The following is a 121,896-nucleotide window of genomic DNA, read 5'->3' as shown; positions in this document are numbered from 1 at the left end:
AAGACTGGCCAATTCAAACCTTAGGAACTTGATCTATCAACATTACTTTTGATTGTTGACAATCTGGTAATGTTACGGTAAGCTCTAAGTGCAAACATTAATGCTGAAAAAGTGGTTTGTAGACACAGGCAATTATACGTCAGTAGTATTACACAGGTTTTGGAGAATTTTTGGAGAACAATGGATTTTGAAGAAAAAATAATCCTGAAAATCAAAAAAAATATATAAGTACCCCGGTCGTATAAAGTGTATTTACTGCTGTTGTGTAATGGAATTTATATAGTTCACAACACGTTAACGAATAATCTGCAAAAGAGCGAAACGTCATTGCTGGCTAATATGGAAATCAATCTGATGTGTAAAATAATCACTGAATGCAGAGTCTGCTGAACAAATCTGTCGATCAAACGGTTTGAATTGAGTTATCTTTGCTTTATTTTACAAATTTGCATTTAATGTTCCTGTTTTAAATACTTCATGTTTAAGGAAGAAATATTTACCAGATTAATATTAGAACAAACCTCAATAATTATTTATTTGAGATAATGAAATCGATAGAGTAAACATCAGCAATCATGGTTGATGATTTTTATAATTTTTTTTCTTATTTAACGCAATACAAAAAATAAATAAACACAAAAGAACATAGCATACAAATATAGCAAAAACATTAAAAAATTTAGTTATATTCTGTTGCGGACCCTTTCTGATTTGACTGGGGAACACTTTTCAGTTGGACAACACTTTACATAATTAAACCATTTTCATGGTGATGTACATGAACATTTGATGTTATATTTGATATGAATAGATAATAAGCATTGTCGATTTTATCTTGTAAGAGTCTTATTAAACTGAGTATGCAGGTAAAATATTTCACATACAAATGATATATTATCAAAATATTATCTAGTTTTAAGTTTTACTAAAGATAGTCGATATACAATGTACATGCAAATTACATTTGTAAGATAAAATGAAATTCATTTAAATAGCGCAATTATTTACCCTCACTCCTTTCTTGTAACAGAAAGTATTGCTTCAATATACAGCGTTACACATAAAGGATTGATAAAATATATTGCTTTTAATGACAAAGTAAATGTTACTGACATTGTAAATAAAGGTATATTGAATAATTGGAAAGTATAGTTAAAGTAATCGTTTAAATGATCTGCTGTGATTGTGGCTAATTCCTGGTAGTTGTCTTCGGCTCGACTAGTAACAAAATCGTACTCACTTACGGCCTGGGTAAACACGTTTTCTATTATTGGTTTGTTCACGTGTCTTGTTCTTCTTTTGTTTTACCTTTTGTCGTCTTAAGAAATAATGATAGAGTGATAAATTGATCTTGAAAATAGTATTTGGACAGAGAGATTAGATGTTGCACACAGAAGTTACTTATAAACAAGCATTAAGTGATGATATTTGGCTTGACTTCATGTTTTTGCTTCGTTTGCTTTTATTTCCCTTTCAGTTGCCTTCAAGTAAATTATGAATGTTAACTGGTGTTTTTGTTTTTGCTTTCAGGCATATAATTATAACTTACCACAGAAAGATATGTAAAGTACCTGCACGACGTTCAATATTATTGACACTGAGATAGCTGCTACCACAGCATACCGGTATGAAGAAGATTTTCCATCACCTTTAACTAAATTTTTGGGAAAATAGTGTCATGTATGATAATCAATTTATCGATATTATTTATCTTTCAGACTCAAACAAGAGCATTATTTAGACTATAATACAGGTATGTAAATCATTTTTGTCATTCTGAACTGCAATTTTTAAAAATGTGCTGAATGTATGAAAATCTTTTAGCCGTTGCTACATTTGTCACATAGGCAGGAAAAGTAAGCAAGCAAAGAAAGTATTAAGCCGACTGAATATGGAATAAAACAGTGCTAATATAAACATGTTCATTAAATTTAATGAATGTACTTTCTAAAGACTGTTGTCCTTCCATCCACTTTTGCAACCGTCTTAACATGTTCCTAGTTAGTACATATTTTTTATCAGTGCAATCTGTTATTGTCAAGATAGATTTGAATTGATATATAGCTTTGCTTCAGGCTGTGTCAAAAACATACATTATAAAAAGTTTATTCTTACTTAATCTATAATACTGTTTACATGTATATTTTTGCCCCATATAAGTTTCTCCCTTCTTTATCTCCAAATAGTTTCGCTCCATCTTAAATTCGCTGAAACACAGTTGTGTTCTTAAAGAGATACTTTGAGACATTAGAGTGCGCATAGTCTTAAATTTACCCGCTGACGAGTGTGAAAGGGGCGATAATATAACGGGCGATGAATATCTCCCTGTATTCTGCAATACGTCTGAAATGAATCGATTTTTAAATCGACCAAGGCATTCTCGACAATTCTCGCATACACGTGTATGCGCAAGCGTATGGATGAGACACAAAAATGAAAATGTTAATGCTGGCTTTCAAAAGTGAATGCTCCAATGCACATATTTACAAATAATACAAACAAAATATGTCAGATAGTTAGTGGTGACATAGTTATCGTTCATCGATCGGCAGTGACTGTGTTTAATTCCTGGTAGTTGTCCTCGGGTCTGCTAATAACTAGCGAATCGTATCCACTTATATCCGGTGTAAAAACGTGTTCACTTTTGGACTGTTCATATGTTTTGTTCCTGTTTCGCTTGTTTTTCTGTCTTCTTTGGATATAAGAATGTAATATAACATTGATAAAAAAACTTTCAATTTACTTAATAAAAATAATTATTTTGTAGAAAATGAATTTTTTTTTTACATATAATAAAATTTTTACTACAAACACATTTCTTAATAGTTATTTTTATATATGAATTGCTTTTTTTTTTAATTAATAGAAATTGGAGTACCGTTTGACATCAGTTATAACCCATTTTACCAGTAAAGTATACTTTAATAATTACAAAATGAGTGTGTCTACACATTTTTAAAGTGGAGATCAATTCTTTTGAGTGCATTTTTACACATCAAATGTGCTACTAATATCTAAATAAAATAAAATGAAGTGAATAATAAAATAAAACTTACCGCAGTAGAAGTTTGTAGAGTAGCTGAACGGCGTTAATCATGATGGATAAAATTGCGACAGAGAGAGCTGCTATGCCTATAACAGACAGGTTTGTAGACGTGTTTCCGTCATCTTGAACTGAAACTGCAAAATTGTGGTATCATTTATTACACGTGCAATCAATTCATTGCTTTTTATACCTCTATATACTTCTTAATAATAGCCAAACTCGGCCTCATGTGGTCTTAAGTCATCAGAATATCAATGATAAATTTGCTTATAATGCATTGAAATCTATTATTTAACTGTAAAATTCAATGCGTATACCTTCAAAGCACTCGTCTCCTGTCCATCCCTTTTTGCAACCATCCAAACATGCACCGGTTTTAGGAAGGCATATTCCAGACCGAAAACAAAATGGACTACACTTTTCCTTACATTCAAATCCATATTTCCCGTCTTGACAAGCTGTAAAACAAAACAAAAAAATTGCTTTAGTCTAAGGCTTCCACGAATTCAAAGTGGTTGGAACACAAAGAAAGCGATTTCAGATAAGTTGCTGTCTTGGTAGAAAACGATTACAGATTTTTATTGCTTTTTTAAAACAATGCTTTGAGAAAAAAAATGAATAATTAAAAAATGTTTTTAACATTACTGGTTGCTTATCTTTATGTGCATCATTGTATTGTCCTTGTCTTGATTTTGTTTATAATCGTTATATAAAATATATGCCAAAGTAACCATTGTTTATCCGACATTTACTTGGTTTTTTTTAATTTCAAATTACATCCAACTAATTATTTCAAAAACAGAGTAGTCAATGTAGGATAAATATTATAGATTTTGAAGTATCTATTATGTATATAATTTTATAGGTAACTCCAGAAAAAAAGTCACACTGGTTGGATAAAATATAGCTAAACGTAAATGAAAAAAATTAAATTCAAAAAACCCCACAAAGTCATAGTAAAAAATATGTATTTGTCATTTGATTTATTTTCAAAACGGAATGATTTATCCGTAAGACTTATTGAAAACATTGTTTAACCTCGTGTTTTTTTGTTGCCAAAAAACAATTTTTAATAGATATTATTATAAAATATTTTAAGACAGTTGTCTAAATTTTGCTTGGAATAAGCAAGTCTTTTTGTCAACGAAAACAATGGCGAGAAAAGTGTAAATAAAAATTGTGCAAGTATTTCCCTGTAAACAGTATGTATTCACATACAATTTTTTTTCTTTAAAATGCAAAACATTTCCCTCAAGATATGTCAGTCCAAACAAAACTTTAGTCTGATTTTATCAAAGTTACGTTTTTTCTAAACACTTTATTTATTGTAATTTAAAAGTAACTTGACTTTTTGATTTGTTGATTTGTGATCATTTATGCAATTCATTTGAAACCCTTTCAGTTGGTTTACAATCAGCAAACTATTCTATACAAGAAAATCAATTACAGTTTTTTTTATCAATCATATTTGAAAAAAATAATGTAACCTTGTCTATGCATTTGTGAGGGAATTATTAATGTAATGCAATAATGCTGTTTTTTTATATTTCTAATCTTCGCATTTTAGACCCATATATTTTTTTGAATGAACAATTTCTAAAAAGAACAAATAGTTTGCTTTCGCTTTTTTTGAAATCGGGATACTGCATTAAATAACCAAAAGCGGGATAAGAAGGTGGCGATATTGCAGAAAAAAAATTTCTGCAATGTACGCTAGAATAATTTTATTGTTTATAATTACATCTTTCTATTATTACATTAAAAAATTCATCGTAAAATTAAGTTAAACTAACTAAATTGTTATTAATGTACATCAATACATTAGATAAAATAAAGAACCAAATCGTCCTTTATTGAAATTTGAGTATGACATCATCATGACTATTTCCTGCCATCCGTAATTTTTCTTCGGTTGACGAAGGATTTAACCAATCGATAAACGGGGCGTGTAGATTTCAGTCCTGTCAGTTTCTAAGAGCTATGGATTACAATGAATTTCCGTAAGAAATAGAAAAAAAATATACTTCGTGGATGTAAATATTCATGTATTTTTATTTATGTCAAAAATAGACCAGTAAATATATATTATTCAATATCAGCACTTTTTTGTTTTTGTTTTAAAATTACAAGGGTAAACATCTGACTTCAGTCAGCTAAAACATAACTGATTGATAACTATATGGCAACGCTCTGTTTTTCGGTCGCTTTAAAGACCTTTCAATTAACATTCAGTTGACTGCGTGGTACGTATCCATCCTGTCAACTAACTCAGTCACACGTTAAACATACCAGATTGACAATAATTTCCTTCCCATCCGGGACGACATCCTTTATCGCAGACACCATTAAACATGTTACAGCTTAGACAAGTTTCATTGCATTTTTCTTGACAATTACGGCCAAAAAAGCCATCAGTGCATTCTGAAATAAAAATAACAGCTATCATTGTGTAATAACAACATGTATCTTTTTGGTTATATCCATTAATTGAATCTACTACAGGTATCATTTACGTGTGAAATATTCCCTTTTTGAACTTTTATGTAAAGATTAAATTTCAGGTGTGTAATAAATGCGTTGAAAAAAATCCATTAATATGTTAAAATACTTACCAATGTAAGCACTCAAATTGTTGGATACATTTCAAAATAATAGTTTACTTTTTTAAACAATACAAAAAAAAAATCTTATAATGTGTATATTTGACCTTGTTTTCATTTAACACCCCAATAGGAGAAAGACAATTTTTAAACTGTGTTCATCTTGATGAGATTTATTGATGCACTTTATCTTCTAAAACGTTAATTTTATTGTTTATTTCATGTGAAAATATATGTTATGTACTCAATTGATTGATCATCTCAACTTTTTAATATAGTTTAATCTCTTTAGGTGGCTCTATACACCCACAGTTTATTCCAATCATAAATAGAAGACCACAAAACATATACTTATCAAATACTAAAATGATGATAGGGATACTATTGGTATTTTTAACGATTTTTTTAACGTTTTTTCGTGTTTTTGTAAAATATATTTTTTTTAAATTAACTATAAACAAATCGAGAGAAATTTTGTTGTCATCTGATGAATATTTCCCTCGGACACGTAACAAAATAACACTTCTTAACATTCAAAAATGTTATTATTGCAATTTTTTTGTATTACCCCAAACCATAATTTTTCATATTTTCTTTCTCTGTTGACTAATTATCTGAAAAAGCTGCTTGATGTTATAAGAAAATGTATTTTATTAAATGTGACATGAAAAATTGAATGAAAATCTTTGCATATAAACACAATTTTTTAAAAAATTTTATTTGGCATGAAAGTTCCTCAGGTAAGAGTTATCGTTCCTAAGTCCCAATGCCCAAACACCTTGGGAACTTTTCATTTCTGAGTTGAAGAAATTTCCTAAATATCATGTTGGAATGATAAATACGTACATATCTCATTTTAGGCCCATATAAGTGAATATTTATGCTTTAATGCAAAAACTAACTCAAATAAATAAAGGGGAAAATTAATGAATAGAATTTTTGTATTCGAACCTGAGTGATATTAAAAGCCACCCTCCCATCCCCTTAAGGTGGTAAGAAACATCTGTCGATATTAATGTGGATTAATATATATTACAATTGAAAACCTTCACCGGTTAAGAATTTTCTTTCACAGTATTCAATCAAAAATACGTTTTAGAAAAATTTGGAAAAGTTAAAAATTTTATTGTCCTCATTAGGATTCGATCCCATGACCTACAGGTATGTAGTGAATCCACTAACCTACTACGCTACGTTGTAATATATCGGTGAAGAGAAAAAACTATTTAAAAAATTATACTTGATATTATTGTATATTTCGATAAATAATACGACACAGCATGAAGGTGTCAGATACCACATTACTTGTAAGCAAAGAATTTTCCAGTTTTCACATTAAATGTATTCACTGACAGTTAACAATTTTTTTCAAAAGAGCGGTCCCCATACAAATCGCCCCAGTTTCAATCAGCCAGTACCGGAATTGCATGCTTCCAGATTTACTTTTTAGCGTACTGCGTCATCAATGAGTGGTGTATAAAGTCACCTTAACATAGTACGAATTTATTAAGACAAAGAAATTCCAGACCGAAATGGCCCATGCAGTTTGATTTAGGGTTTACTTGTATAAAAATAAACGCAATGGCACCCATGTTGACAAATAAAAAAAAAGAAGCTAGCAAACAAACAAACCAAACACAAACCAAAAATGAATGAAATATAAAAGCAAACTTGTTATAGTAAACTCAATGGCACAGAATACCATTTTAAAACAATCAACTTTAGGTAAAATTATAAATTTATTGTAAAAGAAGTGGTAAAGTATGTCCATAAAACGCCCTATTCAGTATAGCGGATCTTTAGTTTAATCTTTCTAATTGAATGCCTTTAATACGGCAGGTCGGTTTGAGAAAATGTTTAAATCTTAAACTCAAACACCCGCCCGTATAGCCTCTAACAACCAAAAAAAAAAATGAATAAACAATTTTATCGTTTACATAACCAACTCTTTTCAGTTTTTCCCATTAATTTTTTTAAAACAATAGAATTAGCTTATTTGTAAGTTAACGCTAGGTCTAATCCAGTTAACATGTAATACATATAGAATGACCACTCAATAATTCTTAAAAAGTCTGACTTTGGTCAATATATACTTATTTTAAATGTCAAACAAAATCTTAATTGATCACATAATGTACACATATTAAAAATCATAAGTCCAAAAAAAAGAAATCATAGCATATTGGAACTTTTTGCATTATATATATTAAGAGTGGCTTTGGAAGCAAATTGATAGTTTTCGGGGCGGGGGTAGACTTATTAAAATCTTGACTAGAAAAAAAAAATGAAAAAAGGTGCCGCAGGGTCTTGTATGAATAAATAACGCCGAATCCCTGGTACTGATTTCAGCTATACACTGATTATTTTATTTCGAGGATTGTTTATTAATGAAGAAAACTTATACATACAAACACATTCACACTTACAATCACTTACACAATTCATACGCAACATCGCACGGTAATTTAGAATATTTTGATAAAATGAAATAAAAGTAATTAACAAATAAAATATTTCAATTACAAGGTAAACGGAAGCTTTCCAGGTATCCAGATATGTTGTTACAAAATATAGGAAAGATCTTACAGAGGTTAAGATAAACTTCACTACTTCTACCATGACGGTAAAAGTCCTGGGGTTCGGGATTTTGCGGGATTAACGCTATTTATAGTGAGTAAGTAAAGTCATGCATATTAATGAATTCAGTCGTACATTTCTATTGGTCAGCTGTAATATAGTAGTAAAGAATAAACATGTTGTCAACATACACCCGTAAACAAAATCCTCACGTGACATTCATACGTTTACTTAGTCACCTCTCATGCACGCTCGATTGGCAATGCGCGCCAAATATAAATACGCAAAATGTAAAACTTTTAAATAACAACTGCGACAGCTGGATACTTTTTATAGTTATGTTTAAATTTGCAAAAAGGGCGGGGTTACGAGGGAAGGGGGCTAAGCCCCCCCCCCCCCCCCCCCACGTCCGACGCTTTTGCAAATATGTGCAAATAAGAACTTCGATAATGTTATACATTTATTACTTCATTGATTATCCCTCCGAAGCAAATCAATTGAATTGAAACTAATCATTTCAAGGAATGGATGTATTCTTACGTTGGCAAATGTCTTTTATCTGATAATTCTATGTACAGTTTTGTCAGAAGTAGTATAAACACCAATCGTAGACGAGAAAATTACTCAGGGAATTTTTATAAATCACAACTATGGGTAAGTGACAAAGAAAGATCAAACTTAGATTTATAATTGACTTCAGGATAATCCATATCAAAATAAATATTCAAACTGCTATTTCTCATTTAAAAATTAACCTTTGTCATTTGTTTGTTACCATACAACCTCAATGTCAGAAATCAAGTTTTCAAACATCTTTGTTTAATAATTTTTTGCAGAAATTTTTTCTTTCTTTTTGAAAATGATGAATAGAAATAAATGTCAAGAGACGTTTCGAATATTTCCCTGATTACATGTAACTGACCTTGATCACACATTTGACCTTTGTACCCCGCCTCACACCCCTGTAAGCAAGTCCCGATCACGTTGTCACATTGTGTCTTGTTTACACATTGTCCACAACTCTTTTGGCATGCGTCTCCATATTTTCTATTGTCACATTCTGTAACAGAGAAACAAAGGGTAGAATGATCAGTTTTGAAGCTTAAACGAAGATGCTTGTGATAATTGCTCGCCATTCTAAACCTCTTTGAAACGTTTTTAAAATTTTTGAAAAGAAAAGTGTAGGGAGATAAAAATGAAATAAGAAAAAACATGATATATTTAAAAACAGACATTTTTCGAAAAAAAATCATTTTTCTTCTACTTAAATTAAACAGACAGCAAACACTATCTTCTACATGAAACGTATTACACAATTTTATGTAATATGATTTATTAAACAAATGAAAAGAAATAGCCAAAAGGGTTTATCATCTCCTATCAAAATAAAAATTCCTTACTCTGATATAAGTAATTGCTGAATACTATTTATAAATATGTGCTCTATCTGTTGATGCAGTCTCCCGAATGTTATGTATAATATGTTTTTATTCTGTTTCTCATATTAAGTTAGTTCATCCATAACTAAAGCGAGTTTAAATATTTTGTTTGATCTATACTATATCAAATACGTATTTTAAAGTTATTATGAGGCTGATTTAAACCAAACTTAGGTGTGTGTATGTAGTCAATTAAATGAACTTGATGCACTTAAAACATTTTTCAAAGAGTTGTCTGCCCTTTTTGAAATTTAAAAAAAAATCAATTTCTGAAAATATTTATGGTAAATTATCATTTTTTAGCATATTCGAAGACATGGAAAGCTTTTGCAACTTTTTACCACGAAAAAAAAAATGAGAGGAAATTACTTATACTAAAAATATATTTCTAAATGTATTTTCCCCATCGAGTTCAATGTTAACTTCAAAAACTGAAGAAAAAAAATAATATTTAAATCTATTTTTAATTTCAAATGCGAATCTTTATGATTTATAAAATCCCTTATACATATGCAAGTTTCTTGGCATATTTTTTTCTTAAAGGACGAATCAATAATTATGAACATACCGGGTATATGTAAAATGACACATGATGAAGCTCTGCCATTCCGTCAACTTAATGTTAACTGTATGGTCTGGAAAGGTGACTGAATGGCACAGATATGCCATTCAGTCACTTTTCAGTTACCTTTTAGTCACCTTTCAATTGACTGAATATCAGACATTCATCCTGTGTGAACTATTTTGGCCCTCTTCTAAATTATATCCTTTTTTTATTTTCGGAAGGGGTTATTAGGGAGTATATAAAAGTTAAGATGTAATTTTTTGAAATGTCATATCGTAATTATTACGCACCTTATTAAATATCAAAAGATTAAATCTTGACTAAAAATATCAATATTTCTCTGAAAAATAAAGTTTGCATTACAAAGATTTAAACATTAAACAGTTCATATGTCGAGTAAATTGATTGGGAAGCTTTGAAAACGGATTTTCAATACGAAAAGTAAGAACTCTAACAGGCTAGTTTTCAAATGTGATTTTGTTGTTGTTAAAAATAAAAACTAAAAAGTATGCAATGTTTTATTTTTCGGCAGACTTCCAACTGTAATTTAATACGATGAATGGATCTGAATAGATTAAGACTACCAAGTATATTTTGAAATAAATATATATGATTTGAACATTTTTAACATGAAAAATGATGCAACAATGCTAAGTTTTGTATTTGTTTGATTATCGTAACACTACATATGCTTTCATTGAGGAATATACTTAGATGAATTACAATAAAAAAAATCATTGGGGACAATGACATTGACAATATTGCAAAAAAATGAAACAATGCTTCAATGCTTTTAACGTTGGTTCCTATGATAATGGTGATAATAGAATGATGATGATGATGATGAATACTATATAAAGTATATGCAATTTGGAAAATAATAACCTTTCACAAATGATAGAAATAATTGAACATAAAGAATAACTAAGAAAATACTTTTAGAGACTTTAATTTCAACTATTTACCCAATTCACACTGGTGTCCCTTGTACCCAGGCTTACATCCCCCCTGACAGGTGCCAGTCTGGATGTGACAGTATCCACAGTTGACGTCAGGACAGGGGGTAGTGCAATTGATACCATAGTAACCAAGTGTTGGACATCCTATAGTTAATATAAAGAAAAGTTCAATATAAGTAATCTCAGTGTAGGAATAACGTTATAATACAATCCTGAATAAATTGACATGTTTGTATATTCATTTTTTTTTTCGACCGAGAATGAAGACAGAAGAATCCTTCTCCTCATAGCAATATCACAATGAATATGTAATTGTGATTCTGAAAATGCAAACACGACAATTTTTTATATACATTTAGCACTCATTTTAGTATATGAAGTTATTTAATCGAAATAGAGAGATTACCAAAAACATGACTCTTGGGAAACAAATTGCATTTTTTCCCAAAAGATCTCACATTTCTCGCTTTTGTTTTTTTTTTAGTTTGGACTAAAACAATGTGTGTAGACAGACTAATATAACAGATACACAAGTATGCAATAAATTGTTTATCATAGACTTGATTAGTTAGACGACTGTGTAAAATTTTTAGTGCAATTTGTTTGGGAAAGCTCTATGTGACAAGAATTTCACCCCCCTCCCCCCCCTCCCGCCCACGAGGAGTCACATATCTCGGGTGTATTATGTGAGTTTAGGCTTAACATATGTTTGATAGACGGTCTAATATTGCATAAAAAATAGTAAACATTAAATTGATTACCATAGACTTCAACTTCACAGAGGTCGCTAAAGGCGTATTCAGAATAATCACTAGGATAGGTAACTCCTGGTAGTCTCTCGTTGTAGTAGATGACGTATTGACCATGAACAAAGCAGGTGGTGTTAAAGACAGCTGGTATCGTTCTTCTTGTGAAGTAGGTGTCTTTATAGCAAAGTTTTCCATCTGACAATTTAGTTGTGTTTGAAATGTATATAGAAAATCCCAGAAACCTCGCTGTATATTTGTTTGATGCATCTAAAATAATCAATAATATATTATTTTATATAAAGTTACCTTCTATGTATTTTTCACAAAAAAATATATACTTGTAACAAAAAAACAGAAGTTTTTAATCTTTTTTTTATTTAAATACTTTTGTACACAAGTTGTCGAATCAACAATTTCAAATAACACATGTTTATGCTTCCTTCTGTAAGCACTGGGAATAAAAAATAATAATAACTAACGAAATTCGTAAGAACAAAGTAACATATTTACCTTTAAATCAAATACATTTAATTTACGAGGTGTGAATACCTGCGTAAATATTAACTGGTATTTAATATACATGTAACTCGTTTTTATACATCATTTTTTACAGAAACAAAAATATTTACATTTTGATTAATATTAACTTAAAACAAAGGTAATGTTTTAATTGAATCCGTGTGACATTTAATCTCGGTTTAAGATGATCTCGGCGATCGGCTAGGGAGTGCTTCGGTACATCGATTCACATTTTCGATAAATCGAAACACTCAGTGTGCGGTATTGAAAACATTATTAACAAATCCTACCCGGAATAAGTTTCGCGTAAACAGTTTTTTAATTTGCAAGTAAACAATTTTATATTCTAATGCATTTTTTTTTAAACAGAAAGAATTTAATTCATGATTAATTTCATATTTTTTAGAGCAAGAGACGTTTTTTTTTTAATTTTGGTCAAATAATTTTAAATGGTCAATTGTATACATCTTTTGAAAGATGCAGCGATGATTCACAACTCGGCATGTGATAATAACAAGAAATTACACGAATATCTTGATTTGTACGTGTTTTTCCTCAAATTCTGCCATGTTCAGGTTAATTGTGAAGATTTGGGTGACATGTACATGAAATAATAGTTTAATACAAAATATATATGTAAAATCAGTAAAAATGTATGCATAACAAATAACGTCCAACTAATTTTCTATTTTATGAGCTTTTATACGTGTTGCAAAAATCATGCAATAGCAAAATATTTGTTCATGCACGTCTCATTCTTTTCTTATTACATTGATTTTTATAACTAAAATTAGTATGATTAATGAGAAGTATCTGAGATACATACCCCAAGGTACATTGTCCGTCATGTAATAGATCCGGATGTCGTGGATGCTGCGGGTACTAGTAAGATTTACCCACCAGGTAGCGGTGCGTTTTTTCTCAGTTGACATTGAACACTCTCCTCCAGTACCTCGCAAGTTTGATTTGCGTCCATCCACAGCATTGCCGGCAGTTACGTTAGCATGGATGTATATATTGTCCTCAAATGCTGGTTTGCGTAGAGCCAAATTAACTATAAAAATGTTTAGATCCACGCTATCAAGGCCTGTTTTTGTTTTTAGCGAAATTTGGTTGCCCATACATGTCGAAATATTATTTCATATTGCAGGAGCAATAAGGAAGCATATAAAATTTTCTGTTCATGTAAAATCGCAAAATAAAACATCCTTGTTAATATACAATATCCAAATATTTAAAAAAAAGTAGACCAAAAACAATCAAAGTATTGTAGTACTCTAAACCGGGCTCGTTAGATTCGTCATTATGCTCTCTTTCTCTCTCTCTCTCTCTCTCTCTCTCTCATGACGTCAAAACGTCAGAAAAGGATTAAATGTTTGAGTGACCACAAACAAAAATATGTCTGTTTAGTATAAAAAAATCAACAGTGCATTGTTTTTTTAAACAAGCGTATAAGATCAATCCTGAATTTCTTCAATGAGTCATGGCTGATACACTATGAATCTCGAAAGTTAATGCTGTAAGAATTTCATAAGAAGACATTTTCAAAAAGACTGTGACTAAAAATCAATGGGACAGACCACAACGAATATTAGAGCAGAAGACAAGCAAAATGCTAGTAAAAATACCTACTCTTTGCAAGCTACCATCCAGACGAACGCAAAGTTATAAAAAATAGTAACACTTGTCCAAATACTTTTTTTAAAAATTAAAAATAGGTTACGATACGACAAAATGAAACAAAACTGTATCCCATTTGCAACAGGAATGAATGCAAGGGGAAAGGTCGAACTGACATTTGAGGAAAGTTTAATTCAAATCAGAACTAAACTCATCTCGCTGCAATTTTTTTCTAATAAAATATGTAACATTGAATTTACTCTCTCCTTTCCTGTGATATGTAAACGCACATTGTGAGTATGATTAAACAATTTCATACTATTGGAAAAAAGGAATTTAATTAAACAAATGAAAAAATTGAATCCCTTTAATACTCTTAACTTTTTGTTCAAATTACTTCACACTCATAAAAACAATGTAAGGTATGCAATGTTGCAGCTCAGATCGGATGTTCTTATGTAGAAACGTAGGGACAAGTAGAATATATATACAGAGACATACATGCACAAAGAAATGGAGAATTCAGCCAACTTGCCAGGTTTCACTATCACAATGGCTCAGTGGTTAGAAAGCACTATGGACCAGATACGTTAGACTAACAATTTTACCACCTGTTACATATAGTCGATGATATGGGTGTACACGTTAATGTAAACAATTGAAAGTAATGAGCAAGGTGCATAAGGTGATGAGTTTACAGTTGATATATGCATTATATGAAAAGGACTAACAGTGTTGTCATGAAGAAGGATTGATTGAGGGACAAGCAAAAAAAAATAACATTACAAAGGGATTTTTCAAATTCACTTAGTATTTGAATAGGAATTTTATCAATTTATTGTGTTTCATTTAAAGTAAGTATGATATTTGTGGAACATATTATAATTAAAACGAGTATACCACTTCAGGACGAAACCGTTCATTTTAAGCTCCATAATGTACTTTAATTTTTATCTATATCGTTATCAAACTCCAAGCATACAATATGTTAAGAAAACTATATTCATGTTAAAAAACCAGAAAGAAACGACAGATTGGAGATAACACCTAGTTTTATTTATCCTTAAGTGTACTGTACAATTATTTAATAACAATAGGTTATTGGTTTGTTTTTTAATAAAAATTGGAAAGTTGACAATTTGATGCACTGCCAAAATAAATGGTTACCAAAAGTTTACTGAAAAGCATTTATCTGCCATCAGCGACATCAGAAGACATTCAGTTGAATGTCACATTTTCTTTGTCATTATGTGGTTATTTATCATTAACCGTTCAATTCATGAACATATGTATCTACGTTTTAAGGAAAATATATACATCAAACTTTATATTTAGACCACCACTCCTGTTAGAGGATGAACTATAAAACCTCTTTACTCTGGGTTTGTTCATTCAACTTCAATATATCAGAGGATTACTTAAAAACTATTGATGATTTTGTGAAAATATGAATTTTAATGATAAAATTTTACTTACCGTAAGCAGAACAACATGTCAACAGGTATATTACAATACAAAGAAACACTGCCGCCATGTCCTCTTGGCGCTAAAAACAAATGCATAAAATTCAACAAGGAAGTTCATGTGAATTGAAAACTTTAAGAAGGACCCACTTGCATTACAAATATACACTTATACTGTTTTCTCCACATGGACTATTTCACACACAATACGAGAGTTGTTAGAAACATTTACAGACATAGTGTTTACGGAAAAACCACCGAGCACTTTAAAGGATGATTTGCGTTTTATTAAATAATCATCAATTGAAAATATGAATGCCAAAAATTAGATGATTTTCATATATTAACAGCGATGTATGAATTGAATTGACTGAGTACTGTTTCATATTTTCACGACGTCATGTGACGACAAGCAACTGGTAGGCAAACCTGTCACGTTAATCTTTTTTCAAAGAAAACAGCTTTCAGTTTCACATATTTTTCATGTCATTTAAGCCACGAATAAAATGCACCTTCATACCATAAGTTTTTGTATAACGTTTTTGTGGATCATTAAAGTCCAAAAATCTCAGTCCATTCTGTTTTGACTTTAGATAATGAGATAAAGGGAAATCCATAGGCTCAAGATCAGGGCTATATGGGCACTCCCTACCCTATGTAGCAAGAACCTTCAAACCTATGTTTCCATTTGTAAACCATTGTCTTAGACATATGAGGGTCATATTCAAAAGAATCTTACAACCTTTTGTCTTCATCGGAAAATTTTCTTGCTTGCACACAAAAGTGCTCCAAGATGTCCATTGACGTCGATAACGTATTTGACCAATTTTTCAAGCGTTGGATGTCCTTATTTGGCAATTAAATGGTAAGAAAGTCTTCAATTTATTTCAAACTTTCACAAAATGACGTTCTTAAGTTATTGTGATGTCATATGAAATATTGAGCAATTTTATGCGCTTAAACGGTACTGGTACTGTACCAGTTATCGGCTAAGACCATTTATTGGCTAATCTGAGATTACGGGTTTATAGCACGCGACTATCCGATAATTTTTAATTAAGTCTGATTCGAATAAAAAAAGTAAGTTAGCTTGAAAATGTTCTTGAATATGATTAAACCATGAGCTTGAACGATCATTGTTTACCACTGGTTTACATCTTTGCACTTTCAGCAGTGGCGGAAGTGACGTAATAAGTTAAAGCAAAAATATGAAATCTTTGTGATATGTTTTTATATACCTTCTTTGATTTGACATAATATCAATACATATAACATAAAGAAACAAAAGGAATTCATTAAACCCTGAGACATTCATAGCGCAGTTGAACGCCTGATTACACAATATTATGTATTGAAAATTCTACGAATTTGTGTATTACCGTATGAAAACAAACAAACAATTTTATGAGTTTTGTTTACGTATCATAACCCCTACTACCTTTAGTCTGACCCAAAGAGGGACATAAGTCAAATTACATTATGCAGTGTATGAAATTAACATATACAGGGATTTTACTATGTTATCATCGCAAAGCAGATTACTGGTACAGTAAATCGTAAAACATGGCAAATTCGGGCCGTGCTAAAAAGCAGAAAAACAAGATGTTTTGAGTTCTTAATAATGATATACAATACAACAGATGGATAAACAAGGAAATCACCTTTTAAATTATGTCAATTTCTATCCAAATATATCAAGAAACAAACGTTAAAGTTTAGCCGATAACTGGCACAGTGCCAGTACATCTCCAAAAAAGGAAAAATGCGTTTAAAAATGTGAAAAAAAACTAAAAAAAAAATTACATGCTCCGAGAACAATATGTAATCATAACAATTAAGCTCTCCGTTTATATGGTACAAATAATCTTTACAAATTTGTTAGAAAATACGTCAAGTTTAAATCTGAAAAGTTGTACTAATATCGTGTGAATAGTTCGCTTGCAATCGAACTTCTCCGCTAACTTGTCTTACATCCCTAGTATGTTCATGGTCGCTAATAATCAATTGTTTGTAAAAGATCGTGACCACTAAATCATCTTTTGTGTGAATAATATCCCTTTGCTGGTGAAGGTTTGAGAACACATCAGTTTCATTTCACTGATTCTTAGAAAACTAGATACCTTGATGCTAAGAGGTGATTACAAGTACTCAACAAATGTGTTTATTTTCATTCAAAATTCAATTCAATCAATATCTTCAATAAGCGAGTTTCAAAATAAAGCTGCATGATTTGTGTAAAATTTTAATAAAATTATGAAATTTCTTAACGTCATAACATAATATAGCGTAGAAAGACTTTTTCCTAATTTTCATGACCTTCAATATATCTCATTTCTACCTGTTTTGTTAATAGGGAGAAATACTACACGGCATTTGTTTTTTTATTGTAGAATATTTTAAATATTGTAAATCTCAGTCTGGACTGTTTAACTATCAAAAACATGTTTCAAACTTCCTTTAGTTTCTTAAATTAATCTGACCGTTTTGTTACGACAACTTTCATTTTAACTAGAATTTTGTTATACGCTCTGTCGATTTAAAGCTTTACAAAGATTAAAGATAGTACTTACTACCATGTACTTATGTGTACGTCTGTATGACTTGCACGCCGTAAAGTAAAATATGAACATCGTATCACGTGTAATCACTACGGCTTTTATATCTTTTAAGCTAATAGAACATGCATTCCTCTTTTTAAAGATCATTGTTGATATTGGAGGAAACTAAGATACATATGCGAAACATTTATAATTACAGATGCTGTATAAGTTTTATTACATAATTTGTATTATTTTCGGTTTAATTATGAAGCTCCCTTGACAGGATGCAAACAAAATTCCCTGGAACGTTCAAAAGTCACAAAAATAACGTTAAAAAATCAAGATTCTATATGAGGTTTTGCTGAAGACAATATATATTTATTATAAATTATAAACATTAGAGCAATAACTGTTTTATCTTCTACATTTGTTTACTCTAACGCCCATTCATATTTCTTTAAATGCCGCATAGATTATACTTTATACCTCAACAATGTATATATTGTTGTTGTTATCTAGAACATTTATAACAATTATTTTTCGCTTACAACACCTATTAAAAAATACACTTGCTGATTAAATATATATATATATATATGAACTAGATATGAATATTACCAATTCAACAAGTAATGATCCAAAATCTGTCTTTAATGTCTTGAGTTTACTTTTGAACATATGCTTTTTTATATCTTACATAAAAATAAACAAAAAATCTAAACCACATTTACATGCACTTTTTATAAAATAAAAACAAGTTTTTGTGAAATAAAACGAGGAAGTTATAGAAACATCAAATTGTAAAATACTTTATTCACTTAGAGATACGCAAAGCTTGTATTAAGTGTGTCTCTTATTTTTGTACTCACTTAAGTGGATCAATTTAGACATAAACGTTTATTCTACATTCTACTTGTAATTTATGGTGCTTTTAATTGTTCCCACCAAAAAATTCAGTGCTTTAAAGGAAAAAGGACATATTTGAAAACACCATTTGCTTATAAATAGTAAACTTTCTAGTTTATTAGCAGATTGTGTAATTGAAGATAACGTGTTAGAATGCACATGTGTATCAGCATTTTTTGAAAAATGTGTAGACAAGGTCGGTCTCTCTCTCTCTCTCTCTCTCTCTCTCTCTCTCTCTCTCTCTCTCTCAAAAGCAAGTACAGTTATATGTTTTATATTTTTCTTTTAAGCATACAAAAATGGTTATCAATGAACTACATAACGCTTTTGCAAAGTCTATATTCAGATAATACGTTGTTTACTCTACAAAAAGTGAGCAACACTCTTAAAAGTCAGTGTGGATTGTGCAAATAAGATAATGATTTGTTCAATGTAATAAGCAGGAGAAACTGCATTTGAAATTTTAAAATTCAATATAGACATGATTTAATCTATAAATCAAAAGGGTCGGAATAGAATTCTTGTAGCTTATGATTTTCTTTTCTTGAAACAACTAAACAGTAGTAAAAGATGGTACAGTCTTAAAAACTCGACAAATATGTTTCCACACTGTGGAATTCGAATTAATAATTTTTGGGGGCATTTGGAGTGATAATGCTTTGATGTAAAACAAATGCCGTATTATAAATACATTTGGTTACTCAAACTAAATCACTACTAAACAAAGTGTACCATCTTTCTCAATCAAGTCAATGTAAACGTCTGCTTAAATCAGCTACTAGATGTCTCATTATCTTTTTCTAACGGAAACTGACCCTTAACCAATGAAAAAATGAAAATGATAAACTGTATTTCATATAATTTTCTTGAAGCACGGACATGGTTATATTTTTATTGCAGAGTCATGTTTAAGATATTAACATTTGAAATATATGTTGAAACAACCGAAAGAATGAAAAATATATTTTTGTTTAACTGCAAATGGAGCAAAGGCGTGTAAAGTAAATATTTGTTAAGCATGTTTTTAACATGTCACGCAAAATGTGTATTGATTGACGAAGAATAAGTACATGTACGTAATGCGTAATAAGCGATTTGTCATTGACTGTGACGTCACTTTGGGTTTTTGATGTTTGTAACAATAAATTCTTTAAAATGTGAAATATGCACACGCTAAGTAGCTGGATCGGACGAATTAAATATTTTCGTTGGAAGAACAAAATGATGTTTGAATAAATTTGCTTTTTATTTGGATGATTTAGCTATTTGTTTGGACGAACGAACCAACTAGCTACCTGCTTGAATAAAATAGCTCTTTGTTTGAACTATTTAGTTACAGAAACATGGTGAATGTTTTGGGCGTAGAAAAATGTCTCTGAGCAACTTAAATGATCAGCAACCAAGTTTATATCTGTATTTTGAATTTTTATTTCGTTTTATAGATTTTTGAGATGGTTGACGGTTTGCTATTGTCAATTGTTTTTTTCATTTGAATGCTTTCTAACCTTGGCAACATGAATGGTTTACAGAGAAATTTAGATTCTACAGTATAGTGATTATGATATGGTTGTGAATGATTACAAATAAAAGTCTAGGTTAATCACAGAAAAAAGTATGCTGAACAAATGTGCCAATCAATCGTTTTAAATGCTTACATAATGTATCAGTTATAATATTTATAAGTTATAAATGTTTTCGGTGTAGAGTGTATTGAAATTTGACAAATTAGAGAAAGAACAAACTTTCTATTACATTTTTTTCTGTTGACTAGGATACTAGAATAACTGTAGGGAATTTTAAGGATTACAGCACTATTTATCGTATGCACAGGAAAAATAATCCTCAGAAATCCATTTGCTTTTTACAAAGCAATGAAATATAGACAATCAGTTTATTCGTTTTATCACCAAAGCGCACCATTGCTTTGTAAAAAGCAAGTTCATTTTTGAGGATAATTTTTCCTCTGCATACAATAAAACTCATTCAACACGCAAGAAAGAATAAAATGACATATCGTTGTTGCAGCATATAGTAAAATATGCATTAAAAACACAAAAGTATAATGCATGCAAAAATAATTGCAATAATGATATTTTAAACAATTCCATCTTTCCTAGGTGAAATGATGGGAACTTTAGTCCATATAACAAGCGTACTAAAGTACATGAATATATTTCTCTGTATTTTACAAAGTACTTCTCTTTTTCTTAATGTTTTGAATAATTGTTAAAAGAACATATCTAATAAATTAAACAAAGTCAAAAATGAATAACTATGATATTTAATGATAAAAAAAGAAGCTAAGCAGGATTTTCTTTTTGAAAGATCCCGCAATATATTTTGTGTTATGTTGTATAATATTTGTAGTTTTTTTTGATGACGAGAATTAATCATTGATACTTAACATCTTATTCAAAATAAGTGAAAGATACATAGGTAAAATATGTCTTGTTTTCAGCGCAAAAAGTGATTCCTCTTCTTTTCCGTCCGATTTAAGCCAAGAAAATTCTCACATATCGGTTTGAGAATCAACTTTCTATAGTTCTTGATATTGATTTCCCTTGTGAGTTATAACTGATATGCATCTGTTTTGATCTATTGTGAATTCAACGTCATTGAGACCATGTTCTTTACTTTTCATTTTTTGCACCCTTTTTCTCCTCAAAGTTTAAAAAAAACTCATCAAGGTAAATAAAAGAGACGATTTACAGAAAAATTCCTAATCATTTTTTTTTAAAAACAGTTAAAAAAAAGTCATTTAATTATGACATACAATATTGATTAATGTTTCTTTATGTTTTGTATAAGCGATCATAGGTAGCTTACACGTGCTTGTTTTGTAACTTAGCATTAAATGATTTTTAGTTGAATAAGCAACTTACCTCAGAAATATGATGTAAACGACTAAAACCATGCTGTTAATTACTACAGCAATTATCATTCCATCAATGACGTATAGGTACGTGGATAAGTCTTCAGGCAGACGATTCTCATCATGTACTGTACATCAAACAAGAATACATTAAACGTACAAATTTGTTAATGTATATACATGAATATGCATAAACTAACATTAGTCCAGACCAAAAAGCCAATTTTGAATGAAGAAGAGAAAATGCTTTTTTTATATTATCATTAGACTAGTTATTTTAATTTTGAAATGAAAAAGTATTATAAATCTATGAAAATTCACGTAGGCATAAAACATTTGGTATAAAATGTCTTTGTGTACATTCTAGGCACTGCATTCCTTCCCAGTCAGTTTTGCACCCGTCTACGCACGCACCGCTTATAAAATCACATTTGGGAGTGTTACAAAACGGGCTACATCTCTGGTAACAACCTATACCATATCTTCTTGGTTCACATGCTGTTTAAAAGAGAAAATATTTAGTACACGATTGTTCATTAAGCATTCACTTCTTTAAAAAATAACCCACTGTTTTTAAAAATGATTTCAATGTGTTAACTAACTTATTGGTAAACAAATTATTTGAAAATTAATATTGATATTTATGATTAAATATGTGTGTTTCGTTTGTTTTATAATACCGATAATGGCGATGGTAATTACGTTTTTGCAATTTTCAATGGTAAGACTAAAGGAGTAAACCAATGTTGATAAAACTAGAATTTAGATCTAAAAAATAGTTTGTTTTGAAAAGCATTTTCGTTGAATCTGTGTTTTAAAATTAGTCGAGGCTAAGTTGTTTTACTTGACAAGCAGTCGGGTCCAGTAAATCCAGGATAACATTCCTCGCAGACTCCGGTTTCTATATGACAGTAAGTACAGTTGATTGGGCATTGAAGTGAACACTTGTCGCCATAGAACCCATTTGGACAGTCTGAAGACCAAAGCACAATAATAAGATCGATCGCAATATTATGTTTATATCACTCCTTCTAGGCACATGATCCTAGTTCTATCTTTCTGGAGGTTCGTGTTGCTCTGCTTTAATTTGTATTTTGTTTTATGGAATTTTGAGATCGTTGACGGTTTGTTATTGTCATTTTTTATGATATTGATATGCTTTCTAAAATCCATATCCCTTTTTATGGATGTCATTTTTTTTTAAATGGGGGGGGGGGGGGGGCTGGGTTCAATACTTTACCATGCTATTCTAAAATTTAATTGAAAATTAATTTACTTTGTCATATTTGAAGGATGGTTGGTGAGAAAAACTAAAGAAGGGTACATATTTTAAACAACCCTAACAATAAGATAACGTAGATTATTGGACCTTTTTTCTGTGAAACTAACTTTATGATATCTTTTTTCCGAAGGGGCGGAGATAAATTGTTTTTCTTTCCGCATAAATTTACTACGTAATATCTACATGTACCACTTTGAAATTCAGACAAAGAAGGAGCCTCCATTTTTTTTTAATCCGCGAATGCTAGCATTGAATCCCATTTAAATGAAGCTTCTAAAGCGTCTTACATAATGCATGCATGTTACAAAAATTTGGAAAACATATACTAGTATATGCCAATATGCTTCTGGATATATTGTAATCTATGTTAACTGTTGTAGTCAACACGCATTATTGATGTGCATTATCAAATTTATTTTGAAACATATTAAATATTTACATCTTTTAAAAAACATTCATAATATTCAAACTTTTCAAAAACGTTGCAATTTCAATTTGCAATAAATCATTAAAGTAAAATCATGTTAGACTACGTCTGCTATCATTTTATATATTTACCACATTTTGCATTCCTGGTTTTTATAAAAAAATAATTTTTTAAATACTTTATTATTATAGGGGTTTATCTAAGCTATCGACTAAACTAATTTATATACATTTGATACCATTTGCACTTTTCCGATTTTATAAGTTGATACATTACGTTGCAAACAGCGATCTCCATAGTATCCTGGATTGCATCCATATTTACAGAAACCGTCAACATGGTGGCATTTCCCATATTCAACCTCCTCTATTTCAATCAGGCTGCAGTTGCCACAGAAATCAGTACATCCAAGACCATACTTCCCGTCATCACACTCTACAAAAAGTATATATTTTAACACGTCCAGGTATGTAACTTTTTATAGAAATATTCATTCCGTATGAAATTAATTTATCTGTTTTGATTTTAAAACATACCTAGGTTTTTAAGTAGATATATATTGAGTGTTTATGTTTCAAAATACATTTTCTTTTCAACAACACCCCCCCCCTCCAACCATAAAAGAAAAAATACAAACAAACAAACAAACAAACCAACAAATACAAAAACTAAAACAATATTCAAAATAAACCAAAACAAAACAACTGAAGATAATACAGGTGCAAAACAATAAATGATAACTTCATATACTTTGGATTTTTCTTTAGATTGAACATGTACCATATACACATTTAGTTAATATTGAGATGTATAACCTATACACGCGACGAATGTTTTATATGTGCTTAGACTTGCAACTGTTCTATCTTTTTTCTCTGATACTATAACAACAATTGTCCTAAGCAACAAATTTATGGCATATTGCTGTTTTTTAAATTATGTATCGATGTTTTACAATACACGAAACACGTGACTTTGCGTGTCGGATCCCTAACATGCAATTTAGATTTTCACTTAAAATTGGATTTTTTCTTACTTTTATCACATTCAGGGGATTCCCATCCAGCCTGGCACCCTCCTTCACACAATCCCGTTATCCAGTCACATTTCCCAGGAACTTTACAGTTATCACTACATCTATTCTCACAGTGTGGTCCAAACCACCCAAATTTACACTCTGTAAAAAATGGATTTTTTCACAAAATCAAATTTATACTTTTTGCAAAAAAAAAATAGAATATCCCACTTCATATCAATTGAGTTTCTCAACACCAATATATTTCTATATTTAATCAACTTAAATATTGTAAGAAAACATTAATTGTTATTCATATATGTATATATCAAGTTCTACTTAAATCAAACAAAGGTTGCGACATGCAAAGCTTTCCCAATTTCATATTTTACAATTACTCCACTATATAATCAGCAATAGTTTACCATACACTTGAATTTCACAAAGATCGCTGAAAGCAAACGGATGATAGTCAGAAGGAAATGGAGGGTGTGTTCTGTTGTTGTAGTAGATGACGTATCTTCCACTTATTTGAGTGGTTATGTTTATTGGATTAGGAAGTGTGTCCATGGTGTAGTTGGTGTCCACGAAACATAACTCTCCGTCTTCTTTGTCGGTTGTATTCGATATATGAACCGAAAATCCTAAAAATCTATCAGCGAAACCATTAAATCTGTCTTGCGGAAGACATGTAGCAAATAAAATTAGTAAGTTAATTTTAAAAAATAAAATGTCTTAAAAATATACGTTATGGTGAAGAATATGCAAAATACTGTAGAATCATTAAATTTCGTGGGGGCCAATTTTCGTGGATATATTAAATTTTACAGGTTCGTGGGGACGTAATTTCGTGTATTCTCTAAAACCTACAAAGGAAATATGATTTATTACCCTAATTTATTAATTCGTGAAGGATGTTAATTCGTGGATGAGAGGTACCCACGAATTCCACGAAAATTGAGCCACCACGAAATCTAATGATTCCACGGTATGTTTTTTTTCAAATAATTATTTTAAACAGAAAGAAGAAAACAAACACAAAAAACTTTAATTGGTTTTTTAGCATACCATAAAAAGCCCAAATGTCATTTTTCTTCATACTCAAAGACTAAAATACAAGCTTTTCAACAAAATTACGAGACTAAAACAAATAAGAGCATTGTTTAAAATTAGAACCGAACTTTGAATTAAAAGGAATGAATAAATGTGTTTACATATTTTTTTATCCATTAATCATGGCGAACCATCAATAATTCTGGTATAATCTATAATTTACTTTAATTTTCAGTTTGTTGGTAGATAAATGAACCGTGTAAAACACACTAACAACATATCAGCACTTATCATTTGAAGTTGACCCTTCTAATGTGCCGGTACATGTTTGTGTTGACATGACAAACATTGTAAGGGAACTATTCATATTTAATCGATTACAATATTTCACTTAATTATCATATCAATATATACATTACATCATTTGTGCGATACTTTATTCCAAGTAACTTTCCAGACATAGTATTCTTTAATATTTTCAATATAATAAAACAGCCATGAAGGGGGCTGAAGTTATTGAAATATAATTTAAGGTTTCTTTAAGTCATATTTACACAGGGAAAAGTGGCTCGCATAATTTTCATGCGATTTCCTTTTCGCATGAAAATCATGCGCTAATCATGCGAAAATCAGATGAAAAGTTTCTCATGCAAATATCATGCGAATATGTTCGCATGATATTCGCATGAAAAATGTACAATTTTCATGTGAATAATTTTTCGTATGTTTTTCATGCGATGAGATATTTGTGTCATATTCATATAAAATTCATGCAAAATTCACATGAAAATTGCATGTTTTTCATATGAAAATTTAATTATGACAAATCAATCTATAACACTTTAAAAACATTCTTTTATTAATATGTTGACATACTAGTGTCTTTTTTGTTAACAAATTTGACGTTAAGACAACTAAACAATTTCTACATGGGTTGGAATTAATATATGTATAAATAAAAATTAGAATAGAGTTTACATTTTATCAAAATATAAATGAGTGAATTACATATAGGAAAATTTCCAGCTATATATTTAAACATTTTTTTACATTTAATTATTTCTATGCTAGACAATGAAAATTCACTGAAAATTGTTAACACTGTGATACAGGTTTTCCATGATTCCAAGTGATATTGCACAGATCACAGTATATTTCAAAAGAATCCAGGCCTTTGTGGTCTCAAGTCTCAGTGTGTACCAATGTTATTGGACTGATGCTGGTGTAACACTCTGGTGTCTGTATCATGTGCCTTTATCTTCCTTCTTCTGTAGCATGTCTCTTTATCCTTCTCCATATTTAAATATCTTTGTCAACCTGGTGTATATGCAAGACAAAATATAATTCATAAACGAACATGCAAACAAAGGTACATGTATTGAGTACATGTACAACAGCGTAAAGCACAAGATTTATACACTCAGATAAAATTAAAAAAAAAAAAAACAATCATAATTTACATGTATCTCTGTATTGAAATAACTTACAGTATGTTTTATCGATCAAAAGCAAATGAGATCAAGAGGTATGTCCAACCTCTTTTATCAAATAATTGTTAATCCATGTTTGATTTTATATACATGTAATTACAAACGTTAGAAATATTCAAAACGCAAGGCATGTTTCACCGAATAAATACTTACATGGTATCATCATATGGACAGTTCGTTGTGCATGATTTCCAAAGTGATATACATGTATGTTATTGTTATAGCTATCATATATAAACAACATATACTGGAGCAGCATTCTTCTATTCTTCTGTCTGTGTAACATTGCTTCGGATCTTAAACAGGTCTAGGCAACCTCCGTTTTTGGAGGATAGCTCAATTTCAAGATGGCTGCTGATTTTTACCATATATGGAAAGTCACTTTGCATTGTGGGTGAAATTATCCTCCATTTTTGGAGGATAGCATGGGTATATTTCAAAGGCTTCGTGCATATCTTTAATGAGAAAATGCAAGCACCAGACCATATGGGAATTAAAGTTAAGGGAATAAACTAATGATTGTATGCGGCGATTTGAAATTCTATGTATAGTATTTTCACAATATGCTTTGAAAGTGTGTACTTCCTGTGTGCAGTTTTACAAATGACATAGACTATTTACATGTTTCATTTAATAAAAATCACAAAATAGTGATGTTTATTACTCATTAAAACATTAATGAGTTCATTCACGTTTAGAGACACACAATAGATATCTTGATCTGCTATATTGTACATGTACAAAGTAAATGTTTGCATATACCTTAGGAACTTTGTAGCTCTTATTCTAATTAATTCACATGTTATTAAGTATCATTTAAGTTTAATCCCTTCACACAAAAAGACATTGTTAAATTTTATTAATCAAAATGATACCATTTATAGATATCAATTATCCAGAATATTGAAAAAAAATGAAAGAGTCTTCACATAAGATATTTTTCTTTAAAATCAGCCCTGCAATTATTTAAACTTAAATATTTATTAAATATTATCAATAATTATAATTATTAATAGCTAAATAAGGTGATATTTTTATAGTATAATAATTATATTTTATTCATAGTTAACTCCCTTTGTAAAAACAGAGTTAATTGCCCTTCATCTGAAAAGATCCACCAGGGGGCGCATACATCTATCCTCCAAAAACGGAGGATAAAATCTATCCTCCAAAAACGGAGGTTGCCTAGACCTGTTAAAACAACCCTGTAGGAAAAAAACATAAAATGTTATGAACATTTTTAAACTGCATATATACTCCAATAAATGGATTCACCGTGACAATATGCACAACAATTTTACATGTAGACTGGATCTAGGAGGGGTCAAGGGGATCCAGGCCCCCTTAAAAACTCTTTAAATTGAAATTATAAAATTCATAAAAATATGGCTTACTCCCCCTCCCAACCTTGTTACTCAATCAATCACACCCCCCCCCCCCAATTTTTTTCTGGATCCGCGCTTGAAATCAGATTGCATGCTTGCAACCGCATGTTTAAAATAAATATCTGCAGATTTATTTCGTAATCATTACGGTTACACTGTGTTCATTCATTCTTGTATAAGAAATACACATTAGATAGAAATTTATCCGAAGCTCCTCGGAGAAAATTGACAGACCCTCTGTCAACCCGAATTTCCCCGTACATTGTATAGTTACATGTGAAGACCTGCATCAAAGTTTAATAATAACAGTAGATTTTTTCAGTGTTTAAAAACGTTTCTGGCAACGTTAGTTAACATATAATATGTGGACATAGAATATGCATACACTTGAAACATCGTAGTTCTAGGGTACCTGCATGTTGACGATCCGCTCCTCTCCTATCCAGGATCACGAACTTTTCAATCGCTGAGTAAAAAATCGTACGATAGATCGGACACATCTTGATGATGTTGATGTAAAGTTTCTGCTGGCTTGCATCACTGATCAGCCAGTGCCGATGTACATAACTTTACAGCTTGAGAAAATTCAGTCTGTCTGCATATGAATTGCAGACGTTTAGGCCCCAACATGTTTAGGCCCCAAGACGGTTAGGCCCCAAGTAAGATGTTTAGGCCCCAAGATGTTTAGGCCCCAAGATGTTTAGGCACCTGTTGTTTATAATAATAACTGATAGTTGAAATAACATGGCTTTTAAGCACTTTTGAGCCAATAAATGTAATTTACTTTAATTTGTAAATAGTAAACTAACAATCGTTACGCAAACATGGCGTTGTTTACTTTATATACAAATTCTTGTTAAACTAGGGGGCTAGTATCCCTATTACATTTACTTCCAACTTCTCAATCTTTCAAAGTAAATTTATGAACAATTACATTTCTGGCGAGAAAAGTGGTGGGGGGGGGGGCTAAACCCTCTATGATGCTATGCGCCTAATGGTTAGGTCTAACTTTGCAAAAAAAGTGGGGGGGGGGGGGGGGGCTAAGCCTCCCCCTAGCCCCCCCCCCCGGTTCCGACGCCTATGTACCGTGATCAAATATATATCTCCTAAAATGTCGTCATTATAAAAAACAGGATGTTGAAACCCCTTGAATATATTGAACAAGATATTAAATTACTGGAAATTAAAACGTGAAGAGGGCTTTCAAAAAACAGACACAATACTTTGAGATTTAAATGACCGGTGAAATACTTATATAAATCATTCACGTTTAGAGACACACAATAGATATCTTGATCTGCTATATTGTACATGTACAAAGTAAATGTTTGCATATACCTTAGGAACTTTGTAGCTCTTATTCTAATTAATTCACATGTTATTAAGTATCATTTAAGTTTAATCCCTTCACACAAAAAGACATTGTTAAATTTTATTAATCAAAATGATACCATTTATAGATATCAATTATCCAGAATATTGAAAAAAAATGATAGAGTCTTCACATAAGATATTTTTCTTTAAAATCAGCCCTGCAATTATTTAAACTTAAATATTTATTAAATATTATCAATAATTATAATTATTAATAGCTAAATAAGGTGATATTTTTATAGTATAATAATTATATTTTATTCATAGTTAACTCCCTTTGTAAAAACAGAGTTAATTGCCCTTCATCTGAAAAGATCCACCAGGGGGCGCATACATCTATCCTCCAAAAACGGAGGATAAAATCTATCCTCCAAAAACGGAGGTTGCCTAGACCTGTTAAAACAACCCTGTAGGAAAAAAACATAAAATGTTATGAACATTTTTAAACTGCATATATACTCCAATAAATGGATTCACCGTGACAATATGCACAACAATTTTACATGTAGACTGGATCTAGGAGGGGTCAAGGGGATCCAGGCCCCCTTAAAAACTCTTTAAATTGAAATTATAAAATTCATAAAAATATGGCTTACTCCCCCTCCCAACCTTGTTACTCAATCAATCACACCCCCCCCCCCCCAATTTTTTTCTGGATCCGCGCTTGAAATCAGATTGCATGCTTGCAACCGCATGTTTAAAATAAATATCTGCAGATTTATTTCGTAATCATTACGGTTACACTGTGTTCATTCATTCTTGTATAAGAAATACACATTAGATAGAAATTTATCCGAAGCTCCTCGGAGAAAATTGACAGACCCTCTGTCAACCCGAATTTCCCCGTACATTGTATAGTTACATGTGAAGACCTGCATCAACGTTTAATAATAACAGTAGATTTTTTCAGTGTTTAAAAACGTTTCTGGCAACGTTAGTTAACATATAATATGTGGACATAGAATATGCATACACTTGAAACATCGTAGTTCTAGGGTACCTGCATGTTGACGATCCGCTCCTCTCCTATCCAGGATCACGAACTTTTCAATCGCTGAGTAAAAAATCGTACGATAGATCGGACACATCTTGATGATGTTGATGTAAAGTTTCTGCTGGCTTGCATCACTGATCAGCCAGTGCCGATGTACATAACTTTACAGCTTGAGAAAATTCAGTCTGTCTGCATATGAATTGCAGACGTTTAGGCCCCAACATGTTTAGGCCCCAAGACGGTTAGGCCCCAAGTAAGATGTTTAGGCCCCAAGATGTTTAGGCCCCAAGATGTTTAGGCACCTGTTGTTTATAATAATAACTGATAGTTGAAATAACATGGCTTTTAAGCACTTTTGAGCCAATAAATGTAATTTACTTTAATTTGTAAATAGTAAACTAACAATCGTTACGCAAACATGGCGTTGTTTACTTTATATACAAATTCTTGTTAAACTAGGGGGCTAGTATCCCTATTACATTTACTTCCAACTTCTCAATCTTTCAAAGTAAATTTATGAACAATTACATTTCTGGCGAGAAAAGTGGTGGGGGGGGGGGCTAAACCCTCTATGATGCTATGCGCCTAATGGTTAGGTCTAACTTTGCAAAAAAAGTGGGGGGGGGGGGGGCTAAGCCTCCCCCTAGCCCCCCCCCCCCCCCCCCCCCCGGTTCCGACGCCTATGTACCGTGATCAAATATATATCTCCTAAAATGTCAAGTCATTATAAAAAACAGGATGTTGAAACCCCTTGAATATATTGAACAAGATATTAAATTACTGGAAATTAAAACGTGAAGAGGGCTTTCAAAAAACAGACACAATACTTTGAGATTTAAATGACCGGTGAAATACTTATATAAATCATGATACATATGTACTATCTTTATATATTTGTATAAACTATACTTTTATAACCAAAATTTGTTTTAAAGATATTATACATAACTCCTTCTGATGAATTATTTATATCAGCATGCCGCTTTTGAATAAATTGATCTTGTAATCTCTGTTTAACTGCCGTTGAAACCCATGTTTGGTTAACAATATTTAAAAACTGACTATGCTCATGGAGACCCGTCTCTTCATGGTTTACTTCCAAAGTGAGGTGTGAAACCCTCATTGTATTACTAGAGGATCTCTTCATTATCTTCTCCTAATTAGCACCTATCTAGAGAGGGAGCAAGATACGGTGGGGGTGTTGTTTTAACAATTTAATTCATGTCATACACAAACTTTAAGTAAATGAAAGTCTTTACCGTTTCTTTGATCTGCAATTAGAAAATTAAATATAGAAAATAATATGATGTGACAATACTATGATATTTAAAAAATAACAAATTATGCATAAGATGCAGATTATACTTCTTTATAATTTTAAAGTAAATGGACTTTTAAATAATGAAATGTAAATTATAATTTACTTAGACAAATGTATGTTGGTGCCTAAACCATTATTCATGTAAAAAATAAAATGAAAATTATAATTAACTTAGAAAAATGTAGGCTGGTGCCTTAACATCTTGGGGCCTAAACATGTTGGGGCCTAAGCGTCTTATCAATGAAGGGCCTAAACATCTTTGGGCCTAAAAGTCTTGCTACCCTGCATATGAGTTATCGCGGGAGATAACTCGACCGGGATTTCGGAAAGGAAGAAAAATGTTTGCAAGGGCTTACAAAAAAGATGCACATCAACCTGTAGCGCTTTAAATTATTAAGGATAATTATTCTAATCATATCTAAATTACAAAATCTGATCTGATCTATTGCTTTTTGGTATATTGCTCTATGTAAATTCAAACACCATACTGACGGTTCTCAGTATCCAGAATATAATCAATATGTGACGTCAGCTGGAACGAGACTCGAGTACAAAGTGATTGACGGAGGTAAGAAACATCGGCCTAAATGAAATGTTTATGTATTGTCGGAAGATCTCTGCTTCCCGTTTTGATAAAAAAAAACCATCATTCGAAATTTTTGCAAATTATTATAAAGAATTCGTTACAATTATTTATAACTGCATAATAAAGATGAAGTGTAGTGTTATGATGAACAGAGCAAACTTTGCTTATATCCTTAGCGTAATTCTAGCGTAATGTTAGGGCTTATGCAATAAAATATCTTATATCTTTTTCATTGAAGCATGACAAAAACATCCCCACATGGATATGGAGTTGGTACTATATTTGGATGTAGGTGTGAACATGATGACATGCCTGTTGGCTGTATAAAAGGTGAGGATAATTCAAAGTACTAAATATACTGAGATTCTATATTCGAGCCAATCCAAAGCCTGAAAATTGTTTATTACATATGCTTGTTTTCTTCCAAAAGTCAAAAGAAGAGAAGAAAAGATCCTTCCATATTTTTCCAGAGTGTCTTTCCGTCATTAATAGCAGGTTCGTAATTGAGTAAGCGCAACAACTTGCAAGTAGTTTTGTCAAGAATTTGTGTAGGAGATGTGAAAAATATTAAATAAGAAATCCATTAATGAATATCAAGATTACAATAGCTGTATTACTTATATTACTCAATTCTAGATATTTATAAGATCAAATAGGAATGAACTCATTCAATAATTTTACAACAGTAATATTTGCAGAGAACCTTAAGTTTGCACATGCAGATTTGCAAAGACTATTTGGAAAAGATTTTAACAGCGTGACAACCAACAACATTCTGGAAGAATTCATGGATACAGTGGTAAGTAATTCTTCTATTATTTAAGAATTGTATGATAATTTGGAACAATGCTTAACATTGAAGCTCATTTAAGAGATTCAGACAACCGGCTTGAGCTAAAAGTTCATGTGTTGATCACTATTGTCTGTCTTAATTCTGTCCCTTGACAGTCTGCATCCCTCTGTAAACTTTTGATATTTTCTCCTTCTCTAGAACAGTTGAGCCAATTTTAATCAAACTTGACACAAAACATTATAAGTGAAAGGGAATTCCAGTTTGTTAATTTAACAATGAAAATTCACACCATCTTTTAGTGAAATTAGAATGATAGAAAATGCGTTGTTATTTAAAAAAAAAATTTTAAAAGCCTTTGGTCGGAATAGCTGAAACTTGTATGGAAGCATTTTGAGGTATTGTAGATTCAAATGTGTTCATATACATGTAATGGTTCCTAGGGTTGGGCCGTAATAGAAATGATTATTGTTTTTGACATTTAGAAATATTTTCCTAAAAATTGAAACAACAAAAGAGGCTTGATGATTATGTGAGGAAAAATTTGAAAATCCTCTTAAACAAAATGTATAGTACTCCTCAAAGTTGTCCAAATGTTTTGTATTTGGCAGCATAAAGTAGATTTGATAAGTTATGGCTATTGATGCTCAGGTGAGCGAATTGGCTTAAGTAATAAACTCACAAACTGAAAGCATAAAATAACAATAAGGACATGGATCAGAGTGATAAAAAGTGAGAATGGTAGTATTCAAATATATATGACAAACAGAAATTTATTGTATTTGATCAAATCTGCTTTAACGAGCGTTTTTTCATGTTACCAACTGCATGTCATATTTCAAAGAATTTTGTTTTTATCTTCCAATATTAATAATTCACATTCAAAATAGATACCAGTATGCCATTAAGCAACTGGAAAATTTCATGAACACTGCATTATGTATGTTTTCTTGTAGATTGATGAAGCAACAAGCCTTTTCGAGAAGTGGAAGAAGACATTTGAATTTTGTTCTCATCTAAATAAAGAAGATTTTCCTAAGAAGATTACTGTCATTGTTTTTTGTTAACGTTAATTCTGTGTGAAGCAAATTAATTAGGACTTCAGTTTTCTTTTCAAAATATAACAGTTTATATTCTCAAATTTAGATAAAAGAGATCAAGATTTCAGGATTATTTATTAAGCTGCATATGGTATTTTGTATGAAAATTGCATGATATTTGCATGATATTCGCATGAAACAACAATGAAACATAAGATATACATTTTCGCATGAATATTGTGCGAACTTTTAATCATATGATATTTGCATGAAAATTATCTCAAAATCGCATGAAGTTTTTGCATGAAATTCATGCGTGTTACTTTTCGTCTCTTTCTCAGGCGAAGAATTCGCATGAACTTCATGCGAATTTCATATGATATTCATGCGAGCCACTTTTGCCTGTGTAGAGCTTTTTATTACGTCATACAATGCAAAACAATATAAAAATGTGTTCTTTATCAAATTGAATTAAATTGAATTAATCAAAATCTCATAAATCTTGTATCTCATGTATCTTATAATTATTTATTTTTCATTTAATGATAGTTTTTGTATAAATACATGTATGTTAGACATTTCTAAACGAAACTTTAATTGATTTTAAACATTTTATTGGCGGTTTCTTCCTTTAGAGAAAACAATGCCAAAATAATCAGTTAAAAAAACAACTTACTTTCATAAGGAAAATACATTACAATGTGAGCTATCTTGTGAAATTTTCCCAAGTCAACATGCCATGTGGCAGTTGAATGCCCATATTCTGACATTGTACACTGTCCTCCATAGAGAGATAGTTCTGAATACAGTCCGTCCACGGCCCGCTCTGCTCCAAACTTCTCCATGTTGTTTGCGGGGTATTTCTGCCATGCTGATTTGTTAAATGCGACGTTTACTTCTAAAATGAAAAACAAAATAAGAAGCACGTAGAAGATTCACCAAATTAGAGTTTCACCTCCACCCCTGCAGGGATTTTAAAACTTACTCTCCCTACAGTGCACATCGACTCAATGAACAAAAGACCATATACGCATTCCAGAACACCTCCTTTGAATACAATGAAGGTTAACAAAAACTGTAATTGTTAATTCAATACGCTGTTCTAACAGTATAAAGCCAAGTTACTTTAGTTAATTTTACCTAGATTTTGCTCCAAAATATTTGATGTTTTCTTGGCAAATTTAACAAGTTTGATATTTGCTTGCCAAGAAAACACCGGAACCGGAACGGCGCTATTACAAAACTGGCATAACAAGGCTTGAAAAAATATCAAAATCCTTTTAAAAAACCCCAGAAAAACATCGTATATTTCGGACTTCTGATTTCTTAGCTTGTTTAGATTTATAATACATATGAATGTTAGATTTATATGTGTTCTACATGTATTAAGCAGAGGATAAGCTAACTCATGATGAGTCACTTCCATATCCATTGACTTTCTACACACATAAAAGAACAGATTAATGATCAATTCTTAGTTGCTAGCAACAATAACAGTTGAGTATTCCTAAACAATCAGAATTCCTATCAGAAGTAACATGTACTTGCCATTATTTTCTGCAAAACAGAGTAATCCAGGGCAAATTAAGAGAACCCAGACGCTATCCATTATAAAGAAAGGAATAAACAAGGAAGTAATGAAAAGATTCTACGTTGTGAAATAACGTTATAATGAATTTAAATTCAAAGAGTAGTCTGTTTACAGAACTTTAATAATCAAGAATCATTCATCCAGGGAGCAAGGACGTACAAAAAATCATCAATTGTTCCCCTAAAGTTATGCAATAAAATCTATCACCAGGTTGTCTAGGTCTGGTTTTTTTTATAAGATAATGCATCGGTGCACACAACACAACACAACACAATAGCCCGTTTGATGCCCTATGGTTGTATACACACAAAACTGTCCAATAAATGACCCTTTATATTTGACAGTGTAGTAACATGAACACAATATTAATAATGCCGTTTAAATAAATATGTGTGCCGAATTCTACAATAATATGTATACAAAGTATGTACTAGTGTGATCATTAAATAAAGTAGGGGATGTTTTTGAAAACTCTTCCCCTTTCTCTCATTTCTCTCTCTCTCTCTCTCTCTCTTTCTCTCTCTCTCTCTCTCTCTCTTCCCGAAAGCATGTGGTAAAATTGTTGCATGATAAATAAATAAACGCAACACAAGGCATCATTTAAATAAAGATATCAATTTATACGATTTCGTGAAACGTATTAGTATCTAAGGAAAACACTAACGCTTATTAATGAATTAAAATCTCAAATCTATATATTTAAAAAAACCCAAAACAAACCAAAACAGATTTAAAACGTTTTAACATATACGCAAAATTAGCAGATAAATATACATTTTATGATAAGTAAGATACCGTTGCAATGTTATGCGATAACAAGACTTTCAGCTGCATCTAAGTTGTATCTATATACAAACTTCATTATTGATTTTTTAACTAAAATGAAATGTATACTTGACGCAATTTGTATCCGAAAAAACCGGCAAAATGTCTATCAAACAAAGTAACTTACCCATGTAGATCCTTTATAAATTTCGATTAAATAAGACTATGCCATGTTTGTCTTTTGATGTCTATAGAGATAAGTCTGATATAATATTTCGTTCTATCATTGGCCAAAATCAAATGTTTAACATGTTAACAAATGAAATTTTCATTTATGATTTTGCAACTATGAAAAATAATTTCTGAGAGACGTTTTTGTAGTTATTATATTGCCTTGTTTTCCTTATTTAGTTATCTGATCATAAATCATGTATTGAAATTAACATAAATATTTGTACCGGCATTAAAATCCAGTTGAATTTCTGATTATTAAAAGAAACAATATTTAGTCTACATAGCATGATCATTATAAATTTAATGTTAAATGTACATACATGTATATCACGTAAGAAAAATACCCAGTGCAAGAAATAGAGTTGATTTTAAAATAATCTGTAAATGAAACAAAAACAAAGTTTTATTGAAATAAAAAAATGACTATAACAATTGGCAAGTAGAACAAAAATGTAAAAATAATGAATCTGTAGAAAAAAAAACTTCAAATGAGAATATCATTATAATAAAAACGTTTAAAGCTTGACAAAAAATGATCTATAATTTGAATACAAAGTCGGAAGTGTGTATAAATTTCCATTGCATATTCATTGCATTGATGACTTGTGTAGCTCAGATTTAAAACAGAATGAACAACTGATTTATCATTATTACACATAATACTGCGGTATGAGATCCGTGTCCCCACCCACCCCACCTCCATTACTTTGTTAAAATGGAAGCAAGATACTACAACACCTAAATACTGACATCATAATGGTGTGTTTCCAATTTTTTATGTCTTTCTACACAATTTAGCATTTAAAAAAATACTTTATCATTGCTTCTCTTAAAAAAATTATCATTATAATGCCATTCTTTACAAATCTGCACCTTTCAAATTAAATGAGAAATATGATATACCCTTTCCTAAATAACGGTGAAATTGTAAATTTTAACATAAAAAAAATGCGTTTGAATTTGAAAATTAATTTGAACTATTCTGACACTTTCATTTTTTAAATATTTTTTTTCAACATCTTTTTTATTATTTATATTTTGAAAAAAAAAATAAAGTTATATGGAAGTATAGAGATACATGTACATTTGGTAGCGGCTGCTTCCATCTTAAACTCTTTTTCGTGGTTTAAGGGGGGACATACTGTTATATTGATATGTACCTCCCCGGGTACAATATATGCTGCTATAGTGACATGTCTCTTATTGGTTACAATATATGCTTTCCGATTCATTTTGGTTGTAGTCCAAAACAGTACGGTATATCATCTCGTACTCCTCCTGTGAAAGGGAAAAAATATAATAAGAAGTGAAAAGGGAAACGAATTTGGGAAATACTAGAAGTCACATGCATATTGATATGCTAGAATAAAATTATTAGTAAGCTACGATTGTGGATAATTTTGAAAAAACTATCAAGGTATAGATGTTTGAAAAGAATGTATATTGATTTGAAAATAATATATACGTTAAAATGCAAAATATGATGTTTCCAAATCATTGATTTGTACCATTTATAAGAAAGTCAAATGATTACATTACTGTAATACTTTGTAATTTTTTTTCATTTAATTCTTGTAATAACACACCCGATCCCTTTTCTAATATACAGAGAGTATTATATTATCGGACGTTCTAGTATCCTCGTTGTCACCCACACGTAAATCAAACGTCCACCTTCTCTGACTATCAATTCTGTAGCATTTTTCTCCCCTTTCTCAGAAAAACGTTCATTGACTTAAAAAAGTTTGGAGCCCCCATCTGCCACATACCAATCCTTGGCTTGGAAATATGGATTATACATTCCCCCTTCCCAAGCACAATTTATTTATTCCCTTACAAAACAAGACTAGTCCTTCTTACTTTCTTTCTGATCACACCAATCACTGACGTTCAAATCTGGAGTAATCTCCCCCAAACGACAACCTTCCCCCAGGAGAAGTTATTATTCACTTTACAAAACACACACTTACCCGACTTACAAGGTGAAGAAACATAATCATTTTTCCTTTCCCAAACCCACCCATTTGACTTTTAAACTGATAAAAAAAATGTTGCAACATACCCTCTCTTACCCATTCCAAATACATGTTGGACACCTTTTGAAAGAAAACTTACAAATTTGGCACAAAACTCCGGTCGTCTGATCTGCAGCTGTCTGACGGCGGTGAATACGTCCACTCTGTCATCCATGTTCATCTGTTGGATGACGTTATGGACGGCGACAAACAATCCGCAAAGGGAGGCACCGTCACTGGTAATGAAAAGAAAACTTATGAGAGAGATAGAGAGAGAGAGAGAGAGTGTGTGTCATCATCTTATGATATGTGAAATGTTTTAGAATTAACATAATCCTAATTTGCCTGGGCTAAAAGAAAACATCTTTCAAAAATGCCTATTTCGAAAATAAAGGACAATAGATTTCATTAAAAAACTATTTCAGTGAATGCTCCACAGGGATATGGGAATGAAGCAAAAAGAAGTTAGATTTTATCACAATGGCTTTGCACCATGTTTTACCTGCTTAAAATGGTAATTGGGTTTTTGGTTTCTAAATTAAGAACTGCCGAAACAAGACTCCGAAGCTGGGACGTGTCAACAGAGGACTTTCCTGAACAATGTATTTCAGCATCTGGTTCAATAACCGTCACAGTATGATCTTCATCCTTAAAAATTGTAAGAATCATGACTGTCTTTTCATTTTGAATATTTTGTTCATTACTGTTAATAAATAGATATTTATCACTGTCATTGATGAAACAAAAGAATTTGAAAAAAAAATCTTATTACAATTTTGTTTTTACACTCAAATTGCTAAAATAAATGGACATTAAATATGCTCTTCATACATACTCCCTCTTTATGTATTTGGATCACGTGAGAGGTGATATCAGTATGTGATTTTGATTGATGAGTAACAGAGTATGGTGGAATCTTCAGGGAAGAAGATACTGCAGGGAACCATGCATGACTCTAAAACAAAAAAAAAATTAAAGAAATAAGCCACGTGTCACATTTTATGCACTTATGATCTTTTGTTTTTTTTGATGGGAGCAATACATAAAAAAAAAAATACGAAATTTCAAAAAAACAAAACAAAAACAAAAACAAAAAAACCCAGTGGCTTTAATACCATGAAAATTACATTTATTAGTACATGTTTATCTATTTCAATTTTCATCTAAACATTTACACATCTGTGAATGCAACAAAAAAAGTGAAAACCAACAAATAAAATAATATAAACCATGTTATGTAGTTTTGTAGAATTTAACCTCATTGAAAAGAGTTTGAATCGCAGGAGTATGCTTTTTAAAACATAACTTTACATAGCTATAAAATATACCGATTCTATGTATCGCAGTGGTTGCAGAGAAACGACTGTATCTGATTCATGGTCATTTAGCAAGCGCAAAAGGTCTACAGCGTCCTCTGGTGCTGGATATTTCGTCACAATAAAACCCTGTGAGTTGGTAAATGACTACAAGCAGAGTTCATGGTAATGTCAGTGAAGCAATCAAGGTACATGAACAACAATATGTAAACTCTAGTTTTATAAATTTGACTTTTGACATTAACACTCAACCACAGATAAAAAGAACAAATATGCTATTTTCTACTGGTAAAATGACAAAATTACTAAACCCGGATGAGAATGTTTTTAAAAAATAAAAGTAACAGATGTAATTCTGATAAGAATGTTTTGAACACTTTACCGACACGGTAATAGCATTGATGTAACTGCCTCGTTTTGGAATACCAGTGGACAGATGCAGACTGTATTTGTCAACTGTAAATGAACAAATTACACGAAACAATTGGTTCATCAATCTACATGAAATCACGAACATTAACAATTAGAAGGGAATCTTAAACCATTTTTCATCTGAACAATGACAACGTTGCAGTTTCATGATTATTAATAAAACTTAGTACCTTATCTGAGAAACTCGTACTTACGAGGCAGAATTTCACCACCCTGCTTGTCTGCTCTAGAATTCATGGCAAATTTGTAGTCATCCTTTGTATAATTTGGCCGAATTTTTGACAGAAACTGAAAAGTAATTGAAGATGAATATAACTACAATATCATCACATAAGGTACAATCGTTACAACATTCTCTTTACATGGTATTTTAGTACTAAAACCTCCATTTGATGTTTACAAAATCCATTTACAAAGAATTTTTTAATGCTTCCCTTCAAACACCACACTTAATCTTGCAATAGATCTAAAACTGTATGATACAATTTTACGCATTATTTGTTATTACTGTTTTTTTTTAATTTATGAACACTGTTAGCGTTAGCGAATTCATGAAATTTCTATAACTAATTTTCAGAAGTTTAAACTGTCAAAGATGCATGTAACTGAACTTAGATAGGATAAGTTTATTTTATTTTGGTCATCAATATATTTACAGAATAGAAAAGAGTTAATCAAGCATGAACAGGTGTCAACTGTGTTCAATTCTGTATTGTTCTGTTTGAGAACAACTCAAAGCATTGCTCATGCAACTGGGATTATTTGTTTAACATTATTTCAATCATATTATTTGTTTATGAATCCTATTAATTTAAAACTAGACTTCATTTAACATGACGGGTAAACAAAGTATAGTTTTGAACATAGTTTGCATCATACAAGTGTCTAACAAACCTGGAATTCTTTGCGAGCTGGATTTTGATTGGCTGGAATATTCGTTCCCGCTTTATTTGCTTTACTAGAAAATTCCGCCATACTGTCCGCCTTAATGGGTGCTTTAAAAATTTCGTTTAAAGCAAGAAAAATAGTGATGTATTGTTCCTGAATGAAAAGAAATGTATATACATCAGTGTAGTCAGTGTAACAACCCTTCATTAGTTATATGAGTATATTAATCAGTATCTTTCACTAGGCGGGGACTAACAATAACCTGTGTTCAGTTGTTTTGAAACATTTCAAGAAATCTGTGTATTTTGTTTAGTAAATCAATTACATTTGATCATAAAGGACTATATTATGAATTAGCAGTAGGACTGTAGCTCCCGGTCTGAAAAAATTCGGATGGACGACCTGGAAGCTACAGTGCATCCCATAGTAAAAAACTGCAATTTACGGCGCACAAAAAAGTGCGCTAGGTTTGGACTGATTAATCTCATTTACGATCACATTCTGTACAAATATTTAATCCCAAAAAATTCCTCGGACATTTTACTAAAGATATTGTCACTTCACTTGCCTCTGATATTCTTTTAAACAACATCCCCAGCCCTGTAAATTAAAGTGGTGCAAGTTTGTTTACATTTAAAAATGGCGACTCTCGATCTCGACGTAAATTAACATACTTCATTTTCAGAGGTCGGTTATCATGTTTAAGAGAAAGTCTGAGGCAAGTAAAGTGACGATAGGAGTAGTAAATTTGCTGATGAATTTAATGGTTCTAATTATTTTTACAGAATTTGTGTGAAAATAAAAGGTTAATAAGTCCAAAACTAGCGCAATTTTTTGTGCGCCGTAAATTGCAGTTTTTTACTATAGGAGGCACTGTAGCTCCCAGGTCGTCCATCCGAATTTTTTCAGACCGGGAGCTACAGTCCTGCAGCTATATTGGAATATGTTATAAATTATCATTTGCGTACAACACTGAAAATAAGTACTTGAATTCATCACGTGTTCAAGCAGATAAAAACAATTTTTACTTCTTCTACATGTATATTTGATAACCTCCGTCTCCCCTACTTCTACATGTACATGCATACTTAATTACCTTAACAGACAATTTCATTAACAAATCAAATCTGATACGAAACAATGAGTTTGAGATGAAACTTAAGAAATACAACAAAATGCAGTACCCCTCAAAAATATCTAAGATACAATTTAACTTGATTAAATTCCAGACTTACGTATGTTTGCACCATAGAAACTCTGTTCTGTCTCATTTTCGCTACAAATTCAGCCACGTTTACTATTCCCTTTCTCTTGCCCATCTGAAACAGGGCGTCCAAAGCAATGTAGGTCCCCGTTCGTCCTACACCAGCGCTAAGTAAAAAAAGTATATTAAAAAGGGCAAAAGCAAGTAGCAGTCCGCTTATGGATTATTCATAATCATATATATCGTTGATACTTATGATTTATAACGTCAAGCATTACAAACCAAAGCACTGCCATTCAGTCAACTGAATGTTAATTAGAAGGTCTAAAAAGTTGACAAAATTACATTATTCCTATGTCATTCAGTAACAGTTTAGCTACATTTCAGTCAAACCTATATTTGACTAAATGGCAGAGCTTCACCCTGTGTATATAGTTTACATACCTTACATAGTGATCCAAAGGCTATGAATATTTTTTATTTAAATTTTACCATAGGAATTACATGTTACATGAATTTTCCAGTGGTCAGTGGCAGATACCCCCCCCCCCCCCCCACCGGCCTCAACTAAGTTTGCGCATGTTTATTTGAAAGAAAGCCTTGTTGGTTTTAGTAATAGTTTTGTTTACCTGCAATGTACGGTTGTGGGACCTTGACTATTGTTGGCTGATGTATTCATGACGTGGCTATGGAATGATAGCAAACCCAGCGGCTCTGGAACTCCGTGATCCGGCCAGGCAGTGTAGTGATATTGTGTTACTACACGTGTGTTCTTAAGCTTAAGAGTATACTCACATTTAAGTCAATATATTGTCAATATATTGTCTTTAATTAAATAGATTCATACTGCAATCATCTCATTGGTTAAAAAAACCCTAAACCAATGAACTATTAAAACAAAACGAGGAACGTATTGGAAAAATTTAATGTAACTTCATTATTGTTGTTTATCATTATTTTCTTAAACAGTAAAAGATGCAATGAAGCCATTATGATTCTCAATACTGTTTATGAGAAAATGCAAATAACATAGGAGAAGTCTGGTGTTATCTTTATGTTTGAAACTGAGTGCTTTTGGAAAATGTTACCGAGATGAAACCCCCAGCCTCCTTATAAAAAGAAATACATGTAAAAACGAGCAAACATTTAAAGGAAAAATTATGAATATATACTTCTTTGTTGTACACGGAGAGTTGGCGGGTAGTGTAAAATGCATATTCCTTCTCCTCCAAAAGCGTAACCAGCACTGGTCCATACGTCGCTGGCTTGTCTTTGTCGGGCCAATACTTATTGCATTTGAGCTGAAAAGTAAAATAAGATATGTAATGTTTATGAAATTTGGAGTTGTTTAGCAATATATCCCTAAATGGGGAATACAATGAAAGGATAATAAATACACACACGCAAAACAAAAACTGTTAATCAAGTTTTATTCGCGTGCGAGAAATTTTTGCGAGATTTGCGAGAGCCTCTTCGTCGCGAATATTTCTCGCCGCGAACTAGTCTTTGACGTATGGGTGTTATATCAAAACGAGTGTGGATAAAGAAAGGTCGCGAAATATAGTTGTCGCGAACTAGTTTATCTCAGGCAAATCGCGAAATATAGTCGTCACGAATAAAAGCTGGTTTACAGTAATAATGGTTGATCGTAAACACACACTCTTTTAAAACATAAACAATATACAAATACAGCAATATAACACATACCCATGATCACCGATAAATAAATTAAATAAAAGAATATCATAATTCTACAGTTATTTTGATTAAACAAAGGACCCTGACATATCAAAACTTTTAATTAACTTCTCCTTTCCGTTAACGCCTAGTCCCTTTTTTTAGCTGTATATCTGACTTTAAGATGTGTTCCCAAACATAAAATGTGTCACACTCTCCGCATTTTTTTTGTATGAAGGCGCCACAAATAAACAAACCTTTTCACCCTCTTTGAGGTTTGTCACCATGACGATGGTAGTCACACGTTCTTGCCAGATCATACGCCAAAAGTCCCCAAGTGTGTTTGGTTTCGGTCCTTCAAAACAAGAACAATACTAATACTGATTAAAACCATTCTTAATGTAACAGGGACTTTAAAATTGTATCATATCGTTTTTAAGATGTTTCCATCTAGTTACATGTAAAAAGTTTTAATTGTCATTCATGGATTGATATCTTGGATTGTATAAGGATCTACAACAAAAAACCAATATATTCTGTATGTTAAATACATTGTAACAGTATCCTTTTTGAAAACGTATATTATAATATGCGTTTCATAGATTGTGTAAGGAAATCATGTACTATCACGTAGAACCCTAATGTTTTAAAACATATATAGCTTTTTCGTATAAAAGATCGTAAGCTTTTTTTCAGCTTCATGTTCATATATAAGTACTCTATTTATTTCTGTTCTACATGATTAATCCGACATAAACTTTAAAATTGCTGAACATGCGAAATAAATGCTCTTTGACGAGATCAATACCATTTATATAAAACTATGGCCAAAATTTACTACACATTGCTCTTACTTTTGCCTACTTTCAAAGAACTCCTCCAAAGTTTTTTTTAGTATACATTACCTTGAGCAGCGATGTATTCCTTTTTCCGATTTGGACCCTTAAAAGAAATCAAAAGTACAAAGTAAAAACAAAACCGAAAAAAACGCAGTACACTTTTGGGGACTGTGATTGTTTTCAGAGTGGAGATAATTTTTTCACAGTCATTACACGTAGTTTTAATTTTTTGAAAATAAATAGGATTGGAAAAGGCTTGCAATGTAGAATACTGTAAATTCCTAATTAAACGCGAGGAATTAATATCCGCGTAAAATCGCGAGAAGCCCGTCTCGCGAATTCTAAAATCTCGCTGTTAATTTTGGGACACATGTAAACTACATGAAACTTTGATAAAATTTCGGCAATCGCAATTTTATGTACTCGCGATTTGATGGCAAATCGTTGAATCGCGGAATTAAGTACTCGCGTAAAATAAGGAATCTACAGTACACAACGATATCTATTTTTTTGTGTAGAAGATACAGCACAATTCCTGTGAAATATTTATAACAGTTCATAGGTTCTGTAACCGATGGTACAAAACTAAGAGATTGGTGAAATACTTTTATAAACATATACATGTATGTTTGTTTAAATCTGTTAAAACACAATTGTTAATGACTAAAAAAGTCCATGTTATGGCTATTTTTATAAGTCACAGATGATCTACATTTATTAAAAAACTGCATTTCAAGGTCGTTTAATAAACACATGCTTAAAATACAAGTACCCAGCGTAAAATCATAATAAAATAAAATAAAGTTAAAAAAACCCAACAACACCAGCAACAACTAAAAAAATGTGTAAAAGACCAAGTTCAGGTGAGGTTTGATTTGAATAATCTCTATGTAATTAGCATGGATATACATGTAATCAGCTTCTGACAAAAGACTTACAACGCCGCACGGTAACGTTCAAAATATGACGTCAAGATGACGCACGTCCAGCTGATAGAAATACCCAAATTTAAAATCACGCTGGGTTTCTTGTGCTTTTCACCTTAAAAACTAAAACATCACTATATTACTTGTATTAATTGTATCCCATATGTTCAAATATGTTCGAGAATCATAAACTAGTTCTCAGGAGTTTTCATTTTTTAAAGCTTTTTATTCTATGTACCAAATATTTACAGATATTATACACAGGATGAACCTCTGCCATCCAGTCAACTGAATGATAACTGAATGGTCTGGAAAGGTGACTGAATGGCATAGCTATGCTATTCCGCCACATTTCAGTTACCTATCAGTCACCTTTTAGTTAACTGAATGGCAGAGATTCACCCTGTGATAATTTCTTTCGGGCTGGCTGATGTCCAATATACAGTTACCACCACAATCACAAAATGTTTTTCGCACCATGTAATTTTTGCCCCATGTAACATTCGCCCTTTTACACTTGCAAACAATTTTGAATTAGCTGGACACAGTTGTGTTTAAATAAAAAGAATCGAGACAGTCGACAATTAGTCGAGTTTTTTATTAGCCCGCTGACAACTGGGTCGAAATGGGCGAAAATAATATGGGGGTTGTGTACCGTATTACTAACCTCTATGTAATTCGCATGGATATAATCTGATTTTTCACCTCCTTGGGTGTCCAGTACCACTCGGGAATGGTCATCTAAAACAATAGGTATTTTTTGATCGCTTGTAATGCATAACCATTTTAATAAAAAATGAAAACATAACATGTTTACTATGTTCACTTGATTTGAATCGATACTTAAAATAACATGTAACGATCAATCTAAAATTTGAAATTTTATGAAATGGCGATAAATGGTCAATTACATACAATTCATAGAAATCCTGCAAAATAAAAATTCTAAATGAAAATAAACTTACAAGGAAAAGTTGTTTTATATCTATTCTTAGGAACATTTTCAGGTTTCTTTCCAAATTCACTTGTGTGTAGCTCACCACTTGGAAGAGCCTATAATACAATTTTTATCAGAATTTTTTTTTATCACAAATAATAAGAATTATTGTGTCAATCATTTATTTAGCTTTAAGCCAAACCTCCGTCAAATTAAATACAATAGTCCCTCCCCAAATGCTGTTTTATATTAGTACACTAAAAAAATAAATACTGAAGTCATCGAAAATGTATTTGGGGTGACAAATTTATGTCACCCCTCTTAATTTCTAATCACCTCTTTTCTTAATATTGACACCTTTAGTTACTGGCTCGTAAACATTAAATGAATCAATGAAAAAGGATACAAAACAGTCTCAGTTTACTTTTGCATTCTTAAGCTGTACAATGGGACCACAATAAAGTACAGTGTTTCAATTTTTAAAAGTATCTCCTCATAAACGTTAGTAAAAGCAGATTTCATTAATCAAAACAAAATTCTTTGATAAAAGAGTTCTGCTTCAAAAGACACATTTTAACAATCATTTAACATTAAAAAGATATTCACCTTCATGCCGTCTTACTATTTCTCGAAGACTGAGCAACATTTTTTTTTCATTAAATGGGTTCTTTTATAACACATTCTGTGATAAACTTTGACCTTTACCGCATATTCCTTTCGGAAACCTTCGTTGTCGTTTTTTCCCTTCTCAGCGATAGCAGCTTCAAGCTTATCAATAGCTATATCGGGCGTTGTCTTGGTTACGTTAAAATATTCGGGATCCTCGACTATCATCCCATTCACACCTTCGCTCAAAGGTGTTGTTTCAATGGCTGGGCGACCATTGCTTGAACCTTGAGTATTTATTTTCGAGTAACCCTGTCCTGTAAGCTTCATCTCATCATCCCTTCGATTGTTGTTCAGCGCTTTAAAATATTATGTTAAATATTTACAAAATGATATGTTACACCAAGCCCCAACCCCCCAACCCCCCCCCCCCCCCCTAAATTAAAAAGAAAAGAACCTGCAAGAAATACACTATTATACTTACGTTGGCCGTGTGGACTAGACTTTCGATGCCTGAACACAAAAAAAATTGTACAACTCAATCTTAACATAACCACCACACATTTTGAGCCATCATTTTTTATATACATGTATACACATACTAGTAATTTATCTGAATATACAATATTTCCAAATAGTATTTAAAGAAATAATAAATTAGATAAAACATTTTTAAAAACTTTTTATTTGTTAAACTATTTAAAGCCAAGAATAACCAATGTTTGGAAAAAATGTACAAGAAAATTTGTTATTAATTCAATCTGCACAAGAACTATTAATTTTACAATCCCATTTTAAATAATTGTGTAAGTTTGGGTTAAATTTCAAATTTTTAAGTAACATTTAATTAATTTTATACTTGTTTAAATATCATGTACAAACAGTATCTACTTCGTTCAAAATAACGGTTTAATTCATAATGCTGTATACCTTCTTACGATGACAAACACGAGAACAGAAGCAATGAGTAAGATTAGCAATCCGACCCCTACACCAACAAATGAGGCGTTGTTCTCAGAATCACTTGTCTGTGTTGCAATCTATCACAAAATAAAACGGTATATAGGTTTTTGTTTTATTCACCTAATTATAGGCTAAAACTCTGCCATACAGTAAACTCGAACTAACTAAAAGATCTGGTGGAGAGGTGACTGAACTGCTAAGTTACTGAAAACCTACTATATTTCGCGTGCAAGAAATTTTCTGGAGGTTTGCGAGAGCCTCATCGTCGCGAATATTTCTCACCGTGAACCAGTCCGTGTCGTATGATTGTTATAAAAACACAGATCTGGATAAAGAATTGTCGAAATCTTTAGTTGTCGCAAACCAGTTTTTCTCCGTAAATTGCGAATTATGTGATCGTGAATTAAAGTTGGCTTACAGTTTGCCATTCAGTCATCTTTGAGGTATGTTTCAGTCACTTTAAAGGAGGCTAGATGGTCGTGGCCATTTTAAGGCTATATATACCTCTTTTAGACAAAGAGCTATGTACAAAGGTATAAAAATTGTTCAAAATTTAATGATAAAATTATTCTTTATTCAACAATACATTATGGCCAAAAACACCATTTTTAAACGTTTAAGGCTGATCTGATCGTTATTTCGTTCCCCATCCAGCCACCTTAAGGTGTCTGAATGGTGAAGTTTCACTTAATGATTCTCCTTAAATTCACACACCTAGTATATAAATCCCAATGAATTTGAAATTTTACAGTGCATCAAATTTTCCATATCAATGGATAATTATAAATTAAGTTCCATTGCCATTTCAGTGACACACTTAATGACACATAAATATACTTTAAACACGAATATCTCGTTTGATAACCTGTTTGCAACTGCCGGTTTTCTTTTCACAAGTTCTGTTCACGCAAAGCGAACTGCAATTTCTAAGACAGTCGTAGCCAAAACGACCGTTCATACACTCTGCAAAAGAAAATACATGTACAGGAAAATATAGAAATCTGTTTTTTTTTTAGCAAAAAAAAAAAAAAAAAAATCCAAAAAACATTAACACACTTATTTTAGTTTGAAAAATGTAATCAGTACATACACATTTTCTGTGTAATTATGTAACGATGATAAAAATTGTGGCGTGAAAACAAAAGTGGGTTATAATATGTGTCAAAAGTGTTCTAAAGTTATTCGTTTTCATTTAGACACTCTTGTTCCACGAATTTCTAAAATTATACCTGTAAACAATGATGAACTTAATAATAAAAGAAAGTTTCTCTACCTTTCGTGCAGTTGTCACCCATATACCCTTGGTCACATCCATCTGCACATGTTCCGTTTATATGATGGCATTGTTGGTTATTACGACAGTGTCCACATGGCATGCTACAGTTCACTCCAAAAAGTCCACCATCACATTCTTTCAATAAAAGGGTACATGTAAATGCAATTAAAAGGGTATACACTTTTTTGAAGCGATATAAAGCTGCAGATAGTGAGGTTTTAAACATCTTTACTGAATGTTATACAACTTATACAATGTTTGACGGCGGACTTAAGTACGGACGAAAATACCAGATTCAAGATATTCATTAACACCCCCCCCCCCCCAAAGAAACAAAAAAAAAAACAAAAAAAACATGAAATGTTTGTGAATATTTTCAAGTGAAATATGATGATACATCTCTAAAATAGATGGTTTCCTTTAGTACATAACCAACAAGTTTGTAGAGGAAATACAATTTTGTTCATACGTGATCTTAACGGAAAGCTTTATTTTTAATACAGAAGGCCGCCATGTACATGTATATAGCCGAAACATGCCGTGAATATCATCGGACAACTAACAAGACAACTTTGATGATGTATTCTTCAGAGTTGTATTGGTGATTCGTTATGGTTTTAAATCTAGAACTAAAACATCCAGACAAAAGACCTGAATGCGTTATTGTGAAAACAATCATATAACAGCATCATCAATCGTCATTTCCTATCAATTTGATTATCTTAATCGCAATACGAACAACAATTTAACTATCAACTCAAATATTTTTTCCCTCTGATAAATTGTCTTGCTATCTGTGGTTTAATTTATAACCTATTTCGTGTTTTACCTTTCAATTCATATTTATATGAATGAAAAAGAACAACAAAGAAAGACAGGGTGTGTATGTGTGTAGGCATTTGCGTTTGCACCAAATAAAAAAATGATCATATTTGCTGTTTACGGCACAATTTAATTACGATAGTGTTTTGCCTGAATAATTACTGGCCTTATGATTGATTACCTTCTGTACAGTATGTCCCTTTATATCCCGGATGACATCCCAGATCACAAATACCAGAAGATTTGTTACAGCTGTAGCATTTATCAGGGCATTCCCGTATACAGTTTTCTCCAAAATATCCATCCTGGCACTCTAAAAAAGGAAAACAAAGAAGCAATTATTTTGGGCAATAAACATTATTGTCTGTTGTTTAGATCTCGGAAGCAACACTATTAAAAATTGTTACCTTCTATGCATTCTGAGCCCATAAAGCCACTCATGCACCCATTAAAACACGTTCCATTCAAGTGATGACACTGCTCATTTTTTAAACAATTCCCGCACGGCACACTGCAATTTTCTCCATAAAAAAGTTCATCACAAACTGAAATGAATATCATCAAAATTACTTATCTTGAATATGTCTTGTTGTTTAAAAGTTTAATTATAAACATATTGTTACACAGAAAATTTACATGCAGTAAAATGAAAGCATAACTATCTAGATAATATCATTATTACTTGTTTCACAAAAGTCACCCTTCCATCCTGGTTTACAGCCGTATTCACAGACACCCGAGGTCTTATTACAGCTTTTGCACGTTTCGTTGCATGCTCCACGACAGTTTGGACCAAAATAACCATCATAGCATTCTACAAAAAGTAAACGGAAAATTAGTGTAGAAAAAATGATACAGATTTTTTTCAAACATAGGTATAAATTTCAAATGATACATATTTGTTGGACAAATTAAATAAGTGAAAGGCCTTGTGTTGTACGTGTTACTTCCACAAGTTAGTGGTGGATGACCCTTTGCAACGGAATCATTTGTTTTTTAAGTATTAACAAAACGGTAAAACAATCGGCTGTATAAAAACATTTAAACTTACTTAAGTTAATCTACCCTAGTTTGAAGTCCTATTGTTAACATGAACCACTGTCACACCGGCGCTGTGTCCTTGCAGCGATCCCACTGCGTCCTTAGATAATGTAAAACGCCAAAACGCCAATGTAAACTCAGTGGAGTCTTCTAGAGCGCCATTACAACGCAACGGCATCTTCGTTTGTCGCAGTGGAATCGCCTAGAACATTTTAGGACGCCATGCGACGGTGCGCACTTTGATTATGCATTAAGTACGTGTCGTGTCTCTGCGTTCTGATAAACACGCCGTACAAGCGGAGGGGGTTGCCGTGACAGTGCCGTAAGGTCTCCAACAGCGCCACTAAAGCTCCGTTGGCGCGCTCAAGAAACGCAGCTATTTGCAGTGTAGACGTAGAAATAAGTCAATTGCACTTGCACAGAGACCTCAAGCTCTTTGAGATCTCACTGCGTCTCTATCGCGCTCTCACTGCGACTCCATAGCGTTTGAAATGTTGTTTTTCATTTGGCTGTGTGTACACAGTGACCCAAAGAGTTGTTGCTGTGTTCATCGCGCTCTCTTTACGTTTCTTCTGCGTTTGTTATCGTTTGTACCGCACTCCCACGACATTTCTGGTGCGTTATCATCCAGACCACAAAAACTCGAACATTGGCAATTGTACAAGTTTTCCTGAATTTTCCTTGCGATTCTACGGCGATGCCATGAATTTTACAACGCCGTGAATACGCCGTTGAACGCAACTTGGTGTGACAGGGCCTTTTTCAGACATAAGAAAGTGATATCACAAGGAAGCTCAAACGTTTATTGTTGTTACCTTTCTTGAAGGAGGTTTTTTTCAACATTTTATTTAATATAACCACGTATACAATACCTGTGTCGCACTTGGTGCCGTTGAACCCACTGGCGCATCCACCCGTGCAATTACCGTATGCGTTGTGACACTGTGTATTGTTCCTACACTTTCCACATTGTAGACTGCAATTGGCTCCGTAGAAATTGCCATCGCATGCTACGATTTAAAAAAAAAAAATAATGATATGTATTTTTAAGCTAACCTGAAAAACAGCTAATACCACAGAACATTTGCATTTTATAGTAAAAGAACACATTACAGTGCTAACTAAGTATTGTGCATAATGAAAACAAGTAAAATTGTGATTCACTGAAAGAAATTCACCAAATTTCTATTTGAGCTTTTTTATATTTGCAGGCAACTCTTCTGTAGAATATTATGTTAACTCGCCATTTTAAAGCAACCTTTACTTGTTACCAATAATCCTTTATCACAATTTGTAACAAAATTTGCACTTTATTCAATTTCATGAATAATAACGACACTGAAATCCATAAAAAATTGTATTCTACGAACATGTATACGAATATAATCTACTGTTGTCTATGAAACAACAGTACACAATTCTACTGAAATCTGGGTTGATAAAATACCGTTTTCACAATAGTCTCCTTTCCAACCGAGATGACATCCACTGTCACAGATTCCAGTAACTATGTCACAGGTTATACACGTCCTGTTGCATTTTTCCTGACAGTTACGACCAAAAGTGTTGTTTGAGCACTCTGAAAAAAAATCAAAACGACAATTTTTTAAAAAAAAATATTAATTGTTCATTTTTAATGGTCTCTGTTGTTTAAATTATTGAATTTAATTTTTTTGATAAACTGAGGAGGAACAACAAATTATATTAATTTAGCAAGCGTTGAAATGTTATATGAGTGTATCATAGAATAGAAATTTGTTACTTTCTGCTTACGGAAATAAACTGTAAAAAATATATACATCTGTGTAAATATATTTAGAATATTTAGATGAAGAAGTCCTCATCATAATTCTAAATATACCATTTAAAAAATACGCCAAATTCAATAAACATTGTTACAACCAATATTGATTTCAATAGCCCAAACTTTTTATTGATAGAGTAATTTTAAGGTAAACATTTTGTGAGATTGCTCTACAATATCGATCCAGCACATGTAGAACATATACGTTGAAATAATATAAACATAATCTGTGCTTACGTTGCATGCATTCTGTGCCTTGGTACCCTCTGTCACACCCATCCACACAGGTTCCATTTATGTGATGACACGATGAATTATTGAAACAATGTCCACATTGCTTGCTGCAATTCTTACCAAAACGGTAATCATCACACTCTGAAATATTAATCGCCATGAAAACGGCTAGTTAAATATACTTTAATGAAGGAATATACATGTGTGTAGATTTTAGTTCAATGTTGCCCAATTTGGAGATTAGAGCACTTACTAAAAAACACGGTAAAACAATTTTATTCAAAGAAAATTTATTAATGGATAAGCACGTCGTTTCTGTATCTACAAATGCATACATACATAGTTTTCAATACATAGTTTTACGGTTATTTACACTAATGTTGTCATAATCCATTAAAACCCTTCCTAAAAACAATAACGTCGTTTTCAGAAAGCTTTCACATGGTTTAGTTTCAAAAATAAGCGTTGTTCAGTTGATTATGAAAAATTGTTATCTATAAAGCTCAAGATAGTAAGGTTTTAAATCATATTTCCTGAATGTTATACAACTTAAACAGTGTTAAACGACCGATGTTCAGCTTTAAATCCAAGGAACGAAATAAAGTACCCTAAGTATAACGTTGTTTTCTTCCAAATCAGATTGTGTGTAAAGCAGACGGACAACATATTTTATAAAGAGCAAAGAAACAGTTTAAAGATACATTGCAAATAATTCAGATATTAATCTAATATCTTATGTATTGTAAAAATTTCTCTTGCCATTCTTGGTTTAATACGATCAGTTGATTTAATATTTCAAGTCTATCAGTTTATATGCTTTTAATACTAAGTGAGCTCAAATTGATAATAAAAATGTATTAATATATATGCGTTGTAGACATATAGTATGAATGCGTAGTACCAAAAAACTTGAATATCATCATTGTTTTATGCTTGAATATTTGTATGACCTGGCTCCACCGTCACCAAAATTTTCAAATCCCTCAGCTCATTCCTCAACTCAAATCCTTTAAAGAAAAGTGCATAAATTTGAGGTCAAACCTCAGATTTGAGGCTGAGTATTGACTTAAGGAAAGTTGGTGACGGCGCGGCCAGATAAATTATCACGATACATACTTTCTGTACAATTTGTCCGTTTCCATCCCGGATGACATCCAAGATCACAAAGTCCCGATTTTTTATTACAGCTGTTACAGTTAGCAGGACATTCTCGAGCACAGTTTTCACCAAAGTATCCGTCTTGGCACTCTAAAAAAATGAAGAAAAAAAAAATAAAACTGTGCATGCTAATTCAACTAAAGAACAATCTGGTCTGAGTTAACAATGAAATAAACAGACGGAACAGAGTGTTAAGGTTTATCAACTCACCTTGATCACACGTTTGACCTTCATATCCCACTTCACACCCCTGTAAGCAAGTCCCATTAATGCGGTCACATTGTGTCGTATTTATACAATGTCCGCATCGTCTTTGGCATCCGTCTCCATACCAACCTTTGTCACATTCTGTGATAAAAGAACGAATAAGAGCACCGTCAAAAAATTACAGTAATATGTAATTGAAATAAAATTTATAACAAAAGTTCTTTAAAACGAAATTATGACTTTTTTCCAATCACGTGATAATAATTGTGATATAGTATATGTTTACGAAGCCAGGGATAACAATTATTATTAAATTAATCTTTATATCATGACATATGATAAATAATAAATTAGTTTATGATAAAAATATATACGGTTCTTTTTATTTACATCTTGATCTATATTATTATTAATGTCAATATTAGAAACAAGTTAATGACAATATTAGAAACAAATGGCGATGAAGGTTTATTTAAAATAAAAGTAGAAGTCTACAGTATTCCTGAATTGAGTGTCGCTGTACTATACCTAATTCACACTGGTGTCCTTTGTATCCAGGTTTACATCCCTGACAGGTGCCCGTCTCGATGTGACAGTATCGACAGTTGACGTCAGGACAGGGGAGGTCACAGTCAATACCATAGTATCCGGGTGTGGGACAACCTAGGTATAACCATAACTTGTTTTCATTCAAGGTTTACATTATTTTGTCTACTGTCTTCATATTCGCATTGTGGAAATGTATTGTCTGTTTTCATATTATATTATAATATAATATTCATATTATATTTCATGCAATATATTGTCAATTGCTAACTGACAACAACAATCCAACGGTATTTTCGCTATGCCATGCCATTATAGACACTCTGATACATTGTACTGGTTTTCCGGTTAATCAAATTCAAACTTAACGAGTATTAACGTTGTAGACTATTCCGTTTGATCAAATTTATCATTGAATGAGATTAGATTACTGAAATTATTACAAACCTATTAATAACAATCCATACACATTTTATAAAATTGTGTTTTTAAAATTTATTTTATCTTTATCAGTTGATTAAAAATGCAAATTTAACATTCTACAACGAAACTATAAACATTAACATGTTTACCATAGACTTCCACTTCACAGAGTTCGTTAAAGGCGTAGTCAGAATAACCACTAGGATAGGTAACTCCTTGTAGTCTCTCGTTGTAGTAAATGACGTACTGACCATGAACAAAGCAGGTGGTGTTAAAGACAGCTGGTATCGTGCTTCTATTAAAGGTATCGTCTTTATAGCAAAGTTTTCCCTCTAACTTGTCTGTTGTGTTTGAGACGTATATAGAAAATCCAAGAAATCTCGCTGTATGCCCGTTTGATGGACCTTCAATAAAAATATACTTTATGTTCACAAAACATACACAGGTAAAACTGCAACATATGTTCAATATATGTTTCGAGTAACATATGTTCTACATACGTTAAACATACTTTAAACATATGAATTTTTCACAGTATGTTGAATATATGTTTGAAAAATATTGGTAACATATGTTTGAAATATATGTTAAACATATTACAGACTCAAAACATATGTTGAACATATATTTGTGGTAATCATATGTTCAACGTATGTTGAACATATTTTGAACATAGGATTGTTTAAAACATATGATCAGCATATGTTTTCAATTTGTGTTATGTTGATTAGACATGTTTGTTGGCTTAAATATTTACATATGTAGTAATAAATAGGTGTATAAATAAATTATATAATCAACATTAGCTATGCATTTTTTTTCATATGAAGTGTTTCGTTAACAAATCCGGATTTAAGCCTGAATCGGTTTTAAATTTAGTGTTAATAAACATACGTCATATTTTACGTCACGGAGGCAGATGATCAATCTGCAAGATGGATTTTAACTTGTACTTTTAAGGTAGGAATGCGTTTTCATTTACCTATTCAAGATTATAGAGTGACAATGAGGCAATCTACGGGCTGTAGTTGTGTTCTAGAAAATTCGGATTGAAAAACCATACTGTAGCCTTCAGTATAAAATAATGTTATATCAACGACCGACGGTCATCATTGTTGTTTAACTTTTGAAACCAGCTCTATAGTTGAACTTCCATGGCTGTTGAAATTGTTTTAAAAATACAGTGAATTAACAATACATTAGTTACCATGTTTACGAATGACAGAATGTAGAACATCTCAGAAAAGGTTAGGTCTGTAAATGTCTTCACACAAAGCTGTAACTCAACAGCTAACTGGTTATAGTTTTTTTTTAAACCTAACAAGTTTAATGGTAAACAAGCATAGACATGTGGATTTAAAAGATATATTCAGATCAGATGCATTTAAAAACTTGGAAAGCGAAAGTAGCCCCCAAAGCTAGAGCAAAGCTCATTACAAAGCAACGAGTATGTCTTCTTTTGCTGTTTATCAGTTATTAATGAAAAAAGTTTTTACAATCCTACAGGAAAATTCCGAATGAATTATTTTGTGTCAACACAGTACAATGATTTATTTCTTCGCCTTGAAATATTCAATCATCATTTCATTTTTCATTGAAAAAATCTGTATCAATCAATAGTTATAGTGTAATCTTTATTACATGCTAATTGAAAAAAGTGTTTTTATTTTAGGATTGCAGTGACTAGTGGACACATCACAGATGGCATTAATTAACAAAGTATCAGAGATTATGAAGAAGTAAGTACATAATTATAAAAATTTCTTACATTTTCAAAACAGCAGCACGATGTATATTAATATTATTGTAGTAAAGCCAATTACGTTCAATGAATATCAGTGTATTATAATTAAGTTTAAGTCTTAAACATTAAGTTTAAGCTTATTTTTTTATTATAATTTGTAGCAAATGGATGTAGTAATAGTGCAGATGTTTGTAAGATTTCTTGAATGCAGGCTGAAGACGATGAAGTGATGAATGGTCCAGGATCCAGATATTCTTCTTGAGCTCAAAGACATCTGCACTACATATGCTACACAAATTATGGTAATTAAATTTAAATATAGCTCTGACTGTATGAATGATGCTAAATATAAAATTGTCTTAGTTCTAATGATATTTTGTAAGATTTTAAAATCCCACTTTAGAAATAACACAAATATATTAATAGTTTTCCACTTCTTAATTTGAACAATTTTAAAAGGTTCTAAGGTTGTATTTGCATTTGTATTAACATTTTAGACCGAAGTTTAAACTTGACTTGTCAAATGATAAACAGCACATCGAAAAAGAAGTTGGACAAGAGTGGGATTAAAGTATTAAAGGCAGAGCTATAAATTTCTCTCGATCGATCGATCGAACTCACAAATGATGCAATTCTTCAAAAAATTTACTTTGGTAACAGAATGAAAAAACTTAACTCATGTTGTATTTGCAACTTGGTCTTGATACTTTTCAAACTTTTGTTTTAATAATGTGGCAACTTAGGTAATTGTAAACTTATAAACCATCTTAAAAAGTGTTACATTCTCTCTGTTTCTTTTTCAGAAACAATTAAAGCTGCAGTGAGTGAGAACCATTCACAGGAGAATAACAAACTTGTCTATCTGATATTTGCAAGAATAAAAATTAAATGTATTTTAATCTCTGTTTATTTTTCATCAGGTAGCTGGAGCTGCAAAATTACTGCAAATTTTTAAAGATTCAGTGTTGTAAAAACATGATAATCATTTAAAGAGGGTAATTTAAAAAGAGAATTTGTATCAACAATGATTCAAAACATAAAAAAAATAAATATTTAAAGGCATATTTTTAATATGCATAGGACGTATGTGATACATGTTGTGTAAATAATCCCAAGGGATAAAGAAAATGAGTAAACACAACAATGAAATATGTTTAACATACGTCTAACATATGTTTATAAACATATGGTAATCATATGATTATCAAACACATATGTTTAATATATGTTAAACATAGGATGAACATATGTTTCAGAACATATGTTTAACATAAGGTGCTCGTTTTTTTTATGGCAAACATATGTTTAAGAACATATGTTCAACATATGTTAAACATATGTTCAACATATGTTGCAATTTACCTGTGTACCACAATGAATAAACAGAAAAAAGCAAGAAAAAGAACGAACTAACCTCTCGTTTCAAAACTATTTTCTAGCAAACTAGTTCAAAACAATCTGAGTCGAACAAAAAAAAATATCAATTTAAGGTTGTATGGGACATTTGTCGATATCAATGTGGATTAAAGTACATTATAATTAACAAATTTTCATCGGTTTAGATTTTCAAATTTTACAATATCTTACCAAAAAAGCTTTTAAAAATATATGGAAAGGTAAATTTTGTAAAATCCAGAGCGGGATTCGAACCCATGACTTACAGACTCGTAGTAAACGCTATAACCCACTGCGCTACGTTGTTAGGTGACAATATTGGGAAAGAAAATACTTAAATAATTACACTTCATTTTATTTATTGTTTATTTCGATAAACAAAACGTCACAAAATGAAAGTGTTCCATACCACCTTAGGGTCTTACATTGCATAGAAAATACAAAAACCTTTTCGTAATTGATATGTTGCCAAAAATAATATTTCATAATTCTGAAAGATGATCTATATTCCTATGAAGCAATAATGTTCATAAGAAAGATAACATTTAGGCCTTCTTTCAGGTACTGATACATAACCTTTTTTTTTCAAATCTAGTAAGTGTAACAAAAGGACCCTCACTCTTTAATACTCTCAATATTTGAATTCTAAATACGAATCTTAATGTAGATTAAATATCAGGAAATGCCTACATGTACGTAGGCCATCCACTCCTAATGAGATCCTCCTCCATTTTACAGCTATATTTAAAGTTTAACTTATTTTATTAAACTTCAGGAATTCTCCTAATTTTTATATATTATAATGATATCGATTAACCAGTATGGGTAACTGACCATAACCCCTGACTCATCATCGACATGACCTTTAATTTTTGTTAAATAACTTATGTGACTTCTTTAATGACTTAACATACAATAAGTGTTACATTAGTTATCTCAATCTTCCGTAACTACAAATCTGGAAATAAACATGAGTATTATACTGTGTATATATAGAGTACATGTATATTTCGATTGTATTGCATTATCAGCACTTTTCGAGTTCAAACTCGTTGGCGTTATATGCATCATAAAAAAGTGTTCCAAATGCTGAACACAAATATTGCAGTAGTGAATCGGTAATTCTCTGCAGAAATTGCTCCTCGAGTATAGATGGCTCTCTAAGATATCATTTTTTAAATAAAAAATTAACTTGTACATTAAAAAACAACTTTTTTCTTGCTTTTTAACGTAGAAGTATTTGTATAAACACTTTGTGTATTGATTACATCACATTTAAATTCAATTTATTCCCCCTTTTTGAGAAAAATAAATCCCATAGAATTTGGCAAATGACATCGGAAAGTTTGATCACTGCACCAAAATTGGAAAACAAATAATATTCTAATATGATCGCTGTCTATATAATTATTAAATTTTTGTAGCAATATCTTCTATTTCTATTGGCCCTTTTACCTGCTAAAACGATGATTATGATATATCAGCAGTTGCATTATTAATATACAATTAAAAAGCACTATTTCAAATTAATTACGAATTTAAAAATATTACTGATGTATTGGTACGTACCCCAGGCTAAATTCTCGGTCCTGTAATAGATACGAATGTTATGGATGCTATAGATGCTCTCTAGATTAACCCACCAGGTAGCGGTGCGTTGTTTCTCAGCTGATATTGAACACTCTCCTCCTAAACCTTTCAAGTTTGATTTGCGTCCATCCACAGCATTGCCGGCACTAACGTTAGCATGTTTGTATATGTTCTCCTGATATGCTGGTTTGCGTAGAGCCAAGTTAACTGTAAAATTATTTAGATCATCACTATTTGAGCCTTTTAGCGAAAAGACGTGTCTCACAAATGTTGAACTCTTATCTCGTATCACAGAAGTATAAAGAATGCATTTTGTAAAGTCCCAATATGAAACAACATTGTTATTATGCATCATACAAAAATTTAAAACTAACCTAGACCAAAAAAAACAATAACTATTAGAGACAATTTCTCCGAATAAATTGGTTACGTACATTTACACATTACTCTCCTTAAATCGTATCATACACAGTTTTATATATTCATATCTCCAAGGAGATTTGGTATCCGTTTTACGTTGTTCGTATTCGAAACTTAGAACAAGGTGGCAAGTAACTAAAAATACAACCTAGGTTACATGTGCGTCCTTCATAACCCGCTTTACATCCCTGTAAACAAGATCCGTTAACGTGGTCACATTGGGGGCTGTTTAAACAATGTCCACATTTCCTTTGGCATCGGTAACCGTATGTTTTATTCTTACATTCTATAATTAACGAAAAAAAAAATGAAAGTATAAAGCAATTGGTGAATACTTGTAGAGTTGTTGAAAGAAAATATTTAAACCACAATGATTACATCATTCTCAAAAGCAACACAGCCTTCTTACAAAAAGATATATATTAAGCTAATTACTACGTATACTAAAATATTATCCTCTACGTACAATTATACTCCATTTTCGCAGTCAATGAAAAAACAATGGACAAATCTGAATCACCTCTATCTAATAATTTCTCACAACAGTTTTTTTTCAGAAGTTTTTCAAGAGCATACACTGACGTTGTTCTTTGTACATTTCAAAACAAATACCGAATCTTTTATTGGTCCTGATAATTAGAACCAAAGTGAGTTTTATCTTTTATATCATGATGTTTATGAAAAGTTTTAGGATTGCAGCCAAATTACTGATCAAAATCTTGATAAAAACATATACTAAACATCAACTTTATTTTATTCTTTATTCGCAGATGCGTTGTGCTAAGTTTGATCGGAACTGGTTAAGTAATTATTGGTGAAGAAGTAGGAAATGTAATCTGATTACAACCCCAAACCATTAACACTATCAAAACTTCGCTTATGGCCGACACAACACTCTTTAATTTGTGGAATCTCTATTTTAACTTACCGTGTATATTGTATTCTTATAAAATATTTCAAAAAATAGTTGAAATTTTATATATTTCAAAATTTCCAGTAAAAACCTCGAAAGGATCATAACTTTTTTGTTTGATGATACCCTAATATACATAGTACCAAAATGATTCATGCAAAATTTTAAGAATTCATGCCAATGTGGTTTATAACATAAATGTGGTTTTTGAAAAGATCTTTAAACCATTTTGATTATTTATAGAAACTTTTCTCTACATTATGTATAGAAAATGAAAGTGCTTACTTTTAAATGATAAGAAAAACATTTTTTGAATGTGTATTATGATACAATTACCTGGTAAAAATTCAAGAGGAGATTTTTATAACAATATGCAAAAGTAAAATATTAGGATTAATGGCCTAAAAAAGCATTGCAAGCAACTGTTTATAGTTACGTACCCTGATTACACTTTTGGCCTTCATATCCAGGATCACAGCCTTCAAAACAAGTTCCATTTATATGGTGACACTGACTGGTGTTCAAACAATGTCCACAGTTTGTTTGGCATCCGTCTCCATATTTATTATTGTTACATTCTAAGATTAAAAATACAAGTATTCATTTCAAAGGAATGATCGGCATGTTATATCATTTGACAGCCTTATCAATGTAATGCCAAAACATTAGGGTGCATGCAATAATCAAGATGAATAAGATATGTCGCATCGTTTTAGTGGTTTCTGAAAAAGCATGGCATGAATTAGCTTTACTTTTAGTAAACGAGTTGCACTTCCAATTGATATTCTTACGCATATGTAAGGAAAAAGTAACTTGAATCATTATGTATGTGACTGTATAAACGTTTTAGTCTCAAGACAAACACAATAGAATAACGGTTTATGTCATCTACATGTAATTTAAGATTTATATGAGATTGTCATTGCACGGTAATTTAAGAAGTACAAAGCGCAATGCGTGCGCAAATTGTAAAACTTGCCGGAAACCTCATATGGACACAACTGTGATCGGCCAAAGTCGATCACAATAATGGAGTATAAACTGTTATATTGAATAATAATGATGTTTGTAGAGGATGAAAACAACTTTATTTCTTTTCGATATATCATTAAATCAATTACTATAATCTAATGAGCTCAGTTACAAAAATAAACAGCTATTGTCTGAGCATGCGGGCAAATATGATTTCTATTTATGTCTTCAGGTCCAACACATTATAGTTTCCCTTTATACCCAGTCAACAATTACTTTGTATTGCCTTCACTAGAGATGCATGTGTAATGTTAAGCAGCCACCAGTTATTAATGTCGCATAGTCCGTCAGCTCTTGACATTCCTGCGAGTTTAGACGAATTTATTCATTGTGACGTAAACAACTTTTTATGTAAGACAAATTGACCCGGTATGCATCACAATGTTCAGACTGGTTGAATCATCAATTTTTTTTACTTGATCTTTTGTGATTGCATGTAAGAACTAAGAATCATATTGCTGAAAATATGATTTTCTTGATTCCGGATTAAAGAACAGGTTCTCTGCACTAACTCTTGTCTATGTAACTTTCAGTCAGAATTTTATAAAAAAATCACTCTACTCTTAAGAGCTTTGGAAATACTCGCTCTTGTCTATGAGGCAAAGACTGTTGATATTATACTGTATTATTTATTTCATTTTCTGTAATTAAATTTTTTTTTAAAATTACCTGACATAATTGAATGAAAACGTTAAAAGGCAGCGGGAATAGACAAAGCAAACGTCTAAAATAGTAAGTATCGTCCTCTTGATGCTATGCAATTATGCAATTATATACTATAGTATAACAAACAAAATGTATCAAGCATACAAGAAAATTTATGCTTTTTTTTTTTTTTAATTTAATCAATTTTTTGTCAACAGATCTTTAGTAATACTGATCAAAGCGTACATGTAGCTAAAAATCCCCCGGAGTGTACAGCTTACCTAGATGACACCGAGAACCTCTATATCCCGGATCACATCCCTCAAAGCAGGTCCCGTTCACATGGTAACAGATCGTCTTGTTCACGCAATGACCACATGTTTTATTGCATCCGTTCCCGTATGTTCCATTGTCACATTCTACAATCAAAGTATCGAAGTACTGAAAGCCTTGATCTTTTGATGTGTCATTATGCATAATGTGAAGAATTCAACTGTGTTTGTATATCTGTGATAAGATAAACAATGTAATGCAATAATCCAGATTTAATAAATTTCTAATCCACATATTCTAAAAGCTTTCAATTATACTCTTACGTCAAATTGTTTCTGGTGAAATACCTTTGTCGCATTTTAAACCCTGGTATCCATTTTCGCATCTTTTCATACAAGTTCCATCAATGTGATGACATTGTTCACTGTTCTTACAGTTGCCACATGACTTGCTGCAGTTTTCTCCATACATATTACCATCACACTCTTAAATTTATATTGATAGAAGAACGCGTATTAATTGCAAAACCCCCCCTAAAACAGGCAATGATATACAGGAAAATTAAATTTACTGAATTTCTGCAAATTAAAAAAATTAAAGATTCGGTATGTTTTAAAATTGTCACTTACTACTAAAGATAGACTGATAAATATATTATCAAATATAAGTTATATATGTCTTGTTTGAAAATCACAAGGGTCACAAAGGAATAACTGAATAATTTCTAAAAGTGACTGAATGGCAATGCTCTGTCATTCAGTCACTTCAAAAACTTTTCAATTAACATTCATTATTCATTGCATTTTTCTTGATAGGGCCAAAAGAGCCTGCAGTGCATTCTAAAAACCGAAGAAAGGTTTAAAAATTTAAAAATTAAATTTCTTTTAAAAGAAAAGCTAAAAAGTTAAGCCGATTTTAAAATAAATAAAAAACAGAGTTGTAAAAAGCAGTGGTATAAAAAAAATAACTAAACAGCAATCTTACGTTCTTTGCACGTGTCTCCGCGATATCCTGGAAGACAGCCTTTTGAACAAGTTCCATCGAAGCGACTGCAATCCGTTTGGTTGGAACAGTTTCCACATTGACTCGTACATCCTCGTCCATAAAATCCTTCTTCACATTCTGAAACAGATCAGTGTATTTATTGTTATCGCTCCGTAGTAACTTTGTTTTTGCTATACAATTTAATTGAATCTACCATCTGTTAAATTGTGATAATTGTGTGTAAAGTGATCCTTATTTGAAATTCACAGTTTTGAACTATGATAACAGTGATCTTATTATGTATATGTTTTATATACATTTTTTTCATTTAAATACCTCTATGTAAGAAATGAAATATTAAGACTGCTTATTTTGATGTTTAAATATTATTATGTTTTATGCCCAATTTGTAAAGATATGAATTTTGAATTATATGATTTAATGTTTGCATAACACAGATATTGACTGTGCTCCGTGCCCTCATTTTAGCAATTTAAGATTCTTAATAATTCTAAAATATAAAGGAATATATAATTTAATTTTTCAAGCTCAAATTATTAAAAATAAATGATGAATTATATCTACGAAGTGTTATGATAATATGACGTGAAGTAAAATAGCATGGTAAAAGTCTTGGTATTTTTTTTATTGGTCCTCCTAAAGCAGTTCGGAAAAATGTCGCTGGCAGTTTATATATAACCAAGAGCTCATCTAGCCCGTACGAACCATCAAATAAACCACTGTATCTTTTATATATAATCAACTCTTTTTTTTCAATTATAGTCAGCTTATATGTAAATTAACGCTGGATGTCAATCAGTCTAATACATTTGAACTGCCCAGTTGTGTCATTAATAAAAGTCACTACAGCTTTTCAAAATCTTTTGACGTAGGTCAGTCAATACGTGTTAAAAATTTCACCTATAATCTTAATCGAACACTTAATAATGTACGCATGATAAAAAAAATAAATTAAGATGTAAGAATCATTGCACAATATAAACATTTATTGTTGACTTCAGGGTAATGAATACAAAAAAAAAAAAAAAATATTGGTCTTAAGCTCGTTACCATATATTTACATCTACCAATTATCATTCCCTCTATTTCTTACAAAAACTTATAGTTAATTCACAGCTCTATAGAAACAGCCAGACTGAAATCTTCACGCCCCGTTTATTGATTGGTCGATGTCTACAGCGGCTGAAACTGAGAAGAAATTGACAGGTCTGAAATTGACACGCTCCGTTAATCGATTGGTCTAAACATATACCGACCTACAAAAAATCACGGACTGCACTATAATCATGATGATGTCAGACTCAAAGTCTCACAGGAGACGATTTGGCTTGTTTTAGCTAACGTACCTATGTACGTTAACAGTAATTTAATGAGTTTTACTTACTTTCCATAATCAATTTATTAATTGGTTAAAAGAAAGATAATAATATTAACAATAAAATGCTTTCTTTAATTATTCATGCTGGTTATGAAGGTAGCGATCATTGCAGAAAACTACATAACCCGCATTAGTATTGTATCCTCGCCAAGGAAAAAAAGCTTTGCCATTCCACACGTAGCTTTAACGATGACTGAATATATTTTTGACTCGGCCATACCAGTAAAATTGACTTTCAGTTTATTGCAATGCCGCTTGATTTGTGATAAACATGTTAACTTCGTTTTGATGTTGCAAAGGAATAAACGATATCCTACTCTAGTTCCTACTTCTCTTATAAGTTAATTTTTCTGAACATAGGCAATTGTTAAAGTCTCTGCACTCAAGTATTCCCCCCCCCCCCCCCCACACACACAAATATAGCTTACCGGTAATCAATATGATGGTAAATGCATGCAAACATTTTTATTGTGTTGATATTATTATCAAAGTTCAATTATATTTTTGTTGATATTGTTAATTACTAATCAGAAGCACCTACTTCATATGTAGTATATAAAAATCTGTGCTCTGAAATATACCCGAAAAGGGTCGCGCGCAATGCTACCGATTTTCGTTTCAAAATCTATCTCTTTTTCAGCACTGGAGGTTAACATGTATGGAATAAGTACATGATCCTAATTTTTTTTAATTTATTTCAATGTTACATAACAAAGTTTTCAACAGCTGTCTCGAATATTACCGGAATACATGTAACTGACCTTGACTACACATTTGGCCTTTATATCCCGCCTCACACCCCTGTGGGCAGGTCCCGATCACGTTGTCACATTGTGTCTTGTTTACACATTGTCCACAACTTTTTTGGCATCCGTCTCCATATTTTCTATTGTCACATTCTGTAATAGAGGAACACATAGGGTAAATGATCAGTGTTGAGGCTTAAACGAAGATGCTTAGGTGATTTATCGCATGCAACTTATTTAAACTCTGATTAAAATCTAGGACAGAAAAGTGCAAAGAAATAATAGTGAAATGAAAGCAAAAAGCGCACGTGTACATAAAGATAATTTACCAGAAACTATTACCAATTTGAATTATAGAGAAGGCAAACAATAAATTCTACACGGAACGCAAAACTAAAACGGAAAGCCTAAATTCGTTATGGATTTTAGATTTAATGCAATGAGATTTAGAATACAACTGGCAACAACAAACCAAAGAGCTATATTATCCATCAATTTACCACTTTTATATGAAATAATGCTGAAATATCACGGTGTATGATGTGATTCAGCTGTTTTAACAATCTTCCAATTGCTATGTACATGTGTAACTTGTATTTGTTTTTTTCCTCGCATTGAATTTCGCCATGTTCTTAAAACCAATGAAGAAATAAATCATATTTGTGTTTCGGAAAGTTGACCTTTTTTTCTTTAACCAAGTATATCAATTTCCTGACTCAACACGTCATGGCATTTTTATCTTTAAAATATCTTTAACAAATTTATTGGCATATTTTTTTAATATGTTGAATTACGTATTGTCGACAAATTTGCAAAATAAATTATTCGAGCCTTCTTTAAAATTTAACTTGTTTTTCCAATTCTACGAAGAGGGGTTTAGAAAACATATAAAACTACATGTATGTTGTAATTGTCCTTGTCGAGTAAACTGAATTGGAAAGCTTTGTAAACAGATTTAAAAAATCAAGAAACCCCGAAGAACTCTTACAGATTACTTACACATGTTAATTGTTGTTTTAACCTTCATTAAAAATATTCACTAAAAGTTTTAAATCTTTTTTTTTTTAATCTAGGCCACTCTTTTCTCTGTCGTTTACGATTATTGGATCTGCCTAGAACGACACTACTATGTATATTTTGAATAATAATAGTTTGACGTTGATAATAAAATGATGATGATGCTGATGCTGATGATGATGATGATGATTTGCCATTTGAAATATGATAACCCTTCAAAAATGATACTAATAATTGAACATAACTTAGAAGGCATTTTAGAGACTTCAAATATAACTGTTTACCCAATTCACACCGGTGTCCCTTGTATCCAGGTTTACATCCCCCCTGACAGGTGCCCGTCTGGATGTGACAGTATCCACAGTTGGCATCAGGACAGGTGAGGTTACAGTCAATACCATAGTAACCAGGTGTAGGACATCCTACAAAAGTATGACTCAATATTAAGAAATGTCTGATTTCAGTAATCACAGGGTATGAGTAAAGTTAAAAAGTTTTCTGAGTTAAAAAAAATGGTTATGGTTGTGTATTTAATTTTAATTGACCGAAAATGATGGCAGGAGAAGCTTTTTTCGACAATGGATATGTTATTGTAATTTTGAATATGCAAACATGATCTTTTTTTTTTAAACATTAATCACTCGCTTTAGTATATAAATGAAATAAATCAAAAAAGAGGGAATTATCAAAAGCATACATTTACTTTTGAAAAATCGAAAACGTTAATTAGTGATAAAAGTAGTCTGCTGTGTAAACTTCTCATTGTAATTTGCATGAGAGAGATTTATATGACAAGAGTTGCATTTGTCCCCCCAGAAAACTTCACATATCTTGAGTTTATCATTTAAGTATAGGCTAAAATTTTGTGTAATAGTCTGTCTAATGTTACATACAAACTAGTATACATTAAATTGTTTACCATAGACTTCTACTTCACAGAGGTCGTTATAGGCGTAGTCAGAATAACCACTAGAATAGTTCACTCCTGCTAGTCTCTCGTTGTAGTAAATGACGTATTGACCATGTTCAAAGCAGGTGGTGTTAAAGACTGCTGGAATCGTGCTTTTTGTGAAGTTGTTGTCTTTGAAGCAAAGTTTTCCCTCCGACTTGTTTGTTGTGTTTGAGACGTATATTGAAAATCCAAGAAACCTCGCTGTAAATCCATTTGATGCATCTAAAATAATCAATAATTTTTATTTACAATGTTTAGGAATTTTGTCGATTCTGTATGGTTTTCTACGATAAAATATACATGTAACCAGATGAATTTAGAACTTTATATTTTTTTTTAAAACTAAAAATGATCTTATTTTCCGTTTTCTGTGCACAGAAAACTGGCAGGCAAATTAAATTTCATCCAGTTGTTTATATAGTTTTATTGAATAACAAATGTTTTTAGCTTTCCTTCTAATTACTTTTGTTGTTCTTTTTATTTTACATATTAAAATAAAGTATATTATTAACAATTAAAAAAAAAACCCACAAAAAACATAGAAATTGAAAAGAATAAACTAATTAATTAACAAAATCCTAACAAAACACTTTTCGTCCAAAAAACGTGAGTTTTGCCCCCCCCCCCCCCAAAAAAAAATTATAAAATAAAACAAAGTTTTTCAAAAACAGAAACAAGAAAAATCTAATGATCAGATGAAATGAGGTTATATTATTTCTCTTAATATTATTTATAACAGGTTGTGAAACCAGCCTTGTTTTTTTGTCGGCAATAAATGTACATTAACTTAATTAAATCGGTTTAACTGATTAGACATTTCTGAGATACATACTCCATGCTAGATTCTCTGTCCTGTAATAGATCTGGATGTCGTGGATACTGCGGGTACTGTTCAGATTTACCCACCAGGTGGAGGTACGTTGATTTTGGGCTGATAATGAACATTGTCCTTCTGTACCTCGCAGATCAGTCTTAAGGCCATCAACAGCATTGCTGGCATCAGTATCACCAACATTGTATGGGTACTCTTCATGTGCTGGTTTATTTAGTGCCAAATTTTCTGTTAAAAATAATAATAAAATTGGAGCATTTTCTAATGTTCCTCCTTGAAATACACGTAAGAAATAAAGTTCCAGTTTAGTATCATATGGCTAATTATATTTTTACCTATGAAATACCTTGTGTTTATGAGTTTCTACGTGATTTTTTTTTGTGGCTGGATATTACGATTTATTCGTAATTTCATTAAGAATCGACAGATACCTGAGATTCGTTCAGTGTAACCTATAAGTAGGGTACGTTCTAAACAAATCTTAGGGAAATTTAAAATAGACTGGGTGAGGGGAGAAAAACCGACATGAGAATTTTAGACAACCATACAACAACTCCGCTTTAAAACTGCTGACATTCCTAGTTTTTACTGATAAGCTTTTATTTACTGACAATATATTAACATCACCGATTAGCTTAAACAAATATTGACGTGTGTACTGAATTTACTGATAAACTATTAGAATAGTACTGAGAATCTTAGACAACAACTGATGAATTTAGACATTCACTGCCACATTCTTCTAACGGTACGGATAAAATTAGAAGAGTACTGACACGTGCTGACAAGTACTGACTTTATTTATTTCCACAATAACTGTTCAATAAAAGGTGTAAAATTTATTTTATTTAACTTTTTAATCCTTTGTATTAATTTTTGGCGACATACTGATATTCACCTGTCACGTGCACAGGGATGAATTATTTCACTTAGCCGGTAAATACATCCTTATTAATTAACAGTACACAATGAAGCATTAATAATGTCAAATTTATTCATTCCTGATACGTTATTTTTCGAAAGGTGGGAGGGGGCAGGGGATTTTTTGAGGAAGGGTCAAATACCAATTTTCTGTAATTCTATCATATGGATTTATTGAAATGGAATATCTCACGATAGACCCAACCTTCTATATCCATGCATGCCGCGTTCTACATGGTACAATCACAGATCTATAAATATCTTTGATCAATAATATATCATACATGTATGTTGTATACAAATGACAGATTCGTCAGTTCATTGACAACTAATCTATCAAGAGGATCCAAATCAAATCATGCAATTTAACCTAGAGAACCTTCGCTCTTGACAATTTTTTCATCAACAGCGATGAATTATAAACGAAAATGCCCATAACATTGTAAACACAGATAAAAAACGTATGGATTTTAAAAAAAAAATGCAATTAACATTATTCCTTTAATTTTATGAACCTAACTGTAGTAAGCCACCAACATCACACACAACATACACACACGTACACACACAACATACATGCAGGTACAGACACGCTTAGCATGAACACCCATATCCCAGATTGTCTCCCTTATGTACATGTTTATTGTCATTGAAGCAGCTTGGTGTGAAAACAGACACAGGATGAATCTCTGCCATTCAGTCAACTGAATGGTACTAAGCTGAATGATCTAGAAAGGTGACTGGATGGCCTAACTATGCCATTCAGTCACCTTTCAGTTACCACTTTGTCATATTTCAATTGACTGAATGGCAGATATTCATTCTGTGAAAATTGTTTTACATAACATCTGTCTAATAGACGGGTTACATGTATTGCTATCTAAATTAAGAAAACAGTTATAATATTTCCTTGTTTAAAAAAGATAAAAATTATTAAAGATGACATGTTATACTACGACATCAAGAAATGAAATTTATAATTTGCCTTTAGTATAGTATTACATTCTGCATATACCTTTTGATTATTTTGTAGAGAAAATTAAAGTTAAAGTTATAGTCAAATTCATTTAATAAAGTAATGGAGAGATAAAGTTTGTGTAAATCATTATCAAGTGATTTGGTCAATAATAAAATCTTTGAGACAGTTAGATTATAAAAGTGTCAATTTGCATTTGCTGTTAATTCCATGCAAATTGGATTGTCAATGAGAACATTATTATACTCTATCTAGCTCATCGGGATAGTTTTTCACCAACTAACACTGAGGTCAAGAGCATTGGTCACGTGTAAAAAGCACAGCACAATTTGCGAGTCACATTTTGTTCTGTTCATTCCTGCAAGGTTTGTTTATGTACAGTATAAAAATTGCCATAGTTTGTTTGTATAATTTGTATGGTTTGCATGATTTAGGGGTTTGTGACGTTGTACAGAAAAGAAGAAACGCATATTCAGGTTAAACATGATAATGTAATTGTTCACTTTAAAGCTTATTTTACTTTTTATTAAAGTGTAGTAAAGTGTTTTGTGATTAAAATTAAACATGTCCTATGTTGCTGTATTGAAAAGTTAAGAAAAATATCAAAGATTTTCTCGGTCCATACAAAAGTAAGACTTAAAGTGAGTTTTAATATCGCTAATGCCCTCCATTTTTATTAGTTGCAGCCTAGAGCGTGTTGATGGTGAACTGAGTGATATTATTAAATTCCTGCAACAAGGCCTTCTCTAAATCCTTAATGGTAGTTTGTGAATTGGGACAGCGTGCATTGCAGCATAAAACAAGCAATAAAATCTTAAATATGTGTTTGAGGAGAGTGCTAATTATTTCTCAAAATCATAAATATCAATGACGATTGACCCCAGATTTACAAGAATTCCAGCAGAACATTTCTTCGTTAACATGATAAATTATGGGAAAAAATTTGACTCTTGGGTTTTATTTATCCTTGTTGTTCTTTGAATAGGTCACAGTTATCAAATGATACATGTGAAAGTGAATAGTTGTTGCATATACTAATTTTAAATATTTCTTTGATAAGTAAAGAAAATTGCTTTCTTTTTTTGAGTATATATTTAATGAGAACGATTACTACATTTGGATTACTCGAGTATAAATTCTGTCCGAATGAAAGGACCTCATTTTTTTCAACCGGTCGGTAAAACCTCACTACAGGTAAATACAGGTGAAAGGTAAAACCTGCTTGATAATGTTACGGAGTCGCGAGGGGAACGCGCTCACCTCTGTGTATATGTATTTCTACATTGGGTGAAGAAAATCACTAAATTACCATTATCTGAAGAACAAGATATTAAGTTCAGAATATATGCATATGAAAAAAATTCTCATTTTTTCAATGGAAATGTACTATAATCAGTACACTTAATACCACTTAGAGTATTCTCCAAGTTTCTTAGTAAGAAAAAAATTGTGCCAGTAAATGTATATGCCTAGGTTTCTCACTACTGTGTTTTCTTCCCAGTACTTTTCTAAGTTTATCAGTACCAGCATATGTGCTTAAGGTGAAAAAAATTTTTTTGCATACAGGCCAATATATCAAAAACAAACAAAACAAAACAAAACAAATTATATTCATGCATATCTAAAATAAAATTAGCATTGTGTGAACAAAGTACAAAACTCTACCCCAAACATATCAATATGTTTTTACGTAACAATTGAAGAACGTATCTTCTTCCCACTCAGAACTGTACATTTTCGCTGTTTTGTTTCCCTGGTTACACATTTTAACATAGATAGCAACCCATATGTTCTGCTATTTGATAACCTTAATTATTAATTAAATCATACAATCTTAAACTATTTCTATAAACACGGAAAGTAACACATATAAAGAAGACCGTAAAATGTACAATCAAGATACGTTTATATAAACCTTTTTGTTCCTGTTAATAGAATAGAATAGCAGTCCTAATAAGCATTTGTTGTTGTTTATGTCAATGTAAAATGTCCTTAGGGTAGTGTCCTTAAAAACACCACGTTTATCTACATTGTAGGAAACAGCGTTTCCTAATACACGTGCCATTGAATTCAGTTTTGCTGTTGAATATTGTTAATTGAAATTGAATGAAACTATGCGAATCATCGATTATTTCTTTCACATTATAATGAATGTTAAGATAAAATGGGAGTACGAATTTTTGTAATGGATGATTAATAGGTTTTCATAATAAATTAAAGAGTTTTACTAGATAATATATATGTAGAAAAAATAGAGAAAAATGAATTAACTGGTTTAAATTTTTGTGACAGTGTTTATCTAGACTATCTTATATATAAAGGAAAAAGAATCAGGTTTCATAATAATAGAATATGATAATTGATCGCTATTTGCGTTACACAAATAGTTAAGGTGGTATTGAATAATAATGTAGATAAAAGTACATTTGAATCAAAATACGTTCACCATATCAAAATTTTCAAATTTTGGCCTCAAATATGTTTCAAAATTTTAAAAAGTTAAAATTTTTAAACCCCCAGAGGTATTCAAACTCTCTAATCCATTAGTTTTTGGTAACAATATTGGGAAAGAAATCATTTGTAAAATTATCCCTTATTTTATTAATTACTTTGACAGGGTCGACCTGGAGATAACAGGATTAAGGTAAAAGTTCAGCATATCATTTTACAAAAAGCATTCTCCAAGCTTGTTTTGTGCTAAAAATAAAATGCTGTCATTTTATTCGGTCTTATTACAACAAGCCCATTAGCTGTAGAATTAACTAATACAAGTATGCCACTTCAAGGCGAAACTGTACATGTATATTTTAAATCTCATTATGTTGGGGTATTGAAGCTATTAATACAAAATATAATTTTTATCTACATGTATATTAATGTGGGTACAGTGTCATGCATATAACAAACACTTGTTTCAAATTACAAGCATACCATGTGTTAGGGAAGAAGAAGATCTTTATGTTTACAATCCCGACACAAATGGCAGTTTGCAAACATACCTAGTCTGATATATCCTAATAAATGCACTACACGACATTTAACAACTGAGTGTTCCATTTTTTTCTTGGTCAAACTTGAAGAGTTTACAAAATGAAGCACTAGCAAACACAAAGGTTTTTAAACTGTTACTGAATAGAATGGTCCTGTCGTTCAGACCCTCAGTTGAAAGTCACATTTTATGTCAATTTTAAACACGAATATCTTCTAACTTTGTTATTGACCATAATATGATGGATATATGTACACACATATTTCACGTAATACGAAAACGATATCACACTCAAAATCTAAACCATCACTGCTGTTAGAGAGTGAACGGCAAAGCAAATATACTCTAGGTTTGTTTATTTAAAATCAACATCCCGGGTGATTACTACAATAATATGCTTTTAAACAGTTTATGTTAAAGTTTTACTTACCATAAGCGGAACAACATGTCAACAGGCATATTACGACACAAAGGAACACTGCCGCCATGTCTTGCTGCCGCTAGAAACAAATGCATAAGACTCAACAAGGAAGTTATATTAACTTTGAGAAAGACACACTTACATTACAAACAAAACCCCAAGCTCATTTCCTTCATATATACTATATACAAACTCTGTTCATATTGACAACATAATATGAGCACAATACTTACCTACTTTTTAGAAAACCTATTGGTCAAAACTAGATTGTGGGCCCCGATTCATCCTCTTGTGTGAACAATGCCCCTTTGCTGGTGTAGGGTTAAGAACACTTCAGTTTTATTTCACTGATCCTTAGAAAACTAGATAATTTGATGCTAATTTTAGCCACCGTAACTCGGGATTTCTTCCTCATCTGTTGTGCCCTCTATTCATCTTATTTCTCCATACTTATAATCTGTAAGAAACAAAAAATACATGACATAATGCGTTTTTTTTCTCATTCAAAATTTAAACTTATTTAATTCATTCAATTTTTTTGTCAAACGAGTCTCAACTTACACTTTAATGGTTCCTTTAACCTTTCAAAGAAAAAAAAAATCTTTACATAAATGACAATATTACAAGTAGGAAGACATTTTCTTCCTCCATTGCTGGACCCTCAACTTTATTCCATTTATGTCTACTTGTAATTTATCAGGAAAAACTACATGACATGTATGTTAATTGCAAATTAATGTCAAGTTTATAATCTCTATTTTTGAAATTTGAAAAAAAAAGTTTTAATCATAAAGACTAATTTTAATTCCTTATTATTGACGATATCCATCCCGGTTCACGTCCTGTCTAAAATATTGACCTTATATTGAAATGTAATGCTAGTTGCAGGAATGTGCAATAATTGATCCATATAGAGGTCTAGATCGTGATCAAATTATAAAAAACACTTTGAATATACATGTATTACATTGTTGTAGCACACTTAGATGGGAGAACTATAAGTAAACCTTCCCTTTATAAGAGACATAAGAGACGGTTAGTCGATTTGATGTCATAAGAAGATTGAAGATAACACTTACACGTACAGAGTCATTATATTAAAGTACTTATGCCATATACACTGTTAAGTAAATATAGACATCGTATCACGTGAAATAAGCACACACTTTATCAATAAAGCTATGTTATCTATCTTGTGTTCTGTTGTTAATTTTAAAAAATGTTGCTTAAATTGTAAACTCCGATATATGTGTATATATTTCATAGTTGATGTATTAGTCTCATTAAAAAATACTAATAATTTCATTGTTATAATGAAATTCTCTTTACAGGATGGAAGCAGAGGTTCCCTGAACGTTCAAAATTCACTTTGATAACAATGAAAAGTAAAGTATAGAAGTTGTTTTTGTAAAGACTACTTAGATGTCTAACATCATATACAGACACTGATACAGAAACTTAAATTGGACATACAGATTTTCATCATTTTGTCAGTTTAGTCTTCCTAGCACCGTGTGGTTCAATTGAAAATCTAACTGTATATAACTCGGTTTTTGTTATCAACATTTGATGATTATTCATGTCATTATGTGTATAATTTTCTTCAAATGCCACTAAAACTCAACTTTATTTTCTTTAAAAGTTCCTAGACCAATATACAGATGACCAACGTGATCAAGGATACGTTTAGCATTTTTTTTACACTACTTGCAAATACTACATGGTAATTAAATACATGTTTAATTAGATACAAATATCAATTCTAAATCATTCTAAATATGACGTCAAAGTCTTGATAACTATACTTTTTAAACATATGTTTAATTACATATGAAAAAAACTATGAAAAAAGATTTTTTAAAAACCCGTACGATATCCGCATGCATGTTTCCTTTTAGAAATATAAGCACGTATTTAATTGTGAAATAAAACAAGGAAGTTATTTACACACTGTAAAGTATCCCACTCCATTCACTTAGAGCTACTCCATGCTTATATAAAGTGTGGCTCTTGTAAATGTACATAGTGAAGTGGCTCTATTCAACCAAACTTTTATATTAGACTTATGGTGGATCGTTGATTAGGAGTCACTGTCAAAAAATTCATTATCGGTGTTTTACAGTAAAGAGCGATTAGTTTTGCTCATTAAGTACAGAATTTATAGTTTAAAACCGATTGTGTTATATAGAAAAGAGTGACAAAAGACAATTATAGCTGTGTTTTTAAAACAAATTGGTACTCTATCTCTCTCTCTCTTTCTCTCTCTCTCTCTCTCTCGCTCTCTTTCTCTCTCTCTCTCTCTCTCTCTCTCTCTCTCTCTCTCTCTCTCTCTCTCTCTCTTAAAAACCGGAACAAGACTATCAGTAGATGCTGTATCACTACACAAATTTTCTTAACCACTCTCACTGACTTTATAAATTGTGTCAATTTTTCTCATTTGTGCACCGATCTTGCATGTAAACAAACCAGACTACTTACATTGTAATAAGGCATATAACTATTAAAAACAAATAGAAGTAATGTGATATTTCTTTTATATCTTTTTTAAGCATACAAAATGATTATCAATAAAACAAATTGTGCCTATGCAAAATCCATATCAATGAAACATGTAATACGTTGTTTATTGTACATTTTATAAAGCACCTTTCATTTGTGTCATCGTTAGTTATACATAAAGAATTACAAATTATTAGGAATTTAAACTCTACATTAAACTTTCAAAAGCTAATTTGAAAACCTTTCAAATAATATAAATCGAAAAAATCGGGACAGAGTTTTCTCGACCCAAGAGTTTCTTTAAAAAAAAAAACAAATTCAGAGTTCAATTTCATGATTTCATGATGTAAAATAAAATGTAGTGTTATCAATAAAAATGTACATTTTGTTTATAAACAAAATGTACTTGCTTCCTCATTCAAGTCAAAATGTCTTCTGTGTTTATGCTACTAGATGTCTCTCAATCTTTTTTTTCTGGCGGAAAACGACCATTAACCAAAGTTTAAATAAAAGTGATAACCCGCTCAGCCAGACAGTTTTCTAAGTATACCGACAACATTTATATATCATTTGTAGTGTCACATTTAAAATGCTACCAGCTGAAATATATGTGGAATGAGATATATATTACAAATAAAGCAAGTGCATGTAAAAAAAAAAATTGAAAGCGTGACCTATGTTGTCAAATTCTATCAAAGTCAGCCATTACAGGCACACCTAAACTGTATAGTGAGTGACGTAGAACTGGTACGCAATAGGTGATAAAAGATCAGTTATTGTTTTAAGTGACTGTGACGTCATTTTAAGAATTCGAATGTCGCAACAATCACCGTATAAACGCAAAGCTTGCTCGGACGAATGAGTTGTTTAGTCGGAAGAACCAGATACTTGTTCAGATAGATTTGCATTCTGTTTGGACGAACTAGCTGTTTCGATGAACGAGCAATCTGTTCGGTCCCACTGCTTATCTCTTTGGACAAACAAGCTATATTTTTGGACAAACTATGTGTTGATGACAAACAATATGTGAATTTTCCTTAAGTAAAATTGCTTTTACGAAAAACATTTTTTTTTCGTACGAATTGACTATTTTTTTCGGCGATAGTTACAGAAACAGAGTAAACAGAATAAAATAATTGGGCGTAGAAATGTGTCTGTATGCAACTTAGTGTATCAACTGCCATGTACATTTGTCTGAATTTAGCTACCATAGCGAAAAATTGTTACCGTTTCGTTTATCATAATTGACTGAATGTTCATACACTTTAATTTATGATAAAGCAGAGACAATTGCTCCTCCATGTTACAAGCTCCTACCTCTAATTTTTGTAGAGATCAGTATTTGCTCCTGTTTTGTAACTCTAATTTTTGTACTTGCTCTATTCCTGTTTTGTAAATTTCCTATATTTACATTCAGTGTATATTTCCACCTATGCTTTCATTGGGAATATGCGACGTTCAATTCCCCGTGAGTACACATAGCGAATTCATGAGCCAGGAAAATAGATATAAACGCCATCACGCTTTTTGAGAATGTTTTATGGAAAAATAATTGGAACGTTTAAACTTACATAGCCAATTTGATATGTACTTAAGAAAAATAATTTATAAATCATATCTATTCGTCAAAATAAAAGATTGTTTTTGACAACGTTTTGTGGTATATATCTAAATTGCATGTTAATTTGGCGGTTCCATATGTTTCATATTTCCGAAAGAGCTTACATCATGGCTTTATAGCGACGATAAACAATAGTTCGGACTAATAGACAGTATGAAAATATAAATATATGCATTGAATGGTTATTTCTGGATGTCGTCGGTTCTATAACACACCAAGCGGTGCAAACAGTTACATGTATCATATGTGACTAACGTTTGGTGTGCAATAGGACTGACGACATTCAAAAGTATTTAATGCTTACTTATCTTTCTAATTTATAACAGTGTTAGTTATCGCCACAATTCAATGACTTGTTCGTTTTACTAGAACAAACAATTTGGCACACAGGAAAAGACATATATTATCCCTCATTGATCTTATCATTAGTGCGGAAATACGTACTTAAGTTGAAAAAAACCCTTGGCATGCGGTGCCTAGCTAGTTTGGGCATCTCGTAACTTAATTTCATATCTTAAAGCGTTACCCTGATAATGATCTGCCTCCAAAATGGACATTGAAATTTATCTTAATAAATGTGTATTTCGCCCAAAGGAAATCCAACCTGACCAAACAAATCACAATTCCTCCAGACAAATCATTTTCCAAACGATTAGATTAGATTATTTGTTTGAGCACTGAAGATTCCTAATTAAATGCGAGGAATTGATATCCGGGCAATCCGCGCAGATTTTAAAATCTCACTTTTATTTTTAAGACAGTTTTGATCCATAGGAAGTTACATTATAACAAAAAATGGTGCTCTCGATTTTATATCACGATTAATACAAAACAGCAGAGTCGCAAAATCAGTACTCGGGTAATAATATTTTGTTCGATAAAAATATTTATTCTATCTGACGAAATACTTTTTAGTTTTAAGACATCGAAACGAGTTTGCACATTGTCAAAAGTAACCCTGAAAATCTGTGCGTAACGAAAGAAACAAATTTTATAAATGCAGATAAAAATATATGTGGCTTTGAGTAGATCCCAGATCTTAATATAATTTCTCCCCGGAATGTTAATGGTGTGAAAGTACTTGGTAAATGTTAAATCACTATCAATGATGACAGGAAATTGTTTTAATCACAACACTATGAAAAAAAATAATATCGGAAAAAACGAATCATGTCGTGGTGAGTTGCTTATAGAAAAACAAAAAACAATCAAATATTATACCATCTTTTAAATGCTTCATTATCACTGGGAACAAGTTTGTAATTCGTCCAAACAAATATATTTTATGAGCCTGGTCCGAACACACCACCGTACTGTATAATGAAAGAAAAGAATCGCTCTACTCACATTTTCCTCAAGTTAAATCTCCATAGGACTTGTCAATCAAACTTCTGACACATCAGTTTCATATTTCGATTGATAGAGTACTTTGTATTGTTGTATCTAGAGATATGACCGGGAAGAAAGATTGGCCAATTCAAACCTTAGGAACTATATCTATCAACATTACTTTTAGATTGTTGACAATCTGGTAATGTTACGGTAAGCTCTAAGTGCAAACATTAATGCTGAAAAAGTGGTTTGTAGACACAGGCAATTATACGTCAGTAGAATTACACATGTTTTGGAGAATTTTTGGAGAACTCTAGATTTTTGAAAAAAATCATGAAAATTTAAAACAATATATAAGTATCCCGACCGTATAATGTGTATTTACTGTTGTTGTGTAATGGAATTGATATAGTTCACAACACGTTAACGAATAATCTGCAATAGAGCGAAACGTCATTGCTGGCTAATATGGAAATCAATCTGATGTGTAAAATAATCACTGAATGCAGAGTCTGCTGAACAAATCTGTCGATCAAACGGTTTGAATTGAGTTATCTTTGCTTTATTTTACAAATTTGCATTTAATGTTCCTGTTTTAAATACTTCATGTTTTAGGAAGAAATATTTACCAGATTAATATTAGAACAAACCTCAATAATTATTTATTTGAGATAATGAAATCGATAGAGTAAACATCAGCAATCATGGTTGATGATTTTTATAATTTTTTTTTCTTATTTAACGCAATACAAAAAATAAATAAACACAAAAAACATAGCATACAAATATAGCAAAAACATTAAAAAAAACTAGTTATATTCTGTTGCGGACCCTTTCTGATTTGACTGGGGAACACTTTTCCGTTGGACAACAATTTACATAATAAAATCAGTGATGTACATGAACATTTGATGTTATATTTGATAGGAATAGATAATAAGCATTGTCGATTTTATCTTGTAAGAGTCTTATTAAACTGAGTATGCAGGTAAAAATATATCACATTCAAATGATATATTATCAAAACATTATCTAGTTTTAAGTTTTACTAAAGATAGTCGATATACAATGTACATGCAGATTACATTCGTAAGATAAAATGAAATTCATTTAAATAGCGCAATTATTTACCCTCACTCCTTTCTTGTATCAGAAAGTATTGCTTCAATATACAGCGTTACACATAAAGGATTGATAAAATATATTGGTTTTAATGACAAAATAAATGTTACTGATATTGTAAATAAAGGTATATTGAATAATTGGAAAGTATAGTTAAAGTAATCGTTTAAATGATCTGCTGTGACTGTGGTAATTCCTGGTAGTTGTCTTCGGCTCGACTAGTAACAAAATCGTACTCACTTACGGCCTGTGTAAACACGTTCTCTATTATTGGTTTGTTCACATGTCTTGTTCTTCTTTTGTTTTACCTTTTGTCGTCTTAAGAAATAATGATAGAGTGATAAATTGATCTTGAAAATAATATTTGGACAGAGAGATTAGATGTTGCACACAGAAGTTACTTATAAACAAGCATTAAGTGATGATATTTGGCTTGACTTCATGTTTTTGCTTCGTTTGCTTTTATTTCCCTTTCAGTTGCCTTCAAGTAAATTATGAATGTTAACTGGTGTTTTTGATTTTGCTTTCAGGCATATAATTATAACTTACCACAGAAAGATTATGTAAAGTACCTGCACGACGTTCAATATTATTGACACTGAGATAGCTGCTACCACAGCATACCGGTATGAAGAAGATTTTCCATCACCTTTAACTAAATTTTTGGAAAAATAGTGTCATGTATGATAATCAATTTATGGATATTTTTCATCTTTCAGACTCAAACAATAGCATTATTTAGACTATAATACAGGTATGTAAATCATTTTTGTAATTCTGAACTACAATTTTTAAAAATGTGCTGAATGTATGAAAATCTTTTAGCCGTTGCTACATTTGTCACATAGGCAGGAAAAGTAAGCAAGCAAAGAAAGTATTAAGCCGACTGAATATGGAATAAAACAGTGCTAATATAAACATGTTCATTGTCTGTAGAATTTAATGAATGTACTTTCTAAAGACTGTTGTACTTCCATCCACTTTTGCAACCGTCTTAACATGTTCCTAGTTAGTACATATTTTTTATCAGTGCAATCTGTTATTGTCAAGATAGATTTGAATTGATATATAGCTTTGCTTCAGGCTGTGTCAAAACCATACATTATAAAAAGTTTATTCTTACTTAATCTATAATACTGTTTACATGTATATTTTTGCCCCATATAAGTTTCTCCCTTCTTTATCTCCAAATAGTTTCGCTCCATCTTAAATTCGCTGAAACACAGTTGTGTTCTTAAAGAGATACTTTGAGACATTAGAGTGCGCATAGTCTTAAATTTACCCGCTGACGAGTGTGAAAGGGGCGAAAATATAACGGGCGATGAATATCTCCCTGTATTCTGTAATACGTCTGAAATGAATCAATTTTTAAATCGACCAAGGCATTCTCGACAATTCTCGCATACACGTGTAAGCGCAAGCGTATGGATGAGACACAAAAATGAAAATGTTAGTGCTGGCTTTCAAAAGTGAATGCTCCAATGCACATATTTACAAATAATACAAACAAAATATGTCAGATAGTTAGTGGTGACATAATTATCGTTCATCGATCGGCAGTGACTGTGTTTAATTCCTGGTAGTTGTCCTCGGGTCTGCTAATAACTAGCGAATCGTATCCACTGATATCCGGTGTAAAAACGTGTTCACTTTTGGAGTGTTCACATGTTTTGTTCCTGTTTCGTTTGTTTTTCTGTCTTCTTTGGATATAAGAATGTAATATAACATTGATAAAAAAAACTTTCAATTTACTTAATAAAAAAAATTATTTTGTAGAAAATTAATTTTTTTTTTTACATATAATAAAATTTTACTACAAACACCTTTCTTAATAGTTATTTTTATATGTGAATTGTTTTTTTTTAATTAATAGAAATTGGAGTACCGTTTGACATCAGTTATAACCCATTTTACCAGTAAAGTATACTTTAATAATTACAAAATGAGTGTGTCTACACATTTTTAAAGTGGAGATCAATTCTTTTGAGTGCATTTTTACACACCAAATGTGCTACTAATATCTAAATAAAATAAAATGAAGTGAATAATAAAATAAAACTTACCGCAGTAGAAGTTTGTAGAGTAGCTGAACGGCGTTAATCATGATGGATAAAATTGCGACAGAGAGAGCTGCTATGCCTATAACAGACAGGTTTGTAGACGTGTTTCCGTCATCTTGAACTGAAACTGCAAAATTGTGGTATCATTTATTACACGTGCAATCAATTCATTGCTTTTTATACCTCTATATACTTCTTAATAATAGCCAAACTCGGCCTCATGTGGTCTTAAGTCATCAGAATATCAATGATAAATTTGCTTATAATGCATTGAAATCTATTATTTAACTGTAAAATTCAATGCGTATACCTTCAAAGCACTCGTCTCCTGTCCATCCCTTTTTGCAACCATTCAAACATGCACCGGTTTTAGGATGGCATATTCCAGACCGAAAACAAAATGGACTACACTCCTTACATTCAAATCCATATTTCCCGTCTTGACAAGCTGTAAAACAAAACAAAAAAATTGCTTTAGTCTAAGGCTTCCACGAATTCAAAGTGGTTGGAACACAAAGAAAGCGATTTCAGATAAGTTGCTGTCTTGGTAGAAAACGATTACAGATTTTTATTGCTTTTTTAAAACAATGCTTTGAGAAAAAAAATGAATAATTAAAAAATGTTTTTAACATTACTGGTTGCTTATCTTTATGTGCATCATTGTATTGTCCTTGTCTTGATTTTGTTTATAATCGTTATATAAAATATATGCCAAAGTAACCATTGTTTATCCGACATTTACTTGGTTTTTTTAATTTCAAATTACATCCAACTAATTATTTCAAAAACAGAGTAGTCAATGTAGGATAAATATTATAGATTTTGAAGTATCTATTATGTATATAATTTTATAGGTAACTCCAGAAAAAAAGTCACACTGGTCGGATAAAATATAGCTAAACGTAAATGAAAAAAAATAAATTCAAAAAACCCCACAAAGTCATAGTAAAAAATATGTATTTGTCATTTGATTTATTTTCAAAACGGAATGATTTATCCGTAAGACTTATTGAAAACATTGTAAGTTTAACCTCGTGTTTTTTTGTTGCCAAAAAACAATTTTTAATAGATATTATTATAAAATATTTTAAGACAGTTGTCTAAATTTTGCTTGGAATAAGCAAGTCTTTTTGTCAACGAAAACAATGGCGAGAAAAGTGTAAATAAAAATTGTGCAAGTATTTCCCTGTAAACAGTATGTATTCACATACAATTTTTTTTCTTTAAAATGCAAAACATTTCCCTCAAGATATGTCAGTCCAAACAAAACTTTAGTCTGATTTTATCAAAGTTACGTTTTTTCTAAACACTTTATTTATTGTAATTTAAAAGTAACTTGACTTTTTGATTTGTTGATTTGTGATCATTTATGCAATTCATTTGAAACCCTTTCAGTTGGTTTACAATCAGCAAACTATTCTATACAAGAAAATTAATTACAGTTTTTTTATCAATCATATTTGAAAAAAATAATGTAACCTTGTCTATGCATTTGTGAGGGAATTATTAATGTAATGCAATAATGCTGTTTTTTTTTTTATATTTCTAATCTTCGCATTTTAGACCCATATATTTTTTTGAATGAACAATTTCTAAAAAGAACAAATAGTTTGCTTTCGCTTTTTTTGAAATCGGGATACTGCATTAAATAACCAAAAGCGGGATAAGAAGGTGGCGATATCGCAGAAAAAAAAATTCTGCAATGTACGCTAGAATAATTTTATTGTTCATAATTACATCTTTCTATTATTACATTAAAGAATTCATCGTAAAATTAAGTTAAACTAACTAAATTGTTATTAATGTACATCAATACATTAGATAAAATAAAGAACCAAATCGTCCTTTATTAAAATTTGAGTATGACATCATCATGACTATTTCGTGCCATCCGTAATTTTTCTTCGGTTGACGAAGGATTTAACCAATCGATAAACGGGGCGTGTAGATTTCAGTCCTGTCAGTTTCTAAGAGCTATGGATTACAATGAATTTCCGTAAGAAACAGAAAAAAAATATACTTCGTGGATGTAAATATTCATGTATTTTTATTTATGTCAAAAATAGACCAGTAAATATATATTATTCAATATCAGCACTTTTTTTTTTTGGTTTTAAAATTACAAGGGTAAACATCTGACTTCAGTCAGCTAAAACATAACTGATTGATAACTATATGGCAACGCTCTGTTTTTCGGTCGCTTTAAAGACCTTTCAATTAACATTCAGTTGACTGCGTGGTACGTATCCATCCTGTCAACTAACTCAGTCACACGTTAAACATACCAGATTGACAATAATTTCCTTCCCATCCGGGACGACATCCTTTATCGCAGACACCATTAAACATGTTACACCTTAGACAAGTTTCATTGCATTTTTCTTGACAATTACGGCCAAAAAAGCCATCAGTGCATTCTGAAATAAAAATAACAGCTATCATTGTGTAATAACAACATGTATCTTTTTGGTTATATCCATTAATTGAATCTACTACAGGTATCATTTACGTGTGAAATATTCCCTTTTTGAACTTTTATGTAAAGATTAAATTTCAGGTGTGTAATAAATGCGTTGAAAAAAATCCATTAATATGTTAAAATACTTACCAATGTAAGCACTCAAATTGTTGGATACATTTCAAAATAATAGTTTACAGTTTTAAACAATACAAAAAAAAATCTTATAATGTGTATATTTGACCTTGTTTTCATTTAACACCCCAATAGGAGAAAGACAATTTTTAAACTGTGTTCATCTTGATGAGATTTATTGATGCACTTTATCTTCTAAAACGTTAATTTTATTGTTTATTTCATGTGAAAATATATGTTATGTACTCAATTGATTGATCATCTCAACTTTTTAATATAGTTTAATCTCTTTAGGTGGCTCTATACACCCACAGTTTATTCCAATCATAAATAGAAGACCACAAAACATATACTTATCAAATACTAAAATGATGATAGGGATACTATTGGTATTTTAAACGATTTTTTTTAACGTTTTTTTGTGTTTTTGTAAAATATATTTTTTTTAAATTAACTATAAACAAATCGAGAGAAATTTTGTTGTCATCTGATGAATATTTCCCTCGGACACGTAACAAAATAACACTTCTTAACATTCAAAAATGTTATTATTGCAATTTTTTTGTATTACCCCAAACCATAATTTTTCATATTTTCTTTCTCTGTTGACTAATTATCTGAAAAAGCTGCTTGATGTTATAAGAAAATGTATTTTATTAAATGTGACATAAAAAATTGAATGAAAATCTTTGCATATAAACACAATTTTTTAAAAAATTTTATTTGGCATGAAAGTTCCTCAGGTAAGAGTTATCGTTCCTAAGTCCCAATGCCCAAACACCTTGGGAACTTTTCATTTCTGAGTTAAAGAAATTTCCTAAATATCATGTTGGAATGATAAATACGTACATATCTCATTTTAGGCCCATATAAGTGAATATTTTATGCTTTAATGCAAAAACTAACTCAAATAAATAAAGGGGAAAATTAATGAATAGAATTTTTGTATTCGAACCTGAGTGATATTAAAAGCCACCCTCCCATCCTCTTAAGGTGGTGAGAAACATCTGTCGATATTAATGTGGATTAATATATATTACAATTGAAAACCTTCACCGGTTAAGAATTTTCTTTCACAGTATTCAATCAAAAATACGTTTTAGAAAAATTTGGAAAAGTTAAAAATTTTATTGTCCTCATTAGGATTCGATCCCATGACCTACAGGTATGTAGTGAATCCACTAACCTACTACGCTACGTTGTAATATATCGGTGAAGAGAAAAAACTATTTAAAAAATTATACTTGATTTTATTGTATATTTCGATAAATAATACGACACAGCATGAAGGTGTCAGATACCACATTACTTGTAAGCAAAGAATTTTCCAGTTTTCACATTAAATGTATTCACTGACAGTTAACAATTTTTTTCAAAAGAGCGGTCCCCATACAAATCGCCCCAGTTTCAATCAGCCAGTACCGGAATTGCATGCTTCCAGATTTACTTTTTAGCGTACTGCGTCATCAATGAGTGGTGTATAAAGTCACCTTAATATAGTACGAATTGATTAAGACAAAGAAATTCCAGACCGAAATGGCCCATGCTGTTTGATTTAGGGTTTACTTGTATAAAAATAAACGCAATGGCACCCATGTTGACAAATAAAAAAAAAGAAGCTAGCAAACAAACAAACCAAACACAAACCAAAAATGAATGAAATATAAAAGCAAACTTGTTATAGTAAACTCAATGGCACAGAATACCATTTTAAAACAATCAACTTTAGGTTAGATTATAAATTTATTGTAAAAGAAGTGGTAAAGTATGTCCATAAAACGCCCTATTCAGTATAGCGGATCTTTAGTTTAATCTTTCTAATTGAATGCCTTTAATACGGCAGGTCGGTTTGAGAAAATGTTTAAATTTTAAACTCAAACACCCGCCCGTATAGCCTCTAACAACCAAAAAAAGAAATGAATAAACAATTTTATCGTTTACATAACCAACTCTTTTCAGTTTTTCCCATTAATTTTTTTTTAAAAATAGAATTAGCTTATTTGTAAGTTAACGCTAGGTCTAATCCAGTTAACATGTAATACATATAGAATGACCACTCAATAATTCTTAAAAAGTCTGACTTTGGTCAATATATACTTATTTTAAATGTCAAACAAAATCTTAATTGATCACATAATGTACACATATTAAAAATCATAAGTCCAAAAAAAGAAATCATAGCATACTGGAACTTTTTGCATTATATATATTAAGAGTGGCTTTGGAAGCAAATTGATAGTTTTCGGGGTGGGGGTAGACTTATTAAAATCTTGACTAGAAAAAAAAATGAAAAAAGGTGCCGCAGGGTCTTGTATGAATAAATAACGCCGAATCCCTGGTACTGATTTCAGCTATACACTGATTATTTTATTTCGAGGATTGTTTATTAATGAAGAAAACTTATACATTCAAACACATTCACACTTACAATCAGTTACACAATTCATACGCAACATCGCACGGTAATTTAGAATATTTTGATAAAATGAAATAAAAGTAATTAACAAATAAAATATTACAACTAGAGCAAAGCTCGTTGCAAAGCAACGAGTGGGTCTTCCGTTCATGTCGGAAGTAAAGCTGGAAGTTCCTGTAAGAAGCAGAGCTCTTAAACCAATAACAAGAGAAACTAAAATAAAAAGATGAAAAAATCGAATTATTCCTGGTACGACTTGACAAAATCCAAATTATTTTAAGCACGACTTAACAAAAACCTTTCCGATTTCAAGAACGACTTAACAAAAAAATCCGAATGTGTTAGAGTACGACTTAACACTTAATTTTAAGGTACAAGTTAATTTAACCAAGAACTTGATACTACTTTCTTAACCAAAAAAGCGGAATCAAAATTTCCGGAAAAATCAATTTTTAAAGCCAAATTTCTCTGTAATGCATCGTCCGATTTTTAAACGGTTTTCAGTGTTAGGTTCAGCTTAAAAAGCTCTACAAAACACATATTCGTTTTTGATTCGATCAAAAAATTCAATTTTTCGAAAAATTAAAATCACTTCCGGTTTCTACCGGTAGTGACAAAATAATTTTTTTTGTAAAAATGCCATAAGTAAATCCGCAGATTTACAATCACAGAAAATTTCAAGTCTTTATAAACAACCGTTTACGAGAAAAGTCCTGGACAAAATCACTTTTTGAAAATTTTTAAAATGACGTAACTAGAAAACGGAAGTGACATTATGACTGAAAGTTTGAAAGCTTCAAGGGACAAGTATTTAACATAATCCCTGAAAATTTCTTGCAAATCGGTTGAATAGTTTTTGAGATATAAAGCAAAAAAGAAGTCAGAAGGAAAAACAAGAAGAACTAGAGCAAAGCTCGTTGCAAAGCAACGAGTGGGTCTTCCGTTAATGTCAGAAGTAAAGCTGGAAGTTCCTGTCAGAAGCAGAGCTCTTAAACCAACAACAAGAGTAACGAAAATAAAAAGATGAAAAAATCGAATTATTCCTGGTACGACTTAACAAAATACGAATGATTTTAAGTACGACTTAACAAAAACATTTCCGATTTCAAGAACGACTTAACAAAAAAAATCCGAATGTGTTCAAGTACGACTTTACAATTATTTTTGGTACGAGTTAATTTTACTTTGAACATTACGCTATTTTTTAAACCAAGGAAGCGGAATCAAAATTTATCGGAAAAATCAATTTTTAAACCCCGATATCTCTGTTATGCATCGTCTGATTTTGAAACGGCTTTCAGTATTAGATTCAGCTAAATAAGCTCTACAAAACACATATTTGTTTTTGATTTGATTAGAAAATTCATTTTTTCGAAAAATTTGTTTCACTTCCGGTTTCGACCGGAAGTGACAAAATAATTTTTTCTGTACATTTGCCATAAGTCAATTCGCAGATTTACAATCACAGAAAATTTCAAGTCTTTATAAACAACCGTTTACGAGAAAAGTGCTGGACAAAATCACTTTTTGAAAATTTTTAAAATGACGTAACTAGAAACCGGAAGTGACTTAATGACTAAAAGTTTGAAGGCTTCAAGGGACAAGAAATTAAAATAATCCCTGAAAATTTCTTGCAAATTGGTTGAATAGTTTTTGAGATATAAAGCAAAAAAGAAGTCAGAAGGAAAAACAAGAAGAATAATAATAACTAGAGCAAAGCTCGTTGCAAAGCAACGAGTGGGTCTTCCTTTAATGTCGGAAGTAAAGCTAGAAGTTCCTGTAAGAAGCAGAGCTCTTAAACCAATAACAAGAGTAACTAAAATAAAAAGATGAAATAAATCGAATATTCCTGGTACGACTTAACAAAATCCGAATGATTTTAAGTACGACTTAACAAAAACATTTCCGATTTCAAGAACGACTTAACAAAAAAAATCCGAGTGTGTTCAAGTACGACTTAGCAATTATTTTTGGTACGAGTTAATTATACTTTGAACATTACGCTATTTTTAAACCAAGGACGCGGAATCAAAATTTCCGGAAAAATCAATTTTTAAACCCCGATATCTCTGTAATGCATCGTCCGATTTGAAAACGGCTTTCAGTGTTAGATTCAGCTTAATAAGCTCTACGAAACACATATTCATTTTTGATTCGATCAGAAAATTCATTTTTTCGAAAAATTTGTTTCAATTCCGGTTTCGACCGGAAGTGACAAAATACATTTTTTTGGTCAAATGCCATAAGAAAATCCGCAGATTTACAAACACAGAAAATTTCAAGTCTTTATAAACAACCGTTTACGAGAAAAGTCATGGACAAAATCACTTTTTGAAAATTTTTAAAATGACGTAACTAAAAAACGGAAGTGATTTAATGACTGAAACTTTAAAAGCTTCAAAGGACAAGAATTTAACATAATCCCTGAAAATTTCTTGCAAATCGGTTGAATAGTTTTTGAGATATAAAGCAAAAAAGAAGTCAGAAGGAAAAACAAGAAGAATAATAATAATAAAAAAAAACAATAGAATAACAAGAGGGTCTTCCGTTGAAAACGGAAGACCCTAATAAAAAAAAACAATAGAATTACAAGAGGGTCTTCCGTTGAAAACGGAAGACCCTAATAATAATAATAAACTAGAGCAAAGCTCGTTGCAAAGCAACGAGTGGGTTTTCCGCTAATGTCGAAAGTAATGCTAGAAGTACCTCTAAGAAGCAGTGTTCTTAATCTAATGACAAAAGTAACTTAGGTACAAAAAGATTTTAAAAATCGAATGATTCTTGGTATGACTTAACAAAATCCGAATGGTTTTAAGTACGACTTAACAAATTTGACTTCATTTTAGGTAAAAGTTAACTTTACCTGGAACTAACATCTAATTTCTTAACCCAGAATGCAAAATTAAAATGTCCGTAAAAAATCAATTTTGTTTAAAACATAATTCTGAGCAACTACACTGCTTTTCAAAGGGTTGACCTTTCGTACTATGTGCTTGTTGCATCATCAATTGTCAGAAACTTATCGATGTATAGTTTACTTAATTTTATTATTCCTCTGTGAATATTTTTATTTAAAATTATTATTGATGGTGAACATTTCAAAGGGCCCTGCTGATGTTATTTTAGAGAATTTTGCTTTGACCTTGACCTATAACTTGAAATTTTTCCAGCTGGCATTTAGCTGTTTCATTGCCCCTAACATATAGGCATTTTTGTTGAATCTGACCAAGATTAAGCATATCCGGGAAATAATCTACTGTCTAAAACTAATTTTATTAAGATCTGCTATGACCTTCACATTGACATGGTTCAAGGTCACTGCACGCCATTAACCAATAAGCTCTGTTGAGGCAAAATATTAGCCAATTAGGGGCTAAAAGGAGAGTATATATATGTTCTTTTACCTTGAAAATAGGTTCAAGGTCACTACTCACCCTTTACTCAAAAGCTCTGCTTATGTGAAGTCTGAGCCCTATAGGGGTTAGTAGAAAGTATATATGCTCTGAAAAAAGGATTTTTGCATGATCCGATATGATATTTCACCCTTTACCTAGAAATTTCATGCAAGGTCACTGCACATCGATTAACGATAGAGACAGTCTGTGAGTATTAGCCAGATTGGACCAAAGGAAGAGAAGATATGCCCCAGACAAGGATGTTATATATGTAATTCTACTATGACCTTAACCTTATACCTAACAACATGGTTCAAGGTCACAGCACATCCTTAACCCAAAGGAACCCTGTGGATGAGGTATGAGCCAGATTGGGCCAAGGGGAGAGAAGCTATGCTCCGGTCAAGCGATCTCGGATGGACAGACGGATAAACTGATCACTAGAAGCCCACACAAACTTGCTTTCTATCTAATTTGAAATAGTATCCATGCTATCTGCCCATGGTGAATAGTCATCAAAACCATTCATCAGCAGAATTTGATTTCCCTCCTTTTTAAACTCGGAACACCTCTGACCTAATTAGATCACCGCATTAAATACAAAGTTTGATAACTCTAATTTGTTTATCATCAAGAAATTCTGCATCGCTGACAAATAAAGTTTTTTTCGGTACAATAATATACCAATTAACTGACTATCTGGACAATAGCAAGTTTATTGTCCCACCCCTCAGCAACTATTTCCCTTGGATTTGCCTCATGAAATAGTTGCTGTCTTGGGGGACAATAAACTTGCTATTGTCCTCATACCCAGTACATACTAAATAGGCATATAATATCCCATCCACCTCCATTTCATGTTATATAACCTCCAGTTTGTAACCTTCAATTTCACTGTGTAAAGGCAACACAACAGTCAAAGCCGCAAGTTTCACAATTTATTACTGCTTCTCATGTACTTAAAATTAGGGGCCTTAATATTGCTTAGGCCTAAAAAAAAAAAGTTGTGGGTTTCGGGTAACCCGCCCTAAGCTACAAAAATGGCCCGATCCTACCATTTTTAGATGCCTGATTTTATCCGACTGTGAATTTCATCTTATTTCCAATAAAAAATACGTTTTTAAATATGAAACAAACAAACATTCTTAGGATTCAGGCCAAAAAAAATAGATAAAATAAAAAAAAATCCCCACCTACCTAACCTAATTTTTTCATCAGTGTTACCCTAAACACAATATTTTTTTTTAGGCCTTACCAATTCCAACAAGAGACATCCCATTAACTATTGATAAACATTAAAATTCATTTCATGAATCTACGCAACACTGGTAAATCTTCACGTACAGTCACTATCAATTTTACAAAAATATTGACGGTTCTTTATCCGAAACTATTCCTTGTACATGTACCTTTAACTGCAATTAGTACACTAACATTTTATGAAAAGACGGTTTGTCTTAGAATAAGAAAGCTAATGCAATTCTGAGAAAAAGAATACTACATATTGCAAATTCCATTGAGGTTTACTAAAAATATGGCCATTTAAGTGAACCCCCCATTTCCAATTTCCATTAATAAACACAGATTTACAGGGTTCTCCATAGTAAAACATCTTTACCTGACCTTTTAGAGGTCAATTGTTGTTCAACCACCTTTGAAAAGAAACCTTATTCAATACAACATGCATCTACATTATATAATCATGATAAAAGCTTCACATCACTTAGAAATATCCTTACATGTATACCCCCCCCCCCCATCTTTTGATTTTCATAAAAAGTCATGGTTAAAAATGTTTAACCTAATTTTATGAAACTTATGGCAATTTCCTTGAGTCATTTCTCACACATATTTGAAAACAATCATCAATGATTCTAAAATTTGATCCTAATTATTTGTTTATTTTATGATTTACACCATTTTAATTAACAAATAGACAGCTGTCCTGCTTGTGATTTCTTGTTTTTATGAAAAAAAGTAAGCTAACAATCATATTTAGTGAATATCTAATCTATTTTGATTTCTAGTCTCCTTCTAACCATGCTAAAATAGTAAGATACAACCTACAAGTTAGACATCTGCCTTAAATTAAAATAAACTTCAAACACCCAGGTAGCCGGAGACAGAGTTGATTTCCATGAAAAATGTTCAAATTTGACATGTTTTTCTACTTTTTTTCTGCATATATACCTTAGAAAAGTAGAAATAGGTTGTTTCTTGTTCATTTCAAAAGTAATTATCATAGCAGATGATATTTCAAAGTCAAATGTACATTTACATATCCTACATGTAATCTTAATGCAGACAATTAAATAGAGGGGAGGGGGGGGGATTTTTCAATTATGTAAACACATCTAAATATCTTTATGAAATAAAAAATAAAGGAAACATAATTGCATACTTTTATTGAAAAACAAATTTTCACAGCAATTATGAATTTCTTTAAACAGCCTTAATTTTGTTTTCATAATTTCTTATCAAACACAAACCACAACATGGCATGATGCTTTCTTCAAGTTCCATTATTGTTCATGCATTATCGGATTTAATTTGAATTACCGGTAAATAGTCTGTAGAACACAAGGAATATGCATGTGGATAGAGGTGACAGGTTAATCTCAGGAGCTGACCCACAAGAACCAACAGGTACCGGTAAAAGCCATGTGGTAACAAGAGGCTGTTTTGAGCTGAAATAAAAAAAAAAATAATTAGCTCAAAGTACATGTATTTCCTTCTGGTATACCATGTTTTATCAATTCTACCGTTTTTTTTTTGCAAATAAATTTGGCGAGGGTTTTGGTTTCTTTTCTTTTAAATTACATTTTTTAAAAACAATACTATGTGTAATAAGCATAAAACATGTATGAGTAAACTTAATGAAGAATTTTTTTTAATAGATTATTTTTCACAGAATGTGTTACATTACATGTATGTCAATCTTTATAAAACTAGCGTATATTTCGTGCGCCATAAATTGCAAGTTTTTTGTAAATATCATTTACTTGCATGATAGGTATATATGGTCTAACCAAAATTTTCTTCATAAAGCTACAGCTGTATGTACCACATAATCATATGTTTTGTCACAAGTATACATTTTTAAAAAATACCCAAATTCCAACAGTTGAAAGTAACTCGATGAATTTTTCATTCTCTGATAAGTTCATTGTGTTTTGTGCGTGCATATATTATAAGTCTGCTGCAACAGCAGCCAATCAGCAGTAAGCTGAATCCACTAATAAGAAAGTTTGTAGTTTAGGAGCGGGTAAAATTGTTTATGCATAATGTAGCTGACACTGACTTGAATAGATCTGATATATATGTACAAGATGGGAGAAATAATGACAGAACAGACTGGGATTCGAACCTTGCCCTCTGAATCTCTAGTCAAGTGCTCTACCAACTGAGCTACATGTATCTGGCACCGGTATTCAAACCAGTCTGACCATCACATCCCCCCCCCTTAAATGATCTTCACCCTCAAAGATCACCCCTGGCTCTTCCCCTGGCAGGAGTTAACCTGTCAGTTCCAGGGGTTGGTTACAACACCAATATTGTATGGGGATGGAACGATCCACCGATGCACCGGTGCATCACGGTATTTATTTTGACGATATTTGGATTGTTACATTTACCATTAATACATTACGATACCTATGCGGACTTTGTTTTATTTTCCAAAAATATCTGAGCTTCATATATCGGCTATTTTTTAGTCTGCGCGCCTAATATGAAAGTACAAAGATGGCGGAAAACCTCGTAAAGTTGTCAAACCTGTAGGAAGCTAAATCTGGAGTGTGGACAACTTTTGGATTACTTGTTAATGAAAAAGTAGTGTATATGAGACTTAAGTAATTTGTAAATTGTGCAACGCTCATTTTAAATTTATCAAAATAACTTTGGACATGCGGTAATACATCGACAGATTGAATAAATTTTTAACCCTTATTCATGTTTTCATTTAGTTGCATCGTGATATGTATCGTATCGCATTTCATGTATAGTGATATGTACCGAATCGGCTAAGTACAGAAACGTCCAAGCCTTAATATTGTAACAGGATGGGAGAAATAATGAAGGACCAAACCAGGAATTAAACCTGGGCCCCCTGAATCTCTAGTCAGGTGCTCTACCAACTGAACACTGGTATTTAAACCGGTCTGACCGTCACATATATAAAAAGTTATTTTAAACAATGGTGTTCAATAAAAAATAACACTTGCAACCTTCAGTTTTTGTCTGTAATTAATCAATATTGGCATGCGATCAGTTATCGTTGAGTACCATTTTTCATCAGTGCATTGTTACGTCATTTTATCAACACATAAAATTATATACGAAAATATGATGTAACATTGCACCAGCGAGAAATGGTCCTCGACAAGAACTGCTGGCATGCCAGTACTGCCAGTAGTCAGATTAAAAAAAGAGAATATAAATGAAAAATTACATTTTAAACATTAACAAGGACAATTCAAGTACACATCAAAACTGCTAAACAAGAAAAATTATGTGAACTGGTAGAGTGGTACGCATAGTTCTAACTTGTAAACTACATGTACAAGTACATGTACCGGGTACCCGTTGGTCTGCTAAACCTCTCTAATGATACATTGATCGGCATCATAAAAATATTAAAGACTTTTTAGTCATGTTTTAACTCTGAAGTCTGAAGTATACAATTTTATTTACTTGATGTTACATGTATGTCTACAGGGTATTTATGTCTACATTTGGAGTCTTCCGCACAAGAATATGATCAATGACATATGTTTCTAATTAGACCCTGCTTTAAATTTTGAGTTGAAAATTCACAATCTGATTTTTTTTTTAATAGATAAATTCGGTCATCCTTTCCAGTCACCAATGAACCTCGAGCAAGTCTAAACATCCAGTAAACAATGTAAAAAGTACACGTTAGTAAACAAACACCCACACCATAACAAAACATCTAACTCTGTAATTCTTATAAAATTCTTAACCCAGCAGATGTTAAATCATCAAGATATATTTGTAAATTCATACGCGATGGACATATCATAAGAAAATCTATGTACAGTACCAACTACATGTATATTTGTATACTGTATGTATGACTTTCGCCACATGTGGATTTTGTCAATAAATTGAATTGTAATTTACACAAAATTCTGGTAAAAAGGAGAAAAAAACAAGTGAAAGGTACAACATTTGGGATTCAATTCTGTTAAAAGGATTTATATTGTCTGGACTAGAAAAATAACATACATCAGTGACAGTGTGCACGTACTGACATGTACATCTATAGACTAAATGTTAACCAGTTAACATGCTGACATTTTAACCACTATAGACAAGAAACTTTAAAAGGAATAAAAAGCCTCACCTTCTTCAGTAACATCCAAATAGATCACACACTTTAATGTCCATCTTTTCCCCTTTATTACTCGTAGCTTATCAACGGCTGATCAATGGAAACATACACATCCGTCGACATGGTCGACAGAAGTGTGGCTGTCAGAATTTCCTCGTAAACGATTCACACGAGAATATATCCCTCCTTATACAAATATGTAGTATTGTTCCCTGTGCATGTTCATATGTTTCACAGTAACTTGAAAATGCATGTGTACACCGAAAAATGCACAACTTATCTTCTGCATTACGCTCTCTCTTTTCTACAATGCCGTTCGTTACTGTTTACATTCGCGGGTCCGCGACAAACATTGCAAACATTTGTTCTGCGTGGCCGATTAGAACGTGTTAAATAAGTAGTTGAATTCATAAATGATATAGCCTAGATGAAAAAAAAATGAAACTGAATCACAACAATTTATCTAAGACGCAACACAATGTAATGCAGTAAATGCCTGGGCCTTAAAACGGCATTTGTTCGCTTGTGTGTCTATGTAGACAAATTAACTCGTTCATGTACGATTCACACATATTTGTTTTATGAAATTTGAAAAAAATAGGGCACAGAACTTTTTAAATTTGACACCAAATGACATTATCTAATATATTAACAATAACTGAATTAATTTTTTTTCATAAAATGATAACGATTTTTGCTATCAGAAAAATACGTGTATCAGCTGCTGACCCCTAATTATAGGGGCTAGCCCTATTTTCTTAATTTTAAATGAAAGCTCTCGTTATTCTAAACAACTTTTGCTCTATATGTATTAACAAAATATTTTTAGTTTAAAGGTTATTATACAAAGAATAACAAAATTTCAGACCCCCCAAAACCTTATACTTTACCGGCAAATAGCTTAAAAACTAAAAAACATTTTGCCAAACTTTTCATGCCAGCAAAACTATAAAATGTTACCAACAATTCTGCTAAATTTCATGCAACTATCTTTTGTAGTTCCCGAGATCAACTCTGGACAAAAGACCCCCCAATTTTCAATTAAAGGGCAATAACTCATAACCGGAAGTGAATTTTAAAAATTTGAAAAAAACGCCTCGAGATATTAACATTGTCTACATACCCTGAAAGTTTCATAACAATCAGACAACAAATGTACGAGAAGTGGCCTACACAAAATTTGCGGATAAAAAAAAAAAATAATAATAAGAAACAGTAGAATAACAGAAGGGTTTTCCGTTGAAAAACGGAAAACCCTAAAAAAAACAATAGAATAACAAGAGGGTCTTCCGTTGAAAACGGAAGACCCTAATTACAAGGTAAACGGAAGCTTTCCAGGTATCCAGATATGTTGTTACAAAATATAGGAAAGATCTTACAGAGGTTAAGATACACTTTACTACTTCTACCATGACGGTAAAAGTCCTGGGGTTCGGGATTTTGCGGGATTAACGCTATTTATAGTGAGTAAGTAAAGTCATGCATATTAATGAATTCAGTCGTACATTTCTATTGGTCAGCTGTAATATAGTAGTAAAGAATAAACATGTTGTCAACATACACCCGTAAACAAAATCCTCACGTGACATTCATACGTTTACTTAGTCATCTCTCATGCACGCTCGATTGGCAATGTGCGCCAAATATAAATACGCAAAATGTAAAACTTTTAAATAACAACTGCGACAGCTGGATACTTTTTATAGTTATGTTTAAATTTGCAAAAAGGGCGGGGTTACGAGGGGAGGGGGCTAAGCCCCTCCCCCCCCCCCCCCCCCCACGTCCGACGCTTTTGCAAATATGTGCAAATAAGAACTTCGATAATGTTATACATTTATTACTTCATTGATTATCCCTCCGAAGCAAATCAATTGAATTGAAACTAATCATTTCAAGGAATGGATGTATTCTTACGTTGGCAAATGTCTTTTACCTGATAATTCTATGTACAGTTTTGTCAGAAGTAGTATAAACACCAATCGTAGACGAGAAAATTACTCAGGGAATTTTTATAAATCACAACTATGGGTAAGTGACAAAGAAAGATCAAACTTAGATTTATTGTTGACTTCAGGATAATCCATATCAAAATAAATATTCAAACTGCTATTTCTCATTTAAAAATTAACCTTTGTCATTTGTTTGTTACCACACAACCTCAATGTCAGAAATCAAGTTTTAAAACAACTTTGTTTAATAATTTTTTGCAGAAATTTTTTCTTTCTTTTTGAAAATGATGAATAGAAATAAATGTCAAGAGACGTTTCGAATATTTCCCTGATTACATGTAACTGACCTTGATCACACATTTGACCTTTGTACCCCGCCTCACACCCCTGTGAGCAAGTCCCGATCACGTTGTCACATTGTGTCTTGTTTACACATTGTCCACAACTCTTTTGGCATGCGTCTCCATATTTTCTATTGTCACATTCTGTAACAGAGAAACAAAGGGTAGAATGATCAGTTTTGAAGCTTAAACGAAGATGCTTGTGATAATTGCTCGCCATTCTAAACCTCTTTGAAACGTTTTTAAAATTTTTGAAAAGAAAAGTGTAGGGAGATAAAAATGAAATAAGAAAAAAACATGATATATTTAAAAACAGACATTTTTCGAAAAAAAATCATTTTACTTCTACTTGAATTAAACAGACAGCAAACACTATCCTCTACATGAAACGTATTACACAATTTTATGTAATATGATTTATTAAACAAATGAAAAGAAATAGCCAAAAGGGTTTATCATCTCCTATCAAAATAAAAATTCCTTACTCTGATATAAGTAATTGCTGAATACTATTTATAAATATGTGCTCTATCTGTTGATGCAGTCTCCCGAATGTTATGTATAATATGTTTTTATTCTGTTTCTCATATTAAGTTAGTTCATCCATAACTAAAGCGAGTTTAAATATTTTGTTTGATCTATACTATATCAAATACGTATTTTAAAGTTATTATGAGGCTGATTTAAACCAAACTTAGGTGTGTGTATGTAGTCAATTAAATGAACTTGATGCACTTAAAACATTTTTCAAAGAGTTGTCTGCCCTTTTTGAAATTTAAAAAAAAACCAATTTCTGAAAATATTTATGGTAAATTATCATTTTTTAGCATATTCGAAGACATGGAAAGCTTTTGCAACTTTTTACCACGAAAAAAAAAATGAGAGGAAATTACTTATACTAAAAATATATTTCAAAATGTATTTTCCCCATAGATTTCAATGTTAACTTCAAAAACTGAAGAAAAAAAATAATATTTAAATCTATTTTTAATTTAAAATGCGAATCTTTATGATTTATAAAATCCCTTATACATATGCAAGTTTCTTGGCATATTTTTTTCTTAAAGGACGAATCAATAATTATGAACATACCGGGTATATGTAAAATGACACATGATGAAGCTCTGCCATTCCGTCAACTGAATGTTAACTGTATGGTCTGGAAAGGTGACTGAATGGCACAGATATGCCATTCAGTCACTTTTCAGTTACCTTTTAGTCACCTTTCAATTGACTGAATATCAGACATTCATCCTGTGTGAACTATTTGGGCCCTCTTCTAAATTATATCCTTTTTTTATTTTCGGAAGGGGTTATTAGGGAGTATATAAAAGTTAAGATGTAATTTTTTGAAATGTCATATCGTAGTTATTACGCACCTTATTAAATATCAAAAGATTAAATCTTGACTAAAAATATCAATATTTCTCTAAAAATAAAGTTTGCATTAAAAAGATTTAAACATTAAACAGTTCATATGTCGAGTAAATTGATTGGGAAGCTTTGAAAACGGATTTTCAATACGAAAAGTAAGAACTCTAACAGGCTAGTTTTCAAATGTGATTTTGTTGTTGCTAAAAAAAAAAAACTAAAAAGTATGAAATGTATATTTTTCGGCAGACTTCCAACTGTAATTTAATACGATGAATGGATCTGAATAGATTAAGACTACCAAGTATATTTCGAAATAAATATATATAATTTGAACATTTTTAACATGAAAAATGATGCTACAATGCTAAGTTTTGTATTTGTTTGATTATCGTAACACTACATATGCTTTCATTGAGGAATATACTTAGATGAATTACAATAAAAAAATCATTGGGGACAATAACATTGACAATATTGCAAAAAAATGAAACAATGCTTCAATGCTTTTAACGTTGGTTCCTATGATAATGGTGATAATAGAATGATGATGATGATGATGAATACTATATAAAGTATATGCAATTTGGAAAATAATAACCTTTCACAAATGACAGAAATAATTGAACATAAAGAATAACTAAGAAAATACTTTTACAGACTTTAATTTCAACTATTTACCCAATTCACACTGGTGTCCCTTGTACCCAGGCTTACATCCCCCCTGACAGGTGCCAGTCTGGATGTGACAGTATCCACAGTTGACGTCAGGACAGGGGGTAGTGCAATTGATACCATAGTAACCAAGTGTTGGACATCCTATAGTTAATATAAAGAAAAGTTCAATATAAGTAATCTCAGTGTAGGAATAACGTTATAATACAATCCTGAATAAATTGGTATGTTTGTATATTCATTTTTTTTTCGACCGAGAATGAAGACAGAAGAATCCTTCTCCTCATAACAAGATCACAATGAATATGTAACTGTAATTCTGAAAATGCAAACACGACAATTTTTTATATACATTTAGCACTCATTTTAGTATATGAATTTATTTAATCGAAATAGAGAGATTACCAAAAACATGACTTTTGGGAAACAAATTGCATTTTTTCCCAAAAGATCTCACATTTCTCGCTTTTGTTTTTTTTTTAGTTTGGACTAAAACAATGTGTGTAGACAGACTAATATAACAGATACACAAGTATGCAATAAATTGTTTATCATAGACTTGATTAGTTAGACGACTGTGTAAAATTTTTAGTGCAATTTGTTTGGGAGAGCTCTATGTGACAAGAATTTCACCCCCCCTCCCCCCCCCCCCCCGCCCACGAGGTGTCACATATCTCGGGTGTATTATGTGAGTTTAGGCTTAACATATGTTTGATAGACGGTCTAATATTACATAAAAAATAGTAAACATTAAATTGTTTACCATAGACTTCAACTTCACAGAGGTCGCTAAAGGCGTATTCAGAATAATCACTAGGATAGGTAACTCCTGGTAGTCTCTCGTTGTAGTAGATGACGTATTGACCATGAACAAAACAGGTGGTGTTAAAGACAGCTGGTATCGTTCTTCTTGTGAAGTAGGTGTCTTTATAGCAAAGTTTTCCATCTGACAATTTAGTTGTGTTTGAAATGTATATAGAAAATCCCAGAAACCTCGCTGTATATTCGTTTGATGCATCTAAAATAATCAATAATATACTATTTTATATAAAGTTACCTTCTATGTATTTTTCACAAAAAAATATATACTTGTAACAAAAAAAACAGAAGTTTTTAATCTTTTTTTTATTTAAATACTTTTGTACACAAGTTGTCGAATCAACAATTTCAAATAACAAATGTTTATGCTTCCTTCTGTAAGCACTGGGAATAAAAAATAATAATAACTAACGAAATTCGTAAGAACAAAGTAACATATTTACCTTTAAATCAAATACATTTAATTTACGAGGTGTGAATACCTGCTTAAATATTAACTCGTATTTAATATACATGTAACTCGTTTTTATACATCACTTTTTACAGAAACAAAAATATTTACATTTTGATTAATATTAACTTAAAACAAAGGTAATGTTTTAATTGAATCCGTGTGACATTTAATCTCGGTTTAAGATGATCTCGGCGATCGGCTAGGGAGTGCTTCGGTACATCGATTAACATTTTCGATAAATCGAAACACTCAGTGTGCGGTATTGAAAACAATATTAACAAATCCTACGCGGAATAAGTTTCGCGTAAACAGTTTTTTTAATTTGCAAGTAAACAATTTTATATTTCAATGCATTTTTTTTTAAACAGAAAGAATTTAATTCATGATTAATTTCATATTTTTTAGAGCAAGAGACGTTTTTTTTTTTTAATTTTGGTCAAATAATTTTAAATGGTCAATTGTATACATCTTTTGAAAGATGCAGCGATGATTCACAACTCGGCATGTGATAATAACAAGAAATTACACGAATATCTTGATTTGTACGTGTTTTTCCTCAAATTCTGCCATGTTCAGATTAATTGTGAAGATTTGGGTGACAAGTACATGAAATAATAGTTTAATACAAAATATATATGTAAAATCAGTAAAAATGTATGCATAACAAATAACGTCCAACTAATTTTCTATTTTATGAGCTTTTATACGTGTTGCAAAAATCATGCAATAGCAAAATATTTGTTCATGCACGTCTCATTCTTTTCTTATTACATTGACTTTTATAACTAAAATTAGTATGATTAATGAGAAGTATCTGAGATACATACCCCAAGGTACATTGTCCGTCATGTAATAGATCCGGATGTCGTGGATGCTGCGGGTACTAGTAAGATTTACCCACCAGGTAGCGGTGCGTTTTTTCTCAGTTGACATTGAACACTCTCCTCCAGTACCTCGCAAGTTTGATTTGCGTCCATCCACAGCATTGCCGGCAGTTACGTTAGCATGGATGTATATATTGTCCTCAAATGCTGGTTTGCGTAGAGCCAAATTAACTATAAAAATGTTTAGATCCACGCTATCAAGGCCTGTTTTTGTTTTTAGCAAAATTTGGTTGCCCATACATGTCGAAATATTATTTCATATTGCAGGAGCAATAAGGAAGCATATAAAATTTTCTGTTCATGTAAAATCGCAAAATAAAACATCCTTGTTAATATACAATATCCAAATATTTAAAAAAAAGTAGACCAAAAACAATCAAAGTATTGTAGTACTCTAAACCGGGCTCGTTAGATTCGTCATTATGCTCTCTTTCTTTCTCTCTCTCTCTCTCATGACGTCAAAACGTCAGAAAAGGATTAAATGTTTGAGTGACCACAAACAAAAATATGTCTGTTTAGTATAAAAAAATCAACAGTGCATTGTTTTTTTTAAACAAGCGTATAAGATCAATCCTGAATTTCTTCAATGAGTCATGGCTGATATTTTCAAACAATGGAGAAAAAATCTCATTCTGGAAAGCAACAATAGTTTTAATTTCATGATGATTTTAAAATATGACAGTATCACAAAACTTAAAACTTACAATTTGATTTATCTGGGATTTCTATCATTTGGCTATTTTTATTTATAAGCCAGCTTGGTTTTAACTTATTAGAACATGAAAATTAGGAGTTATAGTTCATTTTTTTGTTATTGGATATAAAGTAATATTATAATTTCATCAAAGGGCAACAGGGTTCGAATCACAAACTTCTAAGTCTCGTTCATTATACGCTATGAATCTCGAAAGTTAATGCTTTAAGAATTTCATAAGAAGACATTTTCAAAAAGACTGTGACTAAAAATCAATGGGACAGACCACAACGAATATTAGAGCAGAAGACAAGCAAAATGCTAGTAAAAATACCTACTCCTTGCAAGCTACCATCCAGACGAACGCAAAGTTATAAAAAATAGTAACACTTGTCCAAATACTTTTTTTAAAAATTAAAAATAGGTTACGATATGACAAAATGAAACAAAACTGTATCCCATTTGCAACAGGAATGAATGCAAGGGGAAAGGTCGAACTGACATTTGAGGAAAGTTTAATTCAAATCAGAACTAAACTCATCTCGCTGCAATTTTTTTCTAATAAAATACATGACATTGGATTTACTCTCTCCTTTCCTGTGATATGTAAACGCACATTGTGAGTATGATTAAACACTTTCATACTATTGGAAAAAAGGAATTTAATTAAACAAATGAAAAAAATTGAATCCCTTTAATACTCTTAACTTTTTGTTCAAATTACTTCACACTCATAAAAACAATGTAAGGTATGCAATGTTGCAGCTCAGATCGGATGTTCTTATGTACAAACGTAGGGACAAGAAGAAATATAAACAGAGACATACAAGCACAAAGAAACGGATAATTCAGACAACGTGGCAGGTTTTAATATCACAATGCCTCAGTGGTTAAAAAGCACCATGGACCAGATACGTTAGACTAACAATTTTACCACCTGTTACATATAGTCGATGATATGGGTGTACACGTTAATGTAAACAATTGAAAGTAATGAGCAAGGTGCATTAGGTGATGAGTTTACAGTTGATATATGCATTATATGAAAAGGACTAACAGTGTTGTCATGAAGAGAGATTGATTGAGGGACAAGCAAAAAAAAATAACATTACAAAGGGATTTTTCAAATTCACTTAGTATTTGAATAGGAATTTTATCAATTTATTGTGTTTCATTTAAAGTAAGTATGATATTTGTGGAACATATTATAATTAAAACGAGTATACCACTTCAGGACGAAACCGTTCATTTTAAGCTCCATAATGTTGGGGTATAATAGCTATCAATTCAAAATATATCGTTATCAAACTACAAGCATACAATATGTAAAAAAAACTATATTCATGTTAAAAAACCAGAAAGAAACGGCAGATTGGAGATAACACCTAGTTTTATTTATCCTTAAGTGTACTGTACAATTATTTAATAACAATGGGTTATTGGGATTTTTTTTTTTTTAAATTAAAAAGTTGACAATTTGATGCACTGCCAAAATAAAAGGTTAGCAAAAGTTTACTGAATAGCATTTATCTGCCGTCTGCGACATCGGAAGACATTCAGTTGAATGTCACATTTTCTTTGTCATTATGTGGTTAATTATCATTAACCGTTCAATTCATGAACATATGTATCTACGTTTTAAGGAAAATATATACATCAAACTTTATATTTAGACCACCACTCCTGTTAGAGGATGAACTATAAAACCACTTTACTCTGGGTTTGTTCATTCAACTTCAATATATCAGAGGATTACTTAAAAACTATTGATGATTTTGTGAAAATATGAATTTTAATGATAAAATTTTACTTACCGTAAGCAGAACAACATGTCAACAGGTATATTACAATACAAAGAAACACTGCCGCCATGTCCTCTTGACGCTAAAAACAAATGCATAAAATTCAACAAGGAAGTTCATGTGAATTGAAAACTTTAAGAAGGACACACTTGCATTACAAATATACGCTTATTCTGTTTTCTCCACATGGACTATTTCACACACAATACGAGAGTTGTTAGAAAAATTTACAGACACAGTGTTTACGGAAAAACCACCGTGCACTTTAGAGGATGATTTGCGTTTTATTAAATAATCATCAATTGAAAATATGAATGCCAAAAATTAGATGATTTTCATATATTAACAGCGATGTATGAATTGAATTGACTGAGTACTGTTTCATATTTTCACGACGTCATGTGACGACAAGCAACTGGTTGGCAAACCTGTCACGTTAGTCTTTTTTCAAAGTAAACAGCTTTCAGTTTCAAATAATTGTCATGTCATTTAACGCACTAATAAAATGCACCTTCATACCATAAATTTTTGTATAATGTTTTTGTGGATCATTTAAGTCCAAAGATCTCAGTTCATTCTGTTTTGACTTTAGATAAGGAGATAAAAGGAAATCCATAAGTTCAAGATCAGGTCTATATGAGCACCCCTTACCCTCTATAGCAAGAATCTTCAAACCTCTGTTTCCATTTATAAACCATTGTCCTAGACACATGAGGAGTTATCTTCAGAAGAATCTTACAACCTTTTGGTCTTCATCGGAAATTTTTCTTGCTTGCACACAAAATGCAATGAAGGCCAAGTGCTCCAAGATGTCCATTGACGTCGTTAACGTATTTGACTATTTTTTCAAGCGTTGGATGTCCTTATTTGGCAATTAAATGGTAAGAAAGTCTTCAATTCATTTCAAACTGTCACAAAATGATGTTCCTAAGTTATTGTGATGTCATGTGAAATATCGAGCAATTTTATGCGCTTAAACGGTACTGGTACTTTACCAGTTATCGGCACATACCATTTATCGGCTAAACTGAGAGTTCGTGTTTATAGCACGAGACTATCCGAGATGTTTTAAATTCAGTTGTCTGATTCGAATAAAGAAAAGTAGGTTTGCTTGAAAACTTTCTTGAATATGATTTAACCATGAGCTTGACCGATCACTGTTTACCACTGGTTTACATATTCGCACTTTCAGCAGTGGGGAAAGTGACGTAATAAGTTGAAACTAAAATATGACATCTTTGTGATATTTTAGTATATACCTTCTTTGATTTGACATAATATCAATGCATATAACATATAGCAACAAAAGGAATTCATTAAACTCTGAGACATTCATAGCGCAGTTGAACGCCTGATTGCACAATATTGTGAATTGGAAATTCTACGAAATTGTGTATTACCATATGAAAACACACGTTTTGTTTACGTATCATAACCCTTAATACCTTTTGTCTGATCCAAAGAGGGACATTACTCAAATTACATTATGCAGAGTATGACATAAACATATACAGGGATTTTACCATATGATCATCGCAAAGTGGAACAGTAAATCGTAAAACATGGCAAATTCGGGCCGTGCTAAAAATCACAAAAACAAGATGTTTTGAGTTCTTAATAATGATAAACAATATAACAGATGGATAAACACGGAAATCACCTTATAAATTATGTCAATTTCTATCCAAATTTATCAAGAAACAAACGTTAAAGTTTTGCCGATAACTGATACAGTGCCAGTACATCTTTAAATAAGGCAAAATGCGTTTAAAAATTTGAAAAAAAATAAATTTAAAAAAAAGCAAAAAAAAACTTACATGCTCCGAGAAAGATATGTAATCACATCAATTAAGCTGTCCGTTTATATTGTACATTTAAACAAAATAATCTTTACTTTGTTAGAAAATACGTCAAGTTCAAATCTAAAAAGTTGTGCTGATAACCTGTGAATAGTCCGCTCACAATCAAACTTCTTCGCTAACTTGTCTAACAACCCTAGTATGTTCATGTTTGCTAATTGATTAGTTATTTTTCTTAGCAAGATCGTGACCACTAAATAATCCTCTGTGTGAACAATATCCTTTTGCTGGTGAAGGGTTGAGAACAGATCAGTTTCATTTTACTGATTCTTAGAAAACTAGATACCTTGATGCTAATAGCTGATTACAAGTACTCACCAAATGTGTTTATTTTCATTCAAAATTCCATTCAATTAATTACTTCGATAAGCGAGTTTCAAAATAAAGCTGCATGATTTGTGTAAAATTTTAATTAAATTATGAAATTTCTTAACGTCATAACATAATATAGCGTAGAAAGACTTTTTCCTAATTTTCATGACATTCAATATATCTTATTTCTACCTGTTTTGTTAATAGGGAGAAATACTACACGGCATTTGTTTTTTATTGTAGAATATTTTAAATATTGTAAATCTCAGTCTGGACTGTTTAACTATCAAAAACATGTTTCAAACTTCCTTTAGTTTCTTAAATAATTCTGACCGTTTTGTTACGATAACTTTCATTTTAACTAGAATTTTGTTATACGCTCTGTCGATTTAAAGCTTTACAAAGATTAAATATAGTACTTACTACCATGTACTTATGTGTACGTCTGTATGACTTCCACGCCGTAAAGTAAAATATGAACATCGTATCACGTGTAATCACTACGGCTTTTATATCTTTTAAGCTGATAGTACATGCATTCCTCTTTTTAAAGATCATTGTTGATATTGGAGGAAACTAAGATACATATGCGAAACATTTATAATTACAGATGCTGTATAAGTTTTATTACATAATATGTATTATTTTCGGTTTAATTATGAAGCTCCCTTGACAGGATGCAAACAAAATTCCCTGGAACGTTCAAAAGTCACAAAAATAACGTTAAAAAATCAAGATTCTATATGAGGTTTTGCTGAAGACAATATATATTTATTATAAATTATAAACATTAGAGCAATAACTGTTTTATCTTCTACATTTGTTTACTCTAACGCCCATTCATATTTCTTTAAATGCCGCATAGATTATACTTTATACCTTAACAATGTATATATTGTTGTTGTTATCTAGAACATTTATAACAATTATTTTTCGCTTACAACACCTATTAAAAAATACACTTGCTGATTAAATATATATATATATATATATATATATATATATATATATATATATATATATATATATATATATATATATATATATATATATATATATATATATATATATATATATATATATATATATATATATATATATATATATATATATATATATGAACTAGATATGAATATTACCAATTCAACAAGTAATGATCCAAAATCTGTCTTTAATGTCTTGAGTTTACTTTTGAACATATGCTTTTTTATATCTTACATAAAAATACACCAAAAATCTAAACCACATTTACATGCATTTTTTATAAAATAAAAACAAGTTTTTGTGAAATAAAACGAGGAAGTTATAGAAACATCAAATTGTAAAATACTTTATTCACTTAGAGATACGCAAAGCTTGTATTAAGTGTGTCTCTTATTTTTGTACTCACTTAAGTGGATCAATTAAGACATAAACGTTTATTCTACTTGTAATTTATGGTGCTTTTAATTGTTCCCACCAAAACATTCAGTGCTTTAAAGGAAAAAGGACATATTTGAAAACACCATTTGCTTATAAATAGTAAACTTTCTAGTTTATTAGCAGATTGTGTAATTGAAGATAACGTGTTAGAATGCACATGTGTATCAGCATTTTTTGAAAAATGTGTAGACAAGGTCGGTCTCTCTCTCTCTCTCTCTCTCTCTCTCTCTCTCTCAAAAGCAAGTACAGTTATATGTTTTATATTTTTCTTTTAAGCATACAAAAATGGTTATCAATGAACTACATAACGCTTTTGCAAAGTCTATATTAAGATAATACGTTGTTTACTCTACAAAAAGTGAGCAACACTCTTAAAAGTCAGTGTGGATTGTGCAAATAAGATAATGATTTGTTCAATGTAATAAGCAGGAGAAACTGCATTTGAAATTTTAAAATTCAATATAGACATGATTTAATCTATAAATCAAAAGGGTCGGAATAGAATTGTTGTAGCTTATGATTTTCTTTTCTTGGAACAACTAAACAGTAGTAAAAGATGGTACAGTTTTAAAAACTCGACAAATATGTTTCCACACTGTGGAATTCGAATTAATAATTTTTTGGGGCATTTGGAGTGATAATGCTTTGATGTAAAACAAATGCCGTATTATAAATACATTTGGTTACTCAAACTAAATCACTACTAAACAAAGTGTACCATCTTTCTCAATCAAGTCAATGTAAACGTCTGCTTAAATCAGCTACTAGATGTCTCATTATCTTTTTCTAACGGAAACTGACCCTTAACCAATGAAAAAATGAAAATGATAAACTCTATTTCATATAATTTTCTTGAAGCACGGACATGGTTATATTTTTATTGCAGAGTCATGTTTAAGATATTAACATTTGAAATATATGTTGAAACAACCGATAGAATGAAAAATATATTTTTGTTTAACTGCAAATGGAGCAAAGGCGTGTAAAGTAAATATTTGTTAAGCATGTTTTAACATGTCACGCAAAATGTGTATTGATTGACGAAGAATAAGTACATGTACGTAATGCGTAATAAGCGATTTGTCATTGACTGTGACGTCACTTTGGGTTTTTGATGTTTGTAACAATAAATTCTTTAAAATGTGAAATATGCACACGCTAAGTAGCTGGATCGGACGAATTAAATATTTTCGTTGGAAGAACAAGATGATGTTTGAATAAATTTGCTTTTTATTTGGATGATTTAGCTATTTGTTTGGACGAACGAACCAACTAGCTACCTGCTTGAATAAAATAGCTCTTTGTTTGAACTATTTAGTTACAGAAACATGGTGAATGTTTTGGGCGTAGAAAAATGTCTCTGAGCAACTTAAATGATCAGCAACCAAGTTTATATCTGTATTTTGAATTTTTATTCTGTTTTATAGATTTTTGAGATGGTTGACGGTTTGCTATTGTCAATTGTTTTTTCATTTGAATGCTTTCTAACCTTGGCAACATGAATGGTTTACAGAAAAAAATTAGATTCTGCAGTATAGTGATTATGATATGGTTGTGAATGATTACAAATAAAAGTCTAGGTTAATCACAGAAAAAAGTATGCTGAACAAATGTGCCAATCAATCGTTTTAAATGCTTACATAATGTATCAGTTATAATATTGATAAGTTATAAATGTTTTCGGTGTAGAGTGTATTGAAATTTGACAAATTAGAGAAAGAACAAACTTTCTATTACATTTTTTTCTGTTGACAAGGATACTAGAATAACTGTAGAGAATTTTATGGATTACAGCACTATTTATCGTATGCACAGGAAAAATAATCCTCAGAAATCCATTTGCTTTTTACAAAGCAATGAAATATAGACAATCAGTTTATTCGTTATATCACCAAAGCGCAGCATTGCTTTGTAAAAAGCAAGTTCATTTTTGAGGATAATTTTTCCTCTGCATACAATAAAACTCATTCAACACGCAAGAAAGAATAAAATGACATATCGTTGTTGCAGCATGTAGTAAAATATGCATTAAAAACACAAAAGTATAATGCATGCAAAAATAATTGCAATAATGATATTTTAAACAATTCCATCTTTCCTAGGTGAAATGATGGGAACTTTAGTCCATAGAACAAGCGTACTAAAGTACATGAATATATTTCTCTGTATTTTACAAAGTACTTTTCTTTTTTTTAATGTTTTGAATAATTGTTAATAGAACATATCTAATAAATTACACAAAGTCAAAAATGAATAACTATGATATTTAATGATAAAAAAAAGAAGCTAAGCAGGATTTTCTTTTTGAAAGATCCCGCAATATATTTTGTGTTATGTTGTATAATATTTGTAGTTTTTTTTTGATGACGAGAATTAATCATTGATACTTAACATCTTATTCAAAATAAGTGAAAGATACATAGGTAAAATATGTCTTGTTTTCAGCGCAAAAAGTGATTCCTCTTCTTTTCCGTCCGATTTAAGCCAAGAAAATTCTCACATATCGGTTTGAGAATCAACTTTCTATAGTTCTTGATATTGATTTCCCTTGTGAGTTATAACTGATATGCATCTGTTTTGATCTATTGTGAATGCAACGTCATTGAGACCATGTTCTTTATTTTTCATTTTTTGCACCCTTTTTCTCCTAAAAGTTTAAGAAAAACTCATCAAGGTAAATAAAAGAGACGATTTACAGAAAAATTCCTAATCATTTTTTTTTAAAAAAACAGTTAAAAAAAAAGTTATTTAATTATGACATACAATATTGATTAATGTTTCTTTATGTTTTGTATAAGCGATCATAGGTAGCTTACACGTGCTTGTTTTGTAACTTAGCATTAAATGATTTTTAGTTGCATAAGCAACTTACCTCAGAAATATGATGTAAACGACTAAAACCATGCTGTTAATTACTACAGCAATTATCATTCCATCAATGACGTATAGGTACGTGGATAAGTCTTCAGGCAGACGATTCTCATCATGTACTGTACATCAAACAAGAATACATTAAACGTACAAATTTGTTAATGTATATACATGAATATGCATAAACTAACATTAGTCCAGACCAAAAAGCCAATTTTGAATGAAGAAGAGAAAATGCTTTTTTTTTATATTATCATTAGACTAGTTATTTTAATTTTGAAATGAAAAAGTATTATAAATCTATGAAAATTCACTTAGGCATAAAACATTTGGTATAAAATGTCTTTGTGTACATTCTAGGCACTGCATTCCTTCCCAGTCAGTTTTGCACCCGTCTACGCACGCACCGCTTATAAAATCACACTTTGGAGTGTTACAAAACGGGCTACATCTCTGGTAACAACCTATACCATGTTCCTAAGTTATTGTGATGTCATGTGAAATATCGAGCAATTTTATGCGCTTAAACGGTACTGGTACTTTACCAGTTATCGGCACATACCATTTATCGGCTAAACTGAGAGTTCGTGTTTATAGCACGAGACTATCCGAGATGTTTTAAATTCAGTTGTCTGATTCGAATAAAGAAAAGTAGGTTTGCTTGAAAACTTTCTTGAATATGATTTAACCATGAGCTTGACCGATCACTGTTTACCACTGGTTTACATATTCGCACTTTCAGCAGTGGGGAAAGTGACGTAATAAGTTGAAACTAAAATATGACATCTTTGTGATATTTTAGTATATACCTTCTTTGATTTGACATAATATCAATGCATATAACATATAGCAACAAAAGGAATTCATTAAACTCTGAGACATTCATAGCGCAGTTGAACGCCTGATTGCACAATATTGTGAATTGGAAATTCTACGAAATTGTGTATTACCATATGAAAACACACGTTTTGTTTACGTATCATAACCCTTAATACCTTTTGTCTGATCCAAAGAGGGACATTACTCAAATTACATTATGCAGAGTATGACATAAACATATACAGGGATTTTACCATATGATCATCGCAAAGTGGAACAGTAAATCGTAAAACATGGCAAATTCGGGCCGTGCTAAAAATCACAAAAACAAGATGTTTTGAGTTCTTAATAATGATAAACAATATAACAGATGGATAAACACGGAAATCACCTTATAAATTATGTCAATTTCTATCCAAATTTATCAAGAAACAAACGTTAAAGTTTTGCCGATAACTGATACAGTGCCAGTACATCTTTAAATAAGGCAAAATGCGTTTAAAAATTTGAAAAAAAATAAATTTAAAAAAAAGCAAAAAAAAACTTACATGCTCCGAGAAAGATATGTAATCACATCAATTAAGCTGTCCGTTTATATTGTACATTTAAACAAAATAATCTTTACTTTGTTAGAAAATACGTCAAGTTCAAATCTAAAAAGTTGTGCTGATAACCTGTGAATAGTCCGCTCACAATCAAACTTCTTCGCTAACTTGTCTAACAACCCTAGTATGTTCATGTTTGCTAATTGATTAGTTATTTTTCTTAGCAAGATCGTGACCACTAAATAATCCTCTGTGTGAACAATATCCTTTTGCTGGTGAAGGGTTGAGAACAGATCAGTTTCATTTTACTGATTCTTAGAAAACTAGATACCTTGATGCTAATAGCTGATTACAAGTACTCACCAAATGTGTTTATTTTCATTCAAAATTCCATTCAATTAATTACTTCGATAAGCGAGTTTCAAAATAAAGCTGCATGATTTGTGTAAAATTTTAATTAAATTATGAAATTTCTTAACGTCATAACATAATATAGCGTAGAAAGACTTTTTCCTAATTTTCATGACATTCAATATATCTTATTTCTACCTGTTTTGTTAATAGGGAGAAATACTACACGGCATTTGTTTTTTATTGTAGAATATTTTAAATATTGTAAATCTCAGTCTGGACTGTTTAACTATCAAAAACATGTTTCAAACTTCCTTTAGTTTCTTAAATAATTCTGACCGTTTTGTTACGATAACTTTCATTTTAACTAGAATTTTGTTATACGCTCTGTCGATTTAAAGCTTTACAAAGATTAAATATAGTACTTACTACCATGTACTTATGTGTACGTCTGTATGACTTCCACGCCGTAAAGTAAAATATGAACATCGTATCACGTGTAATCACTACGGCTTTTATATCTTTTAAGCTGATAGTACATGCATTCCTCTTTTTAAAGATCATTGTTGATATTGGAGGAAACTAAGATACATATGCGAAACATTTATAATTACAGATGCTGTATAAGTTTTATTACATAATATGTATTATTTTCGGTTTAATTATGAAGCTCCCTTGACAGGATGCAAACAAAATTCCCTGGAACGTTCAAAAGTCACAAAAATAACGTTAAAAAATCAAGATTCTATATGAGGTTTTGCTGAAGACAATATATATTTATTATAAATTATAAACATTAGAGCAATAACTGTTTTATCTTCTACATTTGTTTACTCTAACGCCCATTCATATTTCTTTAAATGCCGCATAGATTATACTTTATACCTTAACAATGTATATATTGTTGTTGTTATCTAGAACATTTATAACAATTATTTTTCGCTTACAACACCTATTAAAAAATACACTTGCTGATTAAATATATATATATATATATATATATATATATATATATATATATATATATATATATATATATATATATATATATATATATATATATATGAACTAGATATGAATATTACCAATTCAACAAGTAATGATCCAAAATCTGTCTTTAATGTCTTGAGTTTACTTTTGAACATATGCTTTTTTATATCTTACATAAAAATACACCAAAAATCTAAACCACATTTACATGCATTTTTTATAAAATAAAAACAAGTTTTTGTGAAATAAAACGAGGAAGTTATAGAAACATCAAATTGTAAAATACTTTATTCACTTAGAGATACGCAAAGCTTGTATTAAGTGTGTCTCTTATTTTTGTACTCACTTAAGTGGATCAATTAAGACATAAACGTTTATTCTACTTGTAATTTATGGTGCTTTTAATTGTTCCCACCAAAACATTCAGTGCTTTAAAGGAAAAAGGACATATTTGAAAACACCATTTGCTTATAAATAGTAAACTTTCTAGTTTATTAGCAGATTGTGTAATTGAAGATAACGTGTTAGAATGCACATGTGTATCAGCATTTTTTGAAAAATGTGTAGACAAGGTCGGTCTCTCTCTCTCTCTCTCTCTCTCTCTCTCTCTCTCAAAAGCAAGTACAGTTATATGTTTTATATTTTTCTTTTAAGCATACAAAAATGGTTATCAATGAACTACATAACGCTTTTGCAAAGTCTATATTAAGATAATACGTTGTTTACTCTACAAAAAGTGAGCAACACTCTTAAAAGTCAGTGTGGATTGTGCAAATAAGATAATGATTTGTTCAATGTAATAAGCAGGAGAAACTGCATTTGAAATTTTAAAATTCAATATAGACATGATTAAATCTATAAATCAAAAGGGTCGGAATAGAATTGTTGTAGCTTATGATTTTCTTTTCTTGGAACAACTAAACAGTAGTAAAAGATGGTACAGTTTTAAAAACTCGACAAATATGTTTCCACACTGTGGAATTCGAATTAATAATTTTTTGGGGCATTTGGAGTGATAATGCTTTGATGTAAAACAAATGCCGTATTATAAATACATTTGGTTACTCAAACTAAATCACTACTAAACAAAGTGTACCATCTTTCTCAATCAAGTCAATGTAAACGTCTGCTTAAATCAGCTACTAGATGTCTCATTATCTTTTTCTAACGGAAACTGACCCTTAACCAATGAAAAAATGAAAATGATAAACTCTATTTCATATAATTTTCTTGAAGCACGGACATGGTTATATTTTTATTGCAGAGTCATGTTTAAGATATTAACATTTGAAATATATGTTGAAACAACCGATAGAATGAAAAATATATTTTTGTTTAACTGCAAATGGAGCAAAGGCGTGTAAAGTAAATATTTGTTAAGCATGTTTTAACATGTCACGCAAAATGTGTATTGATTGACGAAGAATAAGTACATGTACGTAATGCGTAATAAGCGATTTGTCATTGACTGTGACGTCACTTTGGGTTTTTGATGTTTGTAACAATAAATTCTTTAAAATGTGAAATATGCACACGCTAAGTAGCTGGATCGGACGAATTAAATATTTTCGTTGGAAGAACAAGATGATGTTTGAATAAATTTGCTTTTTATTTGGATGATTTAGCTATTTGTTTGGACGAACGAACCAACTAGCTACCTGCTTGAATAAAATAGCTCTTTGTTTGAACTATTTAGTTACAGAAACATGGTGAATGTTTTGGGCGTAGAAAAATGTCTCTGAGCAACTTAAATGATCAGCAACCAAGTTTATATCTGTATTTTGAATTTTTATTCTGTTTTATAGATTTTTGAGATGGTTGACGGTTTGCTATTGTCAATTGTTTTTTCATTTGAATGCTTTCTAACCTTGGCAACATGAATGGTTTACAGAAAAAAATTAGATTCTGCAGTATAGTGATTATGATATGGTTGTGAATGATTACAAATAAAAGTCTAGGTTAATCACAGAAAAAAGTATGCTGAACAAATGTGCCAATCAATCGTTTTAAATGCTTACATAATGTATCAGTTATAATATTGATAAGTTATAAATGTTTTCGGTGTAGAGTGTATTGAAATTTGACAAATTAGAGAAAGAACAAACTTTCTATTACATTTTTTTCTGTTGACAAGGATACTAGAATAACTGTAGAGAATTTTATGGATTACAGCACTATTTATCGTATGCACAGGAAAAATAATCCTCAGAAATCCATTTGCTTTTTACAAAGCAATGAAATATAGACAATCAGTTTATTCGTTATATCACCAAAGCGCAGCATTGCTTTGTAAAAAGCAAGTTCATTTTTGAGGATAATTTTTCCTCTGCATACAATAAAACTCATTCAACACGCAAGAAAGAATAAAATGACATATCGTTGTTGCAGCATGTAGTAAAATATGCATTAAAAACACAAAAGTATAATGCATGCAAAAATAATTGCAATAATGATATTTTAAACAATTCCATCTTTCCTAGGTGAAATGATGGGAACTTTAGTCCATAGAACAAGCGTACTAAAGTACATGAATATATTTCTCTGTATTTTACAAAGTACTTTTCTTTTTTTTAATGTTTTGAATAATTGTTAATAGAACATATCTAATAAATTACACAAAGTCAAAAATGAATAACTATGATATTTAATGATAAAAAAAAGAAGCTAAGCAGGATTTTCTTTTTGAAAGATCCCGCAATATATTTTGTGTTATGTTGTATAATATTTGTAGTTTTTTTTTTGATGACGAGAATTAATCATTGATACTTAACATCTTATTCAAAATAAGTGAAAGATACATAGGTAAAATATGTCTTGTTTTCAGCGCAAAAAGTGATTCCTCTTCTTTTCCGTCCGATTTAAGCCAAGAAAATTCTCACATATCGGTTTGAGAATCAACTTTCTATAGTTCTTGATATTGATTTCCCTTGTGAGTTATAACTGATATGCATCTGTTTTGATCTATTGTGAATGCAACGTCATTGAGACCATGTTCTTTATTTTTCATTTTTTGCACCCTTTTTCTCCTAAAAGTTTAAGAAAAACTCATCAAGGTAAATAAAAGAGACGATTTACAGAAAAATTCCTAATCATTTTTTTTTAAAAAAACAGTTAAAAAAAAAGTTATTTAATTATGACATACAATATTGATTAATGTTTCTTTATGTTTTGTATAAGCGATCATAGGTAGCTTACACGTGCTTGTTTTGTAACTTAGCATTAAATGATTTTTAGTTGCATAAGCAACTTACCTCAGAAATATGATGTAAACGACTAAAACCATGCTGTTAATTACTACAGCAATTATCATTCCATCAATGACGTATAGGTACGTGGATAAGTCTTCAGGCAGACGATTCTCATCATGTACTGTACATCAAACAAGAATACATTAAACGTACAAATTTGTTAATGTATATACATGAATATGCATAAACTAACATTAGTCCAGACCAAAAAGCCAATTTTGAATGAAGAAGAGAAAATGCTTTTTTTTTATATTATCATTAGACTAGTTATTTTAATTTTGAAATGAAAAAGTATTATAAATCTATGAAAATTCACTTAGGCATAAAACATTTGGTATAAAATGTCTTTGTGTACATTCTAGGCACTGCATTCCTTCCCAGTCAGTTTTGCACCCGTCTACGCACGCACCGCTTATAAAATCACACTTTGGAGTGTTACAAAACGGGCTACATCTCTGGTAACAACCTATACCATGTTCCTAAGTTATTGTGATGTCATGTGAAATATCGAGCAATTTTATGCGCTTAAACGGTACTGGTACTTTACCAGTTATCGGCACATACCATTTATCGGCTAAACTGAGAGTTCGTGTTTATAGCACGAGACTATCCGAGATGTTTTAAATTCAGTTGTCTGATTCGAATAAAGAAAAGTAGGTTTGCTTGAAAACTTTCTTGAATATGATTTAACCATGAGCTTGACCGATCACTGTTTACCACTGGTTTACATATTCGCACTTTCAGCAGTGGGGAAAGTGACGTAATAAGTTGAAACTAAAATATGACATCTTTGTGATATTTTAGTATATACCTTCTTTGATTTGACATAATATCAATGCATATAACATATAGCAACAAAAGGAATTCATTAAACTCTGAGACATTCATAGCGCAGTTGAACGCCTGATTGCACAATATTGTGAATTGGAAATTCTACGAAATTGTGTATTACCATATGAAAACACACGTTTTGTTTACGTATCATAACCCTTAATACCTTTTGTCTGATCCAAAGAGGGACATTACTCAAATTACATTATGCAGAGTATGACATAAACATATACAGGGATTTTACCATATGATCATCGCAAAGTGGAACAGTAAATCGTAAAACATGGCAAATTCGGGCCGTGCTAAAAATCACAAAAACAAGATGTTTTGAGTTCTTAATAATGATAAACAATATAACAGATGGATAAACACGGAAATCACCTTATAAATTATGTCAATTTCTATCCAAATTTATCAAGAAACAAACGTTAAAGTTTTGCCGATAACTGATACAGTGCCAGTACATCTTTAAATAAGGCAAAATGCGTTTAAAAATTTGAAAAAAAATAAATTTAAAAAAAAGCAAAAAAAAACTTACATGCTCCGAGAAAGATATGTAATCACATCAATTAAGCTGTCCGTTTATATTGTACATTTAAACAAAATAATCTTTACTTTGTTAGAAAATACGTCAAGTTCAAATCTAAAAAGTTGTGCTGATAACCTGTGAATAGTCCGCTCACAATCAAACTTCTTCGCTAACTTGTCTAACAACCCTAGTATGTTCATGTTTGCTAATTGATTAGTTATTTTTCTTAGCAAGATCGTGACCACTAAATAATCCTCTGTGTGAACAATATCCTTTTGCTGGTGAAGGGTTGAGAACAGATCAGTTTCATTTTACTGATTCTTAGAAAACTAGATACCTTGATGCTAATAGCTGATTACAAGTACTCACCAAATGTGTTTATTTTCATTCAAAATTCCATTCAATTAATTACTTCGATAAGCGAGTTTCAAAATAAAGCTGCATGATTTGTGTAAAATTTTAATTAAATTATGAAATTTCTTAACGTCATAACATAATATAGCGTAGAAAGACTTTTTCCTAATTTTCATGACATTCAATATATCTTATTTCTACCTGTTTTGTTAATAGGGAGAAATACTACACGGCATTTGTTTTTTATTGTAGAATATTTTAAATATTGTAAATCTCAGTCTGGACTGTTTAACTATCAAAAACATGTTTCAAACTTCCTTTAGTTTCTTAAATAATTCTGACCGTTTTGTTACGATAACTTTCATTTTAACTAGAATTTTGTTATACGCTCTGTCGATTTAAAGCTTTACAAAGATTAAATATAGTACTTACTACCATGTACTTATGTGTACGTCTGTATGACTTCCACGCCGTAAAGTAAAATATGAACATCGTATCACGTGTAATCACTACGGCTTTTATATCTTTTAAGCTGATAGTACATGCATTCCTCTTTTTAAAGATCATTGTTGATATTGGAGGAAACTAAGATACATATGCGAAACATTTATAATTACAGA

The 121,896-nt window shown here is 31.2% G+C and overlaps 3 protein-coding genes, 3 long non-coding RNA genes and 1 pseudogene across 8 annotated transcripts; all 7 read right to left on the bottom strand.

The window, feature by feature from the left end:
* Positions 1-1,935: 1,935 nt before the first annotated feature.
* On the bottom strand, positions 1,936-15,646 carry LOC128170516 (multiple epidermal growth factor-like domains protein 10). 3 transcript variants are annotated; one of them, XM_052836296.1, is made up of 9 exons: positions 15,551-15,646; positions 13,281-13,508; positions 11,948-12,202; positions 11,193-11,330; positions 9,146-9,283; positions 5,336-5,467; positions 3,364-3,504; positions 3,057-3,180; positions 1,936-2,692 (listed from the first exon to the last, which is right to left on the bottom strand). In XM_052836296.1, the coding sequence occupies exons 1-9, from the start codon at positions 15,606-15,608 to the stop codon at positions 2,539-2,541; spliced, it is 1,368 nt and encodes a 455-aa protein (XP_052692256.1). In that variant the 5' UTR covers positions 15,609-15,646; the 3' UTR covers positions 1,936-2,538. The 3 variants fall into 3 exon arrangements, with proteins under 3 accessions (XP_052692256.1, XP_052692257.1, XP_052692258.1); XM_052836297.1 differs by having other exon boundaries at positions 1,936-2,689; XM_052836298.1 differs by lacking the exon at positions 3,364-3,504.
* Positions 15,647-19,008: 3,362 nt separating this feature from the next.
* LOC128174502 (multiple epidermal growth factor-like domains protein 11) lies at positions 19,009-35,504 on the bottom strand (annotated as a pseudogene).
* A 1,365-nt stretch (positions 35,505-36,869) lies between these two features.
* Positions 36,870-76,195, bottom strand: LOC128170562 (uncharacterized). The gene is made up of 42 exons (XM_052836348.1): positions 75,999-76,195; positions 75,775-75,844; positions 70,459-70,686; positions 69,594-69,848; positions 68,959-69,096; positions 67,673-67,810; positions 65,513-65,650; positions 64,876-65,013; positions 64,537-64,674; positions 63,019-63,156; positions 61,814-61,951; positions 61,225-61,452; positions 56,666-56,920; positions 56,076-56,210; positions 55,551-55,688; positions 55,299-55,430; positions 54,186-54,323; positions 53,592-53,723; positions 53,017-53,154; positions 51,786-51,917; positions 51,511-51,648; positions 51,285-51,416; positions 50,279-50,416; positions 49,871-49,968; positions 48,973-49,082; positions 48,527-48,555; positions 48,142-48,401; positions 47,465-47,552; positions 47,167-47,240; positions 45,640-45,676; positions 44,992-45,089; positions 44,230-44,358; positions 43,687-43,835; positions 43,089-43,224; positions 41,860-42,006; positions 41,160-41,253; positions 40,916-40,989; positions 40,546-40,680; positions 40,053-40,172; positions 39,720-39,865; positions 39,318-39,453; positions 36,870-38,480 (listed from the first exon to the last, which is right to left on the bottom strand). The coding sequence occupies exons 2-42, from the start codon at positions 75,830-75,832 to the stop codon at positions 38,403-38,405; spliced, it is 5,481 nt and encodes a 1,826-aa protein (XP_052692308.1). The 5' UTR covers positions 75,833-75,844; positions 75,999-76,195; the 3' UTR covers positions 36,870-38,402.
* A 6,411-nt stretch (positions 76,196-82,606) lies between these two features.
* LOC128170577 (uncharacterized) lies at positions 82,607-84,026 on the bottom strand. The gene is made up of 2 exons (XR_008241863.1): positions 82,912-84,026; positions 82,607-82,657 (listed from the first exon to the last, which is right to left on the bottom strand). It is a non-coding gene; the product is annotated as an uncharacterized LOC128170577 (long non-coding RNA).
* Positions 84,027-84,398: 372 nt separating this feature from the next.
* LOC128174501 (multiple epidermal growth factor-like domains protein 10) lies at positions 84,399-110,046 on the bottom strand. The gene is made up of 9 exons (XM_052840043.1): positions 109,740-110,046; positions 107,158-107,227; positions 104,593-104,820; positions 103,256-103,510; positions 102,499-102,636; positions 100,453-100,590; positions 86,685-86,816; positions 84,710-84,847; positions 84,399-84,526 (listed from the first exon to the last, which is right to left on the bottom strand). The coding sequence occupies exons 1-9, from the start codon at positions 109,872-109,874 to the stop codon at positions 84,399-84,401; spliced, it is 1,362 nt and encodes a 453-aa protein (XP_052696003.1). The 5' UTR covers positions 109,875-110,046.
* A 2,942-nt stretch (positions 110,047-112,988) lies between these two features.
* LOC128170571 (uncharacterized) lies at positions 112,989-114,082 on the bottom strand. The gene is made up of 3 exons (XR_008241854.1): positions 113,963-114,082; positions 113,611-113,728; positions 112,989-113,385 (listed from the first exon to the last, which is right to left on the bottom strand). It is a non-coding gene; the product is annotated as an uncharacterized LOC128170571 (long non-coding RNA).
* Positions 114,083-118,771: 4,689 nt separating this feature from the next.
* LOC128170569 (uncharacterized) lies at positions 118,772-120,037 on the bottom strand. The gene is made up of 3 exons (XR_008241853.1): positions 119,918-120,037; positions 119,566-119,683; positions 118,772-119,340 (listed from the first exon to the last, which is right to left on the bottom strand). It is a non-coding gene; the product is annotated as an uncharacterized LOC128170569 (long non-coding RNA).
* Positions 120,038-121,896: the final 1,859 nt, after the last annotated feature.

This window comes from Crassostrea angulata, chromosome 2, assembly GCF_025612915.1.
Source record: "Crassostrea angulata isolate pt1a10 chromosome 2, ASM2561291v2, whole genome shotgun sequence".
Taxonomy (NCBI): domain Eukaryota; kingdom Metazoa; phylum Mollusca; class Bivalvia; order Ostreida; family Ostreidae; genus Magallana; species Magallana angulata.
Note: the sequence above shows the minus strand (reverse complement) of the source record. Positions and strands in the feature narration are given on the sequence as shown.

What these genes read in the sequence shown, in the direction of transcription:
- LOC128170516 (XM_052836296.1), bottom strand. Translation starts at nt 15,608, where the DNA reads ATGGCGGCAGTGTTTCTTTGTATTGTAATATACCTGTTGACATGTTGT. An exon ending in GACGGACAATGTACCTTGGG is followed by an intron (nt 12,203 to 13,280) that starts GTATGTATCTCA and finishes TGATTATTTTAG; the next exon opens with ATGCATCAAACAAATATACA. An exon ending in AGGAAATTATTGTCAATCTG is followed by an intron (nt 3,505 to 5,335) that starts GTATGTTTAACG and finishes TTTGTTTTACAG; the next exon opens with CTTGTCAAGACGGGAAATAT.
- LOC128170562 (XM_052836348.1), bottom strand. Translation starts at nt 75,832, where the DNA reads ATGGCGGCAGTGTTCCTTTGTGTCGTAATATGCCTGTTGACATGTTGT. An exon ending in GGGACACCGGTGTGAATTGG is followed by an intron (nt 67,811 to 68,958) that starts GTAAACAGTTAT and finishes CCTCTATTACAG; the next exon opens with AATGTGACAATAGAAAATAT. An exon ending in GTCTAGTCCACACGGCCAAC is followed by an intron (nt 48,402 to 48,526) that starts GTAAGTATAATA and finishes AATATTTTAAAG; the next exon opens with CGCTGAACAACAATCGAAGG.
- LOC128174501 (XM_052840043.1), bottom strand. Translation starts at nt 109,874, where the DNA reads ATGATCTTTAAAAAGAGGAATGCATGTACTATCAGCTTAAAAGATATA. An exon ending in AGGTCAAATGTGTGATCAAG is followed by an intron (nt 86,817 to 100,452) that starts GTCAGTTACATG and finishes TTTTTATTTCAG; the next exon opens with AATGCACTGATGGCTTTTTT. An exon ending in AGGAAATTATTGTCAATCTG is followed by an intron (nt 84,848 to 86,684) that starts GTATGTTTAACG and finishes TTTGTTTTACAG; the next exon opens with CTTGTCAAGACGGGAAATAT.